This window comes from Caloenas nicobarica, chromosome 5, assembly GCF_036013445.1.
Source record: "Caloenas nicobarica isolate bCalNic1 chromosome 5, bCalNic1.hap1, whole genome shotgun sequence".
Classification (NCBI taxonomy): domain Eukaryota; kingdom Metazoa; phylum Chordata; class Aves; order Columbiformes; family Columbidae; genus Caloenas; species Caloenas nicobarica.
In genome coordinates, this window is record NC_088249.1 from 22,981,699 (window position 1) to 23,104,395 (window position 122,697).

The 122,697-nt window shown below is 46.8% G+C and overlaps 1 protein-coding gene across 4 annotated transcripts; it reads right to left on the reverse strand.

Annotated features, from left to right (window-relative positions):
- Positions 1-40,444: 40,444 nt before the first annotated feature.
- On the reverse strand, positions 40,445-120,881 carry ADCK1 (aarF domain containing kinase 1). Of its 4 annotated transcripts, XM_065635766.1 has the most exons (12): positions 119,865-120,399; positions 119,155-119,198; positions 117,927-118,064; positions 113,492-113,575; positions 89,785-89,988; positions 67,079-67,237; positions 63,172-63,330; positions 59,188-59,304; positions 47,321-47,470; positions 46,875-47,072; positions 42,978-43,171; positions 40,445-41,517 (listed from the first exon to the last, which is right to left on the reverse strand). In XM_065635766.1, the coding sequence occupies exons 3-12, from the start codon at positions 118,050-118,052 to the stop codon at positions 41,346-41,348; spliced, it is 1,563 nt and encodes a 520-aa protein (XP_065491838.1). In that variant the 5' UTR covers positions 118,053-118,064; positions 119,155-119,198; positions 119,865-120,399; the 3' UTR covers positions 40,445-41,345. The 4 variants fall into 4 exon arrangements, with proteins under 4 accessions (XP_065491838.1, XP_065491840.1, XP_065491841.1 ...); XM_065635768.1 differs by lacking the exons at positions 119,155-119,198; positions 119,865-120,399 and adding an exon at positions 120,844-120,881; XM_065635769.1 differs by lacking the exon at positions 59,188-59,304.
- Positions 120,882-122,697: the final 1,816 nt, after the last annotated feature.

The following is a 122,697-nucleotide window of genomic DNA, read 5'->3' on the forward strand; positions in this document are numbered from 1 at the left end:
TGAGCTTGACTTTAAATCTCTTCCAGCCCTAGCTTCCCCTGTGGCCACAGAGGGAAATCTTTAGTGCCAGCCACTCTGCTGCTTCACGTTCTGACACAATATTATGTCATCGCAACCTGTCCAGTGAGCAAATTGCCTGTTTGGCCCCCTCACTGTCTCTGCACGAGGGCTGGGCTATTGATTGTGACAGTGTGCCGGTGTGTGCGGGGTGATTCCTGGAGAGGAGGGATCAATGGCAGCATAATTGCTACCTTGCCAGCAGCAACTGGGGATGGGGAGCTGGAACACAGCTCAGCACCAGAAAAAAAGCTGACACTGCTTCTGGAGCACCTTCCTTGTGGCTGCAGGGTGCCCCACCATGAGGCAGGGGACACAGCTACACTGCTGCCAGGGGAAAAGGTGCAGTTATTCCCATAGCAGTGGTTTTGCAGCCACTTTTGGAGAAGTAGAGTGCTGCAGACAAGGGGAGAGAATGGATGAGGTCAGTTATTCCTGCAAGGTGCATGTGCATTGCAATAACAGAAAATAGGCCTGAGAGATTTCAAGGATTATAGAATCCATTCCCCTGCCCCAAGGCACGACCGACTATACTTACACGATTGGAAGGCTGCAACCCTGGCTCAAGACAGCACAGAGTAGTATAAAATGGACCAGAAACCACCACTCTCATCTTTAATACAAGACCACAAGCTTCAAACTCTGTAGCATATAGAGAACAAAATCATTATATTGTATTACATATGGGAGTGGTCCTTTTTATAGGTAGCCCCCATGCATTAAAGAAAACACAGGAATCTTCATATCTAATGGGTCCATTGGTTCATCTTATTCATACCTTCCATGTTTGTAAGTACCAGATACTTCAGTGAAAACTTCAATCACCAAGTGAAAGTTTCAATCATCAATGAAAAACTATTTAACAAATTGCCTATCAGGAAATTCTTTCTTAACACCAAACATCAGCTATCCGGTGGATGTTTTTAATATACAGTTACTGCAAATATTCCCATTATCCAGATGGGCAACAAACACTCTTCAGTATTCTGCTAAGTTCTTGCACAGACCTTTGATAAACAGCTGAATGTCACTAACTTAAAACTGGCCTGGAGTATAAAAACAACGACTTATTTTTGGATGACTTTGAAGATGCAGAATCCACAGTGCTGAGCAGTGACAGTGACTCTGTGGCTAATGCTGGGGGCCTAATTTCTCCACTTTGTGCCTCAGTTTCCCAACCAAGTAAATAGGAAAAACCATGCTCATCAGTGAAATAAAGATATCCAAAATGCTTAAATTCTCATAAACACAAAAGGCTTGTACTTGCTAATTTTACTATCCAAATTAATACATATGACAACGGATTTGTCTAGAAAGGCCTGAGATGAGACATCAGCCAAAGGAGCTGATTTCATCCTGGGTATGGCTGTATTGCAACATGGCAGAAAGAAATTCTACTCAAGAAGTGAGTGGCCTTTGGAAAACACTGTTTTTCCTTGTATAGTAGGTATCATGAGATACTTAAGTGAAAACATTGGCTGGGTTTTAATTTTTCTCATTTATTGTCATATTCATCCTCTTAGTTTTCATCCTTGCCTATCATCAGAAGACTCATTTACTAAATAACAATAACACTAAGCATTTAATATAGGGCTCTTGAAGTCATTCATACTAACAGACAGTGTCTTATTCTTGCCACTGGACAAATAGGGAAACTAAGGCATGCACAAAGGGAAAATATCCATTTGACAGCAGAAGCAAGCATGGAGTCCAGCAATGGAGGGAGATTTATTTGGGTAATTTTTATGAACTGCTATGAAGATGAAAAGTCCTAAATGTTATCCTTTTTCATATGATGTTTGGCTCATTGGCTTCATTTTCAAAGCCTCTCAAGAAGGCAGGCTTTCAAGCAGTGGTTCCTGCACTCTGCACCACTGCCACCTCTGCTGAACTTTCCAAACACAGAGGCAAACTCAGACCTGCCAAACATGTAAAACTCTGCAGAAACATAGCTACAGCCAACCCAAGCATATTCCCTATGTCAGAGACACCAGCTGTGCCAGCCACGACTGTGATAGCTTCTCCTCCCCATTTAGCACCTTTCCACACGTTGGCTTGGATGTTACTACAGCTCAAGGAGAAACTTTGACATGGTGCTCCCGTTGCATCCATATTTGTGGGTATTCTCCGTCACTGACACAGCCTGCTGTTGCACTTCCAGCTTTACAGAATCACAGAATGTTAGGGATTGGAAGGGACCTCAAAAGATCATCTAGTCGAATCCCCCTGCCAGAGCAGGAACACCCAGGTGAGGTTACACAGGAAGGCATCCAGGCGGGTTTTGAATGTCTCCAGAGAAGGAGACTCCACAACCTCCCTGGGCAGCCTGTTCCAGTGTTCCGTCACCCTCACTGAGAAGAAGTTTCTTCTCAAATTTAAGTGGAACCTCTTGTGTTCCAGCTTGAACCCATTACCCCTTGTCTTACTGTTGGTTGTCACCAAGAAGAGCCTGGCTCCATCCTCATGACACCCACCCTTGACATATTTATAAACATTCATGAGGTCACCCCTCAGTCTCCTCTTCTCCAAGCTAAAGAGACCCAGCTCCCTCAGCCTTTCCTCATAAGGGAGATGCTCCACTCCCTTAATCATCTTCGTGGCCCTGCACTGGACTCTCTCCAGCAGTGCCCTGTCCTTCTTGAACTGAGGGGCCCAGAACTGGACATAATATTCCAGATGAGGTCTCACCAGGGCAGAGTAGAGGGGAAGGAGAACCTCTCTCAACCTCCTAACCACCCCTCTTCTAATACATCCGAGAATGCCATTGGCCTTCTTGGTCACAAGGGCACAGTGCTGGCTCATGGTCATCCTGCTGTCCACCAGGGCCCCCAGGTCCCTTTCCCCTACGCTGCTCTCTAACAGGTCATTCCCCAACCTATACTGGAACCTGGGGTTGTTCCTGCCCAGATGCAAGACTCTACATTTTCTACAGACTCATACAGGAAGGTAAAGCAGGTGATTTATTGTCTGACCATCTGGTGACAGCTGGGTGCTCTCATGCACTTACACAGCCAGGGATGGAGTATTTTTTCTCACCTCAAATCAATCAACAAAAGCCTCCACTGCAAGTTCACACCAGTGATGCCCAGACAGGAAGGAGTGTCGTGGCAGAACAGGGCACTGAGGTATTATACAAGCAGGACTCTGAAAATGACTTCTTTGCTTAGTGTACTCCCACAGCAAGGAGTGATAGGGGCCAGAGCATGGACTCAAAGGCATCCTGCAGGTTAGGTCTCTAGGGGCTGAAATAAAGCTAAATTCAGACCTTCACGTACTGCAAAATCCAACATTTGTTCTAAGTGCTACCTTTGTCACCCTGGCAGGGGCTGGATGAGAAAGAGCCAACACTTTGCTGGTATCTCCAGCTCCACCTGGAAGAGGCAGCACCAGAAGTCCTTCCATGGAGTGTCAGGCTTGGCAGAAGGAAGGGAAGCAGCATTGGGCTCCAACTGCCCATGATAGGAGACGCAGAAGCAGCTAAGCAAGGAAGGCCAGTATTGAAACAGCAGCAGCAGGGGGCTGAAGGAAAGCATCAAAACTTGGGTCTTGGCAGCCCAACTTTTTTCCAACCTAATGTGCAGCCAGCATGGAAGAAAATAGGACCCAGCCAAACCCAAGCTCTGCCATTCCCCTGCTGGAAAGCCTGCCTACAGTACAGCTCGCTCCACGCACGCTGGAAAAGACAGAAATTGCACAGAAATTGGTGTCTTGCATGAGGTTTAGAGGTCTTTTGTCTCTTCAGTTGTCAGGTCACATCATCCTAGGGACTGGCACAATATACCCCCATATGTGGAGATAATGTTTCAAAAAGATTTACTCAAAAAGATTTGTTAACTCCCCAACTTCCCCAAGCTTCATCCAAGTCTGGCACAGACAGCAGCAGGGAGAGGAAAGAGGCAAGCATGTCACTTCACATTTTGATCAAAGATTCAAGTTTGTTATTGATTCACCCAAGCCCATTTATGCCCCTCCCACCCTGAATTCCTCCCAGCATTACTGACTCTATCTCTGGTACTTCAACATCAAACCAAAGAATTTCCTCCTCAAAACTCTGAGAAAGCAAAGGCAATGTATTGCTTTGAGAAACTCCATCTTTTCCATCGTACACTGGCCTCCTGCCTTCAGGCTCAGCTTGCAGCAGAGAACAACTTTGTCATCACTTGTAAACAAAGTGCTTTAATGTGGACATTACTAAGGGAAAATAAATACAAACTGCAATGCTGTTTAAGAGTTACTTCTCTGATGTTCCCAACAGTATGTAGCACTTATGTGGTGCTTTGTCTGCTCAGATCTCAAGGCAGCAGACTTGCTGTCAACTTGGTCATGAAAAGGGCTTCTCCCCACACCTCAGTCCCAGAGTGAGATTAACAGTTTAGAACAGGCTTCAGAAAAGAGCAGTCAATTATGATGGGACTGAAGGACCTGATTTATAAGTTAAAATAAAACAAGCTGGAAATAGTTGTAAAGCTCAGCTGGTGTACCCAGGCTACAAGATGTTTGTTATAGCAATTAATTATATTACCATTAACTAACCAGACATTAAACAAAATAACCATATGATAGCAGAAGAAAAAGACAATCATCTCCAAATCTTGGCAGACTCTCTGAAGAAGAGATAAGCTGTTATAGGATGGTAAATCCAAGTGGGAAAGAACAAAAAGATGGTCATAAAATAAACCTAGGATAACTATTAGCATATGTTTATTGTAAATTCATCTAGTACAGGAATCAGAATTGGACCACTTATTTCCTTTATTTGCTACAAGTTGTTATAGTTTCTGAAGCTAAATACAGAGCAAGATGCCGATGGCAAAACAACTGCCCAGACTGGAGGAGGCTGTATGCTTCACCCATTAATAAGGCGACAAAGTTGCCTTCGTCTTCTAGCAAAACTAAGCATAATTCTTCCCGGAGATTTAGCAATGATCTCATACTCAATATCACTTTATGCTTAGAGAAAAAAATCCAAGTCCATTGCTATTCATATATCAGATGGGCAAACAGACACCAGCTGCAGTGTCGCCCACTTACTCTGAATTAGCAACGCCCGTATTGCAATTCAGCCTTTCGGTTTTTCTAAAACAGAAGCAGGGAGAGACCATCATAATGTCTGTGATAATGACTGGGGATGTGGATCATGAAGCCGAAAATTATTTCTCCTAAAGCCCTTTCTTAGAAGAGGACATGTGTTCAGATTTGGCTGACTAGTCTGAAAACGTGCCTGTGTTCATTCATCTCTGCTCCACATCCAGTTTGTGCGCTGGGACATATCACCATGCTGATTTCAGTTCGGCAATATCAGATCAAAGAGATAAAAACCGCATGACAAACTTAAACTAACCTTCCACTGCTATATTATTTAATAATTTAATAACAATTATAATCTTGAAATTACAACTATACTATGCAGAAGCCTGGATAAGAATGCCAATTTGATTGCATACTCAAAATATCTCTGCTTTTCAGGAACACAAACAAGTTTCTATTATAGATTAACATTATGGGCTGGATCCCAACCTAGCATAAACTGGCAACACCACTGCGGTGCATCAATTTATATCTACTGGAGAAGACATAGCCTAGTGACTTTAAAATAATCAGATCAGCAATCTCATCTACAGCACTTAGCAGAACCATACACAGGTATATAATATAGTACAGATGCTTGCTCACCATGGATTATGTATTTATAGAGCAAGCTAACTGAAAGCAGTTAAGACTGTGCACTGTGATGCATGCAGTCCTTCGATGTGAGCCACAGGGGTGATGACGTTGTTGTATTGGAATCAGATAATGAAGGCACGAACATGCAGACGTGGCTAAGTATCACGACAGCTGCGCTAATACTTGGAGACTTGTGTAGTGCAGGATGTACAGGCATTTGTGATTTTCTTGCACTGAGAAAAGACTTTTAGCTGCCTCATCTGTATGCCTCATCTGATGCTACTGGTGTCTGAGGGCAAGGGAGGGCATATGCACATGCACATCCATACAACGTCCTTCCTTGAGGCTGCACCTGGATATAATATGAAGGTAGGTATGTTCCCATAACCCTTTGGGCTACAACAGCAGTTTTAATGGATGCAAAGCCAGATGAACAGAAGTGCCCTGGTATTCCACATCCGGGACTGAGCAACAGATCATCATCCTAGCCTTACAGGAGTGCTACAGACACAGCAGGAGGTAGCCTTTCCCTTGTGCAGTTAGGCTGAACACGAGAAGTTCCAGTCTGCCTCAGCAGAGCACACCTTGGCTCCAACTCTCAGCCAGACTCCCATTCTCCCTTCCCATCCCACGCAAGAAGTCTAGTGCCTACAAATACCAGCATAGGCAAAACCACAGCTTGTAGTACCTTCGCACACTGCTCAACCTGGTCTAACACCCAGCTGCTCCAAGAGCATGGCCAGGTACAATCAGGAGTGCTGAGCGTTGTGAGTGCAGCTTTGCCTTTATGTCTAATTACCAATGCAAATTTGCAGAGTCTGCCTCAAGCACCAAAAAAAAAAAAAAAAAAAAGTGGCCTAGTTTTTAATGCTCTTATTAGTACTGAATGCCTTCCCTCCCTACCCAGACACATGGCTGGGAAGCAGGAGAAAAGGGCTCTAGCCTTTGTGCATAATCAGGCAGGGCAAGCTATCTGACCCACGCATGCCTCCACCTCCCCCCTTCCAGTTAGTGCTTTCGTCATGCTGAGCTCCTGTGCTGTGGTTTCCAGGCAAATTTCCACTCGGTGCTCAGAAAGCTGAAACCTTTAGATTAATCCCAGATCTGTCAGCCTCCATCATTTTCAAGCAGGGCTGCGAGCTCCAGGGCACTCTGTTACTTTCTCTAGCACTAAGGAGACTTAAGCCTCTTGCTCTCAGTCTCCTGGAGAGTGGACAGCCCCACTCCTCTCCCTCCTCATCCTGAGATGACCCTGAGTCTGCAGCGAGTCTGGTTGCAGCAGGATTCTCTGTGAATTGATTAATTTTTTTTCCTCTCCTTCAATGAAATTTTGATTTGATCTGCAAAGTTCCACCCACCGAGGAGACAAAGACTGCCAGCATGCCCCTTGCTCCCTTACACGTGGCTGCCCCAGCCCCTGAGCTGCAGCCGTTCTGGCTGGCACCATAATCCTACTTGTTTGCTGCAGGTGTGGAAATGACCCTAAATACCCCACCAAGAGATTCTTAAGCCATTTCACTGATAGCTCAGTATTCCTCATCAGATGAATTTGAGGTTTTGCTCAGATCTGGCTTTGGCTAGACAGAACCTCTCTGATTTGTCTGTCAGTGATCAACAGCCAGGGAAATTTCTTTCTCTTGCTCCAGCAGGCCATCATTGCCAGTTATCTAGCCCTCATCTCTAAAACCATGTTCGGCAGTCATTCAGGGAATTTGCAACCTTCCCTTCTGCTTACCTTCTACCTTATTCATTTTGCTCTACTCTGGGCAGCAGCAGTGGCTGCTGACCCGAGGCTGCAGTGCCTAGGACTAACGCCTAGTGCCTGGGACCGTACAGCGTGGTCTCCCAAGTAATTTGTGCTCACAAATCATGTGTGAACCACGGGGACCATGAAGAACACCACCACCAAGTTCTTAACCTGCTGGAGATGCTGCATAGCTAATCCAGCACCAGCAGGATCCTTGTAAGTGGCAGGAATGGCTATCTGGAGCTAGCAGAAAGGAAAGAGGATTTGTAAAATTACTCGCTAATGACTGAATTCTGGGCTGAGTGCTCTACAAATCACAGGCCAAGAACTGTTCTCTGCCCCACTGACCTATAATCCACCACAGCATTTCTTTTCAGCCTGTCCCACTCTATGGAAGTAGGATATGCTTACTCAATCTGCAACTGGATCTGCTGGATCTCCTGCCTTGCGCTTGGGAGTGGCATAGGGATGGAAGCATATGGTGAGAGGCTGAGCCCTACAGAAGTCACCACTGATAGAGCAAAACAGTCTTGGTTCTGGCTGCTCAGTGTTCACTGTGGCCTTCCATCATTCTGGCAGCTGGGAGGCTGGTGTGAGGGGCCGGCCTGTACCAGAGCACATGTACCCCTGGATGAGTTGCCTGAGACCATCTCAATCCCAAGGGCAAAGGCCTCCCATGTCTGTTACAGCCCTGTTCTTTGACTCTGCCATTGACAGGCACGTGCTAGACAACGAGAGGAGCATGATGCCAAAGTCCATTGAGGAGACAGGCAATGAAGTAGAAATAAAACACAGCAAAGGATTGAAAGGTCTGTCCCTGAGAAAAATCCTTGCAGATGCTAAGAAAGGCAGATAACATTAGCAGAGCAGTGCTGGTAGCCACTGCCCAGGACTCCAGGACTTTTTCTGGACTCTTCCCGTTCACACAGGCACTCTGAGATGGGCTATGGAAACCTGGGAGCCTCCACAAGCTGGGCACCAGGCCATGGCCCTGCCACCCAGCACCCCCAGGAAAAAAGAGCAGTCCTAGCCAAGGGTCTTGACAGGGAATATTTGAAGCTCCAGGTACAGCTCAGGAAGCAAAGCCCCACAAACACTATCCAAGATGCTGAGGAAACCACAGTTTGCTCTGACCCCAGAGGAGCAGGTGATTACTCAGCGCTGCCAGGACATCTCCCAGCCCACAGCCCCTGCAAGCCAGCCCCCATCCTGCCCTCCCAGCCCTGCTGAGCAGGGACACAAGCGCTCCTCAAGGTGCCAGGCCCACTGCTTAACCAATTATTGTTTCTGTGAATAGCCACTCCTTGTTTGTGGAAATGGGAGATACTCTAGTGCTGGGTGCTGTGAAAAGAGTTTAACCCTTCAGCATGTAACAAATAAATCCTATTATTCCAGCTCCCTGGCTAGTGCTCCCTCCAGTCTGCACTCCCCGAATCCCTTTTGAGAGTAGCTGAATCAATGTTTGACTTGTACAAACAACCGCCTGACTGCAATTTGGAAGGGATTCAGATGGGGATTAGAGCAAGGCTGTGGATAAAAATCTGTTACATGGCAGTATTTATTCTAGATCCCTGTGGCACTCAGTGTGAACTCTGGCAGCATCTCCTGCTCCTTATTTGGTGGCACATGTGCAGGGGATTGAGAAGAATCACTTTTGGGAGAGCGTACTGCAGAGCAGTCAGAGGAGAGGGCCGGGATCTGGACTGAGTACACATTTCCAAGCCAGACTAACTTGGCTTTGCAGTGCATCCTCCCAGGGGGTGGGAACACCTTTAGTTTTGAGGAGAATTTTGTACTGATGAAATTTCATTGCTTTGATAGCCCTAAGGACCTGTGCCAGCTCTGGTCTAGTATCTGGGATCAAAATCTAATCCTGCCTTCTCTCATTGGGCACAGAAAAGATCCAAGCCCTGAGCCAGCAATAAGAGCTCCCCGGGTACAGGACGCCTGTCTGATCTCAGACCACAGGAGCGACGCTGCAGCAAGCCCCACATGGCTGCTCTCTACTAGTAGCCAAGCAATGAGGGCAGCAGTTCAGGCAAGGGGTGAGGGGAGCTGTAGGTGGCAATCTCTGAGATGAGGTGACCTGGGAACAGGACTGCAAACAACCCACTCATTGCCCACAGGGGTCACCACCAAACCACCGGTGTTGGCCCAGCTAGACAGGAATAGTCTCCCAGGACACGCATCTGGCCCAAGTGCCCTCAGTCCCTTTCCAGAGCACACGCACACAGTGTGCTGGTGCAAGGGAGCATGGGGAGCGCCAGGGCGGTGCTGCGAGAGGCCGCTGACTTAACAGGCTGTGACAGGGCTGTCCAGCAGCAAAGAGAGGCAGAGAAGCTGCTGCTCTCAAAAAAAGGAATGGAAATAGGGGTAATTCAGTCCCAGAACTGAATTACCCACCCCCAGCTTTGCCTTCTCTTGTGCTGAAAGTACCAAATTTTCATCTGCCGGAGGTACATTACATGTCAAGGGAGACAAACATGTCTACGCCAGTGCTGCAATTTTTTCTCCACAGGATGATAGTGCTAAGAGCAAGATGAGCACCAGCCAAGGCCCCCTTGCCTTCCTGCCACCGACAAGGCAGCGTGCACAGGTACCCGATCCCTGGCAGCAGCATTTCTGGGTTGAGCAATGTGGAGGTGACAGGAACAAAGGGACACCACGGACCTTCTCTTCCTCACCTTTTCCCTGGGCTCTGCACAAGTCACTGCCCCTCCTGTACAGTTATAGAGGTGACTGGATGGACAGGCTTCAAGCTAACCAGCATCGCTGGGGCCTGGGATGCTGGGTCATTTTCTCAGCTTAGCCATTTGAACTTCTAGTTTAAATTCTGCTATCTGTAAACCAGAGATAAGCCTGACCTGCAAAGATGTTGGTTCACTTAATGACTAGAAAGCTTACAATTGTGCTTTAACATCACTAGGGAGAAGATAACAAGAGACAGGGAAAATATTGCTATACATGTAACATTTTATCAGATTATAACAAATTTTAAAGTACTTTATGCACCCATCCTATATAAAGATGTGCTCTATGATACATTATTTCTTACAGGACCCACACTGCATTTAAAAGAACTAAACCTCTGGAGGGAAACTAGGAAGAGGGCATAACTCCCAGATTTCTGTCCCCTAGACTCATCCCCTCCACTTGGTCTCTTTTCCCCCTTGCTTCCTCTTTCACTACAATCCACACTTCTGTTATCCCTCATTTCAACCTGTCTTCCTCCATCTGCTGTTCTGAAGTTATTGCTCACTGGGTTTTGTTTTCATATAGAAGTAAAAAAGTGTAAGATGTAGCGTGGAGCCCCAGAGGCAACCACACCGGGACAGCAGCAACCGCATCTTTTCCTCTGGACGCATCAACTGCCTTCAGGAGTTGTGACAGGGCTGTGAATCTGGGACTCTCCCAGCTTTATGTGTTGCTTCTGTGGCCCCATAGGTTTTCTGCAGGGACAAGGCTGAAGTCCCCCTCAAGCAGACCTTCACTTTCATGCCGTGGGAGAGCCTCTATCCCTGCAAGCATAATTTGGTCCATTCCAGTCCCCAGACACCCTGGCTGACCTGAGCAAGCCTGCTTCTTCCACCCCACGGGAGATACTCATGCACTACATTATCTTTTACTGCTAATGAAGTTGCCTTGTTTGTTCTGTTGCTTCGGGGAATAAGTTAATGTCTCAGAATGCCCTTTAACAGTATTTGACTTTGTTTATTAAATATTTATTTTGCAAGATAAACACAGTTAAGGGTCTCCTATTGGGATTCCTTCTGGGAGGAGAGAGTGTCGAGAGCCTCAGAGGACAGAATGAGTACAGAGATCCAGGTTGGGTTCTTATCCAGAAAAACATACAGCACCCATCCTTTCTAGCACTGTCAAAGACAAACAGTTTCATCTTCTTAATTCTCAGAGTTTATCTGCAGCAGCCAGAAGAAAGTGGATCTGACATGCTTAGGGGTCTTGTGCTCTTTGCCTGAGGCCTGACACTCCTTCCCTCCTACTGGTGTAAAATGACTGTGCATCCCAAAACAGTGAAAGGGAATCCTACAGGCTGCTGTATCGTGGCTGCTGTTACAACAGGGTTGGCAGGGCAGGAGAAGAAAGCAGGATGGCACCGGCATAGGAAAGCCTTCAGTGGCAATATGGAGGGAAGGGGAGAGGGGAAATCGCATGGATGGAGCACACCAGGCTGCGTACAAACCTGCTGAGCCTTTCTTTGGGTAAGCAAATGGGCAGAGCAAATACAGATAAATGCAGCAGGTTAAACGGTCATGATTAGAACTGAGCACTGCAGGCTATCCTGAAGGTTTGCAGAAAAGTCAAGACAGCTTCCAAACTCCTCCTCAGCAATGCTAGCAGAGATTGGTGGGTCCCTGCAGTCAGTGTAGGAGTCACAGAATCTGAGAGGGATTTTAGAAGTGACTGGTCCAATGCATCCCAATTCTCCTTCTCTGCCTCTGATGCCCAGAGAGGAACAGGCAGATGGGAAGTGGTTCTGCCCTCTTGCAACAGCCACGTTGCAAGAGTCAGAGTGAAGATGCCACCTCCTCTCTGCCCATGCACATGGCCAGCATTTGAATCTGGCCTTTCTGGTCAGAGCCCACTGTGGCTGTTGCAGAGGGAGGTTACCCCCATGGCATCCTTCTGCTGGGAGGCTGACTCCCCTGGCCTCTCATGGCTGGAAGCAGCTGTCTCATCCTGATGTGCACGGGAAAGGGAGTGGTGTGGATTCAGCCTCCAGCCACCTGCTATACTGGAACGGGCAGATCATTACCCAGAGAGCTCTGTAATTTTGCTTTGCAAATGCTTTCCCACTGGCACAGAGCCTGCGGAGGAGAAGAGGGAGAGAGAGGCTGTTCACAGCTCTGCATGCCAAAAAGGCACTTTACCACACGAGGCCACGAATGCCTCTGCAGCCATGAGACCTTGAAGGCTTAACCCTCTCTGCTGCTCCCCAAGACAGTTTTTTGTAAGAGGCAAGGAAGGGGTGGCAAAAAAGGGTAGAGAGAGGGAAAGAAGAATAAGGAGCTGTTGAAGAAAGAGCAAAGCAGGGAAGGGAGGAGGACAGGATAGCTAGAGAAAGGCATGCAATAGAGGCCATGGAGGTATCTCAAGACAGGAGTCCCTCAAAGAGTTGATAGCATGAAAGGGATGAGACTCCATCCCCAAGGTCTCCCAAACAGGCAAGCTGTAAGCACCCTCTGGCAACTAACAGCAAGAGCAGGGAAGAGCCTGCTTGGGATTTTCTGCTAAATGCACTAAGGCTTTGCAAAGCCTTCTGCCTGGGGAAGCCTGGTTCACATAGATGTACTGCTTGCAACTACAGGAGGCTACCATTCCTCCTGCCTCCTCCACTTCCCCAGAGCTTTTAAACTGGTGGGCAAATTTCAGCTAAATCTTTGACACGGCTACATCTCCATATAGTATTATATTTTCACAAGTTTCATGAAAACATGCAAAAGGATAGCAGAGAGAAGCCAATTTTCTATGAAGGGACATGTAAAAGGTGAATTTAACAGTTTTATCACCTAGCAGCAAACCCAAACAGGAGAATCCTTCAGTGAATAAGTGTCACAACAAAGTTCAAATTCTGACTCTCTGAAAAGTAGTTTTTCAGCCAGCAATTGTACAATACCACAATGATTTGATTAAGCTGGACCCCTAGACTCTGTTCCATGCTGATACCTGCTCTCCTGATGTTGTTTGAGCCCATTCCCTAGAGATATCCCCTCTGAGGTGTACATCAGAGAAGGCAGAATGCTGGACTGGCTGAGAACATGTTTAAAGCCAAGTGCTCAGCAATCGTTATCTTTGAAGAAAACTCTACCTGCTCTGCAGCCATGGAGCCTGCACACACGCAACCAAAGGATGGTTGCAGCCTACAGAGGATCTCTACAGAGATCTGTGCAGAGCTTCCCAGGCAGCAGGGTCTCTACTGCACCAAGAACCTGCTGCAGCTCTGACAGAGGTATGGCCCAAGAGGTCGGGTATGGTCAGGGTGCTGCACTCCAGAGAGAGAAGAGAGGGGCTCTACTGCTTTCCACATTTCCCAGTTAATTCTCTCCTTGGCTGCTAGGTGTATGCCTAGATAAGGAAGATGTTTTCAGTACAGAAAGGAAATAAGGCTCAATTGCTCACACCCGCATCCAGCTCCCACTTCCCTAGTGAGCTGGGAAAGCCTCTTCTGCTAAAGCGCCCCTAGATGTTCCTTCTATGTTCAGGTAGCTCCAAAAAGGGCAAGCTTCATGCTATTCAAATACCATTCCCCAGCCTTGCCTTAAGGGCTCTGGCTAAAGTAAGCAACGTGCCAACCACAGAAACATGTGAGAAAAAAGTCTAAGTCATGAGGAAGCATGTCTTTGGTATCCATAGACAGATGCTCTCCTTTTTATAGTGAAACACCTGTTTTCTACTTCACAAGTACTCTAAATTTCTAACAGCATAAGCCACAAGAAAACTGAATCTGCTGTGGCCACCTGATCTATTGTAGCAGCAAACATGCATCCCAGTTCTGCTGGCACTGTTACATATTCCAGTAGCACCCATGACTTACAGGATATTCACTGGGCCTAAAATCACTTTAAGAAGAAACAGATAGCATTTTTTAATGTAATTTGATGACATTTTGATGAGTCACACCATTTTATCACAAATTTGCATCAGTGCTTATTTTTCTAATTATTTCTAAAAGTGTGCTATGAGTTTTTCAAGTATCTAATTAGGGAATCATTGCCCTGAAAAGCTTCCCTTGATCCTACATGTATACATGGAGGCTTGACTTCAGCATCAGAGCTTCAGATATTAAAGTGGACAAGGGACAGGCAAAAAGGGGACAAAACTCAGGATGACTAAGAGACAGTTCTAAATGTTGGTTGTTATGATTTATTTTTCTTCCCTTTCTCCTGAGTTTTCCATCCAGCTCTCACCCACTCACAACATGGTACAGTGACAGGTGAGTGTTTCCTTGGCAGAGCTGAGAAACTAAAAACCTTAACTTTAGAATGAAAGAGTTCCTTCAGTCATGCTAACACTGCCCTATGTGATGTTGGAATACAGCTGGGAATTAATGGGTCAGAACAAAACATTTTCCTCAAACTGGAAAAAATTATATATTGCTGTTGATTGCTTCATTTCTTTTCTAAGTAGATGAGGCAGAGATCTCATCAATAAGATTTCAAGAAAATTTAAAAAAAAAACAACTGCTGAGACTTTCTATATTTAGTAGCTTCTCCACTTTGGCACATTTGCTTGCTAAAAATACGTAAAAGTACTTATTTGTGGGGTGGGGGAAATCGGTATTTCTGCTTTTTACCATCCAATTGTTCCAGCAACAAGGGAGGCAGACAACTGCAATTTGAGATTCCCTGACAGTTGTCTGCTGAACGTGCAGCATTTAAATGCTCGTGTTTGCAGAAGGCGGCAGGAGCCCCCCGGAGCAGGCTGCTGCCGCGGTTAGCACACAGCTGAGGTGCTTGGCAGCACACCCGGCTGTGCCGAGGCTCAGCCCAAAGGGCCAGCAGTCGGTCTGGGGTTGAGTACCACTCCTCACCTGACACAGAGGGGTGCCCACATCTCCCTCGGGCAAGGCAGGGGGGACAAGGTCACATCCAAAGCCAGCAGCAGGGCGTGCACAGGGAAGGAAGATGTGCCAGGAGCAAGATGCCTTCCTAAACTCTCAGCCCAGGACATACCTGAGCAAATGGGATGTACAACATGATTCCCATTCCTGGATTAGGATGTAAGTTATTTTCTTTAGGGAATGCGGGGCTATGTTTACTCAGTTTCTTTTAAGCACTGCCCCTGAAGAGTAGTGTCTGTTTGAAACCCCAGTGCCCAGTGCAGTTGGGCAGGGAGCTGAAGACCCAAGCTGTCACCCTCTGCAGTCAGAGGAGGTTTGGTTGCCACAACCAGTCCTGCTTGGTGGCTCCATCTCTGAAGAAAGCTGCTGATTCTGCTGCAGAATCATGCTGCCCACATGCATTAGAGCATGCATCCTGGCTCACCTGAGTTACATTTTTGGACCAGAACCCGGCGGCAACTTTCCTGGGGTCAGTTCTTAGGTTCAGCCCTCTTTGTGTGTCACTGATCATTAGGGTTTCATGGGATTCAGTCTTCCCTTCAGTATAAATAATACTATTAGTAACTACCTCCAAGCATGAAGTGGAATTTATAAGTATACATGAAGCTGCTGAGAGCTATTGGTTTAAAGTGCTGAGCCATATCCTTTCAACAGGAGAGGTCCTGAACCTAAGGTAGAAATTATTCTTAAAGGGAAGCATAACAGGCAACACGGATTTGCAAGAGCAGCTTTCGTCACAGTGATCTAGTTTCCTTTTTCAACAGAGTAACAGGGCTTGGGAGGCAGCGGGTGCTGTGTCTTGATTCTAGTGAAGCTTTTGACATTTTGACATGTGACTCATGATATTCAAGAAGAGATTGTCTACGTGAACCTACTGTGGGATAATAACATTTGGTTAGAAAAACATTTCTTGAAAATAGTTATTGCCAGATGAAAGATGTATTGAGTGGATCTTACAGGCATTCATTGGAGGGTCCAGCACTGGTCAATGTTTCCATTAATGGCTTGGATAATGGAATAAGGAGTATACTTATCAAATCTGCAGATGGCATCAAGCTGGGAGAGACTGAATACACTAGGGGACAGAAATAGAATACAAGACAATCACAGCAAATTGGACAAATGATCTGAGAACACAAGATGAAATTAAACCAGGACATGTTCATGTAATTAGACTGAAGCAGGAATAATCAACTTCATAAGTACAGAAAAAGGAACAGCCATCTAGGTGGGAATTCTACAAAAAGAAGTCTAGATGTTACTGTACATCACCAGCTGAAAAGCAGTAAAAACCATATCTCACCACCACAGGACAAGCAAGTATCATATTGGGACACTAAGGTTAGTCTGACAGACCTGTGATGTAGGTTTTTCCCTGCAGGATTATGCCCAGTGTGGGGTGTCCCACTCTGAGATGGAGGCCAATTGGAGATAGCCCAGGGAAGAAGGGGAATGGTCAAAGGTTTGGCATCCATGGCCAACAAGGACAGAACAGACAGAGGATGTGTAGATAAAGAAAAGATGACTGAGGAGGACCCCATAACAGTTTTCACACATCTGAACAGCTGCTACAAGGAAAAGAATAATCTGTTTTCCATGCCCATGTTAAATAAGAGGCAAGAAATTCAACTGCAGCATGGAAGATTTGGGCTAATCTATTAAGAATAGGAAAGCGCTGGAATAGATTGCCCAGAGCTCAGTCAAAATATTATCAAGGGCAAAAATGGTGCAGCTGAACAGGCCTGGGGCAAGGAGATGGACTAGATGATCTCTCAAAGCCCTTCCAATCCTATTTCTTATAGCTTTTTAGATCAGTAGTAGCAAGTTTTTCACAGAACTTTCCATTCCTCCTCCCTCATATCAGGTATTTTCCACAGTGAAAAAGGAGAGATTTGAAGTTTTTTTACAGTACAGAAAAATACAAACATCAGTCCCTACCCAGCTTCGGCAAATCTATTTTCTAAATATGCCAGGCACACATTTAGGTGCTCTCAACCCTATGTGGAACAGAGCTTGGGACATTAATCTTTCAGCAACAAAACCACACTCCTCTTCTAACAAGCCTGCATAACTGTTCCTAGGGGTGACTACGGAGCCACAGAGCCCTGCAGCTCTCTGCACGTGCCTTCCTCGCTCAGCAGTCCCAGCTAGGAAAAATTTTTACATCCCAGGCTCACTGGTCTATGCAGTCCCAAAAATAAAGAGGTTTTGAGAGTTTTTAAATGTTTTCCTGTGGAAGCTTCTCATATATTAAATCTTATGCACCCACCCAATAAACTAAGGTTATGTCTAAAAAGATCATAAAACCCTAAAACTGTATTGGTCTCAAACTCCAAACATAGGATCAATAGCAATTAACACTAGCAACACCTGTGTTTGAAATCAATCCCCCACCTCTTTGTAAGAAAGGAGAAGCTCCTCTGCCAAGAGCTGGAGCTGTTGCAGGACCCGTTGCGCAGGCAGATGCTGTGTTGTCCTGACGGAGGGCAAAGCACACCCTTGGAAATGGGAAGGGAACATGTGCTGGAAACATCCCACGCTGCAGCGCTCCCAGATGAACAAGACACAGGTTATGGACGTGTATGCTACCAAGAGGAGAAAAAGTGACCACAGGACTGTAAATAGCAGAAATAGGTCAGACAAAGACACATTGCTTCTTTCTTAAGCGATCATAAAACTTTTCTGCTGTTAAGATGATCAGGAGTGCATGAAACACCCCCTCCCATGCCACAGATATGTGTCCATATGGACCCATGGCAACTCTCTCCAAACTGAGGTCACACTCTGTTTTCAGTCTGCCAGCAATGGGGACAATTAATGCCATATCTTAGGTCAACCATAAAGTCCCAGGCCAACACCTAGTAAAGTCAGCAAGTAACACCTTTTGATGCTAAGAGCTTCTGAGAGAAGCTATCAACTGGCCCCAGTTATCCCAGCTCCTCCTGTGAGACCTAAGCTGCTGAAGGGTTTTGGTTCCTGGGCTTGTGCTCTGCCTGGCAAGGGGCTAGTTCTGCTACATGCTGGGTGCTCCCACTCCTGGGGATTTACGAGAAACGAGGGCTCGTGTGACCCCTTAGGGAGTAATTTCAGTACCAGACACAACGAGCTCCTGCTGCACCTTGTCTAGGGAGATGTGGGTCCCTCCCTGCAGCTCAACTGAGCGGCTCTGCTCCAGGGGAAGGGCACAACCACACTTTTCTTGTCAACACACTCAGGCAGGGAGCAGGGACCCGTGGTGCAGAAGATGATCACCGCGGCTGGCCATCCCCCCTCTCCCGTGTCTCGCCCACAGTATCTCTGAGAGATGCTCCCATCACTGGCTGTGCCCCTGCTGTTTGAGTTAATTACAGTAATTATACCTGCACTCCTCAGCTCCAGCTCCCTTTTGTTGTCACTTCCCTGCCCGTTCATTTGCAAATCTAATCGCTCAGTGGATTTTTTAAAAAGAAAAGGGATAGGGAGGGCAAAACTACAAATGAAGAAAGAAAGTATGATTCCTGCAACAACAATACAACAGGAATTGAGGAGCCATTGAGCAGCACCAGGTGTTTTATTTAGTGCCCCTGTGAGGGCTGCATGCTGCTCCTTTGCTGGGCTACAGCACTAGACCAGAGTGGGGAAAAAATAAAGAATTCTATTAGCCTCCCCCACAGTGCCTGCCAAATTGCCCTGCCAATTGTTCACAGCACAGCCCAAAATATTGGCCAGTGCTTCAGAGCTGACTTGCAGAAGGGCGGGAGAGCTTCCTGGGCACCCAGTGTTCCCAGCACAGCAGGATGCCCACATGGGCACAGGCACCACGAACCTCCAGCAACTGATCTTCTCAGTGCTGGGTCCTACCCATTTCTCAGGCAGGTCTGCTGAGGGCAAGGGGTGCTGCAGTATCAGCTGTGGAAACAGAAATTTCTTTTCATGCCTGGGAGTGGAAGCTTTCCAGCCATGACCCTGGAAGAGCCATTGCTAGAGGTGAGTGTGCAGTTCAGGTCACCTGTCTGATAAGGACAAATTTGAGGTCAATCCTTTGAACAAAGAGGAGAAAAAAGTGTAACCAGAAAAAAATGGGCAGAAATGGCTTTCTAACTGTTTTCAGGTAGTCTGAAGAAGAGGAAGCCTGTGAGGTGCCCTGCCAGCTGACACTGGGACCAGTATTATAACACTGTCACCGGGCAGCGAAGTAAAGCAGTGGGTTTTGTTCACCCAGTACCATGTATACGATTTCTGAGAGAAAAATACAAAACACTATTATTTTTTATCTTTTACTGCCAATAGATAGAGACAGCGAAAGAGAGCAAGGGGCAAAGACACGGCCTGGTTCCTTTGCACTAAGTGTAGCAGTTTAATTACACTGAACCGAAAAGCCTGCCCACCAGGCCTTACACCAGCTTGTCAGTGTAGCCACTGACTGAACTGAGCTTGTTCATGTTATCCCAGATGCCAGAATCGCCCACTGTGCAATGCTTTGCCACTCAGCACTAGGGCTGATTTCTCTCATTGCCCATGCAGGAAAGGCAGCCCAGGTGGCTGCAGAAGCCCAGGAGCTTGAGATGGTTAGGATTAAACTAACTCACCTGATAAAGTGTTAGAAAATAGACCTTTTTTTTTTTTTTTTTTTAAGAAGGCTGAAAATAGGTCATGTTTCTCATGATCAAAGTAGATGTTTCTTATCATCATATGCTTTTTACACAAAACAGTTATTGTTTTGCATATCTGCATAGCCAAGAGAGCACTTCTAGAGGATGGACAGAAGCAGGAGGTAGAGGGATCTTCTGAACAGTGTGGGCAGGCAGAGAGGCAGTCAAGGAAACAGGTCAGAACTGTAAAGTATTCCTATACTGAGATAATATCCAACTGGAAATTTTCTAGTGGAGTGAAAGCGACAAATTCATTTTAAGAGAGGAAAAATGCAAACCCCCCAAAGTAATGCCTTGTTTCCAGGAAAAAAAAAAAAAAAAAAACATGAAACAAGAGTACTGCACAGATCTGAGCAACATGTAACTGCAGCATGGCAAACTAGAGAGTCTCCAAGTCCTTTAGATAACATGCTTGAAAGTGTTTTCCATCTCCCAGGAGGCTGATTGCTGGGGGATGAGAGAAAGGACCTGCAATTAAGTTGATTAAAATAGTGGTCCCAGTATGGTCTGTTCTTCACTGTTGCCAGGAGACAAGAAGGCTGGGATGAACTGTTAAACCTTTTTGTAACAAAAATAGGTGTTTACTTCCACCCTGTATGATCTTGGTCCTCTCCAAAGCAGTGCATTCTCTATCAGTCCTCCAGAAAAAAAATCCCAACTCCACTTTCTTAGACTTGTGTTAAGATGGATTTACCATGTCCAAAACCACACAGATTCTTCCCTGCCTTGATCTTCCCAAGTCCAGGCTCTATGCTAACTGTCCAGTGGTTGTTCTTATACTTATTATAATACTAATCCTGTTTTTCCCTCCTCATCTGGACCCTAGTCCCAGAAAAGCAGGTCAGTTCCAGGTTACCCCCACCACAGGATCTACATCTGAAGCAAGGGCTGGCTACTTGGCTCTGCTGATGGGCGAGGACATTGAGACAGGCAGCCACTTACAGGTTATTAAGTAGACATGCAGCCACTTACAGGTTATTAAGTAGACATGCACTACCTGCAGTCAGTGACTTGTGCTGGAAAAGGTTACTTGAATACTTCAGGAAACAGAGGATCTTGATGTAGAAACCAAGTCAGGCTATCTTACCAAGTTGATTCATTTTTTCCTTCCCTTTTCCCAGCTGATAGAGAAATGAAAGGAAACACTGAGTATATTGGTGGGAGATGCTTATAGTCCAAAGTGAAACCCTAGTTTTTCCTTCAAATCCCTTTTGGAGTCCATCCTAAAGCATACTGAAAAAAAAATATACATATTTGCAGTAGCAGCTGTTCCAAAGATAAAGCCTGAAGACCTTCATTTTTCTGAAGTGTCTCTGTAGCCTGATCTAGGCCATTTGCTTAAAGATAAGTCTCATCTTTCCTAAAGCCCACTGCATTAATGAAACTGAGCCAAAGTGCCTTTTCTATGGCTTTCTTTTGTTGTATTTGCTGCTACAGAAATTGTGCATGCCAAGCAATGCACTTGCCTTTTAATGCCCCAATGACAACATCCCGAGCAGGAGGCAAGGGCTGCAGTAGATGGATGGATGGATGGATGGATAGCAGGCATGACACGGTTTTGGAAAGGAAGGACAGAGATGGCAGTGAAGGTAGAAGATTGCAAAAATAGCAGCAAAATTAGCTCAAAGCTTAAGTCTCTGCTACAAATACCGAAGCGTGCATGTCAGGGAAGGGAGCTTGAATGCCAAGAGAGGGGATCCTTGCTCCTGTTAACACCTCAGCAATCAGGCAATAGCTGGAAAGAGCCATTTAAACCTCCCCATGTAGCTGTGTTGTAACACAGCACATAATTACTCATCGTGCTCCTTCCCGCAGCCTGCGCAGGCTGCCTGCTGGAAGAGCTGTGCTGCGCAGCCGCCTCAGCACCTCTTGGCCCCATGACTCCTTGGGTACCCTCCAGATCAGGCAAAGGGGAACTTACATGAGTACCTGAGAGTTTCCTGGCTAAATCCCATAACGTGCACAAGGCTTCCATAGTTGCCACACCAAGCTCTCTGCCCCCTTGCACTTGGTTGGAGAGATGGCACCATTCACAGGCAAACGTAGCCTAAGAAATAGGGCAAGCAGCATGAGCACTGCCAGAAAGTCTGGTTTGGTCCTTAGTCTTCAGATACTTCACCAGACTCAGACTGGACACCAGCCTTGTCAGGGGCCCTTCTCTGTGTTTGCTCCAACACATGCACCCAGTACTGCGAACAAGGATCTCTGGAGAGGGCAAACACATCCAGGGACTCCAAAGGAGCTCACAGGGGAGCACAAAGCCACAGCCACGTAATAGGGGATACAAACCCACTATTATTAGCACTAGAAAGAGAGCCTCAGGTTTCTCACCAGCATCTTCATAGAAGTGTTTCTGCCTCAAAACCACCTTGACTGGAGGTCAAGGACACATTATAAAGGCAGGTCAATCCAGGTGTGAAGCAATGTAGCATAGAGATAGCAGTTGGAAGATTGCCAGAAGCAGAAAAACTAAGAATACACCCAAGAACCTTAAAACAAGCAAGCTCACTGTGGAATTACTAAATAAATTGCTTCTTGCAACCTCAGATGCTAATTACTTGTGTGTTTTAATTTTTGTACTTAACATTCTCCTGTCCAAATTAAGTAAATCTAATTTAATGCCCCAACACAAACAGACTCTAAGTGTCTTTTTCCTTGGAAGCTTTTGCTGCTAGCCGGTACCTAGACTCCATATCAGGAACAGCATTATTTTAACTCCTAAGTGGCTTTTGTCTTACATGTTGTGAACTGGGAAGGCAGGCAAAAAATAGTGCAAGAGCTAGAGAATGTGCCTTCAAACCTGTCTGTTTACTAGCTATAGCTATCCAGCCTTCAATAAAGGCTACTGGGAGGGTAATACAGCCCAGAGAGATGGACCACTCTGTAGTTAACAGCATCCAACAGATGCTTCTCAGGTTTGTTTTCTGACTCTGCAGGAAGGCACAGCCAGCCATAGAGCCCAAGGGTGCTTTTTTAACTTAATCTTCAACAATTCTTTTCTATTTACAAGCTCTTCTTGGATAGCAGCCTCCTAGCCTTGCTTATACTCCTTCCACCTTGGATATTGTCCCTCTGATATTGTTTGCTCATCAAGTTTCTAGAGGGTCGTTGCAGCTAAGAGAAACTTCCACCCCATTTGTTGCAGCATCTCCAGCCCCAGTGGCCACACAGCAACAGGCACAGCGGAGCCCCGGGGAAGGAAAGAAGGACACAGCCTGGGTTTTCTACAGAACCTGAAAAAGTCAAGACTGCTTTGAAGGGTCTGCACAAGCAAAAGCTGTTATTTAGCTTCTTGACAGCAAAGCAGCTGGTGAATTTACAGAACTATATCTCCCTCCCAAAAGAGTTTTGCCACAAATTTCTGTCACATCATGAAAGCTCTTTGCTTCCACCTTGGTGATGACCTTTGCCACTGACAGTAGGAGAGGAGGATGTTTGTCTTGGCAGATAGATGGCTTTGCAGATCCAGAGGAATCTATGAGGTTATTGAGTAGATGACATAGAGGGGGAATTAACAGGAGCATGGGTTATCTTTGTAATAAATATAGCCTGCCACAGATCTCCACATTTAAGAGCAGCCTCTCAGGGTCAATAGCCGTGGTAGCTTCGGTCAGTCAATAAGACCGAGTATTAGCCTCATCAAAAGTGTCAACTTCTGCTTAATAAAAGATGGTTTATGTTTTGAGTCTCCCAGAGTCTTTTCTACTACAAGCTTCTCCTCACGTGACCAAATCCTTTCAAAGTCCAGGGACCAAAACAGAGGTGCTGGCAAGCCAACAGACAGCAATGTTTTGAGCCTGTGTGAGCAATGCATTGATGCTCAGAGTCAAAACTCCCTTCAGTGTCACAGGGTGAGGAGGATACAGGCAGGCAGAGATCTCCAGAGAACACAGCACCCTCCAAAAGCCTCAGCACTGCTTTGCTTTATTCACACCTTCTCCCACCTGTCCTCAGCTGCCATCACACACCATCCCAGGCCCACAACCTACAGACAAGACAGGATGAAGATCCCCTCATGTACTCACTGTGAGGCTTTCAAAGAAGTCCAAGGAGAGGTACCCTATCATACATTCAAAAGCCACCACCATCTCCAGGAGCAACCCTTCCCTTGGCTTTTTCCCAGACAGCAAAGTAAGGAAATACTTGCCTTTCTCCAGGCCAGCAGGCAAAACACCCCCTCCTTGGGGCAACCTCATGGCTCCTGGCTCTGCCCCTTTCTTCCCTTCCTTCTCCCCATCACCTATGTGTCACACCAAACGAGCTGCCAAAGCCTTCAGCAGATGCACTCGTTACCTCCAGGACGAGAAAAAGCAGCCACAAGCCAGAGCTGCAACCTCGTTACAGTCTGTAATGAGCTGACGGGAAAATATTTCTGCCTGATTAGAATCCTTAATGAGCTCCTGATTATTATGAGTGGAAGCTGGCTGGCCTTCTGGTTTTTTCCCATTTGTAACAGCAGGGCAGATTCTAGTATCCCCCAAATATCTTTTCCCCTCAGCCCAGCAAGAAGAGGTATAGTCACTCTTCACCAATCTGTACCACACTCTGGCAATAGCAAAAGCGAAATACTGCTGGTATTAATATATCAGCCTTCACTGTAAATCAAGGCTTAAGATATCTCCTGCTTGGGAAGAACCTTTAGTCACCAGCAATGTCACCAAAGACACCAGCCAAAGACACTGAGTCATATTATGCCCTAGGGCCTGCTGTTGTTGAAGGTTTTAAGACCCTTTGACAAGTGCTTGGAACGAAGATGCTCTTTTTCATTGTATTTTACCTATTAAAAAATTGTCCCACTCAAGCAATGGTTACTGTCAGATGATCTCACTAGCAGAGGAAAACTGCAAAATTTGAATTTACAAAAGAGCAAGCAGGCAATACTGTACATTAATCACAGGGCCAGAGTCTCCCAAGGCAGAAACTCAGACCAGGCACTACTACACTTCCCCCAGATGTCCTTCCAGCTGGCAGCTTCACAAGGAGGGCAGCACGGCCAGGACTGGGAATTTCCTGTCATCCCAAGGAGGATCCCTGCAGGGCGGGCTTGTAGTGTATCTGCAAGGCTGCTCTCTGAATCACATGGAGCTTTTTCTTGTCTTTTTTCAGCTTGGAACCACAGATGTCCCCACAAGACCCTGCCCCTTGGTATCCTCCACATTCCCTCAGCACTGCAGGCCCACCAGACAATGGTGATCAATAGGAGGATACAGCCTCTCTCTGCCCCACATATAAAGTCTGAGACTTTATACCATGGAAGAATCCTCCACCTTCATCTCCATTTGCCTCCAAGTCAAGGGCCTCCACTTTGCCTCCTCCAAATTCTTCAGCCAAATGCCACAAAGCCCTTGTTCTTCACTCCTTCTCTAAAAGCCATGACAGCCAGCTTGTTCCTCTCATCAAGCTATTCCTTCATCCATAGTGACCAGCAATGTCATTTCTCTGGCTTCCCAACAGCCCAAAAACCAGGCCAATGAGTGGGAGGGGACAGGAGAGGTTCTCCAAGCCCAGCTTACCTTATAACACAACCAATGCAATGGTCACAGGCAGCATCAGTTTGAGTGGAAGAAAACAAACTGGAACACTACTTGCTCTAAATAAATATTAAAGATGAAGCATACCTTCACTGTATTTTTAGAGGCCATGCTTGGAGTTTATCTGCAGTTAATTGGAGCAAGTGAACTGATCTTGGGAACCAATATGCCTCATGTGGTCTTGGTGATTCAACTCCAGCCCACATAACTCAAGTGCCCAAGATGATCTGGTGATGTGACGGAGCAAAGTGATTCATATGACTAGGAGGGCTTGGACAGGACACCCTGGTGACCATTGTGACTCAGTCTTTTCCAGTGTTGAGTCACAAGGAATGGACGGTCCCAGATAGACATAGTTAGTTGGTTTGTCACTGTGGCCTGCACTGGTCCTAAAGATCAAGGTTTCAAGGTACTCAGTAATTATTGAAAACAGGCACAGCTGTATTATATGTAAATACATAAATATATATAAATATAAATCTTCAGAGATATAAACTTTCTAGTTAAAAGTTTAGACCTACTGTAAACAGAAGTATGGAGTAGAAAGAAACTTCTCCAGTTGGCAAGTCTTAAGTGTAGCCCATTTGTGTGGCTTTTCCACCTGCATCTGGGCTAGCCAGGATGAACTACTTTGGAGATTGCAGAATGGACTAGATGGAGCATTGGTCTTATCTAGCCATTAAGATTCCAGTTTCATGTTAGAAACGGAAACTTTTAATTGTAACTAGTGTTAATATTTTAATTATTTTTTTCCATTTAGACACCACCATTGCCCTTCAGTCTGTGTCATGCCAGATGTTCAGGGCTTGTGGTTTGTCCTTCCAGCAAAGGAGAACTAGAAGATTTGTGCCTGGGAATATTCTCCACATTCTCTATATGCGCAGCCTCAGCCCAGGACTGCTGTGGATTTCCCCTTGAACTGACCTGAATAAAAGACTGAAGCAGAACAGTGGTGCTTACAAGGCTCTCTCTTTAGGGCTCCTGGCTGTGCCCCAAAACTTGCAAAACCCCCATGCCACACCACATCCTTCCATGGCCAAACATAAGAAATATAACTTTAAAGACTATGGGTACTGGGCTCATCCATTGGCACATGCCTTAACAGTGTCAACATATCTTGTCTCTTCACAGGTGTTATACATTTTTTAACTGAGGCATTAATACTCAGCACTTGTAACAACTTTAATCCACATATATCAAAGCACTTCTGTGGAAAGAGAAATACTGTGTAGGCTGGCAGGAGCCTAGAGATAACCCATTAAGATTTGGTAACAGTGGCTAATATACTCACTGACTCAGTTGAAGATGCACAGAAAAGTGACAAAACCCTCTGCCTAACAGGCAGTTGGGTTGGTGTAAAGCCCAGAATGGCTTCCCTGGAGTAATGTAGTGTGGAGTTTAAAAACATCTTTATGTGAATACTGTAGTAATACAGAGCTGTCTTTGTAGTTAAAATTCTCCTGCTTCTAAGTACAGTCTCCAGCAGAATCTGTTGTTTGAATCTATAAGGCATCAAATACCTGCCTGAGCACTTCTCATTGCCATCCCAACAGAGGCAAAGGGGACAGAGATTAAACAGCATTCTCTGCTCTCCATGTCTCACATTTGTAAGCATGTGGCATGTATTTCTGGGAAGAGGATGGGCTGTCCCACTGTGGAGAGACCCTGGGCAGCTTTTTTCCATTGAACATGTGAGAGAACAATGACAAAATGAGGGCTCTGGTGGAGGCTGAGTCCCGTCCTGCTCTAACACCCAGTCCTCTTCTGTCACTCCTTGCCAGGCAAGAGCCCTTGACTTTTTGCTTTATACTTTTATTTTCCCTTTTGCTTTCTCTTCTTTCCCTCCAAACTATGCTGTTCTCTCTTAGATTTGCCCACCCTCTCCTTCTCTGACTGCTGTCCATGCTCAAAGCGACTAACTCTGCCACTTTCTCTTGGTCTGTTCCTCTGAAGATTACTGTCTCGTGTTCAGAGTGGATAATCCATCAGCCAAATGGCCAGCTGCCACCCAGGGGTCTGACGCAGTCCTCCGGCTCTTGAGCTGGAAGGTTTCTCTGGCTGCACGGCCAGCAGAGTGTGGAGAAGGCAGTGCACCGGGAGCAGAACCAGCACGGGCTGGCAGTTAGTGTTCCAGCCAGCATGGGCACACATAAACATGAGCACATGTGCATGCTCAGACTAGCAGCTTCACAGCCTCCAATCTCAGGAGATGGCTGGAAGAAGAGCCCAGGAATGACTTAGCTCTCAGGAGAAAACTTGCCTGCTCTCACACTGCAGAGACCTCCCTTTAAATCAGAAGGGGGAACTCTCCTTGCCAAAATCTGGGTAGGGTTTTCAGATGACTTTTGGACCCTACAGAGTGTTATTATCTGAAGCAAATGTGAAAGTGAACTGGAGCTGAACATCGTGCCCATGCTGAGCCCACATGCCATGAGCACACAGGGTGCCTTGAGCCTTGTTCTTGCAGTGCTGTGGGACCTCCCTGACAGAGCCTGTGCTCCTGCAGACTGGCTGAGGCGCTTCAGCCTGGTTAGTGCAGCATCTTCTTTTCCCAGGTAACAGCCCTTCTGCACAGAGCTCAGGCCATGCTCTCATGAAGGATGGGATGGCACCTCCTGGCCTGGTGATGCTACTGCACACCTAGCTCTCCACACAGCCATACTGAAACGCCTCCAGCCCGACTACTGTGTCTGTCCAAAACACCTGCCCAGGCTGAGCTGAGGTCTGAGTTACACCACTATTTAAACCAAACTCGACCTTTGGCATGGTCTAAAACACACCAAACATCCCTCTGCAATAAAGACCATCAATAAACAACATCAGTATCTTTACAATATGGCCCAAACCACAGCCAGGCTGCCTTCAGCCCAACAAGCAGAGTGGGCTAAGAAGGCAGCATCCAGCAAGAAAAGCAAGAGGGAAATGACTCGGTACATGGATACACCACACAGTCTGCTCTGGGCAGCTGGGCACGGCCCTACCAGCTTCGTGCAGCTGAGCATGGGGAAACATCTGCCTCGTGGCTGAAGCACAGACTGAAGAGAAGCTGCATGCCCCATGCCAGTTAGCAATTCCTCCCTGTGCCTCGTTTGCCATGCCCCTAGCACTGGCCAGCTGTGCCATGAGGTGACAGCACATGTGCTGCCCGTGTAGCAGAAACTGGGGAAAAAAAAACCAGGCTGAGAAAAACGGTTGCAATTGGGACAAATATGCGAGAGGCCAAAGAACGAGATGCAAGCTCCTTGCTGGGAGTGGGACTAAGCTGGCCAGGCTGCAGGTGGAATGAATGGAGATCTGGCTGATATAACAAGCCATTTAAGAAGTCCAGTTTGCTCTGCTTTTCACTATCTGTTCTTTCCCATATTTCCCTTGTTAGTTTTCTAAGGGCAGACAGCTTATCCCATCAAGCTGCCCTGAGAGGAGGGGCTGGGCTGTCTCACCCTCTACCAGTTCCATACTGACAAGCATTTATTCAAACCCTTCTCTAGTTTCAACCAAGAGAGAGGCATACAGATCTCAGAGAGAATGAAAGTATTTTAGATTTAATGAAAATAGGTAGCTGGATAGAGGACTCTTTGAGAGTCCCTACTGCAGGAGAGATTACAATGTGAGCTAGAATACCAACCACCAGAAAACCTTCATGGGAGGCACCATGTAAATACCCCAGGCCACAGGAAACACATATAATCCGCCTCTGCGCTCAGAGGGCGCTTGCAGCTGGACACAGAGCAGGGAGTCAGCAGGCGATGGCAGCAGGCACAGCCCACCGCGCTGCATCAGCACAGGTCTCTGTTCCTGTGGCCTTTGCACAGAGGGAGGGCACGGCTCTCTGGGAGCAGATGCATCCATTGCACTCGGTCTGCTATTGTGTGGGTTCCTTTCCTGGCATCACTGGCCAGCAATGAACCATGCATTAATGTCCAGGACAGACAAAAGTGTTTAAAAGGCCTCTCCATCTCTCACTTAGGAAAGAGCATCCCCATCCCTCTTTACACCTGTCCCAAGGAAACTGTATCCTCTACACTAACGATGCTGGGCCAGCTCTGTGATGAAGCCACACTGCGCCACTACTGCTCGTGCATCCTCTCTGCAGAGCAAGGTGAATGAATCTGCTCCCTGTGCAAGTCGTCCCACACTCTCTCTGCAAATGAGCTCATGCCAGGTCATAGCCTGACTCCACTGCTGACTTTGCTGGAAAGTGAGTGCCCGTCAGTTCCTTCAGAGGCTGATGAACAATGTGAACCAAGCTTAAGGATGGATGTGACTCTTGCCTGCTCCCTGAGTATTTTCTGTACTCTGCCTAGGAGATGCCACTTCCTCCTCTGAAGGAAGAAGGCAGCAAATGGAAGGGCATTATCCCTCCTGTTTGCACTGAAACATTGACAGTGCCAGCACATACAAAAATGGAAGGAGCTATATAACTTCTTTAAAAAACAGAAGAGCTATGATGCTTTCTAATCCTAGAAATGAAGTTAAGGCCAAGGCTGACATTTCAGGGATCGTTGCCAATTAACTTAATGAATAAAACTATCCTCTTCAGATGTGCTCTGTGCATGCAGGAGAGGAGCCGGATTGTTTTCCTGCCCCAGTTCTGGATAATAATTTTTGCTGCATTTAGTCAGAGACATCTGTCTGTTTTCATGCCTGCAGTGTAAGCTGGTGTTGAAGTTGCATCTGCTAAGGAGCCTCTCTGCTCCCTATCCTGGGGGTTATTTCAGGGCAAAAATATCCATTAACCGCTTACACTGGAACACACACTTCACAAAAACATGAGCAAAGAACATAATGATGCATCAAGCTCTGCACATAACCCATCGGCTGTGGCCATGGCCGGAGAGATGGCAGGAGCAGTGGTCTGGAGCAGGGCGGCTGCTCGTGCCGCAGCGGCCGGGCTGCACGGGCTCCCCCAGCTCCACGGCCAGGCCAGCACAGCTGGGTCCTGGGGCATTGCAACACAACCAAAATCACCAGTGCCGCATGTTGCCCCCACACAGCCCCTGTTCCTGAGGGCGGCTGGGCTTTCGGGGCGGCTCTCCCCACCTGCCTGCAGGCTCTGGGGCGGCACACACGGCCCTGAACCCCTGTGGTCCTTCTCCTTCCCTGCAGACCCAAATCCACATCATGCTCAGCCTCCTCCTGCCGCTGCCGAGGCCCGAGTGGCACTTCCCAGCCTCGCCAGCGGCTGTTTCACCCACCACAACTTAGAGGTGCTGAATGAAATAGCAACGAGTTCCCAAACCCACCACAAAAAGAAAGAGGGAGCAAGAAAGGGCCGGGTGCGATGTGTGTTTCAGGGTATATGAATGACTGGAAACAAACCCCAAATCCCTGAAAACTTGGAGAAAACAGGAACAAAAGGTGGGAGAAAACCACACAAGCAAGGGGGAGGTGGTGAGGAGAGGGGCTCTCGGTATTGATGTTTGAAATGGGCTCTTTAAAATGGAAGATAATGACACTGAAAATTATTCTGAGCTTTTCAAAGGCATAAATGACCAAACTGCCTCCTGACTCCTGAATTACATTATCCAGAAAGAACTTAATAGCATGTTATTATCGCTTCTCCTCGCTGACAGGATTTCGGCACTGAAAAGACAAACAAGAAGCGCATTCATAATCGCAACTGCATTCACCTCTGCAACGCGCCGGCCGCTGCTCATTTCAGGTAAGTGTCTCAGCAGCCGGCTGGGGAAGCTCAGCAGGGCTCATGGCGCTTGGTGGCGAGGTAATTGCCTTTGTCACTGCCTGACGGGGACGGGCCGGGTGTCCCCAGGGGGCAGCCGGCACCAAAAGCCTGCTGCAGGGGGGAGAGTGGCATGGCCTGAGCCGGCTGGTGGCAGCTGGTGGGGACCTACCCCCAGTGGGGCTCCATGTCCCAGCGGGTACCGGCGAGGGGCCCAGGGCTGCACAGACAGCAGTGGGGACCCCGAGTGTGCTGCAGCCACCACTCCGCTGGCCTGCCAGGAGCTTATAAGAATGGGATCAAGACAAGAAAGGGGGACACAGGGACATGCCAGGGCTGGAGAGTGTGAGCAAACAACCTGGCCTGAGCTGCCCAGGGGTAGCCGCAACCTTTGGCATTTGTGGTGTGCGGTTCCTTTTTATGATGGGCAGCCCCGGAGAGAGCAGTGCCACAGATTTCCAGAGCTGGGCAGCCTGGCAAGCCCCTCTCCCGCCCCTGCTTGCCACCGCATCCCTGTGCCCCAGTTCAGAGGTCAAAAGGCAGCTCCATCACATTGCGTTCCTGACTGATCTGGCTGTCTTGGCCATGCCCTGGGATGGGCATCATCCTAGTGCAAGCCAACAATGACCCTGGCATCACGCAGCACCATTGTGCCACCATCTGAGGGCCCCAGCAATGCAGCGGTTTGCTTTGGGCCATTCCTGAGGCCTTTCTTTACATTTTCCTTGTTTTTTATCAATGTGCACCACTGCAGTCCAAAACGCCTCTCTCTACCAGGAGGTGCCCCATCTCCTCCTGAAATCCCCCCCAGCAGCCAGAGATGGGGTCAGCTGCAGCCGTGGCAGGGCAGCGCGGGAGCCCAGCTTGGAGAGAAAGAGACAGGGAAGGGAAAGAGGGGGAGAGCCATTTTGTGGGCTCCACTCAGCTGCCATAGCCACAGGACACATTTGCATGGGACCACTCAGAATACAGATGGCAACCCAGCCCAGTGGGGTCCCCGGGCCAAAGACCATCTCTGCTACGGTGCCAGCAAGACGAGGCCAAGCTAAGCCCCAGGGAAAGCCTTTGTGCAACACTCTGTGTCTGCCTGTGATTTATGTCCAAGGTTTAACAACATTTCATTTGGGCAGCCACGCTCCGACGTCTGTAGGCCCCTAAGCAAGTGAAGGCGGTAACTGCCAATAACAACAGCCAGCGCTGCGCTCTGCTGCCTGCTCGCTACATGTGTAGTCATGACTTTTTCTCCCAGTAGCACAATATGGCAAATAACCCTTCCCAGCAGAAGACAGGCTACAGAGGGAGCTTACGCAGCACACCCAGAGCCACCTGTGTCCTCAGGGTGGGACCCGCAGCCCAGCCTCAGCAGGAGGCTCTGGGAGAGGGGCCGTAAGAGCATCTGCTCCCTTGGCAAAATTCAGGTGCTGCTGGGGACAGGAAACATGGCACAGCTCTGCAGTCCTGTGACCTCCTGCAGGAGCTCACCAGGGTCTGGTCCCTCATCGTACTTGGCAGAGAGTATGAATGCAGCAACCAAAGGAAACTATAGGGAGAAGACCTGGGATGGAGATCACAAGAGTAAGACCATGGGCCAGTCTCCAAACTAAAGGAGTTTAATGAACCGTGTAACCCAGACAGGGCCAGGGCTGAAGAGCAAACTACATGGAACAGCCTTGGCCAGCAAGGGCTGCTTGGGTGACCTCGCAGAACCTGCACAGGTCCCCATCCCCTTCACCATCTTCACTAACTCTTATTGTCTGGGTAGACAATTAAACAGTCAAGTATAATTTTGCCAGGGTGAAACTCTCCTCCCATGAAACTCACTGTCCAGCCTGCCGTGCAATTACCAGCAGAACCACACTTGTAGCTGACTTCCCACTTCACATCAGACACTCTGTTTTCCTCCCTCTATCTTCCTCTGGGGCTCTGTCCACCTCACACCAATGCATTTTAGGTGCATTGATACCCCAAAGTAAACCCCCAGCTCACATCACCTCATTGCTCAGGTCTCCACACCATCTGTTGCAGAGCAGCTATTTCTGTGCTGACCTTCTGCTGCCGGTGGCTACGCTGACAGCGCTCCCTGCTTTGGTTCTGCTCCGATTTACCTGATGGCTCCACGATGCAGAGGAGCAACTGCAGCCCCAGCGCAGACTGAGTGCAGCACAGGCATCCATGGGACTGCCTACCCTGTGATATATGCATCTTATATCGCTGGGTTTTCCTTTCAGCCTTATCGGCATGATGGATAGTTTAGGCACAGTGAAGGACAAGATAGTAATAACAATGGCCATGATTACTATTTTTCATATTTTCTTTAGGAGCAATATGATATTACCAGGCTTCGTGCATGTCACTTTGTTTATTGGCTACCATTTAGTAATCTCTTCCATCTCTGCTTTATTAAAAGTTAGAGGCGCTGTTCGGCTGTGGACTGAGAGGAGAGCAGGGTCTCACAGGACAGCCACCCTGAGAGACACTCACTTCCTCACATCCATGCTGAGCCCGGAGCTGCAGGACTGCAAACCACCAGCAGCTAACGTGCATTTTACATGCTGACACATCCTGCTAGGTCAGACCTAAGTCTTGTTCCTTTCTTGGCAGTGCTTCAGTTATAGGAAGAGTCTTTATGAGCATTATTCATGCTGATATGTATCAGAGTGGGGAAAAGTAGTCTCAGCAAAAAATAATCTGAACCAAATAAAAATAAAGTAAAATAAAATAAAATAGTAAAATACCAAAGCTCCTCTCTGCTCCACACTGCTGATGCAGCCTGGGTGAACAGGTTTTACCAGACAACCAGAAATCAAAGTACCTGGGTTACAGCAAGCAGCTTAGGAGGCAGCTATGCAAAGAGCAGACACAGATCAAACGCTGTGGCTGATGTGGAGTGCCACGGAGGATGACAAGCAGAGGGATGCTCTCTGGGTCACACAGGCTGACCCAGAAAGGCCATTACCCTTTGACAAGGTCACCTTGAGCTTCATGGGGGCTGCTGGGGGAGGCCAGTGTTGCTGCATGTGTCGCAGGGTCGGCAGGAGGTGCGCAGGTGAGCACATAGTCATGTCCTGCCCAGGACCCCCTCAGGCACAGCTGCAGGCAAATGCTCAGCAATGATCCCCACAGGGGACAGAGACACGGACCACTGTCGCATGGAGAAGCAGCAGCAGTTTCCCAAGCTGGCATGGGCAAGGAAGGTCTCTCAGCCAGGTGTATCTCCCACCACCCATGTGCTGAGCGCCCTCAGCACTGTCTCTATGGGGCCTGATCACCACCACCTAGAGGTCACTTAGCATCCCTCCAGCCTGCTCAAAAAGCCTTCAGCTGGATGTAAGTAGAATCTATGCCTGGTTTAAAGCCTGTTTAAGGCCTGAGGCAGCTGTAGCAGGACTCTGGGAAGGCACACACTGCCTCTCCTCAGGAAGGCACCATGACCTGGGAGTTTTGCATGGAAAAGACCCAAGAGGCAGCTGGCCAATTAAAGCTGTAAGGCGAGCTTCTCAGGCTGGTGTTTGCCAGGACAGGCAGGCTCACAGCGCTGGCACCACAACCGAACCAAATGAAAAGAGCCGGCTAGCCCTGGCCTGGGCTTCAGAGCAAAGACCTGGGCAGGGATGTCATCTTGTGTCTGAGCACAGACACACAGGGAAAGCTAGGAAGGGTGAAATCCAAACCAAACCTCATCCCACAGCACTGACTTGACAGAGATGTGAGCCCTTGCCTGCTCCATGCCGTGGCTGCATGGCTTCATGGCAAGGCTGTGTGGAAGGGGCCACAGGGCGTTTGTCTGTCCACCCTCCCACTCTTAAGGAAACTCTCAGCAACAGGAGACCCACTGAACCACACTTTGGCTGGCCAGGTCCTTGAAGCCTCCAGGGTTGGAGACCCTCTCTGGGTGACATGTTCTAGCTCTGCACCACCCTCCCAGTGAAGAAGTTCATCCCTGCGCCCAGTCTAACTATCCAAGCCACAGCTTGTGGCCATTTGCCCTTGCTAAGTCACCTGGTGCTCCCAGAAGCAGTTTGGCTCTATTGACTCCCTAATTCCCTTTCAAAGAGTCAGTGGCCATTATCAGCTCATCCCTTTGCTTCTTCCTTGCCGAACTAAACAAGCCCATCTCCCTTGCAGGCTGTGGGCAGTAGATCCTGGCCACGTCACATGCCCTCCACCAGACCCAATCCATTTTCCAACATCCCTCTTAAACTGAGAGAACCAAAAGAGGACACTGTTTTGAGTGTGGACTCAGCAGCACCAAGCAGAATCATAGAATCATTTTGGTTGGAAGAGACCCTCAGGATCATCAAGTCCAAGCATAACCTAACTCTGGCACTAAACCATGTCCCTAAGAACCTCATCTAAATGCCTTTTAAACACCTCCAGGGATGGCGACTCTACCACTTCCCTGGGCAGCGTGTTCCAATGCCTGACAACCCTTTCCATGAAGAAATTTGTCCTAACATCCAATCTGAACCTTCCCTGGTGCAACCTGAGGCCATTTCCTCTTGTCCTATTGCTTGCTACTTGGGAGTAAGTAATGTCTAGGGAGGGCAAGAGTGTGACTGTCAAGGCTACTTGTTCTCCTGATGTAGCCCAGGATGTGGTTTCCACTGCGAGCTCATGTTCCCCTGAGGTCCCCTGTAACCCCTTCCTGCTCCTTTTCAGCAGGGCTGCTGCTACTCCACTAGTAGGTTTTCTGTTCAGCTGAAAGGTCCTAGTGATACCTCATGGAGTAAGACATTAGAGGATGTTAGTATCACCTGTATGATGCCTGGAAAGCATAATTAATTAATTATAAATGTCAATCTCTCATTGTCCAGTTCTTTTACAGTCCTGGGCAGCACCTGAGCAGCTGCTGGAGGACAGAGGATGACCCCAGCCTCAGACACCTTGGCGGGGCTGGCAGAAGGCCAGACCCACGCCACAGGAGCCTGGTGGTCCTGGTGCCCTGGTGGAGGGGGGACCCAGGCTGCCTCCCAAGTTGGGGCTTTGCATCCACCAGCCTGTCATCCCCGGCAGAGTGACAGCTGCTGGCTGACCAGCTGGAACAACAACCAAGAAAAGCCCATGAGTCCCACCTAGGGGAGGGAGGGAAACAGCCACAGGAGAGCTCCACAGAGACAGAGACAAAAAAAGGTTCTGATCCGCCTTGCAGAGACCGCTGCGCCTCGGCAAGTAACATGCCATGCTGCACCCGTGTGTGGGGTGGTGGGAGGAAGGGGGAACCCTTTGTTGTGCCAGCAATGGTGACTCATCTGCCACAGCATCTGGGTGACCTGTGAAAGAAAAAGCAGAGGGTGCAGTCCAGAAACATTTAAAGATCACAAGCCTGTTTAGAGCCATGCTGGGTTTGGTATTTACTCTTGAAACATGGACACACTTTCTTTTTCCTTTTCACTTCCCTTTCCTCAACCCTCCTCACCTCCCATCCCCAAACCCCAAGCCCTCACTAGCAAAAATTAATTGCTGCAAACACACAGCAGCACGCACATCCTCCCGCTGCTTGTCAAAGAGCAGTTTTCTGCCTGGGTGGAGCACAAATGCTGCTGCTAACCGCCAGCCATTGCCACACTGCGGCGAAGCAGCCGAGGCCAAGTCCTCTCCCAAACAACAGGGGTAGGACAGCAATCACTCCTCTGGCCATCATCACGGGGACTGGTGATGGGATGGAGTGGAAAGCCTTTGGGCCTTGCAGACTCACGCCGTGCAGCATGGCGTGAGGCACTGAGCAGAGAGAGGTGGCAGCAGCTTGTTCCCAGAGACATCAGCTGGGGGCACCTCACTGCCTGGGGCGCTCACCATGGGGAGGTCTGGAGGTCCCGATCCCCAGCACCGCTGAAACTTCGCCCAAGGTATGAAGCTGCAAAGGTGGGTGGCCCGGGAACCTGAAGCAGGGGCAGCTGAGGGACAACAGGATTCCCTGGGGCCTGCTGTGCTCCTACAGCAATCAAGACCCTCAGCTAAGCCTGCAGGTGGGAGATGGCTCTTTGGTACAGAGCAGGGAGAAGCCTTTCTGCTGCTTTGCTGCAGAGGTTAAGAGGGATGTGACGAGCAAACTCACATGCTCCAGTTACTCCTTCCCTATTGCCCCTGCTCCACCTTATGGCCACTTTATTCAACTTGTCGAAGGACCAGCAGCCCCAAGCAGACCTGGATTTACCCCACGGGCCGGGAGCCCTCCTGCCTTCGAGCTCAGCAGTGCCAGCAAATCCTTCCTCCCAGTACAGGGTACAGCCCCAGCCTGCACCCTCCCTTATCTCATCCCCTGGGTGAGATGGGGGTGGCCAGAGTTTGGGCTGCAGGGTCAGGAGCCAGCTCCAGCCTCTTGCTTTTAGACAGGAGACAAGGAGAAAGAAATGTCTGTCCCTCCTTTCTAGCCACTCAGTTGTCAGGGGGTGAAGGGGGAAGCCAAAGGCTGCCCTGAGGGTTGCGCCCCTCCAGACATCTCTCTCTTTGCTCCCACTTGAATGCTGGGCATGCTGGCACAGCACGCCACGTGTGACGTTCCTTGCATGCTCTGGGATCCAGCAGCATGCCTGCACCCCTTTGGACTCGGGGTACGGGAAGGAGAGTGGTGCCACGGGCACACGCAGATGCGCAGCAGTGTAGGGGGAAGAGCCCTGCCAAGCGCCGCATTGGAAGGCAGCCCCGGTAACCTGAGGGGAGTCATTTGTGAGGGAATGACTTTGGCGCTGGCCAGGCTGCCGGCCGGTCACGGTTAATTTGCTATGGGAAGCAGAGAGTGATTCATTTGGAAAGCTTCTAAGCTGCCGCTGCACGAGGTTCACACGCCCCTGTGAGATGGCAGAGGGCACCAAGCAGCCTCAATTGCAAATCTATATGCCACCCACTTATCATCATTAAAGTTCACTGGATGGGCTAGGTAAAGGCTACGGTGTTTACCCTGGACTAATGCTCTCTCTGGCTTTTTTTTTCAGCTATATATAAAAAGCCTGTTCACTCCATACCCTAAATTCTTGTGGTTTTGCCTGGCAATGTCATTTACCCAGACTGTCCCATTTCCAACCTCAAGTCAACCTAGTAATAGTACATTTAAATGCTACATCAAATGACTGCTCTTTCCTCAATACTTCCAAGAGCACTGAGAGCCTTTAGGGTGGGAGACGCCATGAGGCTACAATGTAGTACTTCATATTACAGAAGCTGAAAGCTGTCCCTGGGTTTTGCACCTCTGGCTCCAGCTCTTATCCACTATTTGCCTCAAGAAAGAGTCGGTGGGCTCAGGAGTCTGCTGCAAGGCCAATGTTTAGTGCATGCACCAAACTTGAGTTTGCTCACAGCTGAAGCCGGGCAGACAGCAGCCTGTGTGCCAGCTGCAGGCAGAACACCAGAGGCTGTGTTTGCTGGTGGTGAAAACACCAATAAACGCATGTTGGAAGGAGAGGCCAAGTGCACAAAGCAGATCCAGGTTACCCATGTTTGACAACCACAAATTGGGATGAGAAAGCATCTTTTCAAAACCCTTTAACACATTCACCTTTGAGAGCTTTCAGCAAAAAGACAAGGCAGGAATGTTAAAGGGTCAAACTCCGGGTGTTTGCTTGCTCTGTCCTCAGGCAAACCTTCATTGATTGACTGTGGGCGAGACGAGAGCTGAGCACCATTGACCGAGGAGTCCCACTGCTAACACGGAAGATCACAGCCTCCTGGCAGAGACTCATGTCAATAGACAAAGCTCTTCCAAACACACCCCACACCCTGCCCCCCGAACGCTGCCAAAAACGACAGTCTGAGGGGCTGCGGTTTCTCTACCACTGTTAGAGCAAGAACCTTCCTCTGGCAGCAGAACTGGCAGTCGCGTGGTGGGATTTTGGAGGGGTGAAAGAACAGGTGTGGCCGAGAGTGGGCTTTGGGCTCAGGAGTCAATGCACATGCCAGCTGCAAGGAGTATCTCCACAACACGGGATCCTCTGGAAATGAGGGATATGCCAGGGTCTCACTGTGGGATGAGCTTTCACACACAGATATAGTGAGACCCAGATAGTGCTCTGGTTGGTATATCCAGGCATGGATAGGCAAAGGCATTCACAGGGGCAGCTAGAAGATGAGGATGTGCAGTCGGTGACCATTACTAGAGGGTCTCCTGAACCTTACTGGGTGCACCAGAGCAATTTCCTGAGCAGAACTCTACTCATGACGAGAACAAGACAGGCCCACCTACACTGGCCAGCCTACAAGCTGTAAGTGCCTAAGTAAGGCACTGATTCAGCCAGACTGTTCACATGAACAAAGATTACTCAGGTAGAAGCTGCAGGACCAATAATACAGGGCCTCTGTGACTCCTTGTTGACTCAGAAGTCTCGTTCACTGCAATTACCACCACTCCATTCCCTGACGCCATCACACAACACAGAAGTCAGGGCAATCTCTGACAGGCTGGGGACAAGCTTTGCAAGGACTTTCAGTCTTACCAAGGTCTCTTTTTTTGTTCTTAGCACAGATGGGAGAGCACATCACGCCTGCTGCTGCCCCATAGTAGGAAGTGCTCAGAGCGCTAATGCCAGGGTCAGACGATTGACTGCACAGGAGACCAAAAACCCATGTTCAGTAATACCCCATTCACAACTCTGCCAATCGCACACCAATTCTTGACAGCCCTGAGCCAGCCAACTGCGCCTACACTCTTGCACTCATACACAGTCACTGTCATAAGCCACATGTCTGCAGTCACTAACTCATCATAACCAAGCACACCTGCAGTCAGGTACCTTCTCTGGTTTACACACCTCCTCCCTCTCCCACACAGCCAGCAAGAGAATCGGTTCCTCAGGGACTGACACACGCACCCACCCACACTCCGCCCCCTGCTTCCCTTCCCATGCAAATGGACATGCTGCAAGGTGGGGTCTTGCACCCCTGCAAGCTGGGAAGCTGCATGCAAACTGGGAGAGCATGTGCTCTTCTGGTGACTTGGTCTCAGGCACAGCCTGAGGCCTGAGTAACGACCCTCAGTTTAGCAAGCTTGCTGGCAGTGGAGAGACATTCCCATCCTGCCCTTCGTGTCCCCTTTCACCAAGACAATTTATGAGAACGCTGAAGTCGCCTCCATCCACCCTTCTTGGCTACAGGAATCCTCACAAGCAGCAGGGATGTCTCTCAGGATCCCAAATATATCGCACATAAAAGAGGCCTCTGGGTGAGACTTCCTCATAGCCGTCCCATAGTTGCCAAGTCAGAGCCATCAGACCTGTCACTTGCACCACCGAGCAAGTGGCAGGTTCTCTTCTGAGGCAGGAGCAGTGAAACGTCACAGGTAGCGATGAGGCAAAATGCTCAGTGCGTGGCACGGGGAGAGTGACGTCTCACAGATGCGCCACGGCATGCTCTCCCAGACAGGGAGGGAGGCAGGCTCAACGTGGATCTGGGTGGCAAAGAGCGGTGCGTCCTTCCGGCAGAATGACACTTGCGCCTCCATCCCATCTCAACGCCCATCTGATGCAGCACCAGAGGACCTGGATGGGGGACAAACCTCTTGGGAAGAAGAAAGACCAAGAGGCCATCTCATTTGGTTTGCAAGGAGTTAATAATGCTGCATGGCATCACTCAGTGGAGAAATGGAAACAGGACTTAGGTTAGAGACCCAAATATCACCATGAGTGCAGAGCCAAGCATCCCTCCCCCAAAAGGTCTCTGACATAACACATTTGTTTTGCTGTGTGGCACTACTGTACAGTACACATACATTACCAGCAGTTTCAGAGCCCTGAGCTGTCATTCCTCCTGCCTTCTCTGAATTTCAGAAAAGAGGCAGGACAACTGTTCCCTTCTCCCATTTCATGTGCAAGGAAACAGACCAGGAAAAGTCCAAAAACATAGAGACACTTGCTGACAGGACTGGAGATGAACCACAGAAAGCCAGACCCCAAGTCCATCACTCTCACCATTAGGGTCACATTTCCCTGGTTCAGGGAGAGGATGCCCTAGTGCCAGCTCTCCACAAGGTCTGACTCCTCTGGGAAACAACCTGCCCACCTGAACAGATATCAGACTAAGGAGAATGCAAAACCTATTATAAACCCTATTAGATTTTCAAGGGACTTACCACCTCTCTCTGAGGGTCTGAGAAATGTTTTGGGGCATTCTAGGTGGGTTGGGATTCTCTTAAATTCTGTAAGTTTGTTTAAGAAAAAGCCAAGTAGAGGCTTCTGCTTCCAGTGCAGTCCCACTGGAATCTGAGTGGAAAGTACATATCCAGCCCTTCCTGACACATAGTATCCTGTACCTCCTTTTGCTAAACCATGAAACAGCAGAGCTCCAGTACTGACTCCACTTCTCAGTGCCACAGAAAAAGCTAATGCTGTAACAGGCAAGGACAGTGCAGCATGTAACGTGGAACAAGACCCAAAAATAGCCCACAGAATAGGTAGAAACAGTCAGAAAGGGAAATGTGCTGTGGAGAGCAGAAGGGAGTGAGCACCCAGGCATCTCCCACCAGCTCGCGTCAGTACGTGGAATGGTGCATCCGGCTCAGGAGAGCAATGACCCAGTTCCCCAGCTGGGACCCTTTCAGCCACAGGAAGAGTTCATACAGGTTGATCTGCCACAGGCTCAGGGCTTCTGTGAGAGAGATCTGGGCCCTCCTGTAAAGTGAGTGACTCTTGCTCCTCTGGTACCTAGAATAGAGAGAAACAGCTGCATTAGATTGGGCACGACGCAGCCTGGCAGGAAGGAGGCCTGTCCTACATCTTCAGTACAACTGACCCTCCCCAGGGGAGGAGAATGTCCCATGTCTGGAGAATCACCAGCAGTGGGGACACCTGGGAGTTGGGATTTTCTCCAGGTGATGTTCTTGAGGAGCCGGGGACTGCCTTCCAAGCACGAATTTGGCAGAAGAGACAGCCTGCTCCCTTGTGAACCTGTTTCTCACCCCGCTGCACATCGTGACCCTGGGCCATGGCATCCTCTGCTTCTATTCCCAGCTTCACTTCAGCCAACAGGGACAGCTGCACACCATAGCCCTTCCTGGTAGCACACTCGTAAGAGTCCAGCAATCCTGACACACTGATTCCAGGAAAAGTAATTCTCCGTTCTTTAGAAGCAGAAGTTAACTGGGATTTGTAGGTCCTTCATCAGTCAGAGAAATAACTGTTATTTCTTCTGCAAGGAGGAGGAATCTGAGGCAGAAGTGTATTGACTCATAAGACTCAGATGGAAATCACTTGCACAACTCCTGTTCCTGGCTTTTAAACATCAGCCTGATCATCACAGTCAGCCCTAGCCCCTCAGTCAGGCAGCAGAAACTGGCAGCAGTGAATCTGCAGATGTCTTGAACCCACAAACACTTCCCAGTGGTGATGCCTGAAATGGGCAGTAAGCCCCTTCCCCTCCTCTGGAGGGGCTAAACTCTAAACCCTTACCCTAAGGCCTCCAACTCCATCCCTGTCCCCAGCCCCAGGGTGACAGATCTGCCCTCTGGAGAGCCTGGTGGGCATGAGAACAGCACAGACACAGGCTGAGACATATAACAGCAGGGGTGGGACCACAGCAGATGTGCTAATGAGGGGGAGAGGTCCATAGCTAAGAGTAAGAGGTCAAGCAGTCAAGTTAGGTCTTGTCACAGCCCTGAGCGGGGGCTCGAATAAACCTTAATGGCCTCAACTAGCCTGGGACCTCCCACAACCCTCTGCTCATAGGCCCAAGAGCTCCCGTTAATCTCAGGCCTGCACCTTCAGTCCCTGCCTGAGCTATACTGGAAGAGTAATGGTCCTCAGCTCATGCCCTGCTGTGAAGCCCCTTGACCCGGACCTCAATGCACATGCTGACCTCTTGGCTTGACCTCAGCACTGTCTTGTCACCATGGACCTGCCTGACAACCACTGGACCTGATCTACAGCTCGACTTTCTGGTTTGACCTTGGACCCGCCCTGTCACCATGACGTCACATTATGATATGGACTTGAGATTGGACCTGACCACCATCTCAGGTTCTGTCCTGCTCACCTGGCTCAGCTACTGTGGGACTGGGCCCTGGCTGGCCTGCTGGCCCTGGGATCTCCCCTGGCTCCTAGCCCCCAGGAACAGCCAGCCCCTGCTGCTCCACATCTGACCTCTGGTGCCTGGAGAAGAGACTCACGTGGAAACTGCTCTGACGCAGCAGCGAGACATGTTGAGGAAGGAGCTGGCACTGGCCCGCGTGTGCAGGGCTGACTCAATCCCCCTTAACAAGTCATTGGTCTTCAGCAGCAGCAGCATCTGGCGGGGGACGTTGTTGAGGAGCTGGGTGATCTGTGGCAGGTAAGCAGCAGCGTTGGACCGGATCTCCACATCCTGCGGTCAGCCAGGTCATGTCAGAGAGAAAGGAGAGAGAAGCTGAGAGCGCGTGGGAAACCCAGGTCCAGATACAGCTGAGATTTTGGCAAGAGGAGACGATGTTTTTCCCAACCATGACTCTAGGCCCAGAGAGGCCAGCCAGAGAGCTCTTTGTCCTGCTTTCCTGCAGACAGCTGGCTGTCACAAGCACCCACTACACAGTCACAGATCACTCTTGCCGTATCTCATCTGCCTCTCAGTGGGATAAGGCCCCGTCTGCTCACTGGCAGGACTGACAACCTCTCAGGAGAACAGGGCACTCACTGCTGTCTCAGTTCTTGGCCCCAGGCAGACCACAGCAACCACATCTCATTACTGCCCTTGCAGCCTTCTGACCAAGTCTCATCTCACCAGCCCCAGAGCCGGCAGAGCTGCAGGTAGCACAGGATGTCTCAGGAAGGTGGAGGAGTGCTGCAAGGACAACCAGCCTGCTCCTCCTCTTGCTGTCCTGTGCGACTGACGGCTTTATGCTATACTGATGCAGCTGTTTCCAAGGCCTAGTTTCACCCTCTGTTTTCAACACAGCTCAGCAGAGGTGAGAAAGCATTATGCAGTTAAGTGTCATGCTAACCCAAAAGATCAAAAACTGCCATCTGTCATACTAAGGGTCTGTCTAGACCCATACCCTGTCTGACAGCAGCTAGCAGCAGACACTTAAGGAAAGAGTGTAAGACCAAGGCCCTTTGTGTTCCTTGGTTCCCCAGCTTCCAACAAATAAACTGCCCACAGTAAGATCCCAGAGATAACTGATGGGCTACAGCCTAAGCCATGGAAGATGGGCTCCCCTCCAAACATGAGCCACCACAGCACACAGGACAGCCAGCCCCCACTCCTCTGCCTCTTTTTAAATCTGAGAGTTCCTTCACCATCCCAGTGAATGCAGGATAGTGTGGTGTGGAGCTGATCCCATATGCCTACCATGTCCCTACCTCTTCCTACAGAGGCCATGACATGAACTGGCAAATACAAACGGAGGTCTTGGAACATCTGAAATCTCCAGAATCCAGCAGGATGCACTCAGGGAGCATTAAATGACTTCTTACAGGAGGCAGGCTGCTTTGTGGGGAAGGGAAAGGACAGCTCTAAAACCTCCTCTTCTCTGGAATGAAGGATGGACAGCCTACATTTCATGATACAGGATGTCACACTCACTCTTTGTGAACTTCAGACTTATTATAAAGGAACAGACCTGCACAAATCAAGTGTGCAGGTTGTGATGGTCAGAGATGTACACAGTTCGCACACCACCATGGTTGCTTTGATGCTCACAAATAAATATTTGTGTCCTCCTGCCTCAAACACTGATCAAATGCACAAAGCTTCAGCAAGAAGACACTTCACTCACCTAAATGTTACATGTTTTGTTCCATTATTTGTTGGCAGAAAATTCCTCCCTGATTATTTCTTATCCTAGCCAGCATCACTCCAGTGGCTACTTTGTTTTCCACACATAGGTTTCCTTTCCTGTTTCTTTTATTTTTATTTTTAGCTCCAGCTGCTTGTACAGATCACAAAACAACCACATGATCTGTCACCAGAACTGTCACTTTCTGTCAAGGGTGAAGCCTATGTGCAGAGGAAGAAATAAGCTGTGCCACAGGACCTGAGAAAAGCCCCTTGGCTGCAGTGGCTGAAGCTGCTGCAGGATGCAGCAAAACACAATCATAAAATGAGATGAGATGAAGCTAGCAGCCACCCTGAGCGGTCAGCTACCTGGCCTTAGGTTAAGGCAGGCAGAACTACGCCTATGGCAATCCTCACACATTTGACTAGCCTGCTCCTAAAACTCTCCAGTGATGTGACTCGCAGCCTCCCCAGATCCTCCACACCAGCGTTTCACTGGACTTGCCATTAGGTCCGGCTTATCCTGTGTTTAATCTCAATCTCTTTAGCTGAATTTAAATCCATTACTTCTTGTCCTGTTTGCAGCAGTCTTCAATAGATTTGAAAATCACCACTACAACTCTTCTCAACTTGCACTTTTCTACTCTTTCTGCCCTAACTTGCTCAGGCTTACCTCATGGGTTATCTCTGCTTGACCACCAGTCTTTGTAGCTTCCTACTGGACTTGCTTCAGTTTCATCAAATCTTTCTCAAGATGCAGTACCCCAGACTGGACATAGCACTACAGATAAGATTTTGTTTCAGGAGGGTTCCTTCATTGTCTCACAGGCTACTCTCACATTGACACATGCTCAAGCACACTCTCCAGAGCTCTATGCTGATGCTACCTGCCTAGATAGCACTTGGCTCTTGCTGCTGACACAATCTTTCAAATTCACCTCTAAGCTAAGGGCAAGTAGCGGCTCATTTCCTAATGCCACAGCAAATCTGCTCAGATCTCCATTATCCGCTGCAGGATTATCCAGTTTCAGCATTAATTGTGTCATGGAGGCAAAGACAACAGAGCTGGCTCTATACAAGCAATTCGACTCAGAGACAACGCTCATTAGCCCACATGAGGAACCATGCAGCTGCAGTCATACCTCTGGCATAACCTTCACAAGCCAGCTCAGGATAAACATTGCTTATTAGCTCAGATTCAACACTGGCCTTGTAGTATTTGAGCCATCACTCTGTCAATTTGCCTTGGTGCCTCTGATGTTTCTTCTGGAGCTACCAGCTCCAGAACTCACCAGATCAAGCATAGATCTGCTCGACAGTCACTATATTATCTCTGATATGCAGAAAATTAACTCAGGTAGGAAGCACTTGCATTACTAGGAGAGAGGGGGCCCATTACCCAAGGTATCTGACCTACACATTGCTATGGATAATGGCCAGCCAGTGCAGCAAAATCCACCACATTCCAACCCAAAGGAACTTCCGGAAGAGAATTTCACAGGACAATATTATAACACTACTTAAATTAATTTCATCCTCTCTACTACAAATGCATGCAGATAAAAAGAAATCATAGAGTACAACATGTTTCCACCTACAGACACTAATCCATTGGCTGAAATCACATCACTATATGGTCATCTCTAAAAACAGCAGAGTTGGCAGGGGCTGCTACTGTTCTTAAGGCGGTGTGTGCCTGTCAGGAGTGTGAGGAGGTGTGAGAAGAATCCCAGCGTGTGTGGACAGGAAAGGGTGGAGAATGTAAGTGGCAATTTCCTAGATTTGTAGTGATTGAGTTGACAGGATCTGCAGTTAAGCAACCTTGACTCCAAGTTAATAGGGTTGCTGATCGGGAGGTAATTTCCAAGGGTTTTTAGGAGTTTGTATCAGTGCTGATAGTCATTTACATGAATAGTGATAATGCATTATCCTTCTCATGTCTTCCCACTAAGCCTTTATGTCTCCTCTACCTTAACCTATCCTCCTTGATGGTTCCCTGCACAGCTGCATTCAACACTTTTTTAAGAAAAGGCTGATCTACAAATGCTTCCCCTGCCAGAACTGGTGAATACTTAACCATTATAATATTATACAGAATTTAAGCAGCCCATGACAAGTGACACTGGGAAATTAAGTTCAGTCACTATAAAACACATTGCAGGAATTCTGGCTTTTTCTAGCTCAGCTATCAAAGCAGAATTTGCCACAGGGCTGGCCCACCATCGCTGTGATATCGGTGGTACAAGTGGTTTACAACAAAGAAAGGCACCTGAGAAGAAGGAAGGGCACATGACAGGGAAGGGTGCACAGTACCTACCTCTCTGGCTGAAACTGGTGACCGGTCAATGCCCCTGTTGACAGACTCCCAGGACCTGGCGGTTAGCATGCAGGCGAAGAGAGGGTACAAATCCCCTGCCCCGAGCCGTCGGCTGTACTTCTGCACCCTCTTCATATCAGCCTTGATGAGGGCCTGCCAAAGGCGGCAGTAGTCCATACGGAATGAATCGCTCAGCACCTGGGGAGGGAGACATGGTCCCCAGAAGTCCACGGAGGACAGGGAAATCAGGGAGAAAGCTTGTGGCCCCTAGCTGTGCCCTAGCCCCCATTTCAGAGCCAGGAAATATCCTTGGAAGGTTATGGAAGTAATAGGAAAAATGTATTCACAGGGCGTTAGGGGGCAAGGCTGCTGCTGGCTGTGCTCTTTCAGCCTGATGCCCCACAGGCAGCCTCACAAGGCCCTGGAAGCCCCCATAGCCAACATACCTGGTAGAGCCCATGGTCCAGGAGGATAATGTGGGCCTTGCCAGAGGCCGGGCATTTCTTCACTAGCACGTTGCCTGGGTGCGGGTCACAGTGCACAAAGCCATTCACAAAGATCATTTCACTGTAGAGCTTCCCCAGGTTGCGAGAGATCTGTGAGGAGACACGAGATGGTCATACCCTGCCACCCATAGCAGGGTGCCTGCCAGGGAGGGGAAGCAGCCCCAAATGCCAACACTGCGGGGAGTGAGGGGCTGGCATGTGCCGACATTCCCATAAGTTCTTGCAGCTCCTCACCCTGACAAATGCACAGGGTGGCTGCTGGTATCTACCAGGGATGATCCCAGGCATACAGGGAAGGGTTCACACAGCAGGCATCGTGAAGGTGTTTGTGGGGTCAGGGGTTATGTAAAGACACTTGCTTGGCATAAAAAAGAGAAAACACCTGTGGGTAGGAATAGGGTTTCTGGTAATGAGGAGGAAAATGAGAGGGCAGATAGGGAAAAACACGTTCACAGGGAAGGCATGGAAAGAGCTGCTGGGGTGGGTGAGATACTGCTCAAAGGAAGACTCAGGTGTTTCCACTCATGGATGGCAGCAGAACCCAGTGGAGAAGGGGTGGGAGGAGACTCAGCCTGTCCATCTGCTTACCAGAATGAACATGGGTTCCCTCTCCTCTCCCCTGCCTCCATCGCACTGTTCTCTACTTTCCCCCTTCCTTTCCTCAGTCCTCTGCTAATCTGATTTGCAATGTCTGCGAAGATGAAGCAGCACAGAAAGGCTGTTTAAATCATCCTGTCACTGCTGTGTGTCCCCCCGTGCTACTGCTCCTTACTACCAAGAGATATTACTGAAGTTAAAAACCTCCCAGGAGCACGCAAACATCCCCAGGGCCCAGGATCAATCCCTCACCATGCACTAACACAGCAGCCTCGCCCTGACATCCCACTGCCAGCCCTCCCTGCCATCACAGTGCTCCACAGACGAGTGCTGAACAAGCAATTAAAAGACAATCATTATAAATTATTCCAACCATGTCCCCAGCCACACAGAGTAAGCAGCAAACAGGCAGCTGTCCCCATGAGCAGAAGTGGTAGAAGAGGTAGTGGAGATACTAAAAACAGTGCATCCTGCAAAAAACCAGACAGACAGGGAAGGGCTTGCTTCACCCACCTCTGATGTGCAGCCACCTCTAAGAAGAGCATCCGTTATGAATAGTGCCCAGGTAACTACAAGAGAAAGAACAGGAACTCTTCCTGCATCACACCAACTGGGACAGCTGTAGGACCAGGTGGGACAAACCTCCGTTCCTCAAGGGGGACCTGGAGCCACTGCTGAATGATGGGGAATGCTGCCTCCACGCCAAATCACCCACGCAGGTGGTGCAGCACAGCCACACAGTCTCCTGTGGTGCAGCTCCCCTAATGCCCCACAGGTGTTACTGTAAGTGCCAACTGAGGGGAAAGACATTTCCCTTCTGAATCACCAGCTCAGATCACTGGAGCAATGAAGCAACACTTATAGACCTCCTAGATTGCTAGGGAATAGACTTCCTTAACATAGATCAACAAGCTCTAAAACTGGATAGGACCGAAGTACCAGGTGCTGTGACATCCTAGAAGAGCTGAGTAGCACTTGGTGACTGTCCAAGGATGTGCCAAGATAGTCTGTTGTTCCCAGGAATCTGCACACCAGGAGGAATGAACTTGGACATCACGACTGATAGTAGCATCAACCATGATGACAGTGCCCAAGTTGCGAAGGTCAAGAAATGAGAGAGACTGCAATCTCCATCCTCGGAGTTTTCAAGACCTGACTGGATAATACTCTGAGTAAGCTGGTCTGACTTCAGAGCTGACCCTCCTGAGCAGGAGGCTTTGACATGACACATCCTGAGGTCCCTTCCAGTCTCACATATTCTATGATCCCACAAAAACACCTTTCACCAAGTTATCTACACCACCCCCACAACAGCATCTTCTGTTATGACTGTAGGCTCCAGGTACGGGGAAGGTCTTCCCTCCTGAGCCACCATCAGCAGACAGGTTACTAAATAGACCTGTGGTTCTGGCCTTTTGCAGCCCACAATGCAACATAAAAGCAGTTTGGGATTCACCCTCTCACCTCATCAAGAAAACGGAGGGGTCACAGCCGTGTTCAGACCCACAGGCTGCGTCACAGGTACAAGACAGTCTTCACTGCAAGATCCTCATTCTCTCTCCCTTCCCTCGTGTACTCATTTACTCGTTTCTCAGCATGCAGCCTTGAGTACCTGTAGTAGTTAATTCATTGAAACTAGACTTTAGGGCTTCTTCAGGAAAGATGAACACATTCTGTACAATTTAGTTAGCATACAAAAGATATGTTACAGGGATTTATGATGTAAGTATATAAACACTCTTTACTTTGGAAAAAAATACCCAGTGTATTTTTGCATATTTTTGTCTGTTGACATACTTCTAAAATAGGATAATGTGCTGGTTTGACTGAAAATGAGTTAATTTTCTTCATGCAGTTAGAAACCTTTCTTTTTCATAGCTAGCACAGTCATCATCTGGACATAGTTTGAGAACAAGAGATAATACCCCAGGACAGAGTTAATGTTTTTAATTGCTCTGGTCTGAGAGCTAAGGACATTCTGAGCCCTCTGCCCAGAGGTGTGAGGCATCAAGGAAGTGGGGCAGGGCTGGGGCAGAGCTTGACCAATGTCCAGACTGATCAATAAGAGCATTCCATCCCATTAGCACCATGCTGCATATTTAAGGAGAGTCAGGATCTTCCACTCTCTCTCTCAGGTGTTCTCACTCATGCTTGCTCTCAGGCATTTTCTCTCTCGTGCGTTTTTTCTTCGCTCTTTTTTGGTGGAGCCAGGGGAGTTCAGTTCGGGACATTTAGTTTGGCCTTTTGCCATTTTGCAGAAGCCTCTGGGCTTTTCTGCCTTTTTCCTCTTTGCGATCAGCTGTTCGGGATCAGGCGCTGCTTCCTGGGACTGGCTGCTCAGTGTGGACGGAGTTCGTGAGGAATTGCATTGAGTATCTTTTATTTTATATTCTACTTCTATTTTATATATATATGTTTATTAGTAGTGTATTAGTATTTTGTTATTTTATTAAACTGTGTTTATCTCAATCCAAGTTTCTCCCTTCCCTTTTGATTCTCTCCCCATTGGGTTGGGGGGAGGGTGGTGAGTGGCTGTCGTGGTTGTATTGCTAGCTCAGGGTAAACCACGGCAGATAAAAATTAAATTGATAGAAAGCATCAATATTGTAGAATTCTAAACAACAAAGAAAGGTCATATTTCTAGGGCTGAGAGTGTAATATGTGAATAGCAACCTATCACTACAATTCAGACAGAAGAGTTCATGTTTCTAGAGAAAAGCTTTAGGAAATTAATATGACACTTTTATATACATTAATTCTCCAGTACTATGCCCCATCACTATGGGCCTTTGTTTCACCCTTATTGAGAAGGCCACTAGATAAATAACATATAAAGAACTCACTTTGGAAGAATGCAGGCAGGTGAAATGAGAAAATGAACATGTGAAAACCTCTACTCAGGAGAAAGGAGGAATTTAGCATGCATTTAGGCTGTGTACAACCTCAGGGTGAAGGTGCACTGCAAATTAGACAAAAGGTTGCAGTGATTTACAGAAGCAAAGACCATGGGTGTCTTGTTATGACACTGAGAGGTCATCATTCCTTAATTTGTGTAACATTTCCCTGTTGATCATCTAACACGAGGCCCCTATCTTTACCACAGTCCCCCAGCATTGTTCTGCTGCACATAGTAAAAAAATAAGTATCACCTTTGGAATCCTGAATTCACTTCTAGACACCTCATTAAGAGAGAGATGCAGACAACACGGAGTGAGTTCAGAGAAAACAAATAAATGGGCAAGATGCAGGAGGAATTTACTTGGGGAAAAATAGTAAAAGAGTTGAAGATTCTGAAGTTGCCTAAGGAATGGTGGAGGATGAACAGTCTACAGATGTTAAAAGATTTGAAGAGCAAGGAAGTAGAAGCACTTGTAGCACTGGATGTGCTACAAGAAATATTATAATACATCTAGGCAGAATGGGGTGTAATCGAGAACAGCATAATTTAGGCATAACACATAAGAAAAAAACTATGCTAGTCAGTATGCAAAGCTGAGCTTGATATGTCAGGATGACACCAGACTCTGGCCAGAGGCATGTCCTTGCCTATTGCCAGGGGCTGTGTTATTACCTAAAGGAAGTTCAATTTGGCTGTGCTGCAGCAGAACATGATGACTACAGTCACCAAGTGAGCCTGTGGCCTCACCAGTCAATGCAAATAGCAACCTGCCATTGCCATATTACGTGACACGACCATGACACTGTGTCAGGCAAACCAAACGTTTTCAGCCCAATGTTTTAATTTTGAAAAAAATTTAACTGAGGAATAAGCAGATTGCAGATGATGAAATGGAGAGTCAGCAGCAGCCTGGAGAAAAACAATGGAGTGACATGTATAACAGCCAGACTCTGAGTAACTCTTCACCAAACTAAGCAAATGATGTTCATTTTATGTACTCAGTATGGCAAGGATGCCACATGTCACAAAGTATCCTACATGAGTTACAAGCCAATACAGAAGAAAATAAAAATGCAGTGCAGGCACTGAGGATCCTTATTGTACAGTGTCAAACATTCTCTCTATAAACTGGTCAAGTTCACTGGAAATAAGTGACAGCAAGTATGACTTCAGAGGTTGTTCCAAAAATTCACTCTTCAGATGGCTGGAAACTTTCCCCTAAATCCCAGTCTAATTTTAATGATGTCCAGTTTATATCCATTATTTCCTGTGCTAACATAACCCTAGAGTTTAACCAGTCCCTTCCCAGTATTTACTACTCCAATGTGTTCACCAAGAAGATTATTATCAGCATAAATACCGCCCCATTTCTACAGGATGCACCTTTATCTGACGTGTACTGGGAGTCAACCTGCCTTTTACACAGTCACACTGCACTGGAAACACACACCCTGCGATTGACTAATATCCCACAGCTAATTCTAATATGGCACCTCACTCTGATAAACTCCCAGCATATTTAAGAAACTCTTCTCATTAGTTTTTAAGTGCATGGATTCTACTTGGTATTGCTGGTTTTTCTCTCTTTCTGTCACTTCAGTCCTCAAGGTGCTATTGCTGCTCTGATCCTCCTCTACAATGACAGAACCTCCCAACTTGGTGTCATCAACAACCTCCTTCACACAGTTCTGTTGTGTCAAGGTCACCACTGAATTTACTAAATAAGATCACTTTGAGGAGCAAACTGCACAAAACTCCACTACGGTAATTTCTCTCCACCATTGCTTCTATCAGTTTCTTACCTACTTTACAATTTCCCTGCTAATTCCCACCTTTTCTAGTTGACCAATTCATATCCAGTGTACCAAGTATTTTACCAAGTACACCTACTGCATTTCTGTCATCTAATTCAGAGGATCCCAAGCTGCAGTATAGGTACCAGCAGTGATATATTTCTTCCTGTATACGTACACAGCTGCAAACTGCTGCTGCCATCAGTTTTGAAAGCATAGACAACCTGTTATCCTCGCATGATCCACTGTGAGCTACTTTTGATGAACCTGTGTTATAACCCTTGCATACAGCCCCATAGCAGCAAACCTTGGGCACACACCAGCCCCTGTCAGCACATCCAGCTGACAGCGCAACCTGACAGTAACAAAACACTGGAAAACCCATCACAAATTAGTATATTTACAAACATCAGTATGCAACAAATAGCAAGAAACCTCTCAGAAAGGATAGAGCGTGTGCAAATTTGAGCCTATGAATACCCTGGCAATAAAAAGACAGCACATATATCATGTTCATGGGTAGCTGCAATGTAACAAACCAGCCTCTGTTATCCAGGGAAAGTCACTTTCCTGGCCATGTGAGCAAGCAGGAGTGGTCTTGGCTCCATGCCTCCAACTTACACGAAGAAGAAAGGCAAAGAAAAAAAATCCTGTGATGTGGTCACTGTAGAGCTGATCTCACCGCCTGCTCCTGATAAGTCCCAGATGAAACTGCCTGATAGGGCATCATCCCTCCTGTTCCCCCTCCATTTGTGACTGTCTCTTTAGATCAGGAGCAGATACTAGTCTCTGGCCTTAATTTGGCCGTAATATTTGCCAATTATTTTAAGAGATGGTGACACTAACTTCTATTGATCTCATTAAAAGTAAAGGTCGTTGTGCAGCTCATTTCTCAGTACTCAATATTACCTCCTCGGGCCAAAATAATAGCATTGATTTTGGAACCTTAATCGAAGGTTAATTGGATTGAAGAGTGTATTGGGTTTTTGCTTTTTTCCATTGTTGTTATTACAGGCATCATATAAGCATTTGCTTAATCCTGCTAGGGCAATCCTGCCTAATTAAACTGGTGTCAAATTAGCAAAGGGTGCGGATGGTGAATAGCCACAACTTGGACCCTGCTGTGTCGCTGCTCCAAAATGGCTCTTGTCCATAGCAGATTAGGATGGTCACACACAAGGGATCAGATTTCACACTCTGCCCTCTGTGATCCAGTCATGAGGATCAAAACACAGTGCTCTGTAATGCAGTACTATTACTATGCACTGATCTAGTGTCACAGCAAGGTCATGTCTGGACACACACAATGCCATCAAGATACAGGAACAGTTTTTAGGACTCCTGGAGTGTACTCCTAGCATGCCCCATACTCTCTGTTGGGGACTGAGGAAATCATTTTCCTGCTCAATGCCCCATCTTCCACGGTATTTGAGTGGGGAGAAATATTCTGACTCATCTGCCCCGGGAACTGAGGGAATAACTTGATAAGTTTCTACAGATTCTCAAAAGGACACAGGTAGAGAAGACCAGTCATTGTTCATTTAGTTGTTTCTTGCATCTCTGTCACACCCAAAATGGCCACGGAGATAATTTTCCCTTTAAATCTAGTTTTATTTCCTTGGATTTAATATAAAGCATCTTGCTGAGACTTAAGCAATTGATTGACACTGATGCTTGAGACTGACTTCCAGTAAGAAACAAGTTTGTGTGTAATTTAACTCTTTTGGCTGGTGTCTTTGAACAGTTCAGAAATCACTATCCTTTCTTACCAGTGCCTTGTGAATTTTTATTAAGCTTCAGACAAGAGGAAGCATAGGAGAATCTGCAAGGAAACCTCTCCCCAGACTAAATCAGCAGGTGCAAAGAGCAATAGCCATTTTCCCCAGGAACAATGTTCTTCTCCATGCTCCATTTCATCTAATACTTGAGTGTTATAAGCACAAATACTTGAGACATGAGAGGTTTCCACACTTGTGCTGACAAAGGGATCCCACCCCGGGAAACCCCACTTAAATTTTAGCAGCTACAACGCAGCAGTTCCTGACTCTCGGCAGAAGGGTAAATCCAACACTGAAAGCATATTTCAAGTTGCAAAGCTGTCAGCCATGAGAAGGTAGCTGGGCTCTAAATCGAGATAAGAGATACTGTTTCAGTGCAGAACCCGTTTAGTAACAGAAGGAGGCAAAAAGCCACAATAGCATGAAGTGACAGATGGCAATAATTGCACACAGTAGCTCATCTTAAGTACCTTAGCTGTTTGCTTTCACTTCTCAGCTGGACAAAACACTTCCCTGACTTCTGAATCATCCACAGCTCATGACCAGGCTCTTAGTGAGCTGAAGTACATGGCATCGTTTCCTTCCCCTGACGCAAATGTAAGCCAGGGTGACCATGGGGGACTCTCCACTTGGCTACCTGAGCTGGCTGGTTAGTTGGTGACAATACGGCAAATGTCAGAAGTGCATCTGTAAGCTCCACATTTCCCACGGCCAGCTGATCCAGGAGCCTCTGCTGAGACAGGCATCAACAAGGAGGGACCCATGCAGCAGATCAGAGACAATGTAAAGATTTGTATATAGACAAGGTCTCTCTAAATGAATCAGATAAAATGAGAATGGGTGCAAAAGGAGCATTTATGCCATTTGGGATCTTGTTTAGAAGACCATGCTCTATGTAACCTTGCTGTCCTCCCTTCCCTCTTGCATACAGTATGCTACGAACATCTTGAGAGCTCCTCAGCCTCATTTCTTTCTTCTTTCCCTGCTCCATCCATCTTTTCTAAATGTATCCTCCCAACCAGGGCTGTAAATGCTCTTGTCTCTTGAAAAAGGAACAGCCAAGTTTCCAGATGCCCCCCTTCTTAACTCTGCCCTGGCCTGGTCTTCCCTCAAAATTCATGCAATTCATTCATTTGATAACTCCACCCTCCAGGCTTCCCTCCCGCTGTCAGTATCCCAGCTGCATGCTCATCCTCAGCTACACTTGGACATGAATAAGTAACTGTTCTACAGGCAGATATTTCAGTGTTTGCACTTGTCTTTAGAAATCAAAGCCTTCTCTGATTAAATGCCATTACAATCCAGCGCTTGGACGGATTCAGAGAGATTAATGTGCTTTTGGGTAGCTTTAATGATAATCCTGCTACAGATGGTATTAAGTAAATGTCAGTAACCTGGTTTGAAGGGAGCTTTCACCTCGGGGATCCTTTCCATTTAGAGGAGAGAGGCTCAGCTTGCTTTTCAAGGCTGCATTGTCACACAAGAGAAATCCTGCTTAGTGAAGACTCCCTCCACCCAGTAAAACAAAAATGGAGTAAGATAGATAGATAGATAGATACATACATACATACATACATTTAGGTGATTTATAGGGAGCTAATGCATCTCTTGAAAGCTAGAACTGCTGCATATTATAAGTTGTGTCATAGTTTTAAAACCTGGATTGCCACCCACTCCCCATGCTCCTTTCAGTGTCTGCTGCCTCCTGCTCACTTCACCAGCTTGCCGCGCAGTTCTTCACCCAGGGCATCAACAGCAGCAGCCAATAATGACCCTGAGACATATCTGTCCCTATCTGCTGCACCTTGCCACGAGCAGTCTGGGGTATGCACTGCTGCTACCTCATCTTACTGTGGCCATAACAACAGATCTTGTTGCCCATCACACGCTTCTGACAGCCTCGGTATTCCCTCCTTTGCACTGTTGCTTTATTGGTAATCAGTAAAAGTAATCATATATTTTGGGGGGTGAAGAGAGGAAAGGAGGAAAGAATAGCTCATCAGAGGCACTGAGAAAGTCTGCAGGAACGTCTAGTCCTACCGCTAAGCTGAATAACAACATCACATACCAGATATACCATATACCAGTTTGTGACAGATTGCCACAGACCTCTGAGACTTATACTTTGCGGTAGTAAAAGTCTGTTGGTAACTTCTTTTAAATTACATCTCAGCCATCATTTAGAGACCAGCTGAGAATCAGGAAAAATATGTGTCTTCACTGCTGCATGGAACCTATTGTACCAAGACATCACAAAATGATCTTCCCAAAGGGGCAGATGAACAAAAGAATGGGCTGAATTTTCACCCTAAATCTCCCCCATCACAAGCGAAAGCCTCTGCAAGTTAGAAAAACTGAAATCAACTGCTTCTCTACTTTATTTTGGTACATACTGGCAGCAAAATATGCCACTGAAAGGCTGCAGTTATTGAATTTTCCACCCTGGCTGGCTGGAGAAAGCCAGGGAAGACAGGAAAGAATGTTCTTCCCTGGGCTTCTCCAGACAGCTTGCTATCTCCAGTAGTTTGAGAAAATGTAAAGCAGCAACCAAAGTCCCAGGGAGCTATGCTCTGCTGGTTACCTCAATCTCAGAATGGATCTGCTGTCCAAGAACTGTGAGGAAGCCCAGCTCAAAATCTGAATGTAAATATTGCTCAGGAGTCCTGCTAATCCATCAAGACAAGCCTTTCTGCCCAGGTAGAGGAGTTGGAACTAGGTGATCTTTAAGCATTCTAGGATTGTTTCAAGCCTTAAGGAATATTCACTTTCATATCTGAGTGCTGAGGGCTAGATTTGACTTCTGCTTTTATAGCAGAAGGAAACGATAGGATAAATTCACTCAAATAAATGACTCTCTCACTTTCAGCGAGTTATTTTGGCTGAGTGAATGGAGTTGACTGGGTGCTCTGCCATGGACCAGGCTTTTAAAATCTCTCTTGATAACAAAGTCCATGAGTTCTCATGTTCTCACGAGTCACACTATGGTGTCTTTGCAGACCAGATGCAACATTGAGGCAGTTACCTTGGTAAATACAAGGAAAGATCATCGGCACAAAATAGACACAGAGAACTAATTGTGTCTACCTCTGATCAGCTGACAATGACCTCTGTGATGCCCTGAAAGGAGAGAGGAGGAAAACCAGTGACCCAAATGCTCCAACGTCTTCATAATGGAGGCGTGAAGGGAGAGAGACTGCACTATCTGCAGGTGATGTTGTATTCATTTAAGAAGTCCCTTGAATGAAAATGAACTGGACATCTCGCACAGAAAAAGAGTGTCATTCACTATTGCCCATTGGCCTGAGCTTGTTCATCACAATTACAATGGAAAGACAGTCTCAAAATCTACTTTAACCTTAGACCTTCCTTTCCTGTTTTTCAGTGGAGAAACACATGAAAAGGTGCCTGCCCTTCTGCCTGCAGAAGTTACTGGTAAATGTCTCACAACTTCTGCTGAGTGCAAGAGCAAAGGAAGAGGCAAAGAGAAATAGGCAGAGAAACAGGCAGGTTATTCAGTCCTCCAGCTGTAGCATGGCTGAGCTCTTTATGCTGAGAAAGAGCTGCATGCTAACTTAGGGAGGCAGCTGAGAAGATACACTTAATGTTGTCTCCTTGTGAGTTTGGTATGCCCCACAACTCCACTCCCTTGAGAGGTCTTTGTCATGTCCCCTAACTGATGCCACATAACATTGCCATGGATAGAAAGGGAGCAGAGAGGAGGAAGAGCAGAGAGAGAGGAAGCATTCAGATTTCAGAGGTAAGTGGATGGACAGATTTAAGTACAATTGATTTTATGCTGTAGTTCATTGATAGACAGTCAACCAAGTCCAGCTTTGAGGCTCATCAACAGGGCACAAGGGGAAAGGTGAGCAGCAGTGCCTCAATCAGCACTCACTGACTGGGAGGGGTGGCTTGACACACTGTCCAATGGCTCAAAACCCTTTCCCCAGGCATCTTCTCAGTCCTCCTGGGAAGTTATACCTTCTTTTCTGCAAGGATCAATCAGCCACAGAGAATCTAAAGTGCTCTCTCGACTTCATGCCACACACACAAATTACTTCACTTATCAGGGAAACGTAACCTCTCTGGGGATGAAACCTGGCAGCTGTTTAATGAAGGACTGCAAACTACACAGTAATACAGGACCAGGAAGCAAAGAAGAAAACTGTTGCATCTGGAAGAAAAAGAGAGATTTTGGAAGGCAGAAGAAAGTAACTCATGTCAGAGAATTAAGCAAAAGCACCATGGCTGAGACTCCAGTACTCCAATAACTGATCATGTAAGGACTTTGATTTATATCTTCTTCATAAGGTGATAGTTGTTGGGATATAAAAGCTACATCCCACGCATGTGCCCAGGAGAAAGCTAGTGCAGAAGAAAGAGAAAGGAGGAAGAGGGACAAAAAGAATCAGAAGCTGAAGTTCCTTTAGGATAACAGGAACTGCCATCCTGCACCAAACCATGGGTGTATATAATATAAGAGCATGGCCATCTTTCACTGTCTGACTTCTTGGAGATATCTCTAGCTGTGCAGAGTGCTCCCCAAAAGGGGTTATGTACTTTTCCCAGAAGCACAAGAACTGACATCTCTCAGATTGATTGCTCCGTTCACATCTGTATGTGCTCCCTTTTCTGCCCTCTACTGTCCCATCAGCCTCTATTCGGCACCAACTTGAGTTGATGTCAGCATCAGTTTTGCATTGCCCATCTTGCCCAATTCAGAGATGGCTGAGAAACTACCTCATTGACATTGATGCCATTCCTCTCCATGTAGGCCTTGTCATTCACCTGTCCCCCTTCCATAAACTCCATGAGAAGGACACGCTTTGTTGAGAGTTCCCAGTAGATCCTGGGGACCTGAAACAGGAACAGATGGGTTATGTCAAATGACAAACTGAGGAAGAAAGAATATATCACACACAACCCAGAAAAGGAGTAAAAGAAGAAGAGGCTGAAGTGGGGACTTGCTTTCCTCCTGAGCACAGGGAAGGCGTTAAGGAAGTTTATTTTCCCTAAGTTTCCTGAAGCAGAGACCCAGCCATGTTTTCCAGAAATTCTTCTTAAATAAATAAATTATTTATAATGTACAGCATAGACCAGCTCAAGCTGGGTGCCTCCAGAAGAAAGACCTTGAATAAAGAAAACATGGGGCAATTATGTCCTTACAACCTAAGCTTCCCATCCCTCATGCATCAATTCGGGCCAACTGTAAAATTAGAGCCTGGGGTCTCCTCGTTCTTCATTGGATATCTTCATTTTTGTCAGGCTGACCATTTCTTATCTCTGCAGGTAGTTGTTTGTCTTTTTACCAACCAGAGCAGACATCAATCAAAGTGCTGAACTTCAGCTGCTATTTTGCACCTGCAGCTGGGGAGAAAAGCAAGGCCCTGGCAATAACCAAAACATTCTTCTCTTTCTTGTCTTCTTTTAGATGCATTGTTCCGTTCCTTTACTTTTCTCTAGGGATGTAGCTCCTGTTGACAAGCAAAAGCTCAAAAGCTCCTTTGCCTTCCTGCTTGAACAAATTCTGGGGCTCTTCTTTGCTTAACAAGGCAGAAAGTTTAAAAGTTCATAGCAAACTTAGTTACTCATGCTAAGGAGTTATTTATAAGCAATTTCTAAGCAAATTCTATAAGAAGCAGTATACCAAATAATTCAGTAGGCTAAGGCAGTCTATTCCCTAACAGAGGCAAACCCAGCTACTGGCCTCTTCCCCAGGACAGCAGCAATGTGTGCAAGAACAACACACCAATTCAACAGTAGCAGGATCTATGCTCATGCAACATTTCAGATGCCGCTTTAAAAGACTTTGTCCATCTCCCACTGATGTCTGAGAGCTTTCTTATCTGCTCTGCAGCTCCTCTAGCTGTGCTGTTTAACTAGTACCTATTGCAAGTTTCTGAATCATCCACTCAGCTCCTTTAGACAGGAACCGCATCTCGTTTGCTACGCACAGGGGCCACTTATGCAGCTCTAAAAATGATAAGCCATTGTCATAAATTCTATCTCCACAGTGCCCCTTGGAACACTAACGCCTTTGAGCTGACAAACCCTGCGTACTTAGGCCATCTGCAATTGAACTGGGAGAAAAATCAAGTGTCACAAATAAGAGGCTTGTCACAGAAACCCTGGGAGACCCTTAACTATCTTATTGCCAATGTGACACAGTAACGAGTGTAAAATGTCAAAGCACTTTTCATTCCATCTGCAGTAAATCAAGCTGAGGTACAAGTCAGAGGCCCCTTGTCACCCAGGGAGGCAGTGACGCAGCCATCACTCAGTCTGGTTGCCCCTTTTCCAGCTTCTCCAGCCAAATTCTTTCTGTGCTGAAATCCCCAACTGTCAAGAGTCCCTTTGCTGAAGTTCTCTTTGGATAATCCTCATGTCACTCTGTGTGTCTCTCAAGCTGTCCAGATTTTCCTTTGCACACAGGTGAAGACATGCAGGTACACGCTCCACCTATTCCCATTACCGTGCCCCAGTACAGAGCCACGTTTTGGATCCTGCAAAGAGAGGGCCAGCTGTGCAGCCCCCTCTCCTCACCTGCCTAACTTGGCTGTGGACTCAAGACTCGCACACTGGAAGGGTCCAGCGCCCTGGGGCAGGACAGGAAGAGGTAAGGGGTGTTGTCCACCTAGTGCAAGCAAAGCCAGTGGAACCAGCCAGGCCACTGCTGCTCATCATAACTCCTGAATATGCAGCATTTGTTTCATACTCTGCTTGCAACTACTGACAGTGCCTCAGTCTCTCCCAAACTATCTGCCTCCTCTGCTGTTCCTGTCCTAGACCATTTTCCCAGTGTCACTTACTTCTACCTCACCATGTATATGACACTGTAGATCAAAGACTCCTTTGCTGAGCAATTCCAGTGTCCCTCAGTCTCCTCATTCCACACTTTGGGCATAATTTGCATGCTAACTTTGCATGGACTTTGACGCCAGGGATCCATTATGTCCAAGGGGGATTGCAGCCATCCCAGGTTCTCTGGGTGTCCATTCTTTGCAGAGTTAGATTGGTGAAAAAGCAAATCAACTCCAAAGCTAATCGTTCCCCAGCCCGTCTAGCTCACTGATCCCTGCTGCCTTATATCATTTCAGATGACGCTCACTCTTGTCTCCAGATTTACAGAGGCAAGTCAGTGGGTTTGTAAAGCACTATCCATGCTCTCAGAGATGCCTCTCTCACTCACAGCCAAATTCTTCAGTGATTTTTTTAATTACTCACAGATGTTTGGCTGCAATGCTAGTGTGCGGAAACAATTTATCTTAGGCTTTAAAAGCTCAAACAGGTTCATAGAACAAAATCCACTTCTTAGCTTTTTAGCGTGTTTAGGAAAATTAATGATACAGCAGCACAATTCTTCTGTTGCTTTTGGGTGATGAACACGTCTCTGAATTGGCAGGTCAGACAGGAGGATCCATTATTTAGCCATCTCGAGCCATTTGTTATTGCTACACGTATCGATATCATGATAGCTCCTTAACCCAGCAAGGAGGTAATTGGCCGTCTCCATGGGGATTTACTTCACAGTATCCTAGTTACAGCTGCAACGGATACAGCTCTCCAAGGTGCATCACTTCTGATAAGCGCACACTCAGCAAAATCATTGGCCTTCGGCCTTCTGTAGCCCTGGTGGCTTTTAGCTATCTGTGTCTACAGAAAGGCCACTGCTGCCACTGGGCTCCAAAGGGACTGTCTCAAACCTGGAGTCAGGTGACAAGGAATTATAGCCCTTGCACAGAGGAAGCAGGGAAAAATGGATGCACCAGCTTGTAAAGTCTAACAAAAACTCACCTCATTTCAGACATATGTCACTTCCATCTTGAGACTTCTGCATAAACAGGAGGTGAAAACCTTATTTTCATGTGTGTATGCAGGAGAGCCCAAAGGACGATGCATTTTTTGCTGCCTTTGCATATGTGCAAATGCAGTTATGTCAGTAACCGTGCCAACAGCACTTTGTGCTTTACCATACTTATGTATTTCCAGAATGCACACAGTGAAGGCTTTTGCCTCTTGTGTGTCAGCAAACGATCTGTGACTGTGCAAGTTTGAAGATGAGTTTATGTCTTTCCAAGAATGAGATGTGTACATGTTTGGTTCTACCTGAGACATTTGACAGTGACCTTAGTGTGTAGCAGGGGAGGTGGGGTAAGAGTGTAAGCAGGGAAGAGCAGTTGAGTTTTTGTATGAAGTGTAACAGGAATGCACTAGCCACAGATGCATATGAAGGATGTATGCTCAATTCCAGAGTAAGAATGTGCTTTTTTGCAGGAAGAAGGATCCATGCAGACATGCTTCCTCCTAAGATACACAGTCTCCCAAATCCTACTTGACATCATCAGCTTCAGTCTAGCTTTTCTGTTTTATGTCTATTTCTCGCCCTCAGTTGGGATAAAGCCCAGGAAAAGGTACCAGCAGATGGCTCAGCAAAGAATGGCAAATTCACAGGTCTCTGTACCTGTGTTCGGGAAAATGAGTAGCAGGCTCCAGAGACTGACGGTCCCACACCACCACTCCTCACCCAATCTACAGTGCCTACAGCAGGAAAGAGACGAGGAGGAAGCAGCTTCTGGTCCCTATCAGCAGAGCGGTCTAGGATGGACAACAACTGAACTCCATTCTCCCTCTATATGGTTCCTCCAAGTGGTGAATGAGGTGTACAAGAGGCATAAAGTGAGACTATTAACGCACATACATACACAGAAATATGTGTTCTCTCACCTTCAGGAAGTCAAAGTTCTTGAGCATATGAGCAACCTTCTCAGCATTTCTGCCCTCATTGAGGAAATCCAGCTCCAAGGGCAGATTCTTCTTAGCTTCTTCCACCAGCCACATGAACTCAAAATCTGGAAAGATCTGCTTCACAACCAAGAGGAGAACCTGAGAACAAAGAAACAGACAATCAGCTCCACCCTAGCTCCAAAGCCACGCAGCTACACACAGCGCTGTTTTGATAGGATCATTCCACGTAACTTACAGAAAAAAAACCCAATTTGCACCCCAAGGGCTTGTAGGGTTCCTGCAGTATCATAATACAAAATGTGGTGTCAGGCCTTGGTCTTGTAACAAAAATGTTGGCTTGCCATTCCACACAGGCACATATAGGAGTTGAATGATGGCACAGACACCAAAGAGAGCCCAGCTGCCTGCTGCCTAAACATAAGAGAGCAAAGCCCTGGAGAAGATCTCACCAAGGGGAGGGCCCAAAAGCAACTCTCTTCTGAGTCCTGTAATTCTAAGAGTCATTGTCTGGCTTCATACAAACAGCCCCCAAATAATGCAGAAGAGGAAGACCTAAAGTAGGACTTGTCACCTCTACATTACTTCTTCTGCTGCTGAGTAAGAATTTGCTAGCACAGAAAACGCACCCAGCAGTTCAGAGAAGATAATGGAGTTCAGATACAGATAGTAGGCTACAGATCTTTAAAGGACACTCCTGGTGGGGATCAGAGGAAGATTTGCCCCTCGGTGTCAGTCACAGCCATCCTCAGTGATGCTAACGTGGTCTTTTCTAAATATCATAGATCCACCACCTGGCATCCTCTTCTTCTTAAAGTAATTAGGTATTCAGCTGCACACAGACTTGAAAAGCCCAGCTGAAAAGTGCCTAGAAACATTTGTTTACAGCAACATTTAATAAAAGGGCGAGTGACGGGCTGTGTGTCCTGAAGAAAATCAAGATTATGTGATTTGGTGTAATAATCAAAGCTGCACAGCAGCTAAGCATGCTTTCTGCTCAAATGAAGGCCCAGTTTCTCAACCACTGTCACAAATCTACACAAGCTGACAATTTGGACCACATCTTAAGCAAAATAATTTGTTTGGGTTTTTTAACAACTTGAGTCATAAAACAAGAATAAAACACAAAAATGCAATCCACCTTCCTGTCTTTATCTTACTTGTTCTGTACATCCATCTGAAAATGAAAACAGACTTATCAGTGTGTGTTCCTGGACAGTTTCCCTTCCTAGATCTCCCCCACTGCGGTGGGAATTCCTGCACTGCAGGAGGAACATTTAAAGCACACACACAGAAAGCTGCTATCATGGAAATGTATGACAAAAAATAAATTTATGAACCATCACTGCTCCTGTTCAGCTGTGTGAAAACATTTGTTCTCCACCCCTGTCTCTACTTTTCTTATCTAAATGTCAGCTCCAAACTCAATGTTCCTTTAAAAATGTAATCACCAGGTTCCAGACACTATTGAATGATATTTCTACTGTTATATCTAGAGGCATAAATCCTTTCAAATTTATGTCACCCAAATGAAATGTAACCAGCGATCTTCATGAATGTGTACATAAACTTTATATGGGCTGCAGGATTATTTCATTGGTGCCTGATGTGAGAAAATTCATGCATTGTTTTTTCCTTCCTTTAAATGCTCTTTTGAATCAATTTGCCAACTTGATCATCAGCAGGGACATACTTAAAGAGTGTTTAGCCTGTCCCTTTTCTGACATCTGTCTAACATATTGTCTTGAAATAAGCATTGATATAAGAGCAGTGAGGTATCTCTCTCTGGATTCATCAGATGCTGTACTGATTTTTAAAGAGTCAGCGCTGAGGTTATGAAACCTCAGGTGAATTTAGGAATTTTCCATCTAGCTTTTCCCATACAGATTCCTTCCCATTAGTCTCTAAATAAGACCATCTCCATCAATATTTAAATTAACCTCTACCTAGCTGCAATGTCTGTTTGATTCTTAAAGGACCAGAACCTCAGTGTACATGATCTGGCTTTCAGTGCGGCCTGCACAAAAACAGTCCCACACAAGGATATGATGATGCATGCAGACTAACACTCCACAAGAGACCCTTTAAAAACAAGACTGCATGTGTTATGTTGTGAGTTATAATACTATCCCATAGCTGTGTGTACACAACAGATCTCAAGGATGCAAACCAGATTGTTTGTAGAGGAAGGACAATACTAAATAGCCAAAAAGAAATACATTGTTTTAGTTTCAAGTTTCCTAGAAGGATTAGTCTAAAACCAGAAAAGATCAGGAATAATTCTAAAATAATTTGTTTAAATGTTTCTTACCAGTGTAACCAGCAATCAGAGCAACATAGTGTGACAGGGGATTTTTTTTCTGTTATACTCACTGTTAAAAGTGCAAATGTCCCAAGGTGGATACAGGTCTTGGATCATTCATTCACTATCCTCTTATTGCCCTGGGCTCACAGTCTTTCATTATCTTGCACATCCTTCTTCCTTGACTGCTTAGTTTCTGCCACCCTGTCCTGGGCAGGAGTGAAGGATGCCATAAGCCCCCGAGAACTGCTGCGCATGTGACGACTCACCCAAGCAAACTCATTGGGCACACCAGTGCAGTCAGTCCTGGAAAGGACCTGAATTAAACCCAAATCTACAGCTGGACCCAAAGTGAGTTGAAACAGTTCTTGGTTTTCAAATCAGCACCGAAACAGACATATCCCATTTTACTGGGATATCTTTATTGAATCCAAAAATTTATTTCACTATGAGTTCAAAATAAATATTCAGCTGCAAACTGATGTGCTCTAGCTGGAACCAGCTGTGTTTCTTTGCAGACTAGCCAGGATTGCTCAAAGCAGGGTGTTTTAGCTGCCTGAAGAAGCTTTAGTTATGTGCCCTCTGAGGCAGGATCTTTGATTCCTGATCTCCTGTGATGGAGAACTGTGTGTCATTATGTCAGCAGTGCCCTCTAAGCCAGGGGTGTCAAACTCCCTCAGCTTAATCTTCCCCTTTTTAGTCACATGGCCATACTTGTCTGTCAACAGACGGGCACATTACTGTACTATACATACAGATAAAGTCTTACTAGGACGCCATTCACAGACCTAATCCTTCCCCTCTCCTCCATCTCAGTCCTGTCTCCATTTCCTGCATTGTACCATACCACTGGCATCTTTGACTACGGCAATGCAGAGCAGTGCCACAGCTTTTCTCCAGTTCCTCCCTTCAATGGACTAGACTGACAAGTTTGGGAGAAGCTACAGCAGTGCACAAGGAACATGAGTGGTACCCACCATTCAGGAGAGGAAAAGGGCATAGGCACTGACACTTTTTTCCTAGCCAAATCCCTCATTTGTGCATCTGCCCCTGTTCAGTGACCTTCTCCATATCTCAGTGTTTTTGTTTCCAGCATGAATCAGCTCAGCGATAAGGAGCTGATCAAGAAATACAACTGAATCACAGCAAGCTCAGCCACTGCTGAATCCACACTGGAATTTAACTGAAAAAACATGTTAATCATGGAGAATGATTTTTCCTTGGCCACATAGCCCTGACTGCAAGGGGAACTGAGACCAGTTTAATCCACCAGCTAACAGGCACAGAGGCAGGAAAGACTTGAGGAATCACTTTCCAGTTTTTACATCTCATATGGACCTATCCAGATGTCATTCATGTTTACCTGTCTTCTCCTTCCATCTTCCTTCACTCTTACTCCCTTGTTCAGCATCTCTATTCACACAGTCACCCTCACTGCAATCCTCACCAACTTTCTGTATTATTCCTGTAAGACACCATTTATCTCTGTGGAGCTTTCAAAGCTACAGGATGGTGTTGTCATAGCTGCTTACACCATCGGTGAATATGGCAATTGCTCTTTAAGTCAAGATCAACAGGTGTTTTTACCTCCATGAGCAAAATATCCTTGGAGCTCTGAGCTTGGACCTTTGGGTGCTGGATTTTCACTGCCACCGTTCTCCCATCCTGCAGCACCGCCTTGTGTACCTGGGCTAGTGATGCTGCTCCCAGGGGAGTGTCCTCAAAACTCAGGAACAGCTCCTTTATCTGCCAAGAGAAGAGAAAAGAGGCATTAGCTTGGGGTGCCAGAGCCTACACCAAGGAAAGCCCTGCCCACAGGCCAGACATAGCACATGCCGAAGCTGGGCAGGCTCAGCCCTTCTATCCTTCCTCTGTCCCCTGCCTGAACCTTGTCACTTCCTGGCCTCCTAGTGAAGCCTGCCAAGCACCGAAGTGCCGTGGAGATACTCCGCTTATGGAAACCTGCAGCAGAGAGAGCCCCAGCAGCACATTTCATCTAGGACAAAGGGTGACCAGGCAACACGTGAGGGACCTCTCCAGGCTGTCCTGAAAACTGGTTGGAGCAATTATGGTCACCATCCTTGGCTGTTACTGAGTACAGAAGCCAACAGCGGTCTCTTTGCATGTAATTCTTTTGCAGATATTTAATATTACCCACTGTCAGCCCCTGAAACCATGTGTGTTCCCATGCACTACAGCAGCATCAGCAAGTTTACATGGTGAAAGCTAGGCACATGACCAGGAGCAGTGGTAAGGACTGGATTTAGGGCAGGGGGACAAAAATTGCAGTTTGCACCTCTGATGACTTGGCCTGAAAACAAGTTTTATGTGATTAACTTTCTCATGCCTCCAATAAAAGTGAACAGTGCTCTCAGCTCAGAAAAAGCACCAGATGGGGACAGCAAAGCACAATGCGGGCAGGAAAGTATCAGCAGCTCTAGGTATGAAACTCAGGACTAGCCTAAAAGGAAAGTTGAAGAAGTAGATTCACCAGAGGGATGTCCAGGAAGCAAAAACCTAGACAGACATGGGTGAGGCAATGAGAGACAGGCAAGGGCCTATCTGCCCTGAATAACACAGCACCCTGCTAGAGACTGCCAGTGCAGCACTGGGCCCTGGAAGCACCATTACCCCAGCAGTGTGCTGCCAGCCTGGCTGCCCAGCCAGCCCCCTCCGCACAGCCCATTATCCCCGAGGGAGCACTAATGAGCTTTCGTGGCTCAGGCATGGAGCTAGTTCACGCAAGACTAGTCAAGGGATTGTGTCCTGCTCTGTAAAGCAAAGAGCAGACAAGCTCTGAGGTATCCAGAAGTCAGCAAAGGGAACCTGCCCAACCCTTCCCACAGGCTGGACTGATTTTGGGTGAGCAGTTGAGAAGCCTATAATTTATGCAGTAACAGAAAAGAAAGAATGTCAGTGCATTTTTATAACCTGCTTTTTAAAAGGTAATTAAACATGGGAGCTGCAACGAACTAGTAATTAAATATGAATAAAGACCTTCTAAGCAAAGTCTTCATGCAAAGCTTTAAATGAATATTCTTTTTGCTGACAAGGAAGAAAAATACTATACAAGGAGCAGCCTGTTCCCTCATGCAGCTGCCAGGGAATGAGCCCCCTCCCACACTACCCTACTCCTCCTCTCCCGGCACCTTCCACAGAAAGCTATTGCTAGCAACAAGCTGGAGCATTTGCAGCAATTAGGTTCCAATAGAGACTCAGCTGCCTCGAGTAATTCACTAGGAAGGTGCATTCTATTTATTTATTTAATTCCCTTTGGTCCTGGCAGCAAAATCAATTAAGTAAAACAACTGCATTTAAAAACAACTAGTTATGTGTTCTTTAATTACAGCAGGTCCATAATCCAAACCTATTGACATTTCTGTCTTAAGACAAAAAAAGGTTTTTCTCTCTTTCCTCCCCACCCTTTCTTTTTTCTCTCACTTCTGAATTTTGAGATTCTCATTTCTGATTAGTATAAAGAAAGAAGCACCTACTGGATGGCAGATGGCTCAGGGGATGCGTTCAAGACACAAGGAGTTTTACCTTTGTGTGAAGTTCGTCTATCAACGGAAGAGAGGACCTATTAAGGCAAAGAGACTTGAAGTGCCCAGGAGCATGTCGGGCTACGAGATCCCATAAAAAAGGACAAAATGCAAACAGAGAACTTGCCACATGAGGTCAAGCTGGGGCTTTCTTCACCTCCCTTACTACCCTATATCGTTCATATTAAGAGACTGTACCCTTTACAGAATAGCAGCCAATATTGCTAGTCTATACTGTCATAAGGGTGGCAACACCCTCCAAAGGTTAAAGCACAGAATTGGGAGTTCACTGGCCTGAATCCAGTGAGGTACATTTATAGTAAGATGACATAGAAATTGTATAAAATTCCATCTGCTCTGGATTTCAAAAGCTTTTTAATTGCCTACGCTGTCAATCTAACCATTTTCACCAATATTGAAAGCATGCAGGGGGAAAAATAAAAGCTGCACATGTTCCCTCTGGCAGGAATAAAATCTACAATATTCTTGTGTGACTAAGTTTTCTAAGGAAACATCATTTGAAGACAGGTGTCTCTAGAAGTTCTTTTGGGCAGAAGGATTTCTTTTAGAAACTTGTTATTTAGGACTTGAAAGGCAGGTTAGCAGTCACATCCATTAGAGGCAGCCCAGTGGCCCTGCTGCAGTTCAAGGGGGACTCTGTGTGCACCCAAAAGCTGCAGCGTGGGCAGCAGGGGAAGGGATGCAACGGAGAATTGATGGCTCCTCCGGGAACTGAAGGGCAGAGCGTGCACATCGGGGAGGGAGCAGATCACAGCCCGGCCATTACATGAGCAGGTGTGAGGCTGAGATAAAGCAGCAGCACAATTATGGCTGGGCTCCAGGACCCCCCACTTAGCAAATTGCCCTCATTCATTATGAAATTGTCCTTTTGCAGCTCGCTGGAGGCAGCTTGTGCCTCTGATGCAGGCTGTGTGTCCCAGACAGGCAAAAGCGAGCAAGAGGCTGTATGACATAGAAGCAGAGAAGAGGTGAGCGAGGCTCCCACACCACTGCCGGAGAGTGGGGTCCCTCCCGAGGGAAGGCGGCTGCACCCCTTCCCTGCAGGCAGGGAGTTCGTGGAGCAGGCTGCAGGCTCTTAGGGCTCACAAGCACCCAGCTAATAAGCACCCTTAACAAATACTCTAACCATGCTTTCCAGGATGGATAATCAGCAAGCAAAGGTCTGGGACAGTCAGAGCCCAGCTGACATGGTGCGTAAGGAACTCTTGAGCTTCTTTCAGGCCACAGCTGGTCTCAGAGGGCCTTATCAAACTGGCTGTGACCCTCTGTAATCCTGGCAGGAGATGAAACAAGCATAGTTTCCAGACAGTTTTAATAAAGGTTTAAAAGAGAGAAAAGGAACTTCGGAACTTCAGAAGAGCAGGACAGCCAGCTGTGGTTCACAGCTGTACAGGTGAGCTGTGTCCCTGCAGGCAGTGGTTTCTCTTACTGGCCTCCTGCACAGCCAGCTCCCCGTCAGCCCGTGCTTGACCAGCAAATGAACACGTCAACGTACTTCACTGGCTGGAAACACAGCCTGAACTGTTCAATTCTAAAGAATGAAGCTCATCTAATTTTATATATACGAAATCTTTTCATGATTGTTGGTATTAGTATTCACATCTCAGGGAGGTGATATAAAAGCTCTAGCAGGATTTGTCTACTTAGACACTTATTAGTGTGTATTTGTGCTGAGGTTGCACCCTTAAGCCCAGAGTGGCATTGTATGAGGTGCACAGCCAACGCAGGCCCTGCACAAACTCACGCTTTCCAGGAGTCCCCAGCTGTCACCTACAGGCCTCCTCACATGAAGTGCCTTCCCAAAACACACGCTGCTCTGCCCCAGGTCTGTGGCGCACACCAGCTGATGCCACAACACTGAGCTTCAGAATGCCTCGGTATTTTTTGTGAATCCTGTCCTTAAACACTTAGGAAGTTACTGGAAGTCAATTGGATTTAAGCTCCAAAATCCTGAGTCCTTTCTGAAAGCACTGCCTTACACGACCTGCCCAGCACGTTCTGAGAAGTCTTTGACAGAGCTGGGATTTAACCCAGATATCCGAAGTTCCAGCCTGACATCTTAATCTCCAAACCATAAACGTTAAATGTGCATGTCTTGCTAGCTAATTTCTTTTGAAATATACTGCCTATTAATCCCAACTTTTTTATATCCATGTGCTGCAGCAAATGATCAAATATTACTGCCTGGTCTCAACCTGCCCACTCCACAGAGAGGTCTGTTCCCTGTTCCAGAAAGGCTGCTAACAAAGTACCATGGAGACTGTCATGGAGCCCCTTCCTGGCCCAGCACTCCATAACACATCCCATGTGGGACGTGGTGGCTCTGCTCTCCCATAGTGGCCACAGCAGATGAACAGTGGCCAAGTGTCAGCAGCCTGTTCAGGACAAATTTATGGTGCAGTGAGATGCAAAATCACAAACAGAAGGTGTCTCAACAGCCCAGCCTTGTTTAGTCTTCAAAGGACTCTTCAGCCTGGAAAGAGAGACAATGGGGAGGGAATGTCACAGAGCTCTTTAAAATCACTTCTGTCACGGACAACGGAATTGGGAATGCTCATTCACTCCACAGAACTCGTGAGCAGCAAATTGTCAATTAACACGCAAGATTGCCAGATGTAACTTAACTGTATGCCTGCCATGCTTTCATAGCCTTTGCCCCTTAGCCAACACTGGCTACAGTTGGAGGTAGAGTGGTAGGCTTCAGCTTTTGGTCTGATCTGTACAGTCATCCTTATGTTCTCCAGAAGCTCTTCCCACCAGACTGACCAGTCTCCATGACAACAGGATGGAGAATGGAGGAATTGTTTCACCTGCTGCTAGCCTGGGACTCAGTTGCTGTTTGACAGCCTAGAAAGTTACTGATAGACCCTGTGAGTTTCTGAGAGTGCAAAGGGTATGGAAGAACCAGAGCTGGAAGTGGTCCAGTCTCCACGGTAAACCTTGAGCTCTGGTAACAGTGTGTCTTCATGAAACATCTGTCATACAACTTTCAGACAATAAAGGTGCTTCTGTTATCAAAAGTATGGTTAATATTCCAGAACTGAGTGCAAATATGCCCATGTCAGGTGGTTGTGCCAGAGTCTGGCACATCTGGGAAACATGCAGCAGGAGCTGAGACCATCTCTGACACAGGCCATTTCCAGACACTTCACGGTGCTCCACAGCTTCACCAATCACAGCCACTCAAAATAATCCACAAAAAGGGGCCCAACAGTGATGATGCTGTTCTCTTATCACCAAAAAAGCAATGCAAACTGAAACACTTAAAACCTCAAGCACAATATCACAGCAGATCTCCTCTTCTGATCACAGCACACTGTAATTGCTCCCAAATCTTGCATTTTGTATTTGGAGATAGCAATCTATGAGATATCCTGCTATTTCAGAAGGGGCTGAGTAGGCAACACAGGATTAACTTGAACTTCTTGCCTCCAGGATACTCATCACAGGTCGTGATGCAACAGAGCTCCATTAACAGCAGCATCGTGTTGCGATGGCAAGGAGCAGCTCACAGCCTCCTCCCGTTCTGATGCCATGCAGCAGCACAGGAAGATGCACATGGGGAAGCTGGTATAAATCCATTCAAGACAAAGGGGATCATACGGTTGGGAGACAGGTCCATGGCAGAAGGTGACAGCAAGAAAGTGATTACGGTAGGTAAATGTTGCATATCTCCTTGTGCTGTGATAATGCTGCCTGCAGCCTCCCAGTCGAGAGAGCACGGGTGGTGCAGTGGGATAATGGGACTCATGAGCTTGCTGGAAAACAGAGCAACACAACACCGCCCTGGGAAGAGAGCAGGGTTCCCAAGGAAATTTTGGGTGTTGCATCTGCCATCTTAACAGTGCCTAGTACAATGTCCCCTCAATTCCATGTGGCAGAATAGCTGAAGAGTTACTTAGTTCTGTGTCTGATACAGCATTTCTAAGGCCTGTGGCTCCCAGAACTTTTGGAATTTGCTTGATTGACACTAGGACTCCATTGCTCTCAGAAATCTGAATGCCTTTGCTGGACTAGGTCCAAGGGATGTGAACCTCATCCTAGGCTGGTCATCTTTTAAAGAACATACACGTAACTGTCCATGGCACCAAGGACTCACTGATCCCTGCAAGTCTGACAGACCAGAGCTCTAGGCATGAGAAAATGTTACCTTGGAGTAGAGTGATCTACTTCCCAGACAGCAAACGAGGGTTTTTTCCATTGTCCCAGCCTTTCTATCCCTTCTATGAAAACAAAATGTCACAGTGCTGCTCCGAGAATTATTAAAACAGCAAAAACTGAAAGATTAGATTTATCGCAGCAGACAGTGGATTATGAAGAATAATTCATCAAACGTCAGAACAAACAGCCCACAATTTATAGGCGGCTTTGTTGAGTCAGTGAAATCTGATTGGACTTCTCCCCACCTAATGAATGCCAAGCCTAATTGATGGTTCCTAAATGCATCTGTCATGAACATGTATTTATCAACTCAATATTTTTAATATTATCGTAGATATATGCAGAATAGTGGTTTTCTTCTGAATGGATTCCCTAGTGTTCATATAACTTATACATGTAAATGTGCATGTGTATAGAGGTATAAACTGCATCCAAATGAATACAGGTAAAAGGTATCTGTGTATTCTGATGCACTGAAACAATTATATATGGCTTATTACACAAAATCCCTGCATCTTTCAGTGCACAGAATGGCAAACCAACGCGGTCCATTTCAAGGGGAGATGTGTGTTAAGGTGCCTGCCTAGAATTTGGAACAGCTGAGCCCTAACATGGGCTCTCCCTGATATCCCATGTGATATGGGCCACACCATGTCACAGAGCTCATGCATGGGTGAGCAGAATTAGGGCTGTCCAGTCAGCTATTAATCTGCCCTTATCTAATTTCTCAAGACCAAATTTGTAACTTTAATATCTTTTTAAAAACCTATCTGTATAATACAAGCAGTTATTACATACACAGCCACAGACAAGTAACTTCACCTGCCAATGGTATACATTTGCTCGTGGTGTACCAATAACTGCTAACTTGGTTAATCACTGCTAACATTGCACCACAATAGCACAAAGCCAGGACTGTCCATCAGCCTTTCTTCTGGGAAAGGACTGTGAGCCAAACGGGGTACAAAGTTCATCTTTTCCTTTTATTTCTCCCTGGTACCACTTTGGTACTCCGCAGCCCACTACCAGCTATGCCGCTGAGCATCTCAGTCACAAAGTCATGAATGTTACAGAAAATTAACTCTGCTAAAGGAAGAGTCCTTGATCCCATCATCTGGAGACCAAAGCCGGCTCACTCATCCACTGCCTGATACCTAGAATCCTGGTCTCTCCCCGTTCTGCTCACTTACTGTCTTCTTTCTATAGTCTTTTCTGGATAGAAAAGCAGTGAGAAATCCTACATAAAGTTACCCTTGCTTTCATCTCGTCCATCCACTGAGCTGTACAGCAACAGTATCAGTCTACTTGCTATAGTACCTATAATTGTTACAGAGCTGTACTTTGAGGAAAAGCACGTTTTATTCCATCCCTCATGACTCCTGCTTAATAGTCTGTGTTCAGACACAGACATGGCATCTTCATTTATTTTGCTAAGTAAAGTCAGATCTTTAAGACGAGGCAGAACTGTCTGAGAATATCACTCATCCTGGATCGAAACCAATCTCAGCAGTGACAGCTACAACAAGCAGTAACAGCAAGGAGCAGACAGAGCTGATAGACCCTACCTGAGAGGTGAACCTCATCTCCCGTCTTTCCGAAAGGTGAGCCACTTACTCGTGGCTCCCACAAACGAACAATATTCAGTCCAATAAAAGCAAGGATTCCCACAACCAGACGGGAACCTAATCCTCCTGACTGTCACAAGGAGATAAATGTTTTTCATTAATTAATCTATTAGGTGTTTTACCACCTTCCAGAGACACAGGATGCTAAGATTAAGAGACTAGCTCAGCGCTCTGAGAGCCAATGCTTTCAACAGTCGGAGTTCTGCAAGTTTTCTACTAGCATCACCACAACCTCTTCCATGCTTAGCTGTATTCAGCTGTTCTTTCTCCAGGTGCTGGTTTCACAAAGCACTCTGAAAGCAGAGAGACTGCACATCAGACTTCTGACATAAGGTAGATATCAAGCTAGATAGTAGGAAAGAGGAGTCGAGACTTCATCTGCAGGCCTAGCACAACATCTTTGGTAGCACAGGCACCTATAACAAACCAGAGAGAAGAAACAGCAGAGCTAGCATGTCTCAGAACAAGTCTCTAAACCACCTACCAGTGTGAACATTACTCCTGGTAAAAGTACTTCATTTCAGACAATGCAGACAGCTTCCTCCCACGCCTCTAATTCCATGCTCAGAATTAAATTCCAAGAAACAATTTCTTTCCAAAATGTCCATTACCAAGGGAAAGATTTTGCTGTTGGAAGTTGCATCATCATTTTAAGCTGCAAGTCCAGTTCATTCCCCTAAGACAGGCTGGAAGGTGGAAGAACCTTGCACTTTGCACCACTGAAATCAAAATTTCCCCAGTCTGTCTGTGACTTGCCTTCAACAGCAGCCAGTGTTTCCTGAACCAGAGAGTGTGGATACCACATGCTTGTGGAAAACCATCATCTCTCAAAGTGCACACTAAATATTGTCACTGTGCACTCTATTTTGCATGATATAAGCATCTTGTAGTCTATGCAAAATGCACAGACCAAAGTTGAGGCATGCATATATATATATATTATATATCCCTGTTCGCTTCCTTCCATTCCTTCATGCTGAAAAACAAAGTAGTGACTTGTGAACTACTTATTGCCTCCAATAGCGCAGGCTACGGTGCAAATACTCCAACCTGCCCCACATTCCCTGCCCTCCCCTTGCACACACAAATGCTCCCCTTTACCTTAATTTGCTCTTTTATCTTGAGCTGTCTCCTACTTGAACGATGCTCATTAAATCCACTCTTTTCTCTCTATCTTTTTGGAGAAATATTATTTCCCGTCTGTGACGATGGAGACACACTTGTCAATCATTGAGACAGATTGGAATCACAGCCCTTCAAGAGCACACAACTTCTCCACACCCAGCCATTTTTTGTGTTTTAATTGAAAGAACTCTCTCTTCCCTTATCTTTCTCCCCTGCTAATAAAGGAGGTGCTCAGTTGTTACACCAGTGTGCAGTGAGGGTACAGCAGAAGACAACTCTGCTGCCAGTAAACTTCCTCCTGCATCCCATCTGCCCAAAAGGGCTCTCTTATTCCATGGTTCAGGAGGACCAGTAGTGGCCCCTTTCTGCTGAGATCTTTGAGGCTTTACTGTGTTGCCTGCAGCTCTTCAGCACCCTGCTAATAAAGCAGGAACACCTCTGTAGTTCCTAAGGAATGGGGTAGTTTCCTTACCCTTCTGCTTTTCTAAGGTTCTGCTAGCATGTCTGAGCAGCTTCTTCACCCATTTCCCAGCTTTCTGGAGATGCTCCACAAAGCTCTGCCCACAGGTCATACCCCCACCACTGCATCTGGCTAATAGCTCACATAAAATTCCCACCTCCTTTCTGGTGACTCGTAGTTCTACCTCTGTACTCTAGGTCAGCCTGCTTCTAGTCAAACTACAACTTCAGCCTGTCTCTCAGATGTCTTCTTACAGATACTCATCCCTCTGTTCTCATTCAACACAGCTAAAGCACAGTTCCTAATCTTCCCACTCAAACCATTCCTCCTTCTCCCTTCTCATCACAACAGAGAATGTCAGCAACTTCCAGTCAAGTCCATCTGCAGCCCTGGCCCTGCCATCAACACTGACCTCCCTCCCAATCTTATTTCCAGGCCAGATCTGAATCTAGTACTAGACATCCAGTACCAACGCTCACAAGGGACAGGTAAAAACAATCCAACTGTTCTCCCCCAGTCCCCCCCAAAGTTTCCATTTCTCTTGAGCCACACACATAGTAAGACACATGCTGGTCCCCAACAGACTAAGAAGCCTTTGACTGAATTCCTGCAGACATATTCCCAAATGACATATTATCCATGTGGATTCCAGCAGCCTGCTGCAAAGACAGCACATTTAGAAAGAAACATCAAATCAATAGAACAGGCTGGGTTGAAAGGGACCTCAAAAGATCATCTGGTCCAATCTTTTAGGAGAAAGGGAGCCTAGATGAGATTACCTAGCACCCTGTCCAACCTCCAGTGGTGAGGACTTTACCATGTCCCTGGGAAAGGTTGTTCCCCTGACTGATCGTTCTCAATGTAAAACATTTCTTTCCCATATCAAGATGAAACCTCCCCCAAAGTGCCAAAGAGACAGGCCCAGTTGCCACATCAAGCAAGAAGGTAAGATTTAAGAAAGTACTCAGAAGCAAATAAATTGTCAAGACCACTTTGACTCCAGGCATAAACACATCCCTGCCACACACTGCCTGAAGCCCAGGTAGGAAAGGGTCAAGAGACCCACAACAAACAGGCTCCGTGTTACTCACAGCCCAGCAGAGGGAGGCTCTGCTGAGGACTGCAGAGTTGCCCCAAGAGCCCTGTCAGCAGTAAGCCTGCACAACAGTGGCAGTCCTGTGAGAAATAACCAGCTGCCAGAGCCTGAGGATATATAGGGATCTTCGGGAACACCCATCACCTGTGCCTCATCTCAAATGCCTTTGATTCAGCTTTGAAAGTCTGGGGGCTTTGAGACAAGTAAGAGAGAAAGGGTGGTGGGGGAGAAATGTCTGTGGGTGGGTTTGTGTGACTATACAGAGAGTTGTGAGGGGATGGCTGGGGGTATATGCCTGGAGGAGGTGGGCTACAAGCCACTGATCAGCAAGCAAAGCTGGGCCAGGGCCTGTGCAAAGTTAAGCAGGAGGCATGGGGCAGTGCATTAATGTGCACAGCTTGTGCGGGGAATGGCAGGCAAAAATCCTCCAGCCACAGAGAGGCCAGTGAAGAACAGAGCCAGGACAGGTGTTTGTGTGTGTGGGCAGAGGCAAGGTGTGCCGGGGGAGCAGAGGGCTGCGTTGCAGGGCCCATACCTGGCAGGACAGCACTGCATATATGTGAGTATATGTTACACTGACAAACCCTTCTGTTCCAGCTCCTGAAATGGAGAGAGAAAGAGAGGCATACTCCCATGAATACAATATGGAATGCTTTTATGTGCCTTCTCAGAAAGGGATGAGGGGAAAAGCCTGGGACAAAGAGAGGGAATGACAGAAGCAGCATTGCACAATCCAGCAGCCTGTCACCAGGGTGGACAGAGGCACAGTACAACGAAAACGCACAGAGGGCAAAGCCCGGTCCCAGCCAGATTCTGCCCAGCTATGTCCCTTCCTCAGGCTTTAGTCATAATTACATCGATGCAAGCGTGACAATGTTTTATTAAAGCACAGCATTGCTCCAGAGTAATAGGACAGAGAAGTAGGAGTGAGGATCTGATGTGGACGTGGAAGTACATGTAGCCTGGCAGATGTGGGCAGCTCTGCCTGAATTTAATTAATATCAAGAAAGAGATATAATGAGGTCACTACGTTAGAAGAAAGATGCTAAAAAGGTAGTAAAGCCCTGCCAAAGATGTAAAGCTCATAAGCCCATTACTGGTGCTGACTGTGCCTTGCTGGGTGCCAGAGGCACAGATGTACAGCAGTCCACGCCACAGAGGACAAGGTGCAGGGGGTCAAGAGAAGTCAAGGTAGAATAACTTATAAAGACATTTGGATGGGACCCTGGAGTTTGTATCCTTTGCAGCCTACTCTCAGAAAAAATGTCCAGAGATCCAGGAAAGTCATTTGAGAGAGCCAACTGCAGGGCAAATTAAATCCACAACCACCTCTGTCAACAGCATCACTGGCGCCATGCTGGGGAAGAGGTTCTGTGCATCCCCTAATGACCAGTCCTACAAACGCTGGAGCCCAGAGCTTTCTGCACTGATCCAGAGAGGGAAGTCCTGTCCTAAGTCAGCCACATCATTTTCTGCTTCCTTCTTGTCAATCTACTGTCTGAATATCAACCTCTCCTTTCTTCTCCTGCCCATACTTCCCCTACTTTTCACGTCTCTGCTCTGATCCATCTGCTCCTTCCACGATTTATTTATTTCCTGTCTCTTCCTTCTCTTCCTCCCATGTTTTTTCCCTTGCCCCCAGATCTTCTTGTTGGGCTACCAGGTCCCTGGTTCAGTGATGTAACTCAGCTGATTTACTCTCCTTACAGCAGTGTCTGCTCTCATGTAAATCACCCTCCAAACCCAGCCTGTGAAATGGGCTTGTTCGCTAAACTCTATGAATAGGAAAGTAGGCACAGCTGGCCTATTCATAATCAACATAAAAAATAGATTAGCACTTTACAGATTAAACATTATCGTTTCAAAAGTTAACATAAATCAACCACACTTACAGGCCTAACATTGCTGCTGCCACTGCAGGGTGACAAGCATTGCAAAGGGAATGGCTGCTAGTCCGGGGTGCATTGGGAAAGACCTCATTTGTCTTCCACCTTGAAGTTCTCCGCTGGCACCCCTGGGGTGTACTGCTAGAGGTTGTTAAAAGGAGAAAAGTGGGCTAAGGAAACAAAGGTAGAGGGTTAATTTTGTTTCATTCACATGCATTTCCAAGCAATCCACCAACCCACTATTCTAGAGCCAGAATCCATCTGCCCTACTTCCCCCCCTAGGGCTGATGCAGCTCAAAAACAGATGGAGCAACAGAGTCAGACCCTGGAATAGGAACAGGACAGGGACCCTCTAAACACCACCTGGTATCTAGCTCCATTTCCTATGGTTCAAAACCATTGGGCTCCTGTGGATGAGGTAAAACAGTTTGGTTGTTTCTATTTAATGTAAGCAGGGGCACCCATCTCAAAAAACACCTCGTCATAACCTGCAGAGCTACCTCACCAAAGAAGAACCAAGGACTGAGATCCTCTCCAGACATGCCCTGTGGAGAGCAGAGCCAGAAGAGAGTAGCCCAGAGCCTGCTACTGGTCAGGCTGCATCTTCTCCTTCATCGGGCACAGAACACCGTCACTGGAGATGCTCAACCCAACACACTGTCATCAGTTGTATAGTCAACAGAGAGATAAGGCTCACAGAACCAGTACAGTCCATACTCTTCCCTTCCTGCCTCATCACTCACCGAGAACCACCCAGTGTTTGGAGCAGCCAATCTGTAATTCCTGAGCTGGTTCTGATGATTGCAAGGGATTAGTAAAGACCTTTGACAGGATATGCCATTAAGTATCAGCCTCACAGCTCCTTTAAACAGAACAAAACAATAAAAAAGAGGAAGGCAGCCAGGGCAGAGACACTAGCAGCTCACAAAGGATAGGGCAGCAAAAGTTACATGGAAAGACTTTTTTAGTGTAACCCCTCTTAACAAGCCCTGGTAATTTTAATTGTTCTAGCCTCCATCCAGCCTTTCTTGATAAATGGGAATAACAGTTAATAGACCTGAACCAATCAGTTACATCCCATAAGGTGTTTGGGAAAATTAGCTTTGTTCTCTACTCACAACTGATACCACCTCAATTTCATTCATCATCTGAAGTGAGCCAACTAATGTATATTTTCTACTAATAATTTGAAATTTGGAAGGGTTGGTGCTGAACTGCCTCTTCCAAGAACTTGCCAATTTGAGACGGAGTGGTTATGTGAGCTTTGTAAGGGAAAAACTCATGGGTTTGCTTCAGCTGAGCTCTCCTAGCACAAACAATAGGTCATGTGAGTTTATTGCTTCAGTTGTCACAGACAGCTTCACAGGTTTGGCTCGGAACCACACATCCTATAAAGCCAAAGCACTGCAAAGCTTACAAAAAATAAGTGAAAAATGTGCTTAATATTCACAAACATAATTTGATTTCCAAAGAGAAAATGAGAAAACTTCCCTTCTCTCAGGCTGGCCTGCCTACTAGGGACTGACACACTTTGCTTAATCATGGTGGAAAGACCTTTGAGGCTCCTGAAATCCAGATTTTTGCTTCAATTCTCAAAACATAAAAGTATGTTGAGTGTGAGGATTCCCATGAGGAGAATTTCCAATGTTCTGACCCATAGCAGCTTTTTCACAGGGAGGAGAACCTGCAGGCAAGGCTGAAGTGCTTTCTATAGCTCAGCATTCTTCCATGGAATCAGGAGCTCAGACAGATCCCAGAAGTGCCATAAAACAGAGCTTACTAGATCACTATACATCTTCAAAATTCATAAAAATGCTATGTGTCTATTCTGTGTGTTAGGAAAATGCAGATATGCCAAGGTCCAGCCCAATAACTCCTTCTTTCATCTTAGGTCATTTGTTTCATCTACGAAGAACCTATTGCCAAAAGTCACCAGACCCACTGCATCATATTTTCATGTTCTCAGTGGGTGAAGAGCAAAGTAACTGGGCAGACATAAAATTCTGAAAGAAAACAGGAGATGCTAACCAGGCAGAATCAAGTAGGATATTAAAAGATCAGTAGGCAGGCAGATGATAGGATTCTCTGCTCCCCCAGAGAAAAATCAGGCATACTAAACCCAGCCTGTGGCTAGATCAGAGCATCAAGTAAGAATATTTCTGTGTACTAGCAGCAGGCTTTGAAACACAAGCCAGTCCCTCCACATGGCAGCTCAGTGTTTCTGCCCCTGCCCAGACCCTGCAATGTCATAAATGCATAAAGACTGACAAGTAAATGAGACACACAGAAATTCTCCACATGCGAGAAGGCCACGTCAGGAATATTAATCCCAGTTACAGGCAGCAATTTCCAGTGATTGTTTGCAACTGGAAGGGTTACCCATGTGCTGAGAGGTGGTTTCTGCCAACGGCTAGAGAACTGCTGTGCAGCACATCCACTACCTCTGCAGGATGTGGACACGGAACAGCTCGACACAGCTGTGGTGTGCAGTGCCAGCCAAGATTTATTCGCATCAGAGCAACACTTCAGGTGTCATCAAAACTCTGAGAAAACCATACTGAAGAGAGCCTGCCATCTGCACACAAGACACTGTGAGCCAACAAATTCCATGCAGGTGTGTCATGCACTAACCCCCAGGCACCTAAAGAATTTGTCAATTAAAGAAAAAAAAAAAAGTCACAAAGCATGCAGATCAGAACTACTCTCTGCCAGGCCGTTTTCCATTGCATTTTCTGATCTCAAGTCTTTCTCTTACTTGCAGAAGAACCCCCAAAAAATCTTTCAGAAAACCCACTGTTCAACCTCCTGTATTGTAAATCTCTGTTAACTTGAAGGAAGCCAAAGGCGATTATCCTCTAATCTATCCACAGACTCTTCCCTCTCTTGGGCAATGGGGATTAGAACGCCCAGGAAGAGGCTGCCATGAGCAGGACTCAGCCAGATCCTCTCCCAGGAGACATGAGTTGAGAGAAAACCCACTGAAGGAGGAAGTAACCTGTCTCAAAACTCTCCTGGCACTAAGTACACCAGGTTGTCTGTGGTGTGACATTAAGGGTCAGTAGCGCAGGAGCTTGCAAACGGAGCAAGCAAGGACACAAGAGACAAAGCAAGTTGAACTGACCAAGCTGCACAAAGCTCCCTGTTTGCTTTCCCTGTCCGCACTTGCCGGTGGAACATCGGTTCTGGGCAGTCACTGCTTGCAGGAGGGCCCACTGTGGGGGCAGCTCTACTGAGATCCACCAGCAGCCGGGGCCTCTGCCCAGAGACAGGGCAGGGAGAGCATGGTGGAGGCTGCAGCCGCAGCAGGACCAGCACAGGCTCCTGCCCTTCAGTTGAGTAATGCGGGCCCATTTGTTCTGGGTGACATTAATGCTATTCACCATCCATCTCAGACTCTTTAAATTACCTTTTTATGGCCAAAATCCTTCTCATAATTGATAAAAATCTCTTTTTTATATCCAGAGTTATTGAAAAAATGTGAAGTTTTCTTATTCCTCATTACAGTTTTAACACAAATGTGTTTTTTATTGATGGCTGCTTGGAAGCCCTGACGGGCCTGCTGAGAGAGGCTCAGAGGGGTGGGAGAAGGGCCAAATCCTCCCATCCCACTTCCTAGCCCCTCACACTGTCAGAGCAATGACCACCACAGCCCAGCCTCCACCCTGGTGGGTAATGGAGACTGGATAACTCATGCAGAAGAGGAGATTTCCTGAGATGGACATACCTCCCAGAGCATGCAGAAGAGGCTTATGCTGATCTAAATCTAGTTTCCCCCTGCCTATTAGTGATATACGTGAGGGCCAACTTCACAGAGCAGCTCAGCACGGTGTTGCTGGAGGGGGGTACCTAAGGACAGAACAAGGGTCATGAGCTACAAGAGACCTGGGTGTTCAGCAGAGCCATTCAGCATCAGTCCCATAGCCCCAAGCAGCCACGAGAGCAGCCGTGCACTGACTGTGCCATACATCAGTGCTTTCGGGCAGAATGCTCGACCACAAGGGTGTGGAACACTGGAGGACGCAGGCATGTGTCCTGGCATCCTGGACGGGACAGACAACATGGCCAGCCTGGGAAGAGGCTTCCTGGGGCCCTAAAAGGATCTGCAACATTGTGACCTGAAGACCTTGTGATCTAGCAGCGTAAATGAATCTTCTCTAAGGCAACATATGGAGCCAGCTACAGAAAGTGGCTCCTATTCCCTTGGGAACCACTTGGAGTCTGTAGGACATGCAGTATAATACCCAACAGCCTATTGAAGGCCTAGCTGCTCTCCCACAGGACTGAGCACTGCTTCAATAGTTCTGCAAATCAGAAGTAAGCATATGTCTCGCCAGAGCTTAAAATGCTAATCAACAGTTCCAGAAGGAAGGGAATCAGTCCGTTCTTCTCCCTGCCATGTTGTACCAAGAGTGCATACAGAAATAGGAGTAAAAAGAGGAGTCTCTTCTATTCCCTCTGTCTTTTCTCACACTCCAACAGTTTGAGGGCAGGGAAATCTCTGACTATGAGGATCAACACCTTGCAGCAGTCTTATCTTAAATCTTTCCCACAGCAGGTTCACATAGGCGTACAATTTTTGTCCCTTCCTGTCAAATGGCTTGTGGCATTGCTGCACAACATTGCAGTGACCATGCTCCCAGGTGTATATGGGTGTACTTTAACAGTGGGTGAATAACGCTGATGTACCCAACCTAGAAAACACTCTGGGAACCTTGGGAGCAATTTAAAGTAGAGGGACAAAGGGCAGCATCCTTTTTAGCCACAGTTTTACTGCTGGGACAACTTCTTAGACGAGGAGCATCTGTTTCTTACTGTACAGCACTTGTGCCATGCCAGGTACAATGGTATGAATCCAAGGAGACCAAAGCCCTTTAACTGAAGGCTAGGTCCCCCAAACATCACTGTGAAAATGCATCCTGCTTCACAAACCACAGCACAGGAGGCTCCTCTACCACACGTGCTTTGCTTACAAATCACAGTCTAACTGTTGACATATCCTGCCCTACTCTAATCAGCGAGCTCCATTACTATATGGCTGCAGGAGGCTTCTTGCAAATGGCAAAATAGTCCTTGAACAACAGGTAAAAGCCGCAATTAACTGTGGATGAAAAGGATAGTCTCCTTGGAGGTGCTGGCTAATCAAGCAATTAGAAACTGCTTCCCATTACCTGCACTCCCACAAAGCAGAGCTGGACTGACATCCTTCCAAATGACTATCTTTCCATCTACTTAAGCCCTTTATATGATTTGGCTTCAGCAGAGACAAGCCTTGACCTCTGGGCTCTCCCCAGCCCTTCTGCCCAGCTTTGAACAAAGCAAGCACTGGAAGCAACACATTCAACCACTGGTGTGTTCTCCCTATGGAGCCTGTTTTGCTTCTCGGCCTTCCTGGAGCACAGCAAACTCCCCAGCAGTGGCATGTGTGTGCAGATGTGGATACCTGGAGTCCAAGCAAAGAGCTGGTCAGGATTTCTTGGGATCCCTCACTCGATAGCATCTGAAACTGCTCAGTTTCAGCAGCTTCCACTCATCTCTGTGACAGCTTCAACAACTGGCCAGAGATGTGAGGATAAGTTGAGGGGCAAAGAGGAAGGAGACACCCTCACTACCATGGCAGGTAAGGCCTGTCCTGTGCCCTACACCAGCCCCGAGCCCCTGGGCAAGGACACAGCCTGGGCACAGAGCACCTGGGCAGCCACACCACACAGGCACCCACCAGACCCTACCTGAGACTAAGCTGTCCTCATGGAATGATAACTTCATCCTGGCCCTAACCCCAACCACACCACCTCAGACCAGACACAGGAGCAGTGACCAGAGACCCAGCTTGATGGGAACCTGCCAGAAAGCAGCACAGGTGGAGGAACTGGGATATATCTGAAGGAGCGGTGGTGAGAGATGGGTGAGGAGGGAGCATCTCCCACCAAGAAAAATTATCTCCAATGGGAGTTAAAGCCTGGGTAGGGTATGGAGCACACAAACACACCGAGGGGGAGAATAAGGAGTCTTGGGGAAAAGGTCAGAGACTTGATTACAAAACGCTGATGTGCGAAGATGGGCTGGGAGCTGATGAGCAACAGGCTCTAGAAAGTGACGTCCTGCTGTACACAGCAGAGGGATTACAGTGGTGCTGGGTGGATATAGCTGTGCTGTGGCCTACTGGGATGTGCAATATGACTGCAAACCTGGAGGTATTTTAGGTTAAAAAGTGTGTTGGCATAGATAGGAGTACACAGTGAAGCCAGGAGATGTCACAATATCCAAACTCGTTATCATTGCACAGCGGCAGAGAAGTGAGACCCGCAGAGCCATACTAGGGACTGCACTGGACAGTATTGGAGCCAGACAACAGAAAGGCACCAAGGATGTTGGAAGAGCAGGGTTGTAAAAGCTGCCGAGTCATTCTGCAGCCACTCAGTCCTACGAGGAGGGATGCTGTGGATAGGCCTTGATCAGAGCAGAGAGAAGCAGACATACTTTTGAAAGGGGAGAGTTTCATAATAGTCCTATCAGTCTTAGCAACGAGCAATTAGCTCCTCTGAGCACCTTGTCCACGGAAATCACATGCAGAAAGACCTACAGAAAGCCCTTCCAACAGACACCGAAGGGCTGTCAGGTGGAACTGGCTTGGCCGAACTCAGAGATGTCCTGAGTTCTGCACTTTTGCTCTGGGACCAAACTAGCATCACCTTCCCAGTATCCCTGTCTCTCACAGCCACAAGCCAGCCTCTTCCAACAGACCTGCCAGAGGGAGGAAATCTCCTAATCCCAGTGCTGGCAAAACATTTCTTCCATCATTTCTAGTTTCTAAGCACAATGATTTTGTGCTTTTAAGGTGCAGCCACTCAAAGATTTATCTTCCAGAGTATTTCATAAGTATTTCTCCCTAAATGTCTGGTGTCCACATTTCACCAGAAGTTGCCTGGCTCTGCTCTGCATGCGCTTTGTTCAGTTAAAAGAGCTTAGCTGAACCAGATATCTTTCCTTGTGTCACTAATAGCTCTGCAAAGAAAATTAACAGTTGTGGGATAGGGAACACACTTCTTTCATTTTCCACACCTGACCCCTTTTCATTTTCAGAACCTTGTTCAAGTAAGAAAGATGAAAACAGAGGTAGGAGAGACGCTTTCATTCATATCTCATCATCCATTCTTATGCACACAGCTTTTCCCAACTGCTCCAAGGAATACATGCAGAGCAAGCCCAACCTGTGGTATCTCCACTATCTCCCCAAAAGACTCTTACTCTATGATCTTGCTGGTGATCCTTTCCGGTCACCATAAAGGTTTCTTTGTGCAGCCTCTCTCACTGCTACTACTCACGTTGTCCTGAGAATCCCACTCCCCACCTCAACATCTTGCATACAACACTCAAGAGAATCACCACCTCCCACCAACACTTAACCAAACCACCATGGCTGAGATTAGAAAGACAGCATCTGCTCACTACTGATTATTTTCATCACAATGATCCCTGGTAGGTAGATTCCCCCTAGACTTTGAGTCATCACTCCTGGAGGTGTTTAAAAGATGTGTAGATGAGATTCTTAGGGACATGGGTTAGAGGTGGACTTGACAGTCTTAGGTTAATGGTTGGACTCAATGATCTTAAAGGTCTTTTTCAACTAAAATGATTTCATGATTCTATGACAGGGCAACCCGCTAGTGAGCATATATGATGCTTCTCCTTCTGTGTCCGATCAGCATACATAACATTTGCTTTTAAATCAGTCCGTTAGCTCATGGAGCAGAGCTACATGCTGTAGGTCCCAGTCTCCAGCCATGATGCTGGCCTGGAATGGGAAGGCATCCATCAGCAGGGTGTCATGCAAGTCTGTGTGGTGACAACAGAGCTGTGTCCAACTGCTGTAAACTTACCTCACAAGCTCTCTGCCTTTGCTCAAAGATCAGTCCCATTGGCATGCTCTCCATTTACACCAGTTTTTCCACAAAAACACTCAATTTGTCAAACATTCAAGCCTCTGATAAGATTCTCAGGAGTAGGTCACATCAGAAGACAGACAATTTCTAACTGACTGAAGATAAAATGCATCTATACATGAAATTGGCTTTTTTTGATCTTCATGCCCTTTCGCAAGCTCTTGCCTAATTTGTCAGCTTGTCACATTCCTCCCCAGGTATCTCTATATTTCCAGTTGCTATTTCCCTCATTTGTTCTGCACTGATCCAAACTGTATGTAATTACTTCTTGCCTACACTCGAGATTCATTGGAGAAGCCTGCTCTTGCACCTGATGGGGGAACTGGAAATCTTACCACCAAACTCGAGAGCAGCAGGGTTAGGCCTAGGCCCCCTGGGAATGTTCCCTCACTGTCATTTTCTCTTCTATTTGGATTTATCTGCAGGTTCCCAGGTGTGATGCCGGCCTCAAGGGGGAAGGTTTCAGGATCCCTCTTTGCACTCCCTTCCACCCTGACACTCCACCTTGCCCTTCTGCTATCTATATTTCAGCTAAGTATATCGTATTTAAAGTGTACTGAGGAGGTAGCTACACTGGAATTAAATTTGTTTCTAAAGTAACCCTATTAAATCCTCTGGGTTCCAGCAAAGACAACTTTGGTGCGTCAGGTTGCCCAAACCCTTTTTGTTTTTAAATACCTTGATTTGGTATCTTGTAACTAATAGAACTGGGAATTTATCTCAGCTTTTAATACTGCCCAGTTTCACCAGCTCCTTTATTTTTATACATGCCATTCTCTACATTTCTCTCTTTTATCACTGCTCTCTTTCATTAGCATTTCCTCTCTATCTCTTTCTTCCCATTTCTACCCTTTTTTCCACCCTCTCTCTGTCTCTTTAAAATTAAATATTGCCCAGCACTGCCCGTATGGGTGAGGCGAATGCTAAGAGGGAAGGCTGCTGTGGAGACTAGATTTGAGCTGCCTCACTGGGAATCAAGGACGCATGGAGGGCTCGGCTAGCTCCCGAAAAGCTAAAGGAAACCATGGTATATCAGACGAAGCTGAACACACACTTGAGAGAAACGAAGAGGGCTCACCTCTGAGCACCTGGCTAGGCCTCTGAGAGACACCACACAAAACAAGCAAGGGGTGGCTGCTGTGGTAATTTAATGGGGGCTAACCTTGGGGTGCCTTTCCGTGGCTCCTGCAGAGGGGAGATGGACAGATGGAGGCCCATGGAGCAGCAAGGGTCTGCAGGGAGCAGCCAGCCTGCCCTGCTCCATCTGTCCACTGAGCTATGAAACACAGCTGGTACCAGCCGTGCTACAAGGATGCAGGGCTGAGGGAGGGAGCATCTTGCAGGTCAGGGCCTGACATTAACCCTGCCATTAAACTGCAGGCAAATCTTAATTGTCATTCCTGACTAGAAAATATCTAGATCCTTAAACTACACATAGGCAGACCCGTCCCACCCAAACCTGCCCATAATATACTCACTAGGTGCAAATGCTTCACTTACCTCTTCATGTTCCCCCTATACCTCCTTACCACACAGTCAGCCCAGAAGAACCCAAAACAAAACCTCTATATATGAGCAACTATAGATGTACACACTGTTTCCCTTCTTCAACCTCCTGTCTTCCTCCCCCTCACACGCACCTTCTCTGCCATTGCCTTTGCACACTGTTGCCTCCTGCCTCCCTCTCACCATGTCATTTTTGATCCTTGAAATGCCTCTCCTCAAACAGGGCTGGAGTTTGAGGGGACCTCTTCTTATAAGGGGCAAGACGTAAAATAGCAGAACACCCTCTCTAAGTACTGTAATTACTTCCCTTATAGTTAAACACAGGTACCTACCTCTGATCTCAGTGCTATGGGCTGCTGAGGGTTAATGGTGACACAGAACCCTGGGCCACTGCATTACCTGACTGCAAGCACCGGAAGTGATTTATGCTATTATTTTCTTTGGGGGTTAATTAGGGGCTCAAGAAAGTAAAGGGCTGTCAGTGCTCGCTGGAATTGGTAGAGTACAACCAGGGGAGAGCAGTCATCCCTCACAGAGCTCTGCTAATATATCTTTGTCCTGAACATCAATATCTCCAGCTCCCACCCCTCAGTGTGGCAGATGTCCCTCCATCCTGACCTCCAACAACTCTGTTAGTCTTGGCATAACCTCTGGGGTACGCTGCTCTGCTTAGTCCTGCCACTTCCACCTGGCAGCATTCACACGCTTAATCCTCTTTTATCTTCTTCTTTCCTAAGCTTGCCAATAATGCCCATCAACGGACAGGGAAAATTTGCATGACATTCTCCCAGAGGCAAGGAGGAGATATCTCCCCTTGGTATCTCTTGCAACTGAGAACCACCAGGGACCTCCTTGGTCCTTTTTTCCATCTTCTAGCTGCCCAGGGCTTGCTGAGGCCTGAGAAGCCAGCACGGGCTACGGCTGCCCCTACCTCTTTGCCCAGGTCCTCACGGATAACTTGCTCAATCTCCTGCCTGGTGCTCTGCGGGGCCTGGCTGTGCAGCACTTTGAGGGTGCGGGTGTACTCCTCAGGCAGCAGGTAGTCCAGCGCTCCCAGGTGCTGTCCCACCTTGATGAAGGTGCCTCGGTTGGCGCAACACAGCTCCCGGAGGCGTTCAGCAGAGCGCAGGTGCACCTGCGGAGAAACCAGAACATCAGCCAAGCCCTTTCGCGGTCTGTTACATGCACAGGCCCATATAGGTACCTTTTATTTGTCCAGTATTTAAACAAACCAAGGATTTCATTTCTTGATTTTGGGCATCATCATCTAAAGCGCCAGCTAACTATTAGGATTCTGGCTTGATTTAGAGAGGTTGAACCAGACCAGGAAAAGATGCTCCAGAGTTTAAGGTGCTTTGACACTTGTTTGCACAGGCACCATAATCAGTGACAGCACATTAATTTTTGGCTCTGTCCAGGGCTACATCCTTGTACAGAATAAGACGTCCAGCCATGGGGCAGCATTGGTTTGTCACTGTGATCCACTGCTATGATGCAGAGTTTGGGAGCTCCTTGTCAAAAGGAGCAAAACCACGTATGTTAGCATCTTAGTGTGAGTGTGAGAAGAAAACCACAGATATCATCCCAGAAACTTCCAGAAAAATGGAACAAGAATCTGCTAAAAATCAAAACTATGGATGTCTGTTTGGCAGTAAGGAGGACAATACATGGGCAGTCCTTCATCCTCCTCAGCTCACTGACACACCATGAGGGAAAATTACATTGCTCCAGTCCAGCCAGGTCTTGGTCACTTACATTGTTAAGAGAGTCTGCAGTGACAGTGGGTTTAGAAACTAAGAATTAGAAGACTTGCCAGCTTTGCTCACGTTGGCCAAAATGCAGTCACAAAATGACAAAACCTATCACCAACCGCTTGCCTGGTCTGGATTTCAGCTCCTGAGGTTCATTCTGCCTCTCAAGAACAGACCAGCCACCACATCCTTCAGTGACAATGATTTATTCTCCCTTTATTACTCCTACTAGAAAAGCCTCCTGCCAAGGACACAGTTATGCTCAATATTCTTTAATAAACATCAGATAAGTTTACCCCAATACATTAATAAAATCTAAGCAAATCAATGACAAAAAATAATTCTGCACTCATCTCCTGTTAATGCCTGACACCTATCTGCATGGAGGCTCCTAATTCCTCTGGTTCCTGTGTCAGAAGTCACTGAAGGTCGAATCCTGTGTCTGCAGACCTCATCTGCCCAAGGTCCTGTGGTGAGGGATGCCACTGAAAGCCTCAAAGTACGTGGCAGAAAGGAACACCACCACAAACGTGGATGAACAGCACACACGCCCCCACACCATTTAGTGTCTATCTTTGCCCTCCACACAAAGCAGTGCCGTGTCACATCACAGGACAGGGCGAGTATCTCGCATTTGAGAAGGCGTCAGGGGACAGACTGGGTGCTGAGCTGCAAGTGCACAAAACACAGTCCTACGGGAGTGTGAGGAGAAAGCTTAATGTGCAAGTCTCACAGTTGGCGTGTGAGACGTGACAGCTTGATGCACACACGCACACACACTTTCATGGGTGGGCGCACGCGGGCAAGCGCAACCTGTGCTGGGAGTGTGAGCTTCCCCCAGCACACAGCCTGCTCAAAAGCACTCGAAAATACTTAAGCAGAAAATAACACCCACGAGCGTGCCTGAAGCCTCCCACCTTACTGTGCTGCATGTTACACACCAGCTTCTAAAGCTCCTGCTGTAACAAGATAGCCTCTGCCCTTGCTGTTTCCCTGCTCACCTCCCCTCCGTGCGTTGGGGGCAAAAAAGCAGGCCAAAAGGGGACAAGGACAGAAAGTTGTGAAAGAGGACAAGAAAGCAAGAAAAGCAGGGAGGGAATAACGGGATGAAAGAGAACGGCAGCAGGAGGGAGGGAGCCAGAGCAGCTGAGTAGTTTGTCGCAGCACTGGCAGTGCAGCCCATTACAGGGAAACAGCTTTTATGCAGCTCTGATAATCGCCCTCTGCCCACTGCCTCCATCTATGCAGGAAACCCCCTGCCAGCAGCAGGGATGGGGACTGGTGGCCCGCCACCTCCCCAGAGGTGTTGGGCAGCCACAGCCCAGGGCACAGGCGGGAAATGGTGGGAAGGCTCCTTGCTGGTGTGCTCCAAAAACCCCAGCACTGAGCATGGGCCAGCACAGACCCTGTGACCTCCCATGGGCACAGCGGGGGCCCATCGAACGGCTGAGGGCAGAGGTGTGGCACGGTGCTGGGCATGAGGCCCGGCAGCCAGCTCAAGACAGACGAGCTGGCTCCCATGTACCTACCATACAGACCACCTGGAAAAAACAGGATGGAAAACTCATGTATATGAAAATCCTGGCTGTAGACACACTTGGATGCAGGGTGCATCTTCATGTCAGTCACTGCTGAGAAGGAAGCAGAAACAGCATCTCTCTCCTCTAACACAAGGGTAGTGGAAGTTTTGGCCCTCCCAAACTTATCCACCCTGTAGAGAATCCAGTTGGCCTCATGGACACAGCAGTCCTGGCCAAGAGAGAGACAGCATCCTTACAGAGGGCTCCAGGAACAAAACAGAACAAAACACCCATGCACAGCATCCTCCACCTTGCTATCACAACTGGCTTGGCTAAAACTCCTAAGAGACAGCTGCCCTGGCTAGCTGTCCAGACCAGGGAATGCCAGCTCCAGTCCCTGCTAGGGAGACAGATGACCAGGCAACTTGTCTCCGAAGAAGGAAATCCATTCATAGCCCTACATTTTACAAAACTGCAGCCTGCATTAGATGCAGAAGTACAGTGAGAACGAAGCAGGACTGTGAATGCAGCTTCCAAGGTCTCTTTTCTGATTGACCAGGTCAGGATTTTTAGCAGAAAAATGTTCATAATGCTATCTATTCACTGCCTGCATCTCCCCAGGCTAGGTCACGGTCCAGATGTAGCACTTGTTTCTCTGACAGAGGACCTTCTCCTAATCACAGGCAAAGTAAGAGTGCCCCATTCCTACTAACATGTCCCATACTGGTGACCCACATTTCTGTCCTACCTTGAAGAAACTGCAGGGTAAATGGAAACCCCCAGAATGCCTCACAGGTTTTCTCTGAGAAATCTCACCAAGAGACTGCTCTTTGTTGCGTAAGCAATACCTTGAAGACTCTTCTCATCAGGGAAAAGAGCTGGGAACAGAGAGCTGCTTGTATGCATCATGCCTAGGAGCACACCACAGAGAAAGGAAGCATCTCACGTACCAAGGATTACCAAGAATAAGCCTCCTTCAGGAAGCACTTCAGTTCACAAAGGCTGTCAGAATGTATATGGTTCTTCCCTCCGTCCACATGGACATCTCTTCCTGCCTCAAACCCCGTTCCCAAATTTCAGCAGGACAAATAATTCTCCATTGGCCCACAGCAGGGTTATCAGACCCATGTGGTTTACCTAAACCTGGGGTAGATTGGGATTAACACTGATTATTAAAATTGTTCCATATGGGCCACAATGGACGTAATAACTGTCAACTATGGAGAAGATGCACCTCTGGGATAAAGCACACACTCAGCAAGCAAAGCTGCAAGGGGAAATTTTTTAATTTACCCTTAATGTACAAGCAGACCTGGCTTCTCAAGTAATTTTGATGCTTTTGAAGGAGCCTTTACTCACAGAGACCTTGGCAAAGAACTGCTCTTTAGAGCATAAGACATGCAAGGTATCATAAATTGGCAGATGTTAATCTGGTCTTAAAAATAAAGGAATTAATTTAGCAGAAAATAAATACCAAACTTAAAATATACTGGTGAAAATTTCAGTATATGTTACCTGGTGACAGACTTGGTGACAAAAGACAAGGCCACAAAAGACAGTAGGGTAAGTGGTGGAAGCCATTCCTCATATGAAAAAGCCCTCAGAAAAGTAATTTGAACTCTGAAAGGCAGACTTATAGCTGGAAAAATGTGAAATTAGGATTAGGAATGCAGAGAGAAAATTTGAAATGTCGTTAGTCAAAGACACGACAAACAAGTCACCAGAAATTCCTGGTGATGAGTGCTGCCTCCAGGAACACTGCAGACACAGACATCTCACAAAGGACCTCAGGCTGGATTTCGCCCAGAGGACAAGGCTAGAAGGGCTGCTCCTCCTCTCACCTCCACACCAAAGAACACTCTTGTGCAGATGAGCAGGAACAGCTCCACACCACGTGGTGCCCACTCGTGTCCCACCTACTCCCAGCCTGAGCGAGGGAGAGGAGGCACCTTCTCCTGCTGAGGCAACTCCCTGCATGAGGCAGGATGCTGACGAGAAGCCTGGCCATTGCTGCTTCCAATGGAGGTACACTCTCCAAGATGGTAGTTCAAGAAAGACGTCTCCAGAAAATACCTTGAAAACTTCAATCATAAAAAGTACAGATTAATTCAAAAAGTACCTGAGATGCTACTAATCGTAATAAAAAGGGATTTGCACATTAAAACTGTTAGCTTCCAGAGGAGTGAAGAGGAACAAACGTCCTGCTTTTAAGAAAAATCCAGAGTAATTTGGGAAATTATAGTCCTGCAAGCTTTTATTCTATGTAAACTAAATTAGTTGAGGCAATAATTATAGAGAGTACTAAAAATCATCTAGCTAAATGTGATATGACTGAAAAAAGCCAACAGAGATTTTGAGAGGAAAAAAATTATTCTTTACCAGTTCACTAAAATACTCCGAGCATGTTAATGCAATGGTCAATAGAAGAGAAAAGGGAGATGTTTATTGGGACTTTCAAGTGGTTTTCAATAAACTCCTCCACAAAGAGTGATAAGAAAACTGAGTAATTATTGGAAAAGATGCAAAAATGCTCCTTTATGTCACTTGCTCATCGTACCCCATTCCCAGCTCAGAATTCCCCTGTCAAGCTCAGCACTACCGACAGCAGCAGTGGGTGATGCTCTAGTTAGGACAAGGCTGCAACACTTAGTGATGGTTTTACCACAGCTTCATTTCAACCTGCCCTGAATTCTTTTAGACAAGGTGATGCTGCGGAAGCTACATTAGCACTTGCAATGTTGTTACTTCCAGTGAGGCCAAACTAGCACTGGAAACACTAAGAAATGTGATGAAAAGGGAAACATGTACAGGTAGCACCCACAAGGCAGAAGAGGCTCTCTACTATAAATGGTTTGACCTGCATCACTGTAAAAAACAAACAGCAGAGTGTCCCATTACATCAATTCTTACACCAAAGTTTCATTTCCCTGCTAGTGATCTGGTCAAAGGACAAAACAGTGCAGTGACAAAACTTCCATGAGATGCAACAGAAATTATTCACCACTATAGAAAAGTAAGCCCTACCAAGTTCCTGCCAAAGACAGGTGAACTATCAATAGACTGGCAGATCATCCTCAGCATAGATGGCTGCACAGTCACACATACTGGAAGGTGCGATTTATCCTGCCTGCACACACTGATGGGCTCTAAATTAACTGTAACCACCCAACACTTGCATCATGCCATAGACGGCTCAGTGAAGGCACCTGTTCAGTGCACAGTGGGGGTCAGGAAAACCCAGGCAAGCTGTTTGACTGCGTTAAGAAAGGAGAAGAGAAAAACATCAAAATGCCACTGTAGAAGTTGAAAGCACAACCTCAGCTTGGATTCCGGACATGCCATCACAAAAAGAGGCGCAGAAGAAGACGACAGAGAAGGACAGGGAAAAAATGATCACGCACTTGAAAAGTGTCCTTAAAAAAAGAGATCTGAAATGTTAGGAGACTGTTTATATTAGAGAGAGTTGATGCATTAAGAGAGAAGAGTTATATGAAATAACAGAAAGAAAATCTCCCATTCCTATTTCCAGTTCTCACAAAACAAATAATAGGACATTTCACAAAGCAACAACCACTTTAAAATTGGGGCTTTTTTATGTCCCATTTTGCGCAGTACAACATTAACCAGTGGCACTCACTGTCAGAGGATAGAGAAGCCAAGAGCTTAATGGAATTCAGAAAAGCTTTAGACATTTATGATAAAACAACCATACCTGATTTTATATGGAGCTTTTCATCTCTAAAAGTGCTTTTACAAAGCTCTTTACAAAACTCAGGATCCCTATCCTCCATTTTACAGATTCATAAGAACATTACACGTAATAAAATGTCTAAAAGGTTTTAAACATTTTTGCTTAAGGCATCAAGACAAAAATTACCCTATTGATCGGCCACAGTGAGAGATAGAATGCAAATAGTGTGCACTGATGCTTCCAGCATCATTAAATTCTTTAAAAAACCTATTTGGTCTATCCAGCTCCCACATTCCAGTTAAATCGGTTACCCCTTCTGCTGGGGTTCAACCTGCTTCCAAGGATCTTCTGTATTTACTAAATTAGCTGCCATTGCAAGGGCTTGGAACATCGGTGATGGACTCTTGCTTTCTTCACATGGCACAGCAGAATTGTTGCGTGCAGTCTTTCATGCTAAGCCTTTGGTCTGCTGGGAGGTGTCTTGTGGCACGCAGTGTGTGGCAGCATCCTGAGCATATATGCTGTCAGTCATCCTGGACAAGACAGCTCTGCCAGGGATGCCTGCGGTGGCAGGGGGCTGGACTGGGAGAGCCAGGCTGCCCCTTGGACTCCATGCAGAGGGAAGAGAGGATGCCCCCACACCTCTGTAGCAGGTACCCCCAAAACATGGTAAGTCAGGGAGGGAGTGACATGTCAGAGAAGATAGGGAAAGGATCTGGCCACAGTCCTCTTCTTTTCCACTCCTGATCATGACAGGGCCACACGCACACAACTGGTAGAACTACGGAACAGCCTTAGATGACCCAGGACAGCACAAAGCAGAGAGGAATGAAAGAATGTCCACCTCAATTTAACACAGTGAGAGACTGAAATCAAGTGCCATGACAAAAGGTCTGTGATGATGTTTAGGGAGAACACAGCTCCTGGTGAAGTGAACAGGGTATTTGGGTGCTTTAAAAACAGCAACATAAAACGTAGAACCCACTGCAATGACAGCGTATTTCGTCCAAGGGGCTGTTATCTCCTCTTTCAACAAATCTGAATAGTATACAGTTAATATAAACTACTATAGACTTCACTAACACTGTCAGCCTGGTAATCAAACTGACTGACAGCAGGGGTTCTGCAAGGAGACACACAACTCTAAATGGAATTTTTATTGCCTTCTTTTTGTACTATCTTTCCTGCTTACCTTTTACAAAAACTCATTCCTATGCACGCCAGATATTTCCCATCCAAATGCTTCCTGATACCCATACTAACTGATCATACTGCTAATCACGGACAGATCCACGTCTTTGAAATCGGAATAACTCATGGTGCAATGTACCCCACTATCTAATAATTCATTATATTTGTAAGTTATGTATAACACTCCTAAAGATTTGCTTATGGGTGTCTGCCTACCCATATGAGAGCAGGGCATTTTAAATGTTTCCACACAGGCAGGTACATTGTTACCTTTTCAGACCTATGCTTTTTAGGTAGTTCCCCTTGGTGCAAACCCTGGTTAAAAAGGCGTCCTCCTAACTCTCAGGTTTGACTTCCATAGCTCAAAATAGTCCTGGCAGATCCCAAAATGCTTCAGAAATTCTGGCACAGCGGTAGGTTCCCAGTGGGACAGCCAGGAAGTGGGAAAGCGAACTTTATAGCTTGCAGAGGGTGACAAATGGAGATGACCCCTTAGACTACAGCGACAATTTCTTAGCTTCTCAGTTTCACAAACATGGGAACAAGGAGTCACACAACTAGCAGGATGGCCAATGGACTCTGTACAAATGGAAGGACGTATGCAGTGCGCCTGCATCAGACAGCTGAAATCTGGTACTGATGCTGGGGCCTTGTATGACCAGTGTTAAAGGCAGCTGAAATTAAAGCACACATATTTCATGATTTGTACAAATCTTCCCTGGAGATGAGGAGGGACTTTTCCAAACCTGGCCAACCCATTTCATGCTGAACAGACGTGCCAGTTCCCACCCTCCGAGTCATCAGTACTCTGAATTTCCACACACAAGCACACACAGACATTGACTGCCACCTACATTACACATACTCCCAAGCTCTTCCCGCTAATACCCTGACTTACAACGTGGTTCCTAACAAGCCGCACAGGTGACTAAGGGGTGACTTAGCAACAAACCCCTAGGCTGAGATGCCACTTGGTTCAGGAAACATTTACCCTGGGCTGAGGTCCACCTCTTCAGCCAGTCACTTCCCAAGCTGCTCTCGAGAGGAGGACGCAGTGTTGCTTAACTGCAGCGTGGAACACCAGCAGTCACCTTGTTGAACCCTGCCCTTGCTGGCTGCTGCATGCACAACCAGCACCAATCACCTGCTTGTGTTCCATCTTCATTGTGCTCCAAGCTTGGTCATTTGTGCTCTGATTATCTCTCATTACTGACGACCTTGCTGTAATGAGTTTTAATCTGCCTCGTATTAATTAGAAACATTTTCATTAGCCAGCTCAATTTTAGGTAAATAGCTAATAGAAGCAACTGAGCTGCAATTAGTTATCTGTGGGGCAGTTCAGGAGAAAAATCAGAAGGGAGTAGCTGTTTCCCCTCTAGACACCTCTGTGATATAATGCACTATTCTGTCTAAGACTCCTGAGCAGGGAGAACAAGGAGCCCAGGGAAGGGATGCTCAGAGACAAGGGGAAAATAACATGCTAAGATAACTGGGAAAGAGCATGTCTATGGCTATGGCATCACCTGCCTATTCTCTCCTACTAACAGTTCCAGATCAAACTGTTGAATACAGGAATTTGAGAGTCAAGCTGAGTCCTTTACACTTACAGACATCACCTCCAGTGAACAAGGTTCTGCTCTTGAAGCTGTTTTACCCTGAGGGGAGCCCTCTCAGAAAGACAATACCTATGACTGCACAACAAACGCCTCCGTCATGCTGGTTCTCTGTTGGGACATGTACACTTACGTGAATGGTGCTTACACATGAGGATAAGATCACATCAGATTTTCATGAGGAGGAAGGACCAGACCTATGTATATGGAGGTGTATAACACTTGCAAAGTCAGCAGGTTCCCAAAAGTGCCCTCAGTGCCTTGTTGTCCTGATAGAGTTGGTATACAAAGAGATTTGTGCTATGCTTCACTGCAGAGCACCCATGGGGGAAAGGAAGTCATTCAACAGGACAGCTACAGAAGGCACAGAGACATTTACAGAGGCTGCAGTGAAATTAGGCACGTGTCTCGATCCATTGATCACAGTGCCTGCAGCTCCTGTTACAGAGACAAGTGAAATGATAATAAATTTGACACAGCATCTCTCAAAATCTTGCTAACAAAATTAATTCAGCTCAGCTTGGATCAGACCACATAGGATAGCAGTGAAAACATGCAGAGGGATATAAAGATGCCTTCTTATATGGCTTTGTATTTAGCTGTGTTGGGAGGCTCCCAGCCATCAGTCCTAGTAAGTCCTGTTTTATTTGGTGTTTGCAGTTGCTATAAGGAACAAGATCAATCAAGATGCACATTGCATTCAGGAGTGTTCCCTAAACAGGAGCTGCTGATACACCCTATAGAAACTGTAGACTATTCACTGAACAGCAAGAGATTATGTTGTGCAGTAAAAAATGAAGGAAGAACAACAACAGCTATGTCCGTGTAAGAAGACCCTGGGAAGGCAGTAACATGGGAAGTGAGGGCTGGTCCTGGGCCATGGGTGGAGGGAAGAGCTCAAACAAGGCCACAGTAGGAATTAGCCGTCACTGAAGCTCATACAGTTATGGCTATGCACAGGGAGGCTTCACATGGCGGAGAGGGGTGTAGAGATGGTCTCTTCACTTAAAAAAAAAGGTCTGAAGTCACAGATAGAGAGAGCAAAACAAACAAGCAAGAGTACATCAGGTGTTACTGCAAGACAGAAGAACAAAGATGATATAAATGAGGAAACTTCACAATTTGTCCTCAATAACAAAACTAGATGGTGCCAAGAAGGCTGACTTGGTAACATTTTCCAGCTACTCAAGAGATCAGACACTGTAGACAGGAAGGGAAACGTACAGGGTGTTACTAGAGTTAGTGAACAGGTGAATGATGAGATGAAATGAGTATCAAGGGAATCTGTTCAACGCTGAATATTCCTGGCCTTCAAAGCAAAGTGAAGGATCCTAGTAGGAGGGGTGAGGATGGACATCTGTCAGTCTTTACCCTAAGTCCCCGCTCCCCATCCTGCAGTACAATGGAGCCAGAAAAACCATGGTTTCCACAGGAAGCACCAATAGACAGAAGATACATGGAGAGACACACTGAAAGGCAAGCTTTATCAGGGTGGATGGCCCAAGCACAGAAGAAAGGATGGAGAAAGCTCAGGTAAGTCTCATCTAGTTCAGCAGCTGAGAGTCAAGACAGAGTAGCTTCACACAGTCTGCTCTCCTCGTGTGGGTGTGCAGGGAAGAAGGAAGCACAGAGGCAGCCGTTGCAGCTGGAGGGGAGAAATCGTCACATCTACTCTGTCAATGCCAAAGAATCTGGGCTGACATTTTTCTCTTCCCAACAGTCGAATCCCACCCTACCAGCTGCACGTCACAGCTGACCTCCGGTCAGGTCCTATCTGAGTCAACATCAGGCGATTAAACTGTGCAACAGCAGCTTCTCCCCCTTGTCCATATGCAAGTTCTCTCCTGGCAGGTCACTCCAATGGCTGGGGAGCAGAGAAAGTGGGCTCCCTCTCTTACAGCAGATGGGCACCAGCATTTAGCCTGGTCACAGAACACAGAAAAAGGGGTTTCCAACTGCAGCATCTCTAGAGATCTCAATACATCCCCTTGCCAAACTGACAGAGGCAGATTCCTTTCCCCTTCTTCAATCTGAGAAGATCTGACCTTTAAAGTACAGTCCTCTTCCCATAGGAACAGGATGCCTGAAGAGGAGAGAGACAGTAACACATGAAATACCTAGAAGTGATTAAATTGGATTGACGAGGAAGTCAGGAAAGATAACAACCATGGGAATATGCTGTCAATTCCAAAAAACTGCAGTGACTGTCACAGCACTACACCCAACAGATGGAGTATGGCTGTGGTGCCACTAAGTCATCATCAATGGCAAAGTGCAGTTCTAGTTTAAAAAGTGCCTATGTTGGGAAAAAAAAAAAGAAGAAGAAACGTCCCCTTGTTACTCAGCAGGTCTGTTCCCTTCTGGGTATCAGAGTTGCTGACTTCAGTGAAATATGTGTGTATATATATATATATATATATATGTATATATATTAAAAAATTACTCCAGCTTTTTCATTCAGTTAGCACCACACAGCTCCACACCAAGATAGGCAGCTGGTGTCTATTCGCATCCCAGCAATGTCACCACTATGGGAGACTGAGCTGGTGCCTCTTCTGATTCATGCAGAATCAATAGACTTGTTAAAACACAATTAGAAGGTCAAATCCTTCCCTGAAGCCACTCCTTTTCTTTCTCACTGAAAACAATAGGTTTGTGCAGGTGCCAATGGAAGCAGAATGTGGAAAAAATGGGCTTATGTGGGTGCCAGTGAAAGTTGCATTTGGTCTACTGAATCCTTATGGCTGCTAGGAACACAAACAAGAGGGAGAACTTACATTGGCTTTGAGGATGACACTTAAAATAGCATGAGATAGCAGTTTAATAAAGTAAAACATACCAATATTTGGCATGGCACTCACTGAGATGAACAAAAGAAGAGCCCAAGTGAGGCTGTGTATCGGTTATTCATTATCCAAATTAGATTAGTTTTGCTCCCACAATAAGCAGAAGGAATTACCCCCAGCAGTACCAGAAGAAATTGTCTTTACTGCAGCTGGTATCGCAATGAACAATATTGTACATGCCTCCCCTGCATTTGCCTGTTGCTCACCAAGGTTGTGAAGGGAATAAAACAGAGATCATCTTTATATACAATTACATTCAACACTTTGCCCTTTCCCTTGCTGGTTACTGACTTTTCCCTCTCATCTAAGAGATGAATGAGCATCCACGAGGCAAGGATGCTGCATTTGTAAATGTCAAACATATTATAAGAATCTAGGGTAAAATAGTCAGTAAAGCTGCTGGATGTCTTGTCTTATCCTAATTTTAAGAAAACAGAGTGTCCCTCCATCTGCAGGCTCACTATCAGCCATTATTTTATTTACAAGGAATTGTGTGCAACAGGAAACATCAGTGAATGGGGAGTTGAGCACACAGCCAAGAAGAAAAAGAGCAGAAAGCCTCCACCTCCAGGTTACCTATCCCATCAAGGATCAAAGTGACCAGTCAACAGTCTTTAAGAGTGATTCAGCCTAGGAAATTATAAAATAGATTCCTGCTCAATTGCCTGTGGAGGAATATCCCTACCCTTATCCTCCACCCTTCCACTGAAGCAAGTACAAATAGCAGGAAATGGGCTTTATCAGGTGGAAATCTAGGGTGGATATTTTCTTCATATATGAGATGCTGATTACCACAGATCACCTGTGCAAGTACCCCAAGGGGCAGGGTAAGGAAAGTCTGGTCCATCACTACCCAGTTGTAACTTCTTTGTGGAAAAAAATGCAAATTGGGCAGTGCTTGCCACAATTTAGAAAAGAAAGTGCCATCTAGGAATCCAGAGGTTTCAGTTTGAATCTCACAAGAGCAAAAGTCAAGATTTCTTTGTCAAAAGGGGGAGAATCTGGTGTAAGAGACTAACACTGGACAAGAGAAAACAAAGATGACGCTGCAGTGGAGATAATAGGCAAGAGACAATCTCCATCAACATGCTAGTCAAAGACAGCCAATTTCTAATGTTGACTAGAAGGTAAATAGTAAAATCAAGACAAAGGCAATCAGTACAAAACCTGACAGAAACGTAATATTGACAAAGATACTCTAAAGCATGAGTCCTTGCTAGCAAAATACAATCACTGTTGATAGTTCCAAAGACAAAATTTGCATGCCAAAAAGGACCATAGAGAATTAGCACTACACAAGATGGGTGTGAAGCAAAGCAATAAAAATAAATCAGATGCTAGTAATCCAGAAGTAATGCTACCAATGACTTCTAGCCTCAAGAAATTATTTTATTAAAGCATTTACATACTCCAAACAAAGATACAGAAACCTCATGAAAAAGGCTGAAGTCACAGTGAAAAAGGGAGTTGATGTCTGCAGGCAGGGGAAGGTGGAAAATGGGATAAATGTGGTCTTGGTTTGGTCTCTGGAAAAGAGTGAAGCTTCACTGTTCTCTAATTAAGAAGACCATGGCATGAAAGGGCGCTGTGCAATGATTACCACAGAGGACGTGTTCTTTTTCTGGGCAGGGACAGAACGCCATATGTACAAGCACTGAGCTGGAGGTGACAAACTCTGTTTAAACACCTGCTTGACAACTTGAGTGAGATTTCAGAGAAGGCAAAGCTGATAATTTGAACAGGCCTCCTCCAGGAGGCTTATTTAAATCTAGATATGCCTATTCTGGAGCCTAAGATAGACTCCTTTTTAATCGTGTGCTCATCAACCCATAGTAGCCAGTCAACTATTAGACACATATCTAACTGCCTCTTTGAAAGCACAGTTACCAAGCCTACACAAACTGCTGTCCTGACTGCACGTAAGTTGGGTGAGCTTCTAAACACAGCCATGAGTGATCCAGCTATCTCAAACTCCTTCTCCCCTGGTCTTTGACAGACACTTCAGTCACAGGGAGCAGGGTGTCTCAGCCACCTCCACTACATGAAGGCAGCTGTCTATGTGCCACACCACAACAGTCCCCAGAGGGCACCCCACAGGAATAATTTGGGGCAGGTAGTCTTGCAACTTCCAGGGGGACACAGGCACACAGAACATCATTGGCCACTTGGAACTCAACCAGCATATCAGATCTGACCTCCCTGACACAGGGAACCCTTAGTGGCTGTAAAGCAGTCTGGATAATGACTTCATGTTTTGTTCTAAAATCCATCAAATCCATAAGTCCTCACTTCCAAGCCTTCATGATGCTGCTCAACTGTGACCCACACAGAAGACATTAGTCCAATACCAACCATGAAGACCTCCCCTCCATATGGCAATGCCCAGACTCAAAGCTCATTTCGGCACATGATATTGGAAAACCAAATGCTGAGTAAAAGCAAGCTTGGAAACTCACTCTGTAGTCTAGTCCTATTTTTGCTAATCCTTCATCTCCAATAAAATATGTGTTGGCTTACAGGAAAGTATGTGTTTCTAGCTGTTACACAGGAGCTGTTAGATTTTACTATTCAGTTGCCTGAAAGAAGAAAAAGAAATCTCCTCTGTTTGCCTATTAATCTGTCATGACGAGATTCTTCATAATTAATTTGTCCCTAACGGTTGTTTTGTAATGGTAGCGAGAGAATATTTCAGGAATGGTAATTACCTCTGGTGTCAAAATGATGAGGAAAACAAATGTTCAACCATCAACAAAATGCAGTGCCTTTTGCACTCCCACCCGATGGTGGGTGACACCACTGCACATCAGAATTACAGTGCGGTTAATTACCAGGCATGTTGCAATTGAGAACTCATTTCCCTTCTTGAGATGAAATTTGTTGAGCAATGCATGTGGAAGGAGGGGCATCTGCCACTAGGATGAGTCGTTTGGGGAAGTCGTCTTATCTATGCATTGCTTCTTCATTGATTTACTACACATGTCAAACAATTACAAGCGGTGAACACTTTTTAAAAATATTTAAGGGAACTTTCCTTCATTTGCTACACATATGTCCCACCATTTCAAAGATTTTGCAAAAAGACAGAGTTTGACTTCTCTGTTGTTGATTTAAATTTAGTATCCTTCAAATAAAAAACACATGCCTGCATTAGTCTTTCAATACTAATATTAAATATAATGGGTTTCTAGGCTGTTCGTGAATGGAAGAATTCCCTGGGCTGTGAGCTCATCAGATTTCAGCATGTTTCAGAATGCAACATCTGATTGTTTCCAGAGTGAGATTTCCAGGACTGAAACTAAGGCACACACAGTGTGGATCTCATCTCTCCAGGTGAGGACCGAGCTCTGCCAGTGCTGGGAATCCTGCTCCAGAAAGGGACTGGGAAGGGGAAACCTGCTGGCTCAGCTGCCACTGACACAGCTGTGCAAAGCCACAGCTGCCCTGCCTGGGGCTGGCAATGAATCCACCCAGTGTCTGAGTCTTGATTTTCTCAGAAAACTAAGACTGTGGCAAATCTTTGCCACATGAGCTGCTAATGAATGCCAGAGCTGGTAGGGTAAGTCTGTGCCCAATCCGGCAGCAGCACAGCAAGGGCCAGGGAGGTGGCAGCCAGGGCTGAGGCACCAGTGGGGAGAGGAAAGGGCAGAGCTGGGGCAGGCTGCAGGAGAACCAGGAGGGCGGGAAGCTCATTCAGGCCCAGCACAGGATGGCAGCACAAGTGAACAGAGAGGTCGGCTGTGCTGGGCTAGTGTGGGCAGCTGCCTGCATTCACCCAGGGATGCACCAGAAGAGGTGCATGCATGACGCTGGTTTTACCTGCATTTTGCTCAGTCCTGAGCCACATTACCAAGCACTCGCTACAGTAAAATCAAAACATAGGTTTAAAAGAATCAAACATCACCCTCACTCCTGGCACAGACTCAGTCCCAAGCCTGCGGCCTCTGGGGCCAGTGGAGGTTGAGGAAAGCTGCAACTGATGTAACCCTGTCAGTCAGGGAGGCAGGAGCTGGTATAGCTCTTGGGAGCCCTTCACATGCATCAGGTTGCAGACACCTCTCATCTTTGAGCACTCAGCCCAGTACAAGCACCAGCTCAGAGTGAGGAAAGCACAGTTCCAGCTAACGGCCTTGCTGTTTCTCACTCCCCATCGCTCAGGAGCCATCATTTCATTAGAACAACGTTCCCCAGTCAAGGATCACCACTCCATACATTGGCAGTGAATAACTCCCAGTTCAAACTGTCACAACAAAACCTCAGCTTACTGCAAGAAATAGAAGCAGAGAAGCTGTCCCGGAGAGGAAGAGGAGTCACAGAACAGGCAATACCAGAGCACTCCAGAGATGAAACAGCTCCTGCTGGGCTCTGGAAATGCCCAGCTGTGCTGCCTGACTGTGAATACAAAGAAAAGGGCCCAAGGGAGGAAACTGTATCTTTCCCTACTTCTCTTCACACAACAGTCCTACCATAAACAAATGCGAGTGCAAAGCTGCTGCCCTTCAGCAATCCTGCAAAAAACAACTTGTGTTCAGAGCAACCCTACAATAACAAACAGGCTGCACTGTTACAGAGTTCACAGGCAACTCAAAACGAGTACATTTTCAAACAGAGACCGCAGAGGCAGTAGAGACATTTTAGAATCCAGGTTGGTTTTTTGTTTTGGTTTGTTTTGGTTTGGTTTTTTTTCTTGTTAAAGCAATTCTGCTAGTGACCTTTTCAGTGAATTTACCTCTAAATTCACCAAAGCTAGCAAGACAGTAAACAGATCCAGGCTTGGCAGGAGGCATTTCATAAGGCACTGTGCATGTGTGTCTATGTGCAGGCTTACATGTAGTTTCATCATTAAAGTGGAGCTAGGAACAGAGTGGAGGCTGTATAAAGATGACCCTTGTCACTATGTTTATTTGCTCCCTGTGGGCCACTTCCAAGTCACATCAGCTCAGTACACTGACAAAAAGAAGTTGTTACTGGTGTCAGACCTGCCAAGATGATGTTGCTGCAGAGGAAGGAGCAGCAAGCTCCCTGAATGGTGCACCATCAGCAGAATTTGCAGCCACTGACACAGGACTCTCAAGTTAAAAAAAAAAAACCAACAACTCAAACCAATCCTATGGGACCAAAAGTAGGCTTAACTAGGCTAGCAGTGAATGCAATTACATCTTGGATTCACTCCTCCAAAACCATCTTCGAACTTTTGACTCTGTCTTGGAAATGGCTATTTCGAGAAGGACTAATGGCTAATGCGAGAAGGACTTGCACCCTGACCACACAGGCAAACAGATGTGACTGTCCAGATGTACAAAAATGCAGAAACATGCTCACATCAGCAGATTTCGAGGAAGGGTACCTGAATCCCCTAGTCAATAAAGAGTAGCTTCCAAACCTGGCACTGACCTTTACATTTGGTTTTTCTCCTAGACTAAATCAGCAACTGCTCCAACTCAAGAGAAACATAGCTTCCTTTTTCACTTGTCCCAAGGGCTTCCTCAGCCTGGCAGAGTCCTGTCTGTCCCTGAGGCACTAGATGGAGGAAGATAGCAGAGTTGCCTCCATAGATACCTTTCCTTGAAGTTTGCAAATAGGACCCACATAGGTAAAAGGGTTTGCCTGGAACCTGCTAAGACACCTTCAATGTTGCCAAGAAGTCCAGAGAAGTGTTTGCAAGACACTACCCACCACAGCAATTCCCTCAACATTGACTTAACAGACTAAATGAAGACACTGGCTTGACAGGTAAGATAATTGTGTGCTACCCTCCAGCACATTCTTTTATCAGATACACTTTGGAGAGAATGTGATAAGGTCACTGGTTTAGCAGAGCAAATCTACCGTATTCAATCCTGCTCTGAAATTCCAGCCTGGCCCAATATGTAAAATATCCTCTGCACGCCACAGCAGACTTATCGCTCCTCGTTTTACATCTGTGTGCTCCTAATCTGGGGTCCTTCAAGCTGGTGTTTGGTTGCAAGCCGACTACAGCAACCTTAGAAAGGGGAACCAAATTCACAGTATGGGTCTTGTTAAGGATTCAAAGGACAAACAAAACATTTGAGAAGTCCAGTTTGCCATTGCAAGTACTGATGTGTCTCTAACCCCAAATGAATCTTTCGGTTATTTATTTTTCCTAGTCTCAGATAAGATTATTTAAATTATCAAGCCATCTGTCTATTTTTAAAATAGGTAAAGCACTAGCTATCTGTCAGCACTACTGATTTTACAGATGGCCTCCAACAACGAAGTCATATAAACTGGCCAGTAGTTCAAGGCTATAGTGTCCTTCATTAAGAAAACATCCCTACTTAGGGCCTGATCCAAAGTCAATGGGACCAGCCTTCAGTTACTTACAGTGGCATCCTAAGCAATTTCTGCTTTCTTTTTGTTTCCTTCCCTCTTTACACAGGCCTCCAGCCCTCTGAGAAATCCTATGTCCATATCAATCTGCAGAACGCACATCTAGAGTGAAAATCTAGGTAAATAAATAAATCTCAGCCATGAGCTCTTCAGAGAAGATACTATCTCTTGCCATATCTTTTGACCTTGCGTGGCTAAGTGTCCGTTTCACAGTGGGACTCAGGGCGTAGTCCAAACACTAAATAAAACAAAATTATTTCTTCACTTTCCATTTGCTCTTCTTATAGTGCTCTTCATGGTGCAGGCTCCTTGCAGCCTACATCCTTCAAGGGCTTCCTAATGGTTTCCTCACTGTACCAGTTGAGACGTTCTTCAGATATTTCTCTGGCTATTATGAACCTCTTCAGGAGCTATAAAGAAGCAAAGTAATGAGGTCTTCAGGGATCCAAATGAAAAGGGAGAGCCCCACCTGGAGGAGAGAAGGCTAAATGCTCCCAAGGCACAGAGTTTCACTCCTGCTGGGGAGATGCAAGAAAGATACTGGACCACTTAGGCCAAGTGGTGTGCCTGACACCTCCCTTGCATTCATGCTTTTGGAATGAAGCACTTCAGGGACAAGAGTGCACAGCCAGGAAAAAAAAAAAAAAAAGTGAAATAAATGAGGCACTGCCTTTTTCCCCTCACTTCTCTCCTCCTTCCTCCAAAAATGTCACAGTGAGATGGCCCATCTATCTGAATAAATCACTACAGAGGACTGAAGAACATCCTGTTCTATAAGCACACATCCCAGAAAAAAATGGACCTTCCTAATGCTCCAAAATTAAAACACAGAGATGCTGTGGCCATAATATTCAGCTGACACCACTCTAGAAAGCGGGAGGAAAAGGAAGTGTCTTACAGTTATAAGATTTATTTTACAGCTTGTTATGTGTTTGCAGTGCAAAGCTTTCATGCAGGAAGTTTTCTGGACAGCAGTGCTCAAATGTAGAGTCATCAAGCCACCAGCTGGTCCTGCTAGTAGCTTTTTTAGACTGCATTAGCGTCAACCATGTCTTTTAGATTAAGAGATATCCTGGGGAGCACATAATAGGGCAACCTAACATGATCAGCTCAGGGACTGTGGATAGGCTGTGAAGCTCTTCACCTCTATTAGTGATTCCCATTTAGCTTGGTGACAGAAAGTCACTGCCACCTAATGGCTACTTCGTGTCTCCTAGGGTAGTTCATTTGCTTCTTCTCACCCCAGTTCACCACAGGTTGAAGCATAGGCAAAGAGAGCCACCACAGCATGTACTGGCTATGATGTAGAACAGCTCGCAGTCCCCACTCACAGCTGCCTTTTTGAAGGAATGCCATGGAGAGCTTCTGATGATTTCTCTTTGCAGATGCAGTCCACCTCCATCATGAAGAAACCATTTTAGGATATCCCTTATTATTTAGGGCACACAGTGTTACTGAATCACAAGGGAAGTCCAAAGACACAGGCTATTTCGTTGGTGTGAACTATCCAGAAACTGTAGGTTATTTTTGAAAGAAACAAATGCACGCATACACCCACTCATTTTCTTTCCAGGATCCTTCAGCTGGGCAACTTCACTGTGACACAGCTCATGTTGAAAACACCCACCCCCCCATGAGAAGTAAACACAACAAAAGCCAAGTCCAGCTTCCAAGGAGCAGGAAACCATATTCTGTATAATGATGGCATGAGGTTATGCCTTCCAAATATTTGCCCAGATACTGACAGCCCAATAACCAGGAGTTTGAATGAGAACATCCTCATTCTGCTCTCAAAAGGAGGAAAGTTAATTAACTTCCCCAAATGGCTTTTCCCTGACAAAGCAATTCTGTAGCAAACAAAGTTAATTCAAGAATGGATTCTTACTGTCTCCAGATACACCTTGACCAGAGATACTTCCTCTCCTTGCCATCTCCTCTCCATTAAGAAATACCTGTATCCACATCCACAGCAGTAATCTTTTGTCTCACATAGGAAAATGACCAAAAAACGCCCTGCTCCAGATTTTCAGCTGTGGCCACCAGTGCTGAAATCTGCAAAATGACCAGCCCACTGCAATCCTCTTACTACACTGACAACAACTCAGAAGCCCATTGATGACAGGCCTTAAACAAACTGCATGTTGTGAGATACCTCCTGACTGACAGCATGATCAACAGAAATTGACGCCAGCAATATAGGAAGTGTCAACCGAGACATCCAGGTGCTATGATGAGAGGCACACTGGAAATGTCAGGGGATAGGCTGACTTGAGACTGAGGAGACAAGCAGTCAAGGAGGCAGAAGAATGTCAGAGAAATGCAGCCCTCAACAGAATAAAACGGTTTGTTGAGAAAGCAAGAGGTAAGGAAATGGCACTGAGAAGGCTGCCCTCCTTCCTTCTCTGACCCAGTACAAGCAGGGGCAGAAATGAGAAGAAATGTCCAAGCTTACATGTGCAAAGATGGCCAGAATCATTTAATGAAAGAGACATGAAACTCTTATCTCCCTAATGCTGCTGCCACTAGACCTACAGACATCCAATGTCCTGGGGCTAACCATGGCTACCACTGGCCCCGGCATCAGTACACTGGCATTAGCATCATATCCAGGAAAAGAGCAGACACCCCGGGAAAGGATCTTTAACTCAGGAGAAAGATCAAGTTACCTGTGTGGTCCAACCACCAGTGGTGAGATGAAGAAACCACTGGGACAAGAATAAAGCCTGACTACTTAAGCAGGTTTATCTCTGCTACAGGCAGAGGCAGAAATGAAAAAGACAAGACATCTTTTCTCTTGACGGCTGCTGAGGAAGGGCTGTGAGTGCCATCAGGAAGGTAGATTCTCATGTCTCCTGGCTGCCAGGAGAACTAGAGAGAGGCAAATCAATCCCAGGGACACACAGTGAATTCCCAACTACTGCTTCCTGCCTCATGGACAGTAGTAAATACACCTCCAACTTGCTGACCATAAAAAGGGGCTGAGAATTGAGTGGCTGAGAGCATTAGCATCAAAAGCGGCCCATGAGGGACAGAAAAATAGAGTAAGATTGAAGATAATTCCTTGGAGCTAAATGGGAACCTGGCTAAAAGCCCCTGGGGAACCCATTTCCTTCTTAATCTGCTTTGCATTGAATTGTTTCCTAATGACTATGTCCCTGTTTGGCCCCAGCAGCCTCAGAGACTGGTGCTACCACTGAGGTTTCCCATCTCTCATCTGAGGCTGTAGGTAATCTATAGGCTCCAGTTTGATGGCTGACTGGGAATCTGTGGAGAGTGAGTTAAGCATCATCATTTGCACTGGAATAGCACCCACCAGTATGCTGGGTACCAGGAGGAGATGCAAAGAAAAGATGTTTTTCCACCCCCAGCTGCAAGCCCATCCCAAACACACACGCAGCTGCACATCCTCACTGGAGACAAAGGCACAGCAGCTGCACTCAGACCTGCTGGCACTATCTACAGTCCCAGGGTCACCACATCCCTGCCTCACAGAATCTCTGTGCTAAACAGCACCAAAAGTGAGGCTGGAAATCAGTAATCAATTCATACACATGCTTAAAAGAAAATTCCAAACTCTCAGCACATGAAGAGGAGGTTAAGCTGGCCTCACCTGAAGGACAGAAAGCTAAGACAGTATAATGAATGGCTGAGAATACCAGAGATCTATATAGGACAAAGGCAAGTAGAAGCAACATCTGGATAAGTAGCCTTCACACACAACGCTTACTTGGGAGGAGCATTCACACTCTCTTGGCCCCATCCAGTGACTAACCTTCAGTACCAACTCCGATGGGGGAACTCTGAGCTAGTCTGAGACCAGCAAAATCAGCTGCAAGATGGTAAAGACTTGGTTGCCATCCACTTAGAGCTGCACTGAGATAAAGGGTTTGGCATGCAATTGCCCAGGCCCAAAAAATTCTTCCCTGCCAAGCTCATGCTTTGCTAGCACAAGCACTACGGGGACATTGCTGAAGAAGCCACCAGGGCTGTCACTGTCAGGCCCAGTGGTGGCCCTCCATAACACCTGCCAACAGCAGGACAGGCCTCCACAGGCCAGTGAGTTTTGCTCACTCATGCTATGTCTGCACCTACTTCCTCCTCTCTGTCTCCCAGCTGATTCCTCTTCATGCAACCAAGGGCTAGTGCCGGCCATGCCACAGAGTCCTCTTGTGGCATGCTGCGCTTACCACTGGCTCTGCCACATGCCGAGGCTGCCTCAGCTGGTCTTGGCTGCCAAGCAGGGAGAGCAGTGCTCTGTGCAGCACAAGCAAATGGCCCTTTCTTGCTGCCCGGGGCGTGAATTGACAAACCATCAAAACCTGCATGACAGAGGTTAATGAAGCCATGGAGAGACATGGCAAAAGGTCAGGAATTTGCAAGGGCTGCTGCAAACTGCTGCCAAATGACAAGCTGTCCACAGCACTGATAACTCCATAACCTGGGTGTCGCTCAAGAAAGCTACAAGCAGCCCTTCTGCAAACCAGGTTTCAAAAGCACACAGCAGAGACATGGGCAGATGGAAAGTGAAGCTCCAGACTCCAGCACATCTATCTTCAGTTTATGGCAGGGCATCAGTGCCACTCACCTGGGATGACAAGCTACAACAGAACAGTTTAGCATCTTTAGACAGGAAAGGATGATAACAAGCCCAAGGACGCTGCTCTGCAAATTACCCTAAATACTCTAAGACCATACTGATGATGATGTGGATTTTCTGCCAGAGACATACTAAAGCATGCTGGAGTCAAATGCCACTGATTTCTACCTGGCCCACTGTTGCTTCCAGCTTTATAGTCGCTCCAGTCTGAGAGTCTCTGGAGAGCACCACCCCATACATTACAAGCACATCAGCGGCCTAAATCCTACATGCACTGAGAAGAAAAATGAGGTTAAAGACGTTACTTCAAATATAGTATGCAGACTGGCCTAATTCAGCACAAGCTGTATTTCCTACTCCAAAATGGCCCTGAGCTGGAATAGCAGAGACCCTGGCTACACACACCACATACACTTGACTAAAACTCAGTGTCACTCACAGCTCAAGGTATTGTAGATCTGTAGGCTGGAAGGAAAGGTGCAGCAGAGGACTGAGAGGAGCAATAGGGGTGCTTATCTTCTCACTAGAAAGGCTTTTTCGATGCATGTTAACAAGTGATATCAAAACACAACATGTTTTGCAATGAGATGTACCTTTCTTTGCCCAATTCTGACTTCTTCAGAGACCTGCAAGCCTGATTCATCCCTATTGTTTCCCTCCAACACATTCTTTTCACTTAAATCCCTCAGCTTTCCTGTTATGGCCATTACCAGTCAATAGGCAGGTTAAGAACCCACTGCTAGTCCCCTCACAGCAGCTGACCTCCACACAACCAGTCTGGGCAGCTGAGAACTGGTGGCAGAGCCCAAATGCATCACAACCCATATACCGAGAACTTGAATCTCTAATGGACATAAGTGAACACTGGTTGCATGAGGCTACCGCTTCTCCATTGGGTGCTGCACATCCTGCAAGCATCTTACATAATATGCAGCACAGTTGCCTCTGCTGTTACACATTTGGTAGAAGGCATATCCAATTATTAAGCTGACAGCCTCATGGTTTGCTTTATAGCAATGGCTTTGGCAACACAGCTGTGCCTGGCAGTTTCCAAGGAACACAGTCCAGTGCTATAACCTACCTGTGATTTGACGAACTCATACTCCTCTGATCCGTACGGGACGCTCCGAAGGGAGGTGACGTAGTCATAGGCGATAACGGCCGTCTGCAAATGAAACCAGAAATGTTGTGCAAGCTCTGCCATTATCTTTGATCACAACAACAAACCTGCTGTTAGGGAAAATGTATGTAGCTTAGGTTCCAAAGTTTTGCCTCCACAGTGGAGTTTATGGTAATAGACTCATAAGAAATTAAATTAAAATATTTACATTTCAATGAACATTTACAGAAATCAGTGCAGGGACCTCACTGGCGCATAGCTATTAAAAATAACCAACATTTGACACTCCTATACTATCCTCCATTTGAGAAACTCAAAGCATTTTCATAACCTCTGTACAGCACCTTGCACAGTGGACTCCCATTCTCTGTCACGTTCCACAATAAGGTCTGTTGCCAGTAACAGAGGTCATGAAGACCCTGTTTGTGCCCAACCAGTTATCCCACACTTCATTTTCACACCTCCAACCTGCCTGGCCACAGTGGTGCACAGTGAGCTCAGGCTGGGTAGATGGTTCAGCAGGGAGCAGAGTGGCTAAAGGCAAGTTCACCACCGCGGTACTTTTGGGGGTACTCAACTGCACAAAGGACTAGAGGACCAAAGGGACAGAGAGTCAATTACGAAACAGCAATACGGGGATCCAGCTAAAGCTTATTAGCTAGACATAGCCACAGACCACAGAATTACATTCCTAAGTGCCTTGATTTCTGAAAATGGATCTAGGGTATTTCACAATTTAGTCCTACAACGAAAGTTTCTCTTTCCACATCACCAAACAGAACAGAAACATACAGGTCAGGTTCATAAAGTTTACTTGGGGGGAGGGAAGGGAATGATGAACCTGTCCACTCATCTGTCATTTGAACTTCAAGATCGTTAGCATAAAGAACCATTTGAATAACTCAGATCTAAAGTCAGATTTCCTCAGACCTCCCCACTGAAGGGGTATCATCCCATTCTGGGACACGACACTATCCCACCCCTTTTACTGCATAAAGCACAGTCAATGTAATGTGAAAGCCAGGAAGGCAAAGGGATCAAATCAGGTTTGAGACAAAGTTGATGGAACTGACAACAGTGCAACAGGCAAAAGTTCAGGGATGCATCAAAGAAGGGATCAATTTGAGAATTAGTTACAGGCACACTTCTTCCTTGGGGAGATTAGGTTTCTCATATTTCCTGTTTTCGAGATTGGAAATTGAGCTTTTCAGGCTCTCTTGTGCCTGGTGAACTCAGGAGCTGCACAGCTACACAGAGTCACATTCAGAAGAAAAATTTCCAAAGCCTCTGCCCAATCTCAAAGAACAACTTTGAAGTGGAGGGAGGTTCAAATCAGCCTTGCATGAAATCTTGAGTTGGTTCTTATTTTATCTCTGGTCCACGAGGGTAATTATCACCTCCAACTTGAAAAGAAGCAGTTAACAAATTGGCCTGTATTACAGAGGAAGAGGGAATTAATTAAGCGGTTGCTAATTACATCATAATCTTAAACACTAAATTAGTATTATGATGATCCTGATAGGCAATTCTGACATTGCCAAATCCCTGCCAGCCTCTGAGATGTATTTCAGCTACTGCACAGAACGGTCCTTCCACATACCCAAAACAACAGGGATACCCTCAAAGAAATACAGCAAATGCACAACTGCTGTGCCAGGTTTCTGATTTTACCAGAACACAGAAACGGTCTGAAATGCGATACTGTCCAGGCCACTGACTTCTTTCTTATCCGAGCCAAGTGCTGTCATTCATGTTACAGTGTGAGACTGAATCTCAGAGACATAAAAAGACCTACAAGATCGACCAGTCCTTCCCCTTACAAATGCCAGATTACTTCTTTAACTGATTTTGTAGACAGTCCAGTGTTAATAGTCCCAAAGCGCTGGGCTTCCAATTTGTATGACACAATTCTCAACACCTTACACTCTTCCACCACACCTAAACTATCCTCAGACCTCACCAGGTCATGGCACAATGTTCCCTCTGAATAGTTGTCTACCCACACATATGCAAGAGCCAGTTCCCTAAACCGAGGCTCAAGAAGAAATTTTCTGCTAGTACACTTTATCAGGTTTCTTAGGACTAAGTCTGCAAAGGACTGTGCTTAAAATACCAGCAGACAGAAATCCTTCTAGTCAAACTCAGATGAAATCTGTCCAGAGTCCTGTAGTTCTAGCTCAAGTTTCTTGACCTCCATGTTTTCTTTTCTCCAGGCTTTTGGGTTTGTTTTGGGGGTTTTTTTTGCCACACCATAACTTGTCTTGGGTTTTTTTGTGTCTGCTGCTGCTGAACTTAGCTCTTAAGGATTACAACCTCTTAATTACAGCCTGGTTTTGCCTAGCTATGGTCCAATGTTTGAATCAACAATCCAGGTAAAAAGCCTGGGCAGGACTAGATTGAAGGAAAGGCACTTCAGATCTATGTACATGCCACCAATATTCAAAGTTGCTTGTTTGCTACAGTCTCAGCTTTCATTTACAAAAAGAGTAAGCCCAAGAAGCAGAGCTTCTGAGAAATAAACATGTCCAATTGCTCTATTGGCTTCACTCGGTCTATGGCTAAGGAATGAGAGCAGTCTGGGCTACTGGTGCTCAGATGGGAGCTGACCTCTGCCTCTCCAACAAGGAGCAGACCCCAGGCTGGGAAGCCAGAGGTCACTAGTGCAGCAGGACTAAAGGAGCAACCAAACCATATGCAGTCCTGTATAGGACTGAGGGAACAGAGAATTCAGAGACAGAAAATTCATGTTTGAAAAGTATACAGACACAAAGATATAAACACATGCTGCCATCACGAACAGAACACAGAACAACGGCAGCATGTTTCTGGGGGTCACTGCTTGCAGCTACGGGTGCAGAACCCTCTAACACATTTAAGAGCAGGGTCAGTGAAGTGCTTTACAGTCCATGACTTGTGACTTCCCTGAAGGCAGAGGACATGAAAGTCAATCATGTCTTTAGATTCGCCAGCACCCAAAGCAAAAAAAATCTCCTTTACTTCCTATTGATCAGGAAAGTAATTTCTCACCATCGCTCAAAAGAGACCAAGTCCACAGCTTCGTCCTGCAGAGTTCTCATTTAATTTTGTCTTAAACAGAAAACACTGGCTTTAAATAAGACTGAGAAACACTGCTCAAGCAGGCAGAACTCAAGGGCAGATTGGAAAGCCCAAACAGCCTGGACAGCAGATTCCTCTCCAGTCACAATAAGCTGTGCTCCCTCTCCATGCCTCAGTTTTCTGTGCAGCAAGGGGGTGAGAGCTGCTCCCTGCCACCAGGCAGCGCTACCTTATGGTCAGGGACAGAGAATGAAGCTTAGCGCGTGTTTAGCAAGGAAAGATTACAGTTTAAGAAGGAAAGATTACCGTTTGTATTTCTGCCCTCATCCTTTCAAAATAAACACTCATTTTCACAACAGTTCATGGTGCAACTTGCACATATAAACAGAACAGCACCTGAGCCAACCCACAGAGCACCTGCCCTCAGAAGCTGACTCCCTGTAAAACTCATAAATGAAGTGCTTAAAAGTCATAGAATATGCAGACAGACAGCTCCTTACCACTGGGGCTCTGTAAATGACGGAGATCGTGGCCTGAAGTGACACATGTATAATGCAAGTGAGGTACAGGGAGACTGATACCTGCTCCAGAGTCTCTGCTATCCTTGTTCTTGGCTGCTCATGGATTCATCAGTGAATACTCTCGAGCAGACAGCAGCTACCTATTTGGCCGGCAGTCTCCATGCCAAGGTTTTCCAGAGCCATGATCAACACAAGGGTGAAATAGCAGTGATGCTAAGCAAATGTAGCATTTATTTTGCAACTCTGGAAACCAATCCAGTCTCAGAAGTACGTAATCTCCCATCCTCACTTGAACCTTGCTTTGAGAATGATCCCCAAAACACCTGCTGTCCCCCAAATCTCTCATACTAAGGGTTGCAGTACAATGGCTACCATAGCATATCAATACTACAACCACGATCCTTAAATCGACATGTTCTAATGTAAAAAATGGCATACGCAGACAAGATGGTTTGAAGTAGGTCACTGTTAAAGGCAGCAGGACTGACCCTTAAGGGTGGCTGATGAAGCTGCGAGCTCAAAGTGAGTCCTTGCTCTGAAGGTCCCACCCAATCCAGGGAAGCAGAGACAGTTCTCCGTAGTCTAGTATCTCTGCGTGTTTCCAAAACATGCAAACAGCTCTATTCCTTCTATGCTTTCACCTCTTTTCTCCTCACCGTGTCAAGAACTTGAAGAACCCCGTATTGACCTTCTGTCTCCTAGAGCCAGCTGCCAACTGGAAATGCAGAGAGGGAATGCAGGAAATCTCAAGTTCTTATGAACTGCAATTCTCTCACCCACCTAGGAACACTCCTGCACATTACTAGGATGAAACTTACTGTGGCAACGGCTCGGCCCACACGAACAATTCCAAAATCATTGGGATCCAGGAACTTGTTGCCATACAGATAGATGCCAGAAGTGGCTGCTGTCAACGAAGCAAGTTTCAAGGCCCTTCGTGCCATGGGTGATGAGCCCTGCTGAGATACAAAATAGCAACTATAACACCTGAGAAGGGTGTAGTGATCCAATGCCTATAGCCCCAAGGGACCTGGCACTCCAAGTTTTAATTGCTCCTTGTTGATGCATTGCTAGCATGCCCCCAGACAAGAGCTCAAGCAATCACACAGTAACCGAAAGCAAGCTCTGACTCCATTGCTATTTCTAACTCAACAGTGTCTACAGGCCACAAAGCCAGAAGTAACTCACTGTGATAGACCTTGGGAACCCAAAACAAAATATTTGCTCATGGCCCCAAACGCTTTACAAAGAAAAACAACAGGTGGACAAGGGAGCAAGCGTTCACCAAAAGTCAGTTCTGATCACAGCAATAGGCCGCGGCTTCACTGAAAATGTTTTAAAGATATCACAGCGTAGACCGATCGCAAGGGACCAAGAGAAAATCTAAACAAGCAAGGTTTAAAAAGAGTTCTTGCAACACCAAAAGCACTCAAAAACTTGTTGGGAACTCTAGCAGACTGGCTGTCAAAGTGCCTTGCTGCTGGTGAGCGGTGGGGGCACAGCCGCACGCAACGCAGGGGATGGGGAACTGCTCAGAGTGACCAAGCGAGACTTGTTTTCTCATCATCACCATCCCGTTCAAGTGCCAGGCAGGGACTGCAGTGGCAGAACGGACATCTGCAGGAAGCAACAGCCTAATCCTGGCCCTGTCACAGGCCCAGCACAGGCCTCACTCCTGAGGGTGGGGAACAAATGCATTTCCCACACTAAGCACTTTGGAGCACCGCAGTATATAAAAATAGCGTGAACGTGTAAATCATTACACATGATAGAGGTATTATAATTCTTTATGTCACCTTGGAGGATTCAGATCTGAAAAAAAATTACAAATCAGATATATTTTTCTTTCCCTTCCCTTTGACTGGTATTGGATAGAAAATATGATTGACCGTTCTTTCTGCTTACACCTCGAACCAAGAGCCATGGTTCACTCACTCTGCAAGCGCTCGAGAGCAGCCCCTAGAGCACAGGCTTTTAACTTAGCCAGTTGGAGTCCACTAGTTCTACTCTTATACTTAATTGAGAAACTTCCCTACTTCTGCGAACCTTTAGTGGGGTCTGTCTGGCTCATGCCTTTTCTCTTGGAAGCCCTGTAAACAAAAAACACATGCAGTGACAGGGGTCAAGACTTTCAAACCCAAGAACACAATCGGCAAAATAGGCTAATATAACACAAGAGACCTCTGTACATGAACCTTAGCTAAACTTTATTATTCCCTTTTATTTCCTTACAAGCCCTAGGTAACTTTGAGGCAAAAAAGATGAGATACATTCTGCCAGCAGCAGTCAGAGGTGCCTGCAGTACCCCAGCTCTTTCTCCTGTCACAAGGCTTAGCTGGCTGATCATGACTCCTCTGAACGCACAATCAAATTCAAGAGAAAATAAACCTGGCCCCTTGACTACAGCCAAATGTACACACACTTCACCAAAAAAAGAGGTGTCCTCCTCCCTTGACCTCACTGAAATTCTGGGTATCTTCCTGGAGGACTGATCTCTTTGGTACAAAAATTTCTTGTCTCCTCTGTCACCTTCAAAAAAACATTTTCTGCTAAGTGTTTTAATTAAACCATTTCTGCTCCTTGTTTTTGTAAAATTTCGTTTACTGGAAAGTGAAAGGTGCAAACAGTGACTTTTTTTAAACACAGAAAATATGCCTCTCTCTTTCATTATTCTTAGCTTCACCTTCTTTATTACTAAAAGAACATTTGCTTGGAAGCAGGATGCAAGTCTAACTGTTCTTGCATCTTATTCCTACCTGAAGCTATAATCTGCGGCTCATGACATCACACCTATTCCCATACCCGCCAGCTGTACATCACAAACAGAAGATGAGAACTTTAGGTAGCAAATAAACAGGCAGAGCAGCTGAGCTCTTCACAGCAAAGCTCCTTCTTTCATGTTTGAAGTGTTGTATCAATAAAAAGGGAATAATTAAAAGCCCTCCAATTTAAGGTATAGAAATGGAATTGTCAGAAATCAATTGTATTTCAGAGTTTTCCATAAGGTGTTGAGGAGCCTTTTCCATGCAAATGAGCCTTAACAACACCCCCAGGGGCACCTCAGAGACCCCGTCAGCTGTGAAATTCGCCTCACGGTCACCGCCACTCGTTAAGGCCTCCGCTGATAAATCACCCCCGCCCCTCTCTGGGCTGGCTTCTTTGACTTTCACACGACTCCGCACACGCAAGGTGCCCTCTGCTCGCAGCCGGGCACTCCTCAGCCCACGCGGGGGTGCCGGGACGGGCGGGCGGTTGCCGGTGTGCCCCCGGAGGTGACTCCCTCCAGGCCCGGCAGCGCTGCCCCGCAGACCGCGCTCTCCCAGGCCCACCCGCGGCCGCCGCAGCCGCCCAGCGGGGCCCAGTCGCCCCGCGCGTTGGCGCCCGCGCCGCAGCAGCGCGGCCCGCGAGGGACGCCAGCGGCCGGCTCCGGCTGCTTTCGGTTCTCCCTCGGGCGAGCCGTGCCTCCCGGCGCGCCCCGCCTTTAGAAACAGCCCCAGCCCCGCCGAGCCCGGCGGCAACCCAGCCTCCGCGCCCGCGCCGGGGTTCGGCCGCCTGGGCCCGGACGCCCTTTCCGGCGGCACCAGCCGGGGCGCAGAGGGGCCGAACCGGGCCGAGGAGCCCGAGGCCGCAGCGGGGTGCGGGCGGGCAGCGGGGTGCGGTTCCGTCCCCGCCGGACCCTCCGCAGCCTGCAGCACCGCGCCTGCCGCTCCGCCGACGCGCGGAGCCGGCACTTACCGCCCCGCCGGCACCGCGCGCTCAGCCGCCTGCTCCCCCTACGCCTCGCACATGGTACGTTCCTGCCCGCACGGCATGCTGGGACATGTAGTCTTCGGCCCGGCCGCCCGCAGCGGCGGGGGCGCGGCGGGAGGGCGAGGGGCGGCCCCTGGGCGAGCCCACCGGCCAGCGGCGGGGGGGCAGCCGGGCGGGCGCTGCCCCTGCTGCGGGGGTGCGCGCTGCTCCCCCTCGCAGCTAAACTCCCGTTCCGTGTACAACAGGGCAACACCATCTCCGCTTTACCGGGGGGCTCCCAGCCTGGCACAGATGCCCAGAAAAGCCGCTTTCTGTGCTCTTAAAATAAAAAGAAGATGTGTATATATATATATATACGTTTATATACGCCGGGAATCACGCGAGACGGTAGAAATACCAACCTCAGATACCAGAGCGTTCCCTTTCTATACCTGGGAGAGGTGCTGGAGGGGCACTGGTCGTGGATTTGTTTGACCAGGGCACTATGTACATCTTACCTTGTGGGTCTGGCTATTGCAACATGTCACGATACAGGTGTGAGCACAGTCACCTACGCAGCCACAGCACATGGGCTGCAACGCCGTGGCTGTTCGCAGTGCTGAGGGAGTGCTCTCACCACACGGCTCCTGGCAATAGGGTCGAACGCTCGTCCTGCTCCTGTTGGGCATGAAACAGTGTTGTCCATCATGTGGTCAGATCCTCAAGGAGCGTCAATTTGATAGCGTACACTACGCAGCTGTACTTAGCCTTTATCATTGGGTGAAATGCGTACATGGCTGCCCAATATCAGCTTATATTTAAGGGCGTAATTCCAAAGGCTAAAGAGATGTGTATCGTAAGAAATGTCAGAAATTGCTGTTCTCCACCCAAGACAACGATTCAGTACAACTGTGTTCATCAAGAATAAAAGGGCTGTTGGCAACAAGGAAAAATATTGCAGAATGAAGGAAAAAAAAAAAAAAGAAAAAAGCTTTCTCTGCAGCTAACCTTTAGCTCCTCACATAAGAAATGAAAGTTACAATAAATTTTATCTTATTCAAGGTTCAATGCAAAACCAATCTCTTCCCTAAAGTCTTCTTGCAATAAAGATTATGATAAAAGAGAGAAAGAACGAAGCAGAGAATGAAAAAATGTTGCTGAATCATCATAAATATTGTAAGAGATTCATATTGCCTGGAGCAAATACCTAGTCTGACAGTCACCCACTTGAAACTTGGCATTTCTGGTTGAACTTTTCCCCTATTGTGAAAAGAAGGAAACTCAATGTTGGTTTCAAGTCAGTATCTTTCTGACAGAACCTGCAATCCAATAACACCTGGTAACGCACAGTGTAAAAATTTTAAGTACTTGGGACAGAGTTAAGGACCTAGCTATCACAATCCTTAATAGTTTAAAAGGATGCCAGAGACCAAACCAGAATGAGACCAAAAAAGGTTGTAATAATTCTTTGAGACTTAAAGTTTTGAACAGGATTCTGGAAACAATGAAACAAACCCAGAAAAGCATCACCACACCATGTTCCCATTCATATTTGCAGGGATACAGGTGCACCCAAGAAGGTAGAGACAGGGCAAAAAGGGATCTAGAAACACTCAGATTATGAAGCAAAAGGTCTCAGCTTCTAGAAGAAGGAGTAATAAACCAGGACATTGTGCTCAAGGAAAGATCCTGATAACCAGTTTCTGTTCCAGGATGAAAAAACTTTTCATCCAAGCCCTGTGAAAAGTGCTGTAAAGGTAGGCTGTCCACCTTCTCCCTGACTGTGGGACAATGGCACGTCAAAGATTTTCCTGAAAGGCCAAAACAGTATTGGGAATATTTGCTGGGTACCCCTTTTGT

What these genes read in the sequence shown, in the direction of transcription:
- ADCK1 (XM_065635768.1), bottom strand. Translation starts at nt 118,052, where the DNA reads ATGGCACGAAGGGCCTTGAAACTTGCTTCGTTGACAGCAGCCACTTCT. An exon ending in TGGGCCGAGCCGTTGCCACA is followed by an intron (nt 113,576 to 117,926) that starts GTAAGTTTCATC and finishes TTTCATTTGCAG; the next exon opens with ACGGCCGTTATCGCCTATGA. An exon ending in CACCAGTTTCAGCCAGAGAG is followed by an intron (nt 43,172 to 46,874) that starts GTAGGTACTGTG and finishes GGCTGACCGCAG; the next exon opens with GATGTGGAGATCCGGTCCAA.